We start from the raw sequence: 144,179 nt of genomic DNA, 5'->3' as shown, positions 1-144,179 counted from the left end.
CAAAGCGCCGGCTCGAACGTGGGGCTGAAAGGGGGACGGAACTGGTTACGAGGCCGACGCCGACGCCGCCGCGAAACACAGGAACGACCGCCAAAGAGCTGCGCTCTAAAACAAGTGACAGATACTGTGCCTTTCCATTCTTATGACCCAATTGTAAAAGGCACGCTTCAGAGCTCAAGCGGACTTTCACTCCCAGCTTCCTGCCTGCCTTCCCTTACGGCGCGATTCAGGCGTCCACAGAAACAAGCGTGGCAGATACCGCGCCTCTCCATTCCTGAGAACCAAGTATGAAAGGCACGCTTCAGAGCTCGTGGAAGACGTGACCACACATGCTACACACACACTCACAGAGAAAAGTATAATATTTTTGTTTTTTGCGTATATACAGTTAGTTAACCATGGTAAAAAAAAATTACCGACGATTACGTTACTTCCTAATGCGAAATTTGAGCGCAGCAAATAAGCTGTTTCACCTTTCCGATAGATTGAGGCAAAGAAATCGAGCAACACATGTATGCGCTATCACAGAATTTTTTCTATTTTTCACACGTATTCTTTTAACAAAGACTCCACTAACAGTTCTTGACAGTCATGAAGGAAGCTTCGTGGTCGGAGAAATAGACTGATATATGTTCGACTTGGTACACCAATGCTTGATTCTCAAAGAGGATATCTATACAAGTACCTCGCGAGGTTGTCACAGCCGTGGGACGCGTTACGAGCTAGAGGAATGGGATACGAAGAGGCGTCCGTGTGCTGTGCGATGTCAGCGCACGTTAAAGATCCCCAGGTGGTCGAAATTACTCCGTAGCCCTCCACTACGACTCCTCTTTCTCTCTTTCCAGTTTCACTCTCGCCTTCCTCCCTTCCCTTACGGCTTGGTTGCGGTGTCCACAGAAAACAAGTGAGACAGTTACCGCGCCTTTCCCTTCCTATAAAAAATAAATCAGTTTTTCTACGCGGTCATGCCCCGCCGGGGTGGTACAGTGGTAAGACGCCCGACTACTGTCCGGAATACCCGGGTTCGAACCCGACCTCGGCGGCTGCGTTTCGATGGAGGCGAAACGAAGTGGCGTCCGTGTGCTGTGCGATGTCAGCGCACGTTAAAGATCCCCAGGTGGTCGAAATTACTCCGTAGCCCTCCACTACGGCTCCCATTTCTCTCTTTCCACTTTCACTCCCACCTTCATCCTTCCCTTACAGCGCGGTTCAGGTGTCCACATAGCAAGTGTGACAGATACTGCGCCTTTCCCTTCCTGTGAACCAAATATTTATTATTATTGATAACGCCCCGGAGATTGCGGACAACCGTCTTCTGCATATGTGGGAAGCTAAGCAGAGCATGGAGCGTCGTCTCAAAAAGCAGAAATGGAACCGCAACCTCAGAAGAAGGATTGCGCGACATAATAAGGAAATCAAAGACTATACTTTCAAATTATGCGAACAAAATTGGGACAAGTGTGACGAAATGGAGAGGAGCATGAACCTCTCCAAGACGTGGAGCTTCCTCCGGCACTTGTTGGACCCAGACAACTCGAAGACGCAATCTGGTATAAGATTGGCAAAAGTGAGGCACGCTTTCGAAGGGAACGATGATGATTTCATGAACAAATTAATTGAGACTTATGTGGGGGAAACTTCACGAACCCCACTTCCCGACTATGGTGGAGCGCCTAACGAGGCGCTGGACGCCCCCATCACAGAAGCGGAAGTGAGGGCGGAGATTGTAGGACTTAAAACGAAGTCGGCTCCAGGCCCTGACGGAGTAACGAACAAAATGCTCAGGAACCTAGATGATGACTCCATTAGGTATCTAACGGAGTATATGCAGGAATGTTGGGAAAAAAGCGAGCTCCCACAACAGTGGAAGACGGCAAGCATTATTTTAATACCGAAACCAGGGAAGCCTCCTCAACTGGCAAATTTACGACCAATTTCCTTAACCTCATGCGTGGGGAAATTGATGGAGCACGTCGTCCAGACCAGACTGAGTACTTTCATGAAGCAGGGTGATCTGTGGCCACATGAGATGGTCGGGTTCCGTCCTCACTTGTGTACGCAGGACGTCATGCTCCAAATCAAACATGACATAATAGACTCAAAGTCTACAGATGCGAAAGCAATTTTGGGGCTCGACCTCACGAAGGCTTTCGATAACGTAAAACATGAGGCGGTCCTGGAAGGGCTGAACCAGATTAATGTAGGTACCAGGGCATATCGGTACATCAGGGACTTTCTGACGGGTAGAACGGCCTGCATGAAGTTCCAGACGCTGGAATCCCCCGCAATAGAGCTAGGGAGTAAGGGTACGCCCCAGGGATCAGTGCTGTCCCCCCTACTCTTCAACGTGGCTATGAGGGAACTCCCCGAGCAATTGGCAAAGCTCGAAGGATTAAAATTTAGTATATATGCGGATGATATCACCCTTTGGGTCAACCGGGGAAGTGATTCGTGCGTCGAAAACCTGCTCCAAGCCGCCACCGACATTATAGTCGATTACGCGGCAGAGAGAGGCCTAGCGTACTCGCAGCAGAAATCAGAATTGTTTATATACAATCCGAAGCACTTAAGGGGCAAGGCACCGTCGGAGATCAAAATTAAAGTGGCGGGTAACGAGGTACCAATAGTCGAGCAAATCAGAATCTTGGGCTTGATTCTCCAGTTACACGGACATAATGGCGAGACCATCAAGAGGCTGGAGAATCACACGATGCAGACCCTGAGCCGAATTGGGCGGGTGGCCAACAGAGGCCGAGGGTTAAAGGAAAAAAATGCCCACGATTATGTTACTTCCTAATGCGAAATTTGAGCGCAGCTCATCAGCTGTTTCATCTTTTCGATAAACTGAGGCAAAACGAAGAGGCGTCCGTATGCTGTGCGATGTCAGGGCACGTTAAAGATCCCCAGGGGGTCGAAATTACTCCGTAGCCCTCCACTACGGCTCCCCTTTCTGTCTTTCCACTTTCACTCCCACCTTCCTCCCTTCCCTTACGGCGCGGTTCAGGTGTCCCCAGTCGAAAAAAAAACGACAGAAAACTTTCTGATGTTACGACAGAATTTCTGTGCGGCTTTTAACGGGAAACCTGTTGTCGCAACAGAACATTCTGTCGTAACGTCAGAAATTTCTGTAGTTACAACAGAATAGTGCTACAGAACTACAGACAACAGAAATGTACTACAGAAAAACTACAGAACTACAGAAAAGTACTACACAACTACAGAAAAATCTGATGGTTACGACAGAACTACAGGACATTTTGTCGTATTTTTGACGCAGTTCTGTAGTCTTTTTCGACTGGGATCCACAGAGCAAATGTGACAAATACTGCGCCTTTCCTTTCCCGTGAACCAATAGAGAAAAAAAAGAGGCAAGGATTTCGAGCAAGGCACACAAGCACAATTACGCACATTAGCACAATTACATACTTCTTTTTTTTATTTTTCACACGTATTCCTTCAAGAAACACTCCACTAACAGTTCTTGGCTGTCATGAAATAAGCTTTGTGGACCGAGAAATGAAGAGAGCAATTGAGTTATCGGGAGGTTGCGGGAGGCAGCGCGTGGGTCCATAGGAACGTTGCGCAACGAACAGATAGCAGCGACTCGCTGACGCCGCTAGCGAGTGAAGCGAGCCTGGGAGCGAGTGAGAACGGGATGCACGCACCGTGATCCGCCGCTCCGGAGAGCACCCTCGCCTCCACTCAGGAAGAGTGGGGGGGGGGGGGGGGGTCTCCTCTTTCTGCATGGCGGCGACGGTGTTCTACGCAGCACGTCGTGTTGACTAGCTAGCGACGTCAGTGAGTCGCTGCTAGCGCTGCCTCCGGCGACCCCCCTTTTTTTTTCCTCGTGTGTTCCGGTAGCTGCGCGCGCTCCTGCCCCCATCATTCGCCGCTGAGTGTACCCCCCTTCCTCCTGCGAGGCTTCGGTGGCCAAAGCGCCGGCTCGAACGTGGGGCTGAAAGGGGGACGGAACTGGTTACGAGGCCGACGCCGACGCCGCCGCGAAACACAGGAACGACCGCCAAAGAGCTGCGCTCTAAAACAAGTGACAGATACTGTGCCTTTCCATTCTTATGACCCAATTGTAAAAGGCACGCTTCAGAGCTCAAGCGGACTTTCACTCCCAGCTTCCTGCCTGCCTTCCCTTACGGCGCGATTCAGGCGTCCACAGAAACAAGCGTGGCAGATACCGCGCCTCTCCATTCCTGAGAACCAAGTATGAAAGGCACGCTTCAGAGCTCGTGGAAGACGTGACCACACATGCTACACACACACTCACAGAGAAAAGTATAATATTTTTGTTTTTTGCGTATATACAGTTAGTTAACCATGGTAAAAAAAAATTACCGACGATTACGTTACTTCCTAATGCGAAATTTGAGCGCAGCAAATAAGCTGTTTCACCTTTCCGATAGATTGAGGCAAAAAAATCGAGCAACACATGTATGCGCTATCACAGAATTTTTTTCTATTTTTCACACGTATTCTTTTAACAAAGACTCCACTAACAGTTCTTGACAGTCATGAAGGAAGCTTTGTGGTCGGAGAAATAGACTGATATATGTTCGACTTGGTACACCAATGCTTGATTCTCAAAGAGGATATCTATACAAGTACCTCGCGAGGTTGTCACAGCCGTGGGACGCGTTACGAGCTAGAGGAATGGGATACGAAGAGGCGTCCGTGTGCTGTGCGATGTCAGCGCACGTTAAAGATCCCCAGGTGGTCGAAATTACTCCGTAGCCCTCCACTACGACTCCTCTTTCTCTCTTTCCAGTTTCACTCTCGCCTTCCTCCCTTCCCTTACGGCTTGGTTGCGGTGTCCACAGAAAACAAGTGAGACAGTTACCGCGCCTTTCCCTTCCTATAAAAAATAAATCAGTTTTTCTACGCGGTCATGCCCCGCCGGGGTGGTACAGTGGTAAGACGCCCGACTACTGTCCGGAATACCCGGGTTCGAACCCGACCTCGGCGGCTGCGTTTCGATGGAGGCGAAACGAAGAGGCGTCCGTGTGCTGTGCGATGTCAGCGCACGTTAAAGATCCCCAAGTGGTCGAAATTACTCTGTAGCCCTCCACTACGGCTCCTCTTTCTCTCTTTACACTTTAACTCCCACCTTCCTCCCTTTCCTTACGGCGCGGTTCAGGTGTCCACAAACTCGTGTGACAGACACTGCGCCTTTCCCTTCCTGTGAACCAATTATTGTTATTATCTACGCGGTCACGTTGTCTTGACTCGCTAGCGTCGGCAGCGGCATCAGACAGTCAATGCTAGCGCTTCCTCCGGCGACCCCTCCCCCCCCCCCAAACCCCCCTCCTTTCCTTGTGTTCTCCGGCTGCTCCGCGCTTCCTGCGAGGCTTCGGTTACCAAGCGCCGGCTCGAACTGGGGGGATGAAAGTGGGGAGGTGCTGGTTACGAGGCCGACGATGACGCCGACGCCGACGCGAAACCCAGGAACGAGCGCCAAAGAGCTGCGCTCTAAAATTTGATGAAACTGATACAGGCCTGCATCTTCAGCCGAGTGAGCTACGCAACGCCGTATATAGATTTGAAAGCGGTGGAAAAAGAAAAAATTGAGTCTCTAATGAGAAAATGCGTAAAAAGAGCGCTGGGACTGCCCATATGCACATCCACACAGAGAGTGATGGCTCTAGGGGTACACAACACATGGGCAGAACTGGCGGAAGCGGTGCGAACCTCTCAAATTGAGAGACTTAGCACCACGAAGACAGGAAGAGTCATTTTGACGAAAGTTGGAATAAATCCGGATAGGGGTCCCACGGTCAAGGTGGGGGTAGCTAGAGAAGTCAGACAAAATTTGGCGATTCCCCCGCTGCCAAAAAACATGCACCCGGAATATAACAGACAGGAGGAAAAAACGAGCCGAAGCATTAGAAATTAGATTCGGCGAAATTTCGGAACATGAGCCTATGTAGACGCCGCGGGAGGTGGTGGCAGTTTCACGGTAGCAACGGTCGTCAGCGGCCGGGGCAATCCCGTGACAGCTGCCACTTTGCGCGGGCGGAGCATAGAAATAGCCGAGGAAATGCGATCGCTTGCGTCGGAACGGAAGCGAAGTTTGTCATCAGTGACAGCAAAACTGCCATACAAAATTTTAGCAAGGGCAGGATCTCGCCCTTAGTAGCCAGAATCCTAGGCCAGAAAACGTTGGATAGGAAAATTCAAATAATTTGGACTCCTGCGCACGAAGCCGTCCCCGGCAACGAGGCGGCCCACAAGCTGGCTCAAGATCTCTACCGCCGAGCCGCTACAGGGCCACTTGATGACCGAGGAAGCGGAGAGCGCTTGCTAAAATATGGGGAGATCACGCAGCACTACAGATTGGATCGTAGACTGGTACCCCCACCAGACCCGAAATTAAACAGCAGACAAGCAGTGGCGTGGAGGCGACTGCAAACTTATACATATCCGCACCCGGTTATGGCGAACCACATGTTCCCTGAGGCTAGGAGTGACAAGTGCAATCTTTGTGGGGCGAGAGGGACCCTCGACCACATAATATGGGAATGCCCGTATTCTCCCAGGAGGACGAACAATATAGGCTGTAGAGACACCTGGGAGACCCTGCTGCGCAGCTCGGACCCTGAGCTCCAGCTCCTACTCGTCCAACTGGCTGAAGAGGCTGCTGGGATCCAAGACCTCCCGGCCTGCCTCTGAGGCGGCGGCACCCGCCCCTTGACCTGCGTGTCGGGGGGTGGGTAGATCACCTTATCTGTTGGACATTAAAGTTTAATCCATCCATCCATCCGAAACCTTCCACTACGGCTCCCCTTTCCTTCAAACCTTCATCCCTTTCCTTATGGCGTGGTTCGGGTGTCCACAGAGCAAGCGTGACAGATACTGCGCCTTAAGTGGTGGACGACGGCTGTTTCTCTCCTTTTTCTTCCTTCTCTACCTTCTCTCTTCTCCCGGAACTCGGCGGCTGCGTTTCGATGGAGGTGTCCACAGAAAACGAGTGAGACAATTACCGCGCCTTTCCATTCCTATAAATCAAGCAATCTCTCTTCTGCACGCACGTGACAGCAGAGGTGGCTCAGCTACAGAGCCAGTAGCAGGCCCGCGCATTTTCTTTTCCTTCTTCCTACAGCCACAACTGGATATACGTAGCGAAAAGCAGTGACTACCTCGGGATCAGAGGAAGGTAATTTCTCCAGCCGTCTCCTCCCGTTCATCATCATCATCAGCCTGACTATACCCACTGCAGGGCAAAGGCCTCTCCCATATTTCTTCACTTAACCCGGTTCTGTGCTAGCTGCATCCACTTGACCCCCGCGAACTTGACCTCCGCGAAGGAATGCAACCTGCTTATTCTAGGTCTAAAAGATTCCGCAACAGAGAGTTGGTCTGAATATGAAAAAAATGTGCGCGCCTTCTTTTCCTCTTTTCTTCTCCAAGATGTTCCTTCTGAAAGTATCGAAAGTGCTCACCGAACAGGTCGCTTTGTTGAAGGCAAAACCCGACCTAGTGTAGTTAAATTTTGCAGTTATAAGGTCAAGGACAATATCTTATCATGTGGTTTTAGGCTCAGGGATACTAAGTTTGCCTTGCGCGAAGACCACGCCTGTGGTTAGAAAGGCACGTTTCAAGCTTTCACAATACGCTCGTGATCAGGCTTTTCCTTCGAAGTTGCGATTTGATAAGCTTTTCGTAAATAAAAAGTTCTTTGTCTATGATTGTGAACATGACCGAGTTGTTGAGCTTAGAGAATAGCAAAAAGGGAGGCAACTGCCCGCTCACCAGCATGGGCCTGATTTTCATTCTACGCCTTCGGCATCATCAAATTTTGAATTCACAATTCTCATCGTGAATTGCAGGAGCATAAAAAATAAAACTGATGAATTTGCTGCCCATGTTTCCTCCGTTAAGCCTCATGTTATAATTGGCACTCAATCGTGGCTGGATGATTCCGTTCTGAGCCCGGAAGTTTTCCCAATTGGTTATAACGTGTATCGTCGAGACCGACACTTGCATGGTGGAGGGGTATTTCAACTAGTTGAGGAATGCTTTCGCTCTTCAGCCATAACAGCGCCCCTAGTTGGCTGCGAATCAGTGTGGTGTAACCTACGCCTAAGCAATGGAAGGGACCTGACTACTGGTTCCGTCTACCGTCCCCCTTCCGCTACCAACCCTGACATTTTCAGTCACTGTCTGATTTCTTGCTTGGCTTAAAAAAATGACTTTCTGTTTGGCGGGGATTTCAATATGCCTGATTTCAAATGGGTTGACTACAAACCTCTTCGTACGAATAAATCTTCATTGTCTTTGGCTTTTTGTGAATTAATTACTACTAATGATCTATATCAGTACGTCACTGAGCCTACTCGGGAAACTCAGCACTCATCTTCAGTGTTAGATTTACTCTTCTGTAACCGACCGCCGGTAGTGCGCGGCACTGTTATCATACCAGGAATAAGTGATCACAGTTGTGTTGTTGCTAATGTTAGGCCTTTTCCTTATTTAATTCCAAAAGGTCTCCCTAGGAAAGTCTTTGTTTTTACCAGGGGCGATTATACATCAATGAATAACGAACTTGCTTCCTTCCTTCCCAATTTTATTACTCTAAGTCAGAGTTTAGACTGCATTTCACTCTGGGAGGTATTCAAAAATAAATTGGGCAGCCTAATTGACAAATACATCCCAACAAAATTTCTTTCTGGTAAGCGGCGCCGCGACAAACCATAGATCACGCGACAAATCAGACGGCTTGTCAGGAAAAAACATCGCCTTCTTCGATCGTATAAAAAGAATCGTTGCCCTGCTGTATTGCAGTCAATTCGGGCCCTTGGCAGTACACTAAAAACTGAAATTAAAGCTCATAAGGATAAGTTATTTAATATTCTGGGTTCTAAACTGCGTAGTAATCACAAGGAATTGTGGACGTTTCTGAAACACAACGGACGCGAACCAGTTGGAATCGCAAACTTAGACGTCGATGGTGACCTTGTTAGTACTAATGGTGATAAAGCTTGCCGCTTTAATGCATATTTTCAGTCTGCCTTGGCGCCAGCGTACATCGGAGAACTTCCGAACACTCGTGAATCTATTACCGAAACCATGTCTGAAATTGTTTTTACTTACCAGGGTGTTTTAAAACTGGTCAATAACATCAGGGCCGCCTCCGCCAGCGGCCCTGATGGTGTACCCACCTTTATTTTAAAATCATGTGCCAGTGAAATTGCTCATTATTTAGTCACCTTGTTCCAAACATCGCTTAACTCGGCATTTTTGCCAAATGACTGGAAAAATGCTAATGTTGTCCCAGGGCATAAAAGCGGTTCGAAAATGTCTGTTGTTAATTACCGACCCATTTCTCTGACTAGCGTGTGCTGTAAAACATTGGAACATATAATTTACAGTGCAGTCATGAAACACCTTGACTCTCGTGACTTCTTTACGCCAGTTCAGCATGGCTTTAGAATGGGTTTTTTTCCTGTACCACCCAGTTACTTGAGTTCAGTAATGATCTGTTTTCCTCTTTTGACCACGGATATCAAATTGATTGTGTATTTCTGGATTTTAAAAAAGCCTTTGATTCTGTACCTCATGTGCTATTATTACATAAGTTACGTTGTCTTGGTCTACATACCAATATCATCGACTGGCTTCATTCATATCTCCAGGACCGCATGCAGCGTGTTGTAATTAACGGTTGTCACTCCGATTCTGTAAACGTCTCCTCAGGTGTGCCCCAGGGGTCTGTCCTTGGACCCCTTCTTTTTCTCATTTTTATTAATGATATTGTTCTTGACCTCACCTGCCAAGTTCGGCTATATGCTGACGACTGTGTGCTTTACCATGTTGTGGAAATTTCTTCTGACGCATTAAAACTTCAGCGAGATTTAAATTTTATCCAGTACTGGGGCTCAAAATGGCAAATGTCTTCGAACATTTCAAAATGCAAACTTGTCTCGTTCACTCGTAAGCGTTCCCCTCTACCGACCTGCTACCCAATAAATAATGTTCCCCAGCAAAACGTTTCTGAATATAAGTATCTCGGCGTATATTTCACATCTAACCTTACGTGGACGAGACAAGCTGAGCATATTCATCATCATAATCTTTATTTTTCACTGTGAGGTACATGTACATGGATTATTAGTATTACAGAAGGAGGTCCCGAAGTATAAACTGTCCGGGGGACCTCCTCGAAAGCCTGCAGAATGTTTAATTTTTTAAAGCGTAATTTCAACAAAGCGCAGTCAAATGTCAAGCAGCTCCTGTATTTCACTTACATGAGGCCAATTCTTGAATATGCATGCCCTCAATGGGATCCCCAGTTTATTTACTTATCAGACATGCTCGAACGCGTCCAAAATAATGCTGCCAGATTTGTGTCTAACAATTATAATTTTTCATCTAGTGTCACGTCTATTAAACATCATCTTGGTTGGGAATCTTTAGCTCACCGCAGAAAACATTTCAGACTGCAGATCATGTATCGCATTTATTTTGGAAAGTTCAGCATTGACAAAGACAGGTACCTGCTTCAACCTCACTTTTTGTCTAGACGACTTGATCATCAGTGGAAGATCCGCGAAATAAAATGCCGGAGAGATGTGTATAAAACCTCGTTTTTTCCACTGACGATCAATGAGTGGAACCGGCTGCCAGCTGGCATCACTGAGTGTTGCACTGAAAATTTATTTCGGGCTTTTTTATCGGATGTGCGACGTGGCGCCCAGTTCTCTTGCGTGTGTTTCCTTCATTACTTTGTTGTTGTTTTTTAGTGTTTTCATGACTTTGTTCGTCGCGCAGTTGCCCCCTTTAGATGCATGCGTCTCATTCTGCATTATCACTTGTGTCGTGTTATTTTCTTCATTTTTATGTATTTTATCACGCGTTCCCAGCAAGATTACTTGTCATCCCCCCCCCCCCCTGCAATAATGCCTTCGGGCGCTGCAGGGACCTGTAATAAATAAATAAATAAAAATAAATAAACTTCTTAACCTCATCCGCCCATCTAACATGCTGCCGCCCCCTGCTACGCTTTCCTTCTCCGGTTCGCCAGCAGCTAAACTCTACTTGGCTGCAGTGGTGGATGACGGCTGTTGCGGCGTGCCTCTTTTTTTCCTTTCTTCTCTACTCTCTCTCTTCTGTCCGCACGAGGCAGAGAGGTTGTGAAGGGTGGCAGTTCGTCGCCCTACGGGGCTGGGACGGCAGGTAAACGCCGCTTACGGCGGGGGCTAGCCAGCCACCGAATTTTATCTGTTATAGGCCGTCATTGCACCCGCCACTGCTTCGGAGTTGGACGACGGTTGTTGTTGCGGCGCGCGTATTTCTCTCCCTCTTTGTTTTCCTTTCTTCTTTATTTTTTCTTCTGTCCACACGACAGTAGTCGGGTAAGACGCCCGGCTACTGTGCCGGAGTTCCCGGGTTCGAACCCGATTATGGCGGTTGCGTTTCGATGGAGGCGAAACGAAGTGGCGTCTGTGTGCTGTGCGAACAACAATGTCAGCGCACGTTAAAGATCCCCAAGTGGTCGAAATTACTCCGCAGCCCTCCACTATGGCTCCACTTTTTCTCTTTTCATTTCCACTCCACCTTCATCCCTTCCTTTACGGCGCGGTTCAGGTGTCCGCAGAGCAATTGTGACAGACACTGCGCCTTACCCTTCCTGTGAACCAATTATTAATTATTTGGCAGCGGAGGTAGCTCAGCTATAGCTCAGCTACAGAGCCAGTAGCAGGCCCGTGCATTTTGTTTTCCTTCTTCCTACAGCCACAACCACAAAACAGCCTAGCCTGCCACCGGATTTGTATCTATTGTAGGCCGTCATTGTACCCTCCATCGCTTCGATGGTGGACGATGGTTGTTGCGCCGTGCGTCTTTCTCTCTGTATTCTTTCTCTTTTTATTTTCTTTTCTGTCCGCATAAAGGCCGGAATACATGGAGCGTTTTTGCCTCGTCAAACCGGCGTTTTACGCCCGATGGCGCGTACTCGACGCCCCGCGTCAGAAAAAACGCGCGCCGCCACCGATCTGGCCCTGCCAGATATTTGACGCGCGGGCGGCGCGGCGTCCTCTCGAACCGGAAACTACTGTCGACGTGAGCCAATAGGAGCGCGGAAAGCTGGCATTTCCGGTTTGAGCGGCCGCTGTCAACATGGCCGCCATGGCTGACGAGGTATGGGGCAGTTTGGCCGCAGAAATGTGATTATCGTAAAAATAAACGCTTAATCAAGCACGGAATGTCGCTTTTTTGTGAGTATACGACCTTCTCTCGGATCGTTGTGTGTGTGTTTGCTCCCTGGAGTGAAATTTGTAAAAAATAAAAAAGAAAACCGTGCCGCTGGTACCCGAGCGGGCATTCTGAAGTATCTTCGTTCAAATTCGAGCGAGCCAAATCCTTGCGCACCTATGTACGCTTTCTACATTTAGCACAGTAGCATTAGAATGGGCACTTTCGGGATTTTACCACAAGGGACAGCGTCGCTTCTCTCACGTACCTCGCTCTGCGGTTATTTCCGCTCGCTGCTGCATTTGCTTTCGCATCGAGGGATCCGCGGCGGCGCTCGCGCCGCTTCGTCGTTCCATGTATCTCGAACTGGGCGTCGCGTCGGCGCGGCAGTTTTTGACGCGCGAAAATCGTGGAAAAAAACGCTGCATGTATTCCGGCCCTAAGGCAGAGGGTCTGGCTCAGCTACAGAGCTAGTAGCAGGCCTGTGCATTTTCTTTTCCTTCTTCCTACAGTCGCAACAACATGCCAGTGAACGTTACAGATCCCCATGGGGTCGAAATTACTGCGGAGCCCTCCACTACGGTACCTCTTTCTCTCTTTCCTCCTCCCCTTGCCTCGCCGGGGTGGTGCAGTGGTAAGACGCCCGACTACTGTGCCGGAGTACCCGGGTTCGAACCGGACCTCGGCGGCTGCGTTTCGATGGAGGCGAAACGAAGAGGCGTCGTGGGCTGTGCGATGTCAGCGCACGTTAAAGATCCCCAGGTGGTCGAAATTACTACGTAGCCCTCCATTACGCTCCTATTTCTCTCTTTCCACTTTCACTCGCACCTTCCTTCCTTCTCCAACGGCGCGGTTGAGGTGTCCACGGAAAACAAGTGAGACAGTTACCGCGCCTTTCCCTTCCTATAAACGAATCAACGAATCCCTTCCCTTACGGCGCGGTTAAGGTGTGCACAGAACAAGTGTGGCAGATACTGCACCTTTCCCTCCTTGTGAACCAATTATTATTATTATTATTATTATTATTAGTAGTAGTAGTAGTAGTAGTAGTAGTAGTAGTAGTAGTAGTAGTAGTAGTAGTAGTACCGGTCGGAGATGTCGCCGGCGGTGCACATTGTATCCCCCACGTCCCAACTGGTACTCACGCTGCTCGCGCCGCCGGCACCCTCTCCATTGTGTGTAGGCGCCGTCTTACTCGCAGGTGCGCAAAAAAAAAAAAGATATTACTGACCGGTGCGATGATGATGATAAACTCTTTATTTACTCCCAAAGAAGGGGAACCAGCCGAAAGACTGGTTGCACTGCTTAGAGAAGGTCAGCAGGGATCTCTTGGGACTCTGCGGCCTCCAATGCGCGCAAAATGAGCTGGCGCTGTTGGGCGAGCTCGGTGGTACGCAGGACTCCCACGCATCTATTGTAGCTGTATTGTCTGCGTTGTGTCGTATACATGTCCACATCATGTGAATGAATGTGGCCGGTTGTGAGCAGTGTTTGCAGCTAGGTTCAATAAGATTGGGGAAAATTTTGCTATATAGCCATGGGTTGGGAAAGGTTCCTGTTTGTATTTTGCGCCAATGGATGGCCTCGCGCCGGGATAGTTCCCGGTGTGCAGGGGGGTATAGACACCGTTCGAGCCGATAATGCTGGAGGATGTCCGTGTATGTAACAAGGCGTGAATGAGTGTCTTGGGGAGTGTCAGAGGAAGCGGCAGGCTGAGGAGGGTGCTCCACCCGGTAGCTGAGTTCTCGGGCTAGGTGCGAGTCTGGCTGGCATTCCATGGCGTTCAGAGAGGGAAGAAAGTTATTGTGTTCGTGGGTGCGGAATGGATCCCCTTGGTTCTTTTTATTAAAATCACACAACAGCACATGCTTTCAGTGTCACAGAAAGTTAGCCCTGCAAGTACATTTGCCACTGCTTCTTGTAAGCTGTTGCTTTGGAGAGCACAGCCACGAATGCAAAAAAAAATGTTCGCAATGAAACTTTTTGTCGCACAATTTATGTGTCCAAAGAAAGAGGACATGAGCCAACGATTTTTTTACCGTGAACGGCATCCAACTAGACCAGAGTTCTATCCAATTCAAAAAGTATGGCATCATGTATTGCAAAAATATTTATTTACTGAACTTTTGCACGGAATCGTAGCATTTAGTTAAGCATTTCTCCATTATCGTTATTTACTGATGAGTGTTCATATGGCCGAATGCAGTTTTGAAAAATAGATTGTGAAAGTCAAAATGTTTGCTTGCACATCTGTGATCCTTTGTTTATGAGCGATGACTCTGCAAATAGGTTGTCTTGGGGGTGCACGTGTGCTGTGGTAGCAGTAAATAAAAAAGCAACCGGTTATCTCTATGGCACTTATTAAACAAGCTCATGGCATTTTTCTTTTAACCATAAGCGAGCAAAGGCATATTCGGTGGATGGTCTCGTTTTTCTTTTCAGCCTCGCATATTGCCTTCAAGAGTCTTATTATGTGTTAAAATAAAGGTAATTTTTAATATTATTAGCACAAAAAACTATCAAAATCCAACCTATTCAGTCAGGGAAATTGCGTAAATCGCACTGAGCCGTCGACTAAAATTTTGTATTTTGAAATGACTATGTTAAAAAAGGTATTTACTTCGAATTCCACGTTGTAGATTATCTTGCCAATTAATTACATGCGACACTAAAAGCGCCGTTACGATAATGGCGTTTGCGTCAGTTTGCCTGACGGAGGGGACATGATCCACTAGCTTTTTTTGTTTGCACTGCCACGTTTTCCAAATTCTTTGAAGCATGCGCATTCGTAAGCATTCAAGCACCAAGGAGAAAGCACGCGACTGCACAAACATTTCTGCAGTAGCCTAATACGTGCAGAACTGACCCCTTTCAAGAGCTACTCGTGCAGCTATTAAATGGGAGGGGGAACCGGCCTGCCTGGACAATTATCGGGACGCGGTCGAAGAGGGCGCCTTTCACTGATGATTGCAGTGCCCCCTTGCGAAGCGGCAGGGATCAAACCCGGGTACTCCGGAGAGTAGTCAGACATCTTTCCTCATCACGCCAAACCAGTTTTATCAATCCTGTATTACCAGGTACAAACCCAGTCCCGTATAAAGTTTAAAAAGGTTCATATGCGACCTGCATAACGCTCAAACCGGACAAACCAGTCGGTACGCAGCTTATACGGGACAGGCCACCTCCGGTATGCAGGCAGAACCGGACAGACTATGTCCGATATGGATCTTATTCTGGACGGATCGGTCCGGTATGGAGCTAATACCGGGCACACAATTTTCATTATGCATCTCAAATAGGACATATCGGTCCGGTATGAATCTGAAATCGAATAGACCGTTTAGGGTACAGAGCTCATATATCGGACAGACAGAATTCATGTAATGCACCAATCAAGGCAATTGTGTTACCAATCTGTGTTTGTTAACTCTGATTTAAAAACTAAGCGGCGTCTCCAAAGGCCGCTTTGGGGCATGAGCTAAATTTAGCTAGGAGAAAATACATTTGATCATTTAACCAGTTTCCTTCTTAGATACCTCAGCAAAGTTCAATTTGTCCTGGGAAAAACTAACGCCTGTTGCACATCTACCATTGGTGCTTTCAATGTGTTTCATCGCCGGGCATGTGATATGCACGTGTACAGTCCATTGATTCTGTACGTATACAGCATGTACGTTTGCAAAGCTAGTGTGTGTGTGCGTGTGTGCGTGTGCGTGTGCGTGTGTGTGTGTGTGTGTGCGTGCGTGCGTGCGTGCGTGTGTGTGTGTGCGTGTGTGTGTGTGTGTGTGTGTGTGTGTGTGTGTGTGTGTGTGTGTGTGTGTGTGTGTGTGTGTGTGTGTGTGTGTGTGTGTGTGTGTGTGTGTGTGTGTGTGTGTGTGTGTGTGTGTGTGTGTGTGTGTGTGTGTGTGTGTGTGAGTGTGTGTGTGTGTGTGTGTGTGTGTGTGTGTGTGTGTGTGTGTGTGTGTGTGTGTGTGTGTGTGTGTGTGTGTGTGTCCTCAGACGTTTTTTTCTCCGAATCGTAGTCAATACAATATTGGCTGCTGTGCCGTTTTGGGTCCTAGGAAGTGCCACACGAAGCCAGTTTATGCGACAACAGGCATAAGCGTCTTCCTTCAAATTACTGGCATCCGCTAGCTGTGAAATTATTGAATAAAATATATCAGAATTCAGCACCCGCTCTTTGGCTATATTGTGGAAGCTATGATGACCTAACTGTTCGAATGACGGTGATATATATTGTTACGTACTCAGTACGTAACGGGGGTATTTATTTGTAGTCTAAGCGGTGCGAGGACGTAAGGCACATCAGCCTCTGTTTCTTCTTCTCTCCAGCTTCTTCTTCTTCCTTCTCCTGACGGCCAAAAGCACGTGACCCCCCCCCCCCCCCCCCCCCACAGACGAAGCCCACCAGGCAAGCAGTTTAAGTAATGTGCGGATGATCAGACACGGTATTCACGGCGTGCACAGCATTGGAGAGGAGGCCAATAGAATTGTAGCGGACAGCTGCTCCCACTGCGTCATTCCTGAAGGGTGGTGGTTATTGTACAGGTGGTCGAAAAATTTGGCGACGCAGGCAAAAGAGGGAGATGTGTGCACTGCACCCACAGCTTTAATATGTCGGTGGCTGGCGGCTCTGGAAGCTGACAGCAGGATCCTTTGGAGGCAAGTACGAGGCGACAGACGCACGACGAGGTGCACCATGAGGCACCTCATCCGGATGAGATGGAAGCTGCTTGGAATTTAAAAGGATGTGACGTCGATTGCTGAGCTCACTCAATACCGTATTTGTAAGATGGTTTGTTGTTATTTGATGCAGTACATGACGCACGATGCTCCCGTGATTCCAGAGTTCGGTGTTTGGTAATAATAAGGCAGATCGAAATTTGTACGTTGCTGCTGAGTAACTCCTCGCGTACAATCCTACTGACCATATAGGAAGCGATGTCTTCAGCCTCAGGGACGTTGATGCTGGCAACGGTTGTCAAATTGGAAAGGTGGCTGAATCGGGACGCTATCCGACGGGCTTTCAGCGCCTCAAATGTATCCAGCACAGCTCCACCAAATGTAGCGGATGGAAGGATATTAATAGAGGTGAAAGCTCGACAAATCAAAGCTGGTCGCAAACGGCTCAAATCCCAGATTAGTTTGCGCGCATCTCTCTCTTCTAACTCCTCAGTTAGCCGCTATGCGGCGTATAAATGTTATGAGCCGGTGAATAATAAATTATTTTTGTCATGCAGGTGTGGCCAGAAATTTTTTCTCTTGTGTGTCTAAACTTTTACTGCGAGTTTTAGTAAGAATCATATAGCGTGTTTCCTAAATTTAGAGACTGAGAAAAATAAAATACCGCTCCCTCTACCCATCGGCTGAAGCTAGTGCACTCTGCGTGCGTGTTAACTCTCGCCTGCTGGATTCATGTTACGGCGCTGACTGAACGATGGAAATATCAATGCTCATGCGATGTTAATAAACAATTGAGTACCCCTGACGAAAAAAGGCTCATTTCCAGCTGGATTATGAAACCGTGAACCCAAATTTTCTAGCTGAAACCGCGCTTTTCCGGTCGCAAAAAGGCAGTTCCAGCTGGATTATGGAAGCGGGAAACACGTCGAGCTGGAGTGTTCCGGTTTCCAGGTGCAAAATTTACGCTTCCATTCAAGGTCCAGCTGGAAATACAACGGGAAACGTGCTTTACCTACTAGAATGGGTAAGCCTGAGAAAGCCTACCAAGTTTTTGCTCACTTGCGAAGCAATTACAATGTTGATTACTTTTCTCATTTAGGTTGTTAGAACTCGTTCTTCTTGTCTAGAGTACATTGCCGCAAACCATTCAAATCTCTATTTGTTCTTTTTTCGACAGTCGCCGGCATGAGGCTTTATCACTCTGCTCCTGGCACGCGTATTATATTTGTGTTCTTTGTTTGGTCATGCTCGTTGTCTCGAGATGCAGCTTTATCAGTCGCGCAAGATGCTCCGAGATGTTTCTCGAAGATTCCGGTCACTCGCGTACATTTCAATGTTCTAGATTGTGCTAGTCACCGTTTGCGGTTTTATCTTGATCTTTTTTGTAGCCTTTAAATCGAGCGCTGACGCGCGAAAGCGGCATTCTTAGTTCGACGATCGACGATCACGTTTGTTGTTATCGCCGCCGCCGAGTTGCTTAGTTCTTTTGCGGGCGCAAGTCAGCCCAATAGAGTTCATTTCAGTATCATCAAGCCTGTGTCTTCTTTTGGTGTCTATGGCCTTGTCACCACGTCGTGACAATAAGTCTCAACTACACCAGCCGTCAGCACTATTCATGCTGCATTTGTTTTCGATACCAGGACTGGTTAATCGAATGGTTAATATACGTTTTACGTACCGACGCTTCTCTTCACAGTGCTCTCTTTTAAGACACTCTCGAGCACACTGCATGGAAAAGCACGGGGATAACGTTTTGCCTAAAACCCCTCAATAAACTAAATGTAGCGTCAATATGTGAAGATCGCCGCTCCCCTGCTCTCCGGCGCTTTCCTTCTGCATTCAACCCTTTCTTTAACTCGGCATTCACAACACACTCGAGGAACTTTGCGCGGCCCACACAGATGGCGCGACTGACAAAAACTAAAACAGGCAGAAGCATCCTCGGCACACTGCACGCAAATTCAGAGCCAGAAATAGATGAACCGAGAGATCTATACCCACACCAATCAGGAAGCGGCTTACCATTAAGCCTCTTTCCAAAAACATGCATCCTATACACCACGAGGGCAGGAGGATGGCCAGGGCCCTGGCTCTTCATAAGACTCATCACCAACCGGGTATTATCTACGTTGATGCGGCTGAGTCTGCAGTTCCAAAAAGAGCATTTGCAGTGGCAGGAGTTACGGAAATACACGCCACAGCCTTCTCGGCCTCCGCACATCCGCAATGGCCGAGGAGGCAGCCATCGCTTCAGCCATTACAAATTCAGAGGCAGATGTTATCTGCAGCGACTCCAAGACTGCCATACACAATTTCGCCCGAGGTAGAATTGCGCAATCTACTGTAAATATTCTTATTAAGAATCCCTTCCTAGATAGGGACATTGAATTGATTTGGGTAACGGCTGTCACGCGTTAATAATTAGAGGGATTATTAACGACGCGCCCTTAGCGGTGCGCACACTCCCAGACACCCTTAGAGTGAGTGGGGGTAGCTGTTCCGGTCGCAAAAGAGATGCCATCGACGTGCGTGGCAAGCTCAGCCGGAATTCAACTACCTTGTAGTGACAGAAGGGGGTGGCCGTTTGGTGCCCAGCTGTCGCCGGTTCAAACCAGAGTAAAGATCGGAGTCAGAAGTAAGAAACAAAACACAATTTATGCACAGCAAGAGACGATAGAAAGGAATACACACAAACACTTGAAATGCACAGACGAGAAGTTCACAGAATACAAACGCTAAGCATGCAACTAAAGAGGTATTCAATAACACAGAGCCTTTACAACACAGATCAAACTCGAGAGAGTCACAAATACAAACACCAAATTGTTCACCGGCCGCTGTTGTAGTCCGACGCCTCGAGAGTCACGATGTGGCGGCCATACAAGACGAGCGCCGCTCCCTCGCAGGTCCGTGGGCTTGCCAGCAGCGGGTGATCCCCGGGAGTCCAGCCGAAGCACTGACGAGCACGCCGCAACCACTGGCTGGCTGACAGACTGCACAAGCGGCGCGGCCTCAATGAACAGGGCGCGCCGCGTCTGTCTGTTAAGACGCGCTAAAGCTAGCGCACGCACACACTTAGCTTCGCTGGTTAAAGCGCTCCCTTTTCCTCCCGTCGACCCGCGCGTCGTCATTGGCTAGGACCCGTAGAAATTTCTGAATGGTTCTGGCGTATTCCAGCCTGGTGAGTCACCTTCATCGCCGGGTGGTGAGAAAGATGGCGACGGCGACGCGTACAAAGCTACGCGCTCTCTCGCGCGGGGAAGGAGGTTTTTCTCGAATCTTGTGGAAGTTATCATGCGGCGACGAGAGGCCCTCGCGCCGCGCCGGCTTAATAAAAATGTGCGCAGATTTCGTGACACTGCCCCTCCCTTAAACAATATTGTCCCACAATATTCCCAATACCCACGAACATCGGGCGCACATGCATGCGCTCACAAATTATATGGGGCAAATGTCCACATCACACATTGCACAAATTTCACAAACTGCAATAACACGTTTCAAAATTCACACATCAATGCCATGATGTTCACAAACATAGCAACACACTGTCGTCGGATACACATAGGAATCAACAACACAGAAACACATAGTTATTCAAATGTGAAGCGCACAAACCCAAGGCATGCTTTCACCTATATTTCCAAAAAAAGACTTGTGGCTCTTCCTTGGAACAGGTGAGCTCTTCTCAAACTACCTAGAGCGCCAGTTCGCTTCCTTACGAAGCACTGGCGCTTCTTTCTCACTCGTGTCCTGGCTCTTTTTCTGGTTCTAATGATACTTCTCATTCGCGATTTTATCTCGCTCCTCCCTCTACTCTTGAGTTCTGCTTCCCGATCGGAAGTTAGGCCAGATCTAACTGTACCTTGCCTAGCGGCGCTTCGAGCAGGCCGTCTCATTCTTTCTCGGTCTGGGCGGCTCTCCATGCGCTTGCGCGTCCAGTCATTCAGCCGCTTCTTCCTTCTTTTTCTATGGGACATTTCCCTGTCGACTTTGCCTGACTTGGCAGGTTTGGATTTGTTTCTTTTCGTTTCCCCTTTTATTCGCATATTTGGCCGAGGAACGTTTGATCCAGTTTTACCCGCATAATCAGAACATTGTTGTCTGAAAGGAGCGTCTTTTTGAGAACTTTGTTCTCCCTCAATCCTTTTCATTTTTTTTCTTTTCTTTACGACCTTCAGTGGTACCTTCTTGAAGAAGAGCTCATTTGCAATTGGAGGCTCATTCTCCTCACTTTCAGTTACATCCGTTCCTTAAAATTTTTCTTAAAATGTTTCTTGAACCCTTTCATTGCAGTGCAGTCTTCGCTTTCTTCCATTTCTGAATCCTCAAGGTTAGGATCTGCACTATCACCTTCATCCAAGCTTTCGTGCTCACTGCTATTTGAAAGCTCCTCATCCCGGTCACTCATGCACTCAGCCATGGTGTCATTTACTAAGGAGCTACAATCCTGCCCTTCTTCATCTTCAGGCGATGAAAACACGAATGAGGTTTCTGGCTCGATGACTATCTTCACAGCTTCGGCGCAACCTGTCATTTTGGAGGGGACAATCTCACTTTCCTCAGAAATCTTAGCTCCAGAAAAGTCTTTTCTTTCTGAACTTTCTGTCGCGGGAACGGACTGTTCCACAACCTTACTCTGGCCCCTAGAGCTAGTTTCTACAGCACCTGTGGCTGTCAATGAATCACACGTTTCACTGTACCTCCTAATGCAAGAAAAGGTAACCTATAGAGGTTCGGTGATGCCTTTCAGCCGCTGAACTTCAGCCAGCTTCTTCAGAAGGATATTTCTCTTTTAAGTATTCTCTTTCTTTCTCAACCCTACGCTTGTTCCATTCTCTCTCTTTTTCGGCCTGCTTCCGCACTCATTCTTTCTCTCTTTCTGCTCGCTTCCTGAGCCATTCTTTCTCTTTCTTCTTCTCGTCTCTTTGCCTCTGCTTGTTTCCTCTGCCATTTCTCTCTCTTTCTTTCTCAGCCTCTTCTTTTTCCTTCTTAGCCTGTTCTAGAACCTCCCTTTCTTTTCGGTCCACCCATTCTCTCAGTTCAGCTCCTTTATGCCCTTCTCTAGGCCCAAGGCAATAATCTCCTTTAGATTCATCTTCGATCTGAAATGTCTAATGCTAACACATAGCCCTCTCAATGGACCGTACTCAACCGCTTCAGCGCGGTACCTCTCGCTATCGCTCTGCTGCTACACCGTTTACGACCTCTTCGTAAACTCTTCCAACTCGTTCTCCGTCCTCTGTGCTTGAGTGCACCAAACGTCCTGTCGCGGACGCCAGAATAATTGTCACCTGTTAATAATTGGAAGGATTATTAACGATGCGCCCTTAACGGTGCGCACACTCTCAGACATCCTTAGAGTGAGGGGGGGGGGTAGCTGTTCCGGTCGCAAAGGAGAGGCCCTCGACCTGCGTGGCAAGCTCAGCCGGAATTCAACTACCATGTAGTGACAGAAGGGGGTGGTGGCCGTTTGGTGCCCAGCTGTTGCCGGTTCAAACCAGAGTAAGGATCGCAGTCAGAAGTAAGAAACAAAACACAATTTATGCACAGCAAGAGACGATACAAAGAAATACACAAGAACAGTTGAAATGCACAGATGAGAGGTTCGCAGAATACAAACGCTAAGCATGCAACAACAGAGGTATTCAATAACACAGAGGCTTTACAACACAGATCAAACACGAGAGAGTCACAAATACAAACACCAAATTGTTCACCTGCCACTGTTGTAGTCCGACGCCTCAAGAGTCACGATGTGGCCGCCATACAAGACGAGCGCCGCTCCCTCGCAGGTCCGTGGGCTTGCCAGCAGCGGGTGATCCCCGGGAGTCCAGCCGACGTACTAGCGAGCACGCCGCAACCACTGGCTGGCTGACAGACTACACAAACGGCGCGGCCTCAATAAATAGGGCGCGCCGCGTCTGTCTGTTAAGGTGCGCTAAAGCTAGCGCGCGCACACACTTAGCTTCGCTGGTTAAAGCGCAACCTTTTTCTGCCGTCGAGCCGCGCGTCGTCATTGGCTAGGACCCGTAGAAATTTCTGAATGGTTCTGGCGTATTCCAGCCTGGTGAGTCACCTTCATCGCCGGGTGGTGAGAAAGATGGCGACGGCGACATGTACAAAGTTACGCGCTCTCTCGCGCGGGGAAGGAGGTTTTTCTCGAATCTTGTGGAAGTTATTAGAGAGATTTAGCTTACCGGGCCCTCTCTCTGAGCAGGCTGCGCTGCTCAGAGAGACCCGTGTAGGCCAACTCTGCCTCCCACTCCGCTTGGCTGAGCGCTCGAGCTTTATATTTCTCTAATTGCTGTTTGCAGTTCCATATCATGTGAAGGATGTCCGAGACTTCACCGCATGCAGTGCGTGTGTTACTTTTAAATTTTTCGGGCCAGATTTTGTGGTACTTTTGAGAATGTCCTAGCCTGTATGTTCCTCCAGGTTAGTGCCTCCTGTCCGCTGAGGTCTTTGTGCGGTTCTGCGCATCGTTTTCTTTCTAATTTGAAGTATTGCATTAGTTCCCCGTATGTGACAGGGGTTGAAGGCTCTGGGGCAGCTGGAGCAGGTGCCCGGAAAGTATGCCCTCTGGATATCCTGTCGGCAGCCTCGTTGCCATCGATTCCCTTGTGTGCCGGTATCCGCAGGATTGCATGCTTCATGTTGCCCGTCGTTTTTTTTTTGTGCTCCATTATTCGGTGTGCCTGTTTGCATACGCGCCCCAGGAGGAAGGCACACTGCTGCCACGGTTCTCAAGTTTACCGGAGGCTCTAAATCACCCAAAATGCAAAGAAGCCATACACAGACTGTTGCTAAATTGTTCTCCTCTGCAATCTTGTAACAATTTTTTTAACGTATGCATAGCAGTTCGGCCAACGGGTGATGAACGACGAACGCTCGGAGGTGAACGCGAGTTGAACCGACGCCGGAATCGCGTACTCATGGTGTCACACACTGAAACTATTTTAGCGGAAAATTCCTTTCGACATTCTGTACTGATACGTCAGCAGCGAGTAATTTTACATGAACACACTGCGACAAAATTCGATCTGAAATACTCTCATGAGACCCGGCGCCAGTGCCTTTACCAGCGCTTGCTTCGGAGACCGTCTGCTAGCCGCGCCCCGCGTAGGTGGAGCCACGGTTGAGATGCGAGAGGAGGCTACTTTTAGTTTATTGATGGGTTTTAGTTTTGGTTAGTTCCACTCTCCCCCCTTCATTTTCCTTTACAGCTGTTGTCGAATGACTAGACACCCACCTCATATGGAGCCAGACTAAGCCCTGTCAGCTGAAAGTGCAACTGAATCAGTCCGTTCGATTCAGCTGCACTCTTTGCACCAGTTCCGTAAAGTTCTGCGGTAGTGCCGCAAGCGTGAAGCGCCAGTTCCAGCAGTTGAAGTGCAGCATCGGCACCTGCTGCTTCCAATCGAATGGTAGAGTGGAGGTTGGGCCGCCTGCTAGCCTTGGCGTCGCCAGCAAGCTGCGGCCGGCTGTGTACAACTCGCGCCAGACGATGCCAACGTGCCGGTTAACTTGAATTTTCAAATAGCACATGACAACGAAGTTTTACTATTATCCAGCCGCGTTGTTTTGGCCTGTATGTTGTAACAAACGACGCTTGTCAACGAGAACATGATCGAATTCGCCAAGGTAACGGCTGCACGTACTCACAAGAAGTAGACACATGCATGCGGTATGATGCATGTTAATATACTTCAATCATGAAAATGTGCGCTTCGGTCGCCGGCTGCCGCAAAAGGTGAATATATATGCATTCGCACGACAGGGACTTAACACGATGTGCCGTGATAATCTTCATGTTTGGGATGATTAGCGCCGTTGATCTGAGCGGCATATACACAGGCGATAGGATTCATTCATTCATGAATATGCGATGCATATATGCACAAAAGCGGACCGCATCTGGTAGGCTAGCTGTGCATTATATTGCCATTATCACATCAACGGCGGCAACATGCCGAATAATATCATTATCAAATAGCACATCGCAATGAAGCGTTGACACGAACCAGCCTCGATGTATGTGTATATGCGCACCATGCAGCAGCTGGCACGAAGCGCAAACAAATAAACTTCGATCACGATTGAAGTCAGCATGAACCATAACGCATGCACGTGCTTACTTGTTAGACATGATGTAAAGTACGCGTTGTCGTTTCTTCGGAGAACACAGGCACCGTTCTCGTTGACGAGTTATGGGCCTCGTGCGCTGGTATGGAGGCGCCACTGCCCCGGAACAAGTGGCGCCACCTCCCGCCGGCGCACCCGTATGTGGTATGTCTGCTCGTCGGAGTGGCGGCGGAGTGAACACGAAATCTACGCTTCTCGGCAGCAAACGTATTAGAATAAGACTTCTTTTTTGGCTCATTTTCTGCCTCGTGCACCACGCGAACGAAAGAGAACATGTCCTATGTGTGTGTGTGTTGAAACATTGAACTAAAAGCAAAGCGAAGAAAGCCGCTACACGTTCATGCCGTCTGGTAGAACGCCGTCGTTTTGTGTGTTTTTTTTTTTCTTTGAAGTAAGAATTTGGAACCCGCGCAATTTGGCACTTTGAAAGTAAAGAGATAAATCAAACAAAAACTAACTTCGTTCGGCGGCAGTGTATGTGTAGACGGCATATGTTAGAGCGAGAGCCGAGTACAGCTGGACACTGTCGGTCAATGGACAGGCTCTTTAAAAAAAAAAAAAGAAAAAAAAAGAGAGCTCTTTCACAGAACAGGACGAGCCCAGGCTGTACCTGGAGATATGCCTTAAGGCGTCGGTCCATGCGTGCATTTTCGGTGCTCGACAGTTCTGCCGCAATTTTTATTTTCTACTCGGTGCGTCAAAACGAGTGGTGACAATTGTGACAGTGCAGTGCGCGGAATTACAGGCATGGCTGTGCAAGCTCCGCAGCACGTGCTGTGCTGTGGATTTCGGTTGATCGAGAATGTTCAGACTTATTTTAAGGACAACTGCTTGGTGCGCGGTCGGAAACGTACGAATCCAAGCATGTATATGGAGTGCGCGAGGAACTTCGGATATCTTCAGAAAATGCGCTGCCCAAATGAAAAGCGCCTTCTACTACGTCAGCTTTGAGGTGAGTTTTATTCGGTCGGTTCGGCGTCTCTTCATCACATATGTAATTCGTTCTTTTTTTTTTATGTAGTTGTTGGCAAACCCACGCAATATCACAGATGCCAGTTGCATCCGCATGGCCGGGTGCCACTGTTAGCGATGAGTTACGTCGCTCTCGTATGATTTCCAGGAAACCGAAAAAATTTGATTTTTGATTACTTCCCGGCGATGTTTTTATAACTATTATGGCGCCCATAAACACAGCAGTAAATCGAACTGCTAGTTTTAAAGGACGTTGTCTCTTTGCGGAGAGACATGAACGCGTGGCAAGTCAGCTGAAAGCGCGTATTCGTGCAATGTGGTTCGCTCTTGATGTTGTGCTTCTACGTTTACCTAATCTAAAATGAGGGTAACACAAAGAAGCATTAAACAGAAATAATTATTATTAATTATTTCTTCTAATTATTAACGTCACTCGATCGTTGTGACTGACGTTTTCGCTTTTTCATCTATTAGCTCACACTAAACAAAATCGAAAATTACAAGACAAACTGAGTAATACAAAATAAACCTTCAACAAACTTAAGCTCACCAGTATGCAAAACACAGGGTATAAAAGCCCACACCATCACACCATATTTTAGTCTATACTAATCGCCGGTGAATGGAACTTGGCAAAGAAAAGAAACACTTAAGGAGCCTTAATTTGGTGGGAAATGCATAAAAAAAACCTTAGTCCAAAAAAGTATACACGCGAACAACGTACACGTAAGTTAAGAAAGTTCGCGCATGGCCTCTTTCAATCCCCTGGGCCTTGCTCATCAACTGTGATCAGTCATTAGAAACTTCTTTTTTCTTTTTTTTCTTTTTTTTTTGTGGGGGGGGGGTATTATTATAGTTCACACAAACAAAAAGCTTTCAAACTGGCGACAGTCCCTGCTAGTTCATTTACGAGAAGGGGGAGAGGGGAGGCGCCGCCCCTCAGAACAAAAGTGGGGGGGAGGGGGGGACACCTACCCCCCGGTTCCGAAGTCCCTGTAAGGGGTACATGCTATGCTAACGACACACTGCAAATTCGCGACAAAAATGCGTAGCTTTGCAGTTTATAGCAAAAGCACTGTAATGAAAAACGTACGAAAATGCAAGTTTCTTATAGGCACCACTAATAATATTTTTTTTTTCATTGTATTACAGCATTAAAAACCTTAAAAGTAGTCGTCACTAAATAAGCAAGCACAATTTAGTTAGGAAACATAAATTTCGTTGTATAAATAATAATTCCTACAATAACCGCTTCAATAATTTTCAAGTATTTTTACAGACGTTTTGGACTAAAATAATATTCCAGAAAATCCTTACAGTACCTGAGGGATAAATCTTATACTTGGAAGAATGAAAGCCGTCTGCCTCACGTTCCACATGCATCTCCAAATATGTGAAAGACAGTCCGTTGTACAGGGTAAACAACAGTAGAACTAATTCGCCGAAGTTTAGTCGGAACACTTCTCCTTAGTAAAAAAAAAAAAAATGATTGCAACTAAGCCCCTGTCCTCCTTGCCCGGCATCGCTCCGTAATTGTTCTTTGCTGTAATACAAGCGCCCGACAGCGCAAGGAAGCAACTAATAGGTGTCGTAAAGTGTACATAAGTAAATTAATTATGAATAGGGATGGATTAACAATTGCTTGGCCGCGTCACCGGTCTTTCGCTCATTCTAAATTCAGGATCCACTTGGAGCACTGCAAATAGTAATCTTGTGCCACCCATCCTCTATAGCTGCCTAGCGGAGTGAAGCTGGCCTACAAACAAGAAATTTTTTTTATTTTATGTCGTCAAGCGTATTCTATGTTCTCGGTTCTGTACTGTAGATTCGTTCGAGTCTATACGTCAGCCGTATTTATGTCGTGAAGCGTACTCCATCTTCCCAGTTCTGTACCGTAGATTAAACCCTTCGATTCTATGCGCCAGTCGAGGTGTGGTCGTTTCGACGGCGTGGTAGTTTTAACTTGAACCATTTCAGCGCATTAATTAAACGTGGCGAGTTTATCGTTTACTTCAACACAGTTGAGAAATGCTATCTCGTTTAACTCTCGCTGTGTGGAAGGAAATGATTTTCGACAAAGCATTTCTTTCCAGATTTTCATAGTTCTATTGTCTTTATCCAGCAAATTTGGTTACGGACAAAACAGCTGCAGCAGCATTTAAACCTATTTGCCACTGTTTCCGCGCTGGCAGTGAAATGATGCAGTACGTGCTTCGTACGCCTAGACTGCTTGAATGTTAATAACTGGCGAGAAGCAAGCAGAATGCATAAATAAGCAAATACATTTGTTTTGTAACGTTTTAATTTTCGTGCCGCGAGCGATTGTTTTTCTAGGCACTATAGTTTTGATTTGGGAAGGGATAATCTTTTTGCAGATCGTCGATGCGCAATGACGTGACATATGAGTGACGTAGCCTAGACGTCACGTACGCGTATCTCGCGGAGTCTTTTTTTTTTTTTGTTTTGTTTCCTTGTAGGAGGGAGCGCTCGCGGCAGTTTGTTTTGTCTGTTTTGTCAGAGCCGTTTTTACCACGCCATAGCTCCTCCTCCAACACAGTCTTCTCCCATCCCCCATGGCTGTGCTGACATGGCTATGGGCAGCAGAAAGACAGAATTTTACTCCCCCGGGGGAATGAGTGAGCGCAGATTTTGTGCATTCGCAGTCTTTTTCTTTCGTTCTCTTTCTTCCGGTTGTCTGGCGGGGTTAGAGCTGGTATTCGAAGCGACACAGAGACTTCCCGTCGCGAGTCTGCTTCTTCGCAGCGCGCTGCAGGGAGAGTTTGCTTCCTCACTACAATGAAAACGTGCAAGAGTACTGACCTTATGGGGGGCCTGAAATACATTGAGTACCTGCGCATGAGTTATTTGAACACACGCGCGACCACACACATATGCAGTTTTGTAGTGGCAAAAAGCAAATAACTTTAACTGCATGAGAGCATCTTGCGCGCAAACGTTGATGTTTTTAAGCCGTAAAATTATATAAGATGTTACTTAGCTTACGGATACGTCACACCACACACACACACACACACACACACATATATATATATATATATATATATATATTGTTACGGGAAATATTCACAGTAAGGCAGTTGTCCACACCACTGAGGATGATCACAGCACAGCACTCGCACAGCCCAGCACTCGTCTGCGTCTTCTTCTGGGAGTCTGTCGCACTTCTTTTTCGTCAGCACGGCCAGCGAATACCGCTCAGTAACACTACCCCCCCTCTGGAAAAGCACAGTCCCGGTGCGTTCTACGTTTGTGAAACAGAACGTGCATAATAGGGCTTCATGCGGGACACATGCACTATTTCAGAGGATGGCGCTCTGGACGAGGATTTCGGAGGCACAGATTCAACTTCGTATGTGACGTCTGTCACGGGGCGCAAAACTCGGTAAGGGCCTGTGTAAAAGGGCAGAAGTTTTTCACACAAGCCCACTCGACGGCACGGGAGCCACAGCAAAACGAGAGATCCAGGAGTGTAGTGGACATCACGGTGGCGGCTGTCGTACCGGATCTTTTGAGAGTCTTGGGATGCAGAGAGCCTGGCATGAGCTATCCGGCGGGCATCATGAGCGCGGGTGACGGCATCACTGGTGTAAGTACTGATGGCGTCTGCCGCGGGTAGAGAGGTGTCGAAGGGTAGTAACGGGTGTCGGCCAAATAACAAATAAAATGGGGAGTATCCAGCGGTAGAATGGACTGATGAATTGTAGGCGAATGTCACAAAGGGTAAATGAACGTCCCAATCCCGGTGGTCGTCAGACACATACATGGATAGCATGTCTGTGAGGGTACGGTTTAGGCGTTCCGTGAGGCCGTTGGTCTGGGGGTGATAGGCTGTGGTGAATTTGTGACGGACGGAGCACGAACGGAGAATTTCGTCAACCACTCGCGACAGAAAGCAGCGGGTCAGTTAGTAGCTCACGAGGGGCACCATGATGTAGAATCACGTTTTCTAGGAGGAAGTCAGCGACGTCTGTGGCGCAGCTGGTCGGGATGGCTCTGGTAATAGCGTACCGCGTAGCATAATCGGTGGCAACGGCGATCCATTTGTTCCCTGAGGCGGAAACTGGAAAGGGCCCAAGAAGGTCAACACCTACACGGGAAAACGGGTCAGTGGGTATGGGAATCGGCTGCAAATGGCCTGAAGGCAAAATTGTAGGTTTCTTTCGACGCTGACACAATTCACATGCGGCAATGTATTGCTGGACGGAGCGATAGAGCCCCGGCCAGTAGAAGCGTCGGCGCAGGCTGTCGTATGTGCGAGAGACACCCAGGTGGCCAGCTGTTGGAGCATCGTGAAACTGATCAAGGATGGTGGAACGCAGATTTTGAGGAACGACGAGCAAAAGGTCTGCGCCGTCTGGTCGCATATTGCGTCGGCATAGGGTGTTCTCGTGGAGTACATATAAGGTAAGAGATGGATCAGGTCGGTCGCAGGTCAGACGGAGGATAATGGAATGGAGCAAAGGATTTAAGTGTTGTTCGTCGGCAATGTTAGAAAAGGCCGACACAGACAAGACACGTGCGTCATCGTCAGAGTCGGTAGGGCTAGGGGAGTCGACGGGATGACGGGACAAGCAGTCTGCATCTTGGTGAAGCCGGCCGGACTTGTACACGACGGAAAATGTATACTTTTGTAATCGAAGCGCCCAGCGCCCCAAACGGCCTGTAGGATCTTTGAGGGAGGAAATCCAACACAAGGCATGATGGTCTTTTATAACAGTAAAATGCCGGCCAAACAAATAAGGGCGGAATTTTGTAATAGCCCAAACAAGTGCCAGGCACTCTCGCTCTGTGATAGGGTAATTTTGTTCGGACGTAGATAAGAGGCGGCTGGCATACGCAATCACCCTTGTGTGGCCGTGTTGTCGCTGGGCAAGTATAGCTCCAATGCCGTGGCCACTTGCGTCGGTGCGGAGTTCAGTATTGGCAGATGGGTTGAAATGGGCCAAGACGGGTGGAGTTGTGAGAGCAGCAATAAGTTCCGAGAAAGCTGCAACTTGTTCAGGCCCCCAGGAGAATGAAACGTCTTTCTTTAGGAGATTGGTGAGAGGACGAGCTAGCGCTGCGAAATTCGGGACGAATCGTCGGAAATAAGAACATAGGCCAATAAAGCTTCGAACATCGCTGGATGAACGTGGAGTGGGAAATTCTCTGACGGCACGAATCTTGTCGGGGTCAGGCTGAACGCCGGCAGCATTAACCAAGTGACCAAGGACTTTGATTTGTCGGTGACCAAAGCTGCACTTTTTGGAGTTTAGTTGCAGTCCCGCGCGGCGAAAAAGCGCTAGGATTGTAGAAAGGTGACGAAGATGGCTTTCAAATGTAGACGAGAAAACTATTACATCGTCAAGATAACACAAACAAGTGGTCCACTTGAAGCCTCGGAGCAAAAAGTCCATCATACGTTCGAAGGTTGCTGGGGCATTGCAAAGGCCAGAAGGCATGACTTTGAATTGATAAAGGCCGTCAGGGGTGATGAACGCTGTTTTTTCACGGTCTCTCTCGTCGACAGAGATCTGCCAGTAGCCGGAACGAAGGTCGACGGAGGAAAAGTAGCTAGCTCCGTGCAAAGTATCAAGCGCGTCGTCTATACGCGGAAGAGGATACACATCTTTTCTGGTTATCTTATTTAAATGACGATAGCCAACGCAGAATCTCCAACTGTTATCTTTCTTTTTGACCAACACAACAGGGGATGCCCAGGGGCTGCTGGAAGGCTCAATTATGTCGTTCGCCAACATTTTGTCGACCTCTGTTTGGATGACGCGTCGCTCGGCAAGCGAAACACGATAGGGCCGCCTCTGAATAGGACTGGCGTCACCTGTGTCATAGCGGTGACTGACAACTGTGGTTTGACATAATGGGCGGGTACCGAAGTCAGAAAGGTCACTGTAGGTGAGGAAAAGCTGTTTTAACTCTGCGGCGAATTCAGGCTGGAGATCAGCTGCAATCATGCTTTTAACAGGATCAGTGCGCGATGAAGAGGACGAGGGAGGTGTTGCAGGGACGGCATTTGGATTATCGGTAGTCAGAGCTGAAATGGCACAATCGGTCATCGGCGACAGCTCTGCTAGTGAAATTCCCTCGGGTAGAACCTGAGTTGATAAGCTAAAGTTAAGGACCGGGAGGGTGGTACGGTTCTGGGAGATATGCACAATCAGATGAGGAAGGGTGACGTGCCGCTGCAAGATGACATCAGTAATGGGACACGCGAGATAGTCGCCGTCTGGGACGGGTGGGAATGGTGACATAGGGATGTAGACGGCAGCTTCAGGAGGAAGGCGGCAGAACTGTGCTGATCGAAGGCGGGGTGAGCAGGAGGGGTCTTCAGAGCAGAGCGGAAGGTCCAAGCGAAGTAGGCCGGTAGAGCAGTCAATGAGGGCAGAGTGGGCTGTTAAAAAGTCAATGCCAAGGATAACGTCGTGGGGGCATTCTTGGAGGACGGTGAACAACACTGGAGCATGACGACCACCAATGGTAACTCGCGCTGTGCACATGCCAACCACGGCAGCAGGGCTTCCATTGGCGACGCGAACTGTGGGCGAGACGGCTGGAGTAAGGACTTTTTTGAGGCGACGGCGAAATGAGGAGCTGAGAACGGAGAGTCGGGCGGCGGTATCAATGAGAGCAGAAACGGGAACACCATCCACAGGACGTCGATGCGATTATTTTGCAGGGCAGGGTTCAGCAGAGGTTTTTCAGTCCGGGTCACAAATGCAGCGTCACCTCCGGGAGCTGCATTGGCTAGTTTTCCGGTATGTGGCTGGAATAAGACGGGGACAAACGACGGCGAGGAAGAGGAGAACGCGAGCGTCGGGTCTGCGGGGATGGTGAACGGTTGGCATCACGAGCAGGGACACCGGGGTCAACAGTGGTCTGGTCGGGGCGAGGTGAGGTATAGCGAGGGGCATAGTCTCCGCGGCGGTCGACGTAGTTGAATTGACGAGATGGCGTGTACCAACGGCTACGGCAGTGACGGGAAATGTGGCCAACGCGGGAACAAGTAAAGCAGATGGGACGATTGTCATGGGTACGCGACTCATTCGAATTGCGGTGGGTGAGGCAGCTGCAATCACTGGAGGGGCAGGTCCTGAATCCGCGGTGTCGGTGCGGCAGGTAGAAGGAAGACACATATTGGCAACCTCTTGGCGAACAACAGCCTGAATGAGTGATATTGTAGCCAAGGTGTTGTCGGGGGTATGCGAGAGTGAAGCTGCAGGAGTCATTGCCTCGAGCTCTTGGCGGACGATGCAGGTCAAAGTAGTGTCATTAATTGGCGGTCGAGGAGGCGGAAGATCGACACAGGAAGAGCTGGCAGCCGTGTTCGGTAGCCGGTCGAAACGATGAGATATGCGCCTCTGTTTCGCTTGTTCGAAACGTCGGCACACTTGTAGTACAGAGTCTACGGTGGAACAATCCCTGCATAAAAGGAGGTTGAAAGCATCGTCGGCAATGCCTTTTACTATGTGGCCGACTTTATCCTCCTCAGGCATGGCGTGGTCGACTTTGCGGCACAGGGATAGGACATCCTGTATATAAGTGATGTAAGACTCTGTAGACGTTTGCGCGCGAGAAGCGAGCGCCTTTTTCGCGGCAAGGTGACGGCCAATGGGCTTTCCGAAGAGGTCGTGTAGCTTCTGCTTACAGATGTCCCAAGATGTGAGGTCCTCTTCATGGGTCTCAAACCACACCCGCGCTGTCCCAGTCAAGTAAAAGATGACATTGTCACGGTGTGAAGTCTCTGATCAGAAGTCACCGCGGGACACAGGAGTTACAGAAGTCACAGTGCGGCAGGAAAAACTAGCAGGCCCGCTTCAACAGAAGAACTTCAGTTTCTTCGCCTCGAGGAGATGAACGTCGGTTTCTTCGCCTCGAGGAGGCACACGCTCGCGATCAGCGCAAATGCAGCGTGTCATTGCCCCCCCCCCCCCGGGTACAAGAAGCATCGCCCCGATGCTGGAAGTGTGGGTAGAGATAAAAACAAACAAACAAAACAACCATTGCACGAAGGGCAGTTGCTCGCGCACAGAAAGAGTTAACACTATCGGTCGTAATACGGTTTCAGGCGGACCACGTGGACCACGTCCGGGAGCGTGGAGCGTCGGGACTTTTTAAATCCATCAGGAACAACCTCATAGTTTAGGTCCCCAACTTGGCTTACCACTTTGTACGGGCCAAAGTAACGACGCAGCAGTTTCTCACTGAGGCCTCGTCGACGTACAGGAAACCAAACCCAGACACGGTCTCCAGCTGTGTACCGGACGTCACGGTGTCGGAGGTTGTAACGTTGGGCATCGCGGCGTTGCTGATTCTGAATTCGCAGCCTGGCCAGCTGACGGGCCTCTTCGGCGAGGTGCAGAAAGGTGTGAACATCTGCTTGTTGGTTGCCGTCGTCTAGATGTGGTAACATGGCATCAAGCATTGTGGTCACTTCAAGGCCATGGACCAGACGGAAAGGTGTCATGTTCGTTGTTTCCTGGACCGCTGTATTGTATGCAAAGGTAACGTACGGGAGCACTTCATCCCACGTTTTGTGCTCTACGTCGACGTACATTGAGAGCATGTCAGCGAGTGTTTTGTTCAAGCGTTCGGTCAAGCCGTTCGTTTGAGGATGATAAGGTGTCGCCTTCCTGTGTTCAGTATGACTGTGAATTAAAATCTGCTGCAGCAATTCGTCTGTAAATGCGGCTCCTCTGTCAGTAATCAAAATCTCCTGTGCGCCATGGCGCAGGACAACGCAATTGATGAAAAACTTTGCAACCTCTAAGGCAGTACCGTTGGGTAGAGCGGAGGTTTCCGCGTATCGTGTAAGGTAATCCGTAGCAATAATGACCCACCGGTTACCGGAGTGTGAAAGGGGAAATGGTCCCAGCATGTCCATGCCAATCTGCTGGAAAGGCCTCGATGGTGGGTCTATTGGCTTCAAGAGTCCGGTGGGCTTAGTCGGCGGCACCTTACGACGCTGACAGTTGCGACACGTTTTCACATAGTGTGAAACGTCTGAGTTAAGTCGAGGCCAGTAGTACTTTTCCTTGAGCCTCGCAAGCGTGCGGGTGACTCCCAAATGTCCAGAGGTTGGCTCATCGTGGCAAGCTTGTAAGATTTCATCACGTAGACACATATGTACAACAATCAGGTACGGCGTTTGGCTGGCGGAAAAGTTTTTCTTCATGAGGACACCATTGCGCACACATAACGATGACAGAGCACGCTTGAAAGCTCTCGGAGCGGTTGTACATGCACCGTTTAGATAGTCCATGATGTGCCGAAGTTCGGTATCTGCAGATTGTCTTTCAGCGAGGCACTCTGTGCTGATGGCATTTAACAGTATGGCCTCATCAGGAATTTCATCTGCGGGGGGATCTACAGGGGCACGTGAGAGGCAGTCGGCGTCCGAATGCTGACGGCCAGATTTGTACGTGACAGTTATGTCGAATTCCTGTAATCGTAGACTCCATCTTACAAGACGGGTTGAAGGGTCCTTTAGGGCTGCAAGCCAACATAGGGCATGGTGGTCAGTCACTAACTTGAATGGTTTCCCGTAAAGGTATGGCCGGAATTTCGACGTCGCCCACACAATGGCTAGACATTCTTTCTCTGTTGCAGAATAGTTCGATTCGGCTTTAGATAGACAGCGACTGGCGTAAGCAATTACACGTTCTTGGCCGCCCTGCATTTGAACTATAACGGCGCCCAGGCCTATGTTGCTTGCATCGGTGTGAAGCTCCGTGTCGGCGTTTTCGTCGAAGTGAGCCAATATGGGAGGTGTTTGTAGGCGGCGTTGAAGCTGTTTGAATGCTTGTTCCTGTGGTGCGTCCCAAGTGAAAGGCGTGTCTGTCTTTGTCAGACGTGTTAGGGGCTCGGCGAGTCGAGCGAAATCTTTGACGTAGCGCCGGTAGTAGGTACATAAGCCAAGAAATCGTCGAACAGCTTTCTGGTCTTGGGACGGAGGGAAGTTGGCAATAGCTGTGGTTTTCTCTGGATCCGGCAGGACACCAGCGTGGCTTACGACGTGCCCCAAGAACTTGAGCTCCGTATAAGCAAAATGACACTTCTCGTTCTTTAGCGTAAGGCCAGAGGATGTTATGGCTTGCAAAACAGTTTCAAGGCGCCGAAGGTGCTCCTCGAACGTTGGAGCGAAGACCACAACGTCGTCAAGGTAAACGAGACATGTCTGCCACTTGAGATCTGCAAGTACGGTGTCCATAAGCCGTTGGAAAGTAGCCGGCGCAGAGCAGAGACCAAAGGGCATAGCCTTGAACTCGTAGAGCCCATCCGGAGTAATAAACGCCGTTTTCTCGCGGTCCCTCTCATCTACCTCTATTTGCCAGTATCCGGATTTCAAGTCCATTGAAGAGAAATATTTCGCGGAGCAGAGACGATGCAGAGCATCGTCGATGCGTGGCAGGGGATAGACGTCTTTCTTTGTAACTTTGTTTAGCCGGCGGTAATCCACACAAAACCTCAGCGTACCATCCTTTTTCTTCACAAGAACGACAGGTGCAGCCCATGGACTCCGCGAGGGCTGGATGACATGGTCGCGAAGCATCTCTTTCACTTGGCGGGTGATAGCGGCGCGTTCAGTCGGAGACACTCGGTAAGGTGACTGTCTGAGAGGTGGCACGGTATCATCCGTAATAATGCGATGCTTGGCGAGATCGGTTCTGCCAACACGTGAAGAGTTGGAGAAGGTCGCCTGATAGCGCTGGAGGAGCTGGTTCACTTGGCGATGCTGCAGTTGAGAAAGCGCAGGGTTAATGTCGAAGTGTAAATCGGTGGTAGGCCTCTCCATTTCGGTCAATGACAGCGTCGCAAGTCCAGGGCTTTTCGAACATGCGTGATACCGCAAATATGGGCCACTGCAGTCCCCGTGCTTAAATGCTGGTGCTCACCGCCAAAATTTGTGAGTAGGACATCTGCTTTGCCGTCTTCGAGGCGAACGACTCCTCTGGCTACAGCAAGACTGCGTTCGAAAAGTAAGATCTGTTTGCTTTCCACGACACCTTCAAAGTTTCGCAGTGTATTCGCAGCCACAGACGTCATCCCACTGCAACGGGGCGGAATAGTGACGTGATCATCAAGGATGTGCAGTGCTGTCGGTCGCTCTGAAGCACTGTGTATTGCGTTCTCAGTCGATAAAGTCACTGACTTAGTCTGCAGGTCGATAACGGCTCCATTCTCTGCTAAGAAATCCATGCCAAGGATGACGTCGCGGGAACACTGGACAAGTACGACGAAGGTTGCTAAGTACGTTTCTTCCTGCACTGTTACCCTAGAAGTGCAGGTACCAGTCGGAGTTATCAAGTGGCCTCCGGCAGTACGAATTTGTGGGCCTGTCCAGGGTGTAGTCACTTTTTTTAGAGTGGCGGCGAAAGGCCCACTCATCACAGAATAATCGGCGCCGGTATCCACAAGCGCTGTCACGTCGGTTCCGTCCACTGAAATGTTCAGGTCGGCGGTTACGGCTGTGGTGTTGCCGGAACGTCGCGGGGTCCGGTCACGGCTGCGGTGTGTTACTAGCTGATTTCGTGTCGTCGGAGAACTAGAGCGCCGAGGCAGCGGATCATTGTGGGGCGCGTCGTGTCGTGAAACGGAGTGGCCATCCGGTTGCAGCGGTGGAGGAGCTTGAGAATTTCGTCGATGAGCAACCTTCCCTCCAAAGGTTGCCGCGTCTAGTTTTCCCGATGGGGGCTAGGGGAGCGGACCCGCGTCAGGCCGGCATTACCACGTGTCTGCGAGGAGTATTGGCGCGGTGAAGGCGACCGCGAGTAGTCATAGGGCGTTCCGGATGATTCAGCCAAGTACGCGTCAATTGCAGGGGGTCGTTCACCACGCTGCGGCTTTCGCGCGTCGGCGCTAAATCCCGGCAGACCCACTCGTCGGTAACAGCAATCGCGGAACAGGTGACCAGCTTCGCCACAGTGGAAGCACAGCGGGCGATTATCGCGAGTGCGCCAGACGTCGCTTTTGCGTGGACGCACCTGAGAAATGCGCGTACAAGAAGAGAGTGAGAAGTTTGGGCTTAAACTGAACATTAAAAAGACAAAGATCATGGCGTCTTGCCCTATCAAGTCCTGGAGCATCAAGGGACAAGAAGTGGAAGCTGTGACAGATTTTCTCTTCTTGGGCTCCAAGATTACCTCGGAAGGAGACTGCAGCCATGAAATTAGGAGACGCCTGCTTCTGGGAAAGAGAGCAATGGTTAGCCTTGACCGCCTAGTAAAGAGCAGAGACATTAGTCTGCCAACCAAGATCCGTATAACTCGTGCTATGGTCTTTCCAGTTGTGATGTATGGATGCGAGAGTTGGACTGTGAAAAAGGCTGACCGCCGAAGAATTGACGCGTTTGAATTGTGGTGCTGGCGAAGACTCTTGAGAGTTCCTTGGACTGCAGAAGATCAAATCAGTCAATATTGTCGACCATAAACCCTGACTGCTCATTGGAGGGTCAAATTCTAAAGTTAAAGCTCAGCTACTTTGGTCATCTGATGAGAAGAGAGGAGTCGCTGGAGAAAGATTTGATGTTGGGAAAGGTTCAGGGTCGCCGGAGAAGGGGTAGGCAGCGAACGCGATGGTTAGATGGCATCCTCGAGGCACTGCAGATGAAATTATGTGATGTTAGGAAGATAGTGAGAGACCGGAAAGCGTGGCGTGACATGGTCAATAGGGTCACGAAGAGTCGGACACGACTGAACGACTGAACTGAACTGAACTGAACCTGAGAAATTCGAGCGGGAGGTGCTTGACGACTGTATGCAGGGGCTGCTTGGTGCTGGCTGGGAGGTGGATGCTGACTGGGAGGTGGACAGGCACGACGAGTGACTGCGGCGTAGGTCATGGCCTGTGGTGGCATTGGCGGGAGCGGCTCGGGTGGATTGAGTGCCTGGTTGACCTCTTCCCGAACCATCTGAGAAAGGCTGGATACTTGAGGGGGTGCTGCCGTCGAAAATAGTTTTTGCAGCTCCTCGCGTACGATGGCCCGTATGGTCTCACGGAGCACGTCAGTGCTACCAGTGTCCGCGATGGCGGCAGCAATAGGGATGGACGGCCGCTCGTAGTGCTTAGATCGCATCTCTAGAGCCCTCTCAATGGTAGTGGCCTCGGATACAAATTCCCCGATGGTCTTGGGGGCACATCGCAGTAATCCAACGAGGATCTGTTCCTTAATTCCCTTCATGAGATAGCGAAGTTTTTTTTCTTCGGACATGTTTGGATCAGCGCGACGGAATAGCCTCGTCATGTCCTCGAAGTAAACGAGGACGCTCTCGTTAGGGAGCTGAACTCTCGTCTGTAGGAGCAGCTCGGCGCGTTCTTTCCGAAAAACGGTGGTGAATGCTTGCAGAAACTGGTCCTTGAAGGAACTCCACGTTGTGATAGTAGTCTCATGATTTTCAAACCATGTACGAGCTGAACCGTCGAGCGAAAAAAATACATGCTGCAGTTTCTGGTCGTCGCCCCAGCGATTGTACTGGGCTATTCGCTCAAATTTATCTAGCCAGTCTTCCGGGTCGTCGCCGGGAAAGGCTTGGAAGATGGGTATCTCCCGCGGCTGCTGCAACACGAAGGAGGGGGCAGTGGTGTCTACCTGCGTCATTACGGGTGGTTGTGTTGTCTCCGAAGGTGGTGCTGGAGAAGATGGTGGCGGCCTCGCAGTACGAGAAAATTGTAGAGGCGCGAATTCAGGATCAAGCCCTCGAAGCCGTCGGCTACTCTGATGGGTAGGCGTAATCTCGATGGTAGGAGATCCTTGAGGGCTGGAGTCTCGGCTGGTTGGAGGTGTTCGGAGCATGGGTTGCGTTACCCAGCACCTCCACCAGATGTCACGGTGTGAAGTCTCTGATCAGAAGTCACCGCGGGACACAGGAGTTACAGAAGTCACAGTGCGGCAGGAAAAACTAGCAGGCCCGCTTCAACAGAAGAACTTCAGTTTCTTCGCCTCGAGGAGATGAACGTCGGTTTCTTCGCCTCGAGGAGGCACACGCTCGCGATCAGCGCAAATGCAGCGTGTCAATATTAGCAAGCATAAGTGTAGGATCCCACCTGTTGTGCTTGCTGACTCGTTCGTATAGAGCCAGCCAGTCGTCGACATCAACGTCGTCGGTCCCACAGAAGGTTCCGGGGCCACGAGGATGGCCATGACGACAGCAGGTGCGGCGGCAGTAGATGTAGCGGCGTCAGTAGTCACAGTGGTGGTAATAATGCGTCGGCCGCTGCGGAGATCCAGCTTGTGACGGGGATCGAAAGATTGACCTCCACCAAGAGATGTTACGGGAAATATTCACAGTAAGGCAGTTGTCCACACCACTGAGGATGATCACAGCACAGCACTCGCACAGCCCAGCACTCGTCTGCGTCTTGTTGTTGTTGTTGTTGTTCTCCTCTAATGTGATGGCACATACCCACACAGGGGGATCGGCCAAGAATTGGGGTGCAGAGATATTAGATTTTGAGATGTATAACTACATCGGAAAAAAAATAATAATAAATGCTAGGAAATAGAAAAGGAAATGTAAATATGATAAACCAAAATATATAAAAGTAAATACTAACGCACGCAGTAGGAGAATAGTAAGATTTATATGTACAAATTAAAACTTCAAAGCATATTAGCCAGGTAGACGTTTTGTTTCTATTAAGAAGTTTTGAATGGCGTTGAAACCATACCTGTGGCTGTACCCACGCATGGTGGCACCGAACGATAATAAAATTTGGCTGCTCAAATTAAGACCCAGCTGTTGTAACGGCTTCTCTAAGTACCGCGTTCTCATCATGGTAAAACGGCGGCAAAATATCAAGAAAGGGTCTATTGTTTCCGGTTCCCCGCAGAATGCGCAGACAGGAGAAAGCGCCAAACCAGACCTGTGCATATAAAAATTTAGGGGCGGAATACGACAGCGTAGCCTGGTTAGAGAAATCTCAGTCTGCCTTGATTGACATGATTTCCTATTCCAGGAATACTTGAGGTGCAGGTAGTCATCCGAGGATAAAATAGATCCAGACTACGTGCTTAATAAGGCACGCCGCCGAAATCGTGCTGCTGTTATGTACGCTGTTGCCGGGAGGATGGGCAATACAGGGCCGTTCAGAGAATCTTTGGGTAGTCTGTCTGCAACCTCATTGGCTGTCACATTGCTGTGTCCTGGTACCCACACTATATGTATGAGGCTCAAATGTGAGGGGAGCAATGAAAGAAAGGTGTTTAAAATTGGCGAGTCCATATTCGAAGAAAGCGACAAGCACAAAGAATAAGAGTCTGTAATTACAGCCACTGTTGAGTATGTTGGGTCTAGTTTGCGCAGAGCAAGCACCACCGCCAGCAACTCCGCCTGGAAAATTGGAGTAAAATCCGGAAGACGGACTGAAAAAGTCCAGTCTAAAAGCGGACAGTATATTCCAACGCCGGCTTTTTCATTAAATTGAGAAGCATCCGTTGCTATCGTTATGCTAACGGGAAGACTTTGTAAATGATCTTCTAATAATCCATTTAAAATGTGAGGTGCTAAGTGTTTTGCATTATTTGGGAAAATGTCATCATAGACAGTTTGAACCGACGATGCACTTACTTTTGTTGGAAGGATGTTAGAAAGGACTACGTGCAAAGGTTGTAACAGATTTTGCACTAGAATTACCTGCGGGGTATGAAACCGAGGCCATCCGACTCCAAAAAAGGAGTCTGGCTCGCAACAGAAAATTGATATGGAGCGGTGGAATTGTGATTCATATATTTTTAGATACGTCTGGACAGTCAAGAATTGTAATCTAGTAATTGTAATCTGGGTAATCTGTAATTTGGGAAGTATAGTTGCTGTACTCACGCGTCCGAACAAAACGCCCCTTATATTAGTGTCCGTGTACGCTCGGCCAAGAAACACAGTACTTAATCTTGGATGGGTTAAGCATATTCGCCATTCATACCCTGGAATTGCGATACTAATCGGTGGAGATTTTAACGCTCCGCACACCGTATGGGGATATGATTATGATTCTAAAAGGGGTGATCAAGTTCATACTGCCTTCACAGAAATGAAATTTACACTGCTAAATCATCCAAGAGTCGCAACACTACCTGCAACACAAACACGCTCACCAGACTTGACGTGGTGGAAGGGCCCTGGTACACCACAATGGCAGGCGGAATTAGATGCGTGGGGTAGTGACCATGTCCCCATTAGTATTGGTCTTAATTTGGGACATATGAAGAAAATTCGAAAGAAAGCGTCTGTTACACATTGGGATGGTGTACGGCAGGATACTCGAACGCATTCAGTTAGCCCGAATACTCTCGTTACTACCCTTCAAAAGGTACTCACGGATCACACCATTACAACTACAGTGAACGAAGATCAGCCAACTCCCGACCTGCACCTACTAAAACTTTGGGCACGCCGAAAGCGGGCCGAGATACAGGCTGGTCGCCATCCTGAAGACGTGCAAAGAAGAATTGAGGTAAACAGAGTGACGGCACAGGCACGCCGATATGAAAAACAGCTGGCTCATAGGAGATGGGATGAGTGGTGCAGTCGTTTGGGCTCAGGAACGACTAACAAGGCCCTCTGGAGGACTTTCCATGGCATGGAAAAGAGGCGGCAAGTTAAAGATCATGCAGAAAGTATTAGACTCGCATTACAGCTTACACCAGAGGAGTTTGCAGATCAGGCTGCTGCCCTTTTCTTCCCGAACCGCGCACATTATCCGGCGCCTTCACCGACAGCGGATGCGGTTGATAAAACAGGAATAACATTACCATTTACCAAATTGGAGTTATTGGCTGCTATAGAAGAAGCGAATGGTAAAACTGCGCCTGGAAATGACGATATTCCTTATGAAGTATTCAAGAATTTAGAAGGAGCCGCAGATTACGGCTTGTTGGATGTGGTAAATGAGGTATGGCAAGGAGGAGACATTCCACTCGGCTGGAAACACTCGGTGGTGGTAACAATACCAAAGGCTGGGAAACCTCCCACAAGTCTAGAATCTTTGCGGCCTCTCTCGCTAACACCCACAATTTGCAAAATCTATGAAAAGATGATAGCCACCCGCCTGTCATGGTGGTTGGAAAGTAATAAAAAATACCATGCTCGACAAATTGGGTTCCGAACAAACCTTGGGACAGAAAATGGACTGGCTGTGCTCGCTGCAGAGGTCATACACGTGTCGCCTTATAGCCACCTAGTGCGCACTGTAGTGGCTACCGACATGGCGAAGGCATACGACAACGTGTTACATGCCAAGATTCTTAGCAACATGGAATGTATGGGCATTCCCTTGCAGGTCATAAAAGCAGTACATAATCTGCTTAAGGACAGGACGTTTTCTGTCCGGATAAACGGAAAACAAATTGGCAATTACACCTCGAACAGAGGCGTGCCACAAGGGTCAGTGTTAGCACCTTTATTATTTAATATCGCACTGATCCCATTGGCGTGGAAATTAGCTAAAATACCAGAAGTGGGGTTCATGATATACGCAGATGATGTCACGATTTGGTCTGTTCATAAACAAATTGAGAGACAGAATCGGCATCTGCAAGAGGCTTTAAATACCATATATGAGTACGTGCAAAGTGCAGGCCTGGAATTATCACCTCAAAAGTCCAGTTACATTCATGTTGCCAACAAGAATGGAAGAAAACAATTGGCAATGCAAAGAGTCTCCCTAAAGATTGGAAATCAGGCATTGGAAGAGAAGGACGAGTTGAGAGTTCTTGGCCTAGAAATTCACAAATCCGGCAAAGGAACACAATGGCTTCATAAGGTGAAAAAAGTAGCTGCCACTTCCTTAAACTTGAAAAAACGCATTTCGTCTAGGGGAGGAGGAGCTCGAGCGGACATGGTAAGACGTCTTGTACAATCAGTGTTACAGCCGAGGATACTATACCAGGCCCAATTCCAAAGACTCACGAGGCGGCAATGGGCAAAATTGGAAACAATAAATAGAAACGCAATGCGCACTATCACGGCCTTACCAAAACTTACCCCTATCCCTATTCTCCAAGAGTTTGCACACATAAATACGTTGACAGAATTAATTCAACAACGAGAGGCAACAAGGGATATGAAGCGAAAGTACGTTACGCCCATAGCATCCTTGTACAACGAAGTGGCAGTTCGAACACCACCAATGGCTGACCCCCCTCCGTGGGAATTCACTACTATCACGACAAACAAGACCCCTCGGCTTCGTCACAAAGAAAAGCTGGCATCTCGACCTCTGGTTGATGCACTTCCAGGTACCTTAATTGCATATACGGACGCATCAATTATAGAAAATGGCGGTAGAACAGCAGCTACTAGTCCAACACACAGCGAACTAAAGCTACATAAAGAATATCTTTTAGAATACCCGGACCCGCTTGTGATGGAACTCTATGCAAACCGTGATGCTATGGAGGCCATAAATAAAATAGATTCGATAACAGAAGCCCACATCTATACAGACTCCTTAGCCACCATAAAACAACTGAAGAAAGTGACGAAGACGCTATGTGTTACCCAGGAAATCCACGCACTCAATAAAAAAACAAGATAAGCATCCAGATACATTGGACACAAGACAATGCTGAGAACGCTGAGCAGAGAAAAGTTGACCACCTCACACACGAAGTTCCACACACTAATGCGCCCCCACCAGGCTCCCTTTCGATGCCCGCTCTGCTGTTTCCATTTTAGCATCCTCTTTAAGGAAAAGTACACGTGCCCTCATTCCCCCGTGTACATTCCCACTCCCTCGTAACTTAACGAGATTGGAGGAGGTTTCCCTTAGAAGGATAAGAGCTGGGGCGGCCCTTACCCCGTCGGTAAAATGCCGATGGGAATCGCAAGCTGAGATCGGACGAACCACATGCCCAAAGTGTTCCACACCAGCTGCAGAAGTGGATGTTCGCCACCTGCTATGGACTTGTGCAGGGACAAGGGAATCAAGGACACATATTCTGCGCGAAGTGGGTCTAACCACAACAAGGAAAGAGGACTTTTCTAAATGGCTCACCGACAACGCTAAGAGCGGGAGCCTGCTCCGGTTCCTCACGGAAAACCATTTACATGAGTTTATATAATAGGCCTTATGGCAAGTTTGCGTACAAAAAAAAAAATTGTAATCTGGGAGTCTGTCGCACTTCTTTTTCGTCAGCACGGCCAGCGAATACCGCTCAGTAACAATATATATATATATATATATATATATATATATATATATATATATATATATATATATATATATATATATATATATATATATATATATATATATATATATATATATATATATATATTTGTTTTATATATATATATATATATATATTTGTTTTATGTACATAATTGAGGCGTAACTTTTAAGTTGCAAAAGCGGCTGATTGAGCCAAGTAAACGGCACCTCCGCTGCCGCTCAAGCCAAACCAGCCCATACCTCGCAGCTAGGGAAAAAAAAAGAAAGGAAGCAATTTCAAGCGTGCATTACCGAGGGCAGCTCGAAGCCGTCACTAGTTTGAAACCAAGCTGTCTACGTTGGCTAGCCTGCCTGCCCCTAAAGGCCCCAGGGGCTTTACCCGCCCTCCTTTCCACCTCTCCCTACTAATAGGAAAAACAAATACAGAAGAAAGCGTGCGTGCTGTTGAGTGCGGACGGCTAGATGCTCCCCCTCCGCCAGCTTGACGCCGCACACCGACGGCCAAGCGCACTTCTCAGTGCTGTTACGTTTCTCCACCGACACGTGGGACAGCTGACGCGGCCAACGCATAGCTTGGAAATCAAACTAGCGCACTTCAAAACAAAGACACAGGAAGAGAACGACAACACAGCGTTCTCTTCCTGTGTCTTTGTTTTGAAGTGCGCTAGTTTGATTTCCAAGATGAATTACCAACTAGCCCGTTCTTCCACCCTTGCACCGCATAGCAACAGGCAGAACCGCGAGCGGATCGGCCATTTCGGCGCCGTTCATCGGCCGCGCAACGCTTCCTCCCGCGGGCAAGTCTCGACGTGATCTTGCCACGCGCCAAATGTGTGTGCGTGCGTGTGTGTGCAAACGCCGGCCAAGCCTGGAGCTCGTGAGAGAGTGCGCCGCCCTCGCCCGTCTGCAGAAGGTGGAGGAGATGCGGTCGGACCACCTGCTTTTGAGTCATCCCATCTTGCCCAGACTTGTCGGGCTCTCCATTTCCTGTGAGGGTTTTCCCTTTCCCTGTGAACTGGAAAACCTATAAAAAGCAGCGGCCGACTCCCTCTGAGGAGAGACTACATTGACGCGCCGTTGGCACAACGCAAGACACTAGCTGTGTGAGAGTGTCTGTATTCTCTCCCGGTCAGCTTCACTGCCCGTTCCTTCATGATGTTTTAGTAAAGGTTGTTTCTTTAGAAGACGCCTCGTCTTTGCTGGGACCATTCATGCTGTCCGCCGTCCACGGAGCCGCCAGGCCAACGCTACCGAAGGGCGCGCGACCCGCATGTAATAACTGCTGGCAGCGGTACGCTACCCAGGCGCACGCGACCCAAATCTAACAGTGCCCTAGTAGAATAAAAAAAAAACGTCAACAGTGCACGCAGAAGTGTCACGTGATTGCGCGTTCACGATCTGCAAAAATATCCTCCCCTGTGGGGAAGGTGGGGGAGTGGACAGATGCATCGGTCCATGGATGGACGGATGGATATAATATAGGAGCGTCCCCTTTGAAACGGGGTGGTAGCATTAGCTATCATGCTCATTTTTCTCCCTATATCTTAATTATTGATTTAGAATGGTTAACTAAACCATCATTCTGTTTATTAAATTTTGTTCCTACATTACTAACATTATGTCACTTCTATGCATTTAAACCACCAATCTTCCAGTCGTTTTTTGCTAGTTTCCACCGCCGGTTTATTCACCCGGCCACTGTTATCTCTAAATCCCAGAGCTTCAGGAACAGTGATTGCGCCTGCACCAACTTCCGGATGGATACCATTACATTCGAGTATAATATGGTGAATTGTTTCACTGGAATTTCCACATACAGCACATGCGTCATCTCCATTGTTAAATTTCTTTTTGTAGCTGCGTGTTCCAAGGCACCCTGATCTAGCTTCAAAAAGTAGGGCCTGCCTCTTGAGTTATCAAAGAAATCTTCCTTCCTGATCTGCATTATCCAATTTCGGTATAATTCCACACTCTGTTCCTTTTCCATCGAATTTATCCAATTTTTACCTTCTGTGTTTTTCACCTGTTGCTTAATGCTCTTTATTTCTCCGTCCTTGTTGCTAGCATACTTACTTGTTAGTTTCCTAGTTCTTTTCCTCCATTGTGAGTTAACGCTCTTTAGGCACAGGTATTTTAATAGTTTAGCTGCCCATCTGTTACTGTCCAATTTCCTCAGGCGTTCCTCATATAATATTTTACTCTGAGCTTCCCGTACTTCGAAAGATGCCCAGCCCATATCTCCCTGTACCGCCTCATTTGTAGTTTTGCCGTGGGCACCTAGTGCTAATCGTCCAACGGATCTCTGATTTGTTTCTAATGTCGACTGTACCTCTAATTTTAGGCACAAAACCGCATTTCCGAAAGTAAGTCCGGGCACCATAACTCCTTTCCAAATACACCTCAAAACCTCATACCTATTGTATCCCCACAATGCCTTATGCTTCATTATCCCGGCATTCCTTCGCCCTTTGGCCTTAAGTGATTGCTCATGCTTTCCAATGTATGGCAATCCTTCGTTTACTCATACCCCCAGATATTTATATTCTGCTACTCTAGGTATTTCAAGGCCTTGTATTTTAAGACCCTGATCAGTTGAGCCGTTGAAAATCCTCAGACCCGACTTAACTGCGCTGAAACTGAAGCCTAGAGCGTCCCCTTCGTCTCTGCAATACTTTACTAGAGTTTGCAATTCTTCCAGACTCTCAGCTAGCAGCACAATATCGTCTGCATACATCAAACCGGGGAGGCGCTACTCTACCGCCTTTCCACCTAATCTATATGGCAGGTTAAAACCTAGGTTACTGTCTTGTATCCTCCGTTCCAGGTTTATCATATAAAGCATGAACAGCACCGGTGATAGAGGACAGCCTTGTCTTAATCCTTTGCATACTTTGACATCCTCCGTACTTCTTCTCCCTTCCCACGTAATTTCTACTTTGTTATCCCGGTATATTTCCTGTAGGAACTCTATTATTCTATTATCTCATAACCGATACCTTCTTTTATTATGTTCCACAGGAGTTCCCTGCTTACGTTGTCGTACGCCCCGTTTATGTCCAGGAAGGCCAAATACAAAGGTCTATTTTCCACTCTAGATATTTCGATGCATTGGGTAAGCACGAACAGGCTATCATCTAGGCGCCTACCAATTCTAAAGCCGTTCTGAAGTTCTCCGAGTATCTTGTTACTTTCAACCCATGCTTGCACCTTTAATTTCACCGCCTGCATGGCTAACCTGTACATAACAGATGTTATGGTAATCGGCCTGTAGGATTTTATGTGCATCCTGTCTCCTTTCCCTTTATATATCAAATGCATTTTAATCTGCCGCCAGCTGTCCGGAATTTGCTTATTCGTTATGACTGTTTCCAGAGCTTTTAACAACGTTTCCTTACTTTTTGGACCGAGTTCATTAATCAGCTTGATCGGAATTCCATCTATTCCTGCAGATGTGTTTTTCGGAATGTTTTTTTCAGCTATTTTCCAGTTTAGATTGGTCAGTTCTAAGCTGCTTTGTATTCTGCTACCTTGTGTTGCTTCCTGATTTGCGGAGATTACCCTATCGTCGCTCTTAAATGACTCGGTTATAACTGATGTAATATAGTTCACTGCGTTATCTCCCTTTAAACAATTTCCCTCGTTATCTTGAATCCGACCCTGCTTTCTTTGATTCTTCTTCCCTAGCAAGCTTATATGGTTCCAGAATTTTCTTGCTCCGCCTCTAGAGGCGTCGTGTATATCAGCCATCCAGCGATCGGTGGACTGTCTTATTTCACTTTGGACGAGGGCCAACACTTGAAGTTTCTTTTGTAGATATGATTCCCATTTTTGGTCGATTTCCTCCTGAGATACCTGTGCGTTCTTCGGTGTTCCCTTGAAGCAGCCCGTCGTTATTCAAGAGCTTCCCTGATTTTCTTATTCCACCAGCTCCGTGGCTGCCTCTTTCCATTCCAGCGGTTTGCTACTTTAACCACCTGAATTTTCCTCCTTATGAGTAGTTCTACCTGTTCATAATCCCAGTCTTCCATGGGGCTTTTCTCTATTGCTTCCTCTATGTCTGCTGCTATCTGCGCTATCTGATCGTCGTTTAATTTTGCGTTTACGTTTTGTCTAAGTTCCATTTCTCTTTTCATCAAGGGCCCGATCTGCAGACTAATACGTTTGTGATCACTTCCCAGACTACACTCCCCTTCTTCGTCTATTTCCATTTTTGTGACCTTGCTATAAATTTGCTGCGACATTAGACAATAGTCAATGGTCGTCTGCCTGTTGCGGAATTCCCACGTGATTTGGCCTTCACATTTTGTTTCTCTGTTTACTATAACTAGATCGTGTCGCTCACAGAAATCTAGCATTAGCTTGCCGTTACAATCCGTGTATCCATCCAGATCGTCGATGTGGCCGTTCATGTCCCCCAGTAGAATAATATTGGCCCCGTTTCCAAACTGGCTTATATCGTCACTGAGACATTCAACAAGATCCCTGTTTTCTTGCCTGCATTGATGTCCTGTTCCTAAATAAACTACCCCTAGCCATGTCCTTATGCCGGCAATTGTTCCTGAAACACAGATATGTTCTTTACAAGATGATTTAATTCTTTGCAAATTTGTTCCCTGGTGTATCAACATACCTACCCCTCCACCCTTTCTTTCCGTTCTCATTCTGTTGCACCCTTCCCAGACGTAGCCTTCTATAAACGGCGGATCTTCTAGATCCCTGAGATGAGTCTCGCAAAGAGCGTACACACCTATTTTGCTATCCTTCAACTGTTGTTCTATATCTAGCCATTTCGCTCTGTTTCTACCTCCTTGCATGTTTATGTAGCTGATCCTAGTGTTAAATTTCTTTTTTGTACTTTTCTTTCTCGACCTATAATTAACAATTTTTGAGGGCTCAGACTCCATTATTACACTTTCTTCTGCTTCATTTCTAACTACCTCTGTGCACGGAGTCCTCGCGGGCCCCCTAAAAAAGCTGCAGCCCTGCCTGCCAGGCGCCAGCCGATCTCTGCTCCCACCCTTCTGTTAAAATGAATGCCATCTCGCTGAAAAGCCCTACCAAAACCTCCTTTACGTACCTCCCTGTTTACCTCAACCACTTCGAAACGCTTCTCCAGGCTTAACTTTCTTATGCCCTGATTAACTGTCACCACGTCCTTTTCCATCTTTCCGTTCAATCCTAGCACCTCTGGTACTGTGCATACAACTATCTGCGTCTGCTGTGCTATCTCCCTGATCTCGTCAACTCCCTTAGCTAAACTTTCCACCACTCCTGCAGCGTCACCATTTAGGACATCGTTTAGCGCCGCGGCTACTATTACCATACTGCGCTCCGCGGAATTCTTCAACAGCCTATTTTTACTCTCTTTTAGCACTGCCCTCATCGTTCTCCCTGGGAAGGCTCCAACCAACACTCTCTTATCACCCCTTACACGTTCCAAGATATCTCGCTTGCACCTGTTCATGTTAGAATCTTCGGCGATAAGCACCTGGGCCTTCTCTCTCCCCCTCCCAACTGTTGGCTCCTGCTTTCGGTTATCTGTGTCCTTATCTCTGGGATTTTCATTCTTCCTTACTTCTTCCTTTTTTTTCCGGCGTCTTCAGTTCAGTTCAGGCGTTCAGTCGTGTCCGACTCTTCGTGACCCTATGGACCATGTCACGCCACGCTTTCCGGTCTCTCACTATCTTCTTAACATCACATAGCTTCATCTGCAATGCCTCGAGAATGCCATCTAACCATCGCGTTCGCTGCCTACCCCTTCTCCGGCGACCCTCAACCTTTCCCAACATCAAATCTTTCTCCAGCGACTCCTCTCTTCTCATCAGATGACCAAAGTAGCTGAGCTTTAACTTTAGAATTTGACCCTCCAATGAGCAGTCAGAGTTTATGGTCGACAATATCAACTGATTTGATCTTCTGGCAGTCCAAGGAACTCTTAAGAGTCTTCGCCAGCACCACAATTCAAACGCGTCAATTCTTCGGCGGTCAGCCTTTTTCACAGTCCAACTCTCGCATCCATACATCACAACTGGAAAGACCATAGCACGGGTTATACGGATCTTGGTTGGCAGACTAATGTCTCTGCTCTTTACTAGGCGGTCAAGGCTAACCATTGCTCTCTTTCCCAGAAGCAGGCGTCTCCTAATTTCATGGCTGCAGTCTCCTTCCGAGGTAATCTTGGCGCCCAAGAACAGAAAATCTGTCACAGCTTCCACTTCTTGTCCATTGATGCTCCAGGACTTGATAGGGCAAGACGCCATGATCTTCGTCTTTTTAATGTTCAGTTTAAGCCCAAACTTCTCACTCTCTTCTTGTACGCGCATCAGTAGTCTCTTGAGTTCCACTTCACTTTCTGCCATTAAAGTGGTATCATCCGCATATCTAAGGTTGTTGATACGTTTTCCAGCAATTTTCACTCCAGCTGAAGACTCGTCCAGACCGGCCTTCCTCATGATGCACTCTGCATATAGGTTAAATAGGCAGGGCGACAGTATGCAGCCTTGCCTCACCCCTTTCTCAATCGGAAACCAATCAGTAAGACCATGCCCAGTTCTGACTGTGGCCTCTTGCCCTTCATAAAGGTTCCTGAGGAGACAGATGAGGTGAATTGGAACTCCCATCTCTTGGAGAGCTTGCCATAATCTGCTGTGATCTACGCAGTCAAACGCTTTCGCATAATCAATAAAGCAGAAGTAAATGGGTTTCTGGAACTCTCTTGCTTTTTCCATGATCCAGCGAAGGTTGGCAATTTGGTCTCTAGTTCCTCTGCCCTTGCGAAACCCAGCTTGCACGTCCGGAAGCTCCCGATCCACATACTGCTGCAGCCTACCTTGCAGGATTTTTAACATCACCTTGCTAGCATGCGAAATAAGCGCGATCGTGCGGTAGTTGGAACAATCTTTGGCACTGCCTTTCTTTGAAATGGGGATGTAAACTGACCTCCTCCAATCCTGTGGCCATTGCAGGGTTGTCCAAATCTTTTGACATAATGTATGCAGTGTGTTAACAGCGTCGTGGTTGAGGTTTTGAAGCAACTCAGCTGGAATACCATCAATTTCGCTAGCTTTGTTCTTAGCAAGGCTGGCTAAGGCCCATTCAACTTCACTCTTCAGGATGCCCGGCTCGACATCAGTAATCACAACCGTCCTATGTTGGGTTTGCACATCCGGGTCCTTCTTGTACAGTTCTTCTGTGTATCCCTGCCACCTCTTCTTTATCTCTGAGGCTTCAGTGAGGTCCTTGCCTCGTTTGTCCTTTATCAGTTCAGTTCAGTTCAGGCGTTCAGTCGTGTCCGACTCTTCGTGACCCTATGGACCATGTCACGCCACGCTTTCCGGTCTCTCACTATCTTCTTAACATCACATAGCTTCATCTGCAATGCCTCGAGAATGCCATCTAACCATCGCGTTCGCTGCCTACCCCTTCTCCGGCGACCCTCAACCTTTCCCAACATCAAATCTTTCTCCAGCGACTCCTCTCTTCTCATCTTAGCTGCTTCTAAATAACTCTGACGGTTCGGATCCGCCTGACCTACTTTGCTTATGCCTTCCATGCCAGTGCTGGCCCCAGCCACGTGGCCCGCATTGGAATGTTCGTCCTCGTTGGTTCCAAGGATAAAGTCTGCCCCCCCCTTTTTTTTTTCAATTTGAGTAAGCTGCCCAAGCAGTTTCTGATTTTCCGCTCTTAACAAACGTACTTCATTTTCTAAATCATCCACACGAGACACTAAACTGCTCCTTTCTTGATCAAATCTACTTAGACGCGCACTCAGTACGCAACACCGACACAAAAAGTCGCTGCCTTCCGCTTCACCTACAGAGTCAAAACGCGTTTCCTTGAGATTAACTTGCGCCTCACACTGAGTACAGTTTACCTTCTTTTGATTGCACATCTTAAGCGCTCATCGACTGAACTATATCTATTACGAATTCTCAGAATATACAAATTGCCAAAAGAAGACACAAGAAACGACTAGCAAACACGCGTTAAAAACCAATTCTGCGAATGCCAATAGCCTAGAAAAAAAAATATTTATCTAAACAAGATAGCTAAATAATGAACGCCAAGAAAACCTAGCTGCCGGCACGAAAAAACCCGGCCGCTAGGACCAAGAGCTAAAATCAATTCTTTAGGCTGCACCTAACCTAAATAGCTGAAAAGGAAATAAAGTTAATAAAAGAAAGAACTCATCTATTTGACGCTTCGGAAGCTCCCGCTGTCGCCAATTCGTCCGTTTCCGGTAGCCACGTGCAATCGGAGGAGCGATGGAACACTCGTCCGCACCAGACGGCTGTCAACTGTCAAGGATGGATGGATGGATGGAGTATAGGAGCGTCCCCTCTGAAACGGGGTGGTAGCAGTAGCTATCATGCTCATTTTTCTCCCTATATCTTAATTATTGATTTAGAATGGTTAACTAAACCATCATTCTATTTATTAAATTTTGTTCCTACATTACTAACATTATGTCACTTCTCTGCTTTTAAGCCACCAATCTTCCAGTCGTTTTTTGCTAGTTTCCACCGCCGGTTTATTCACCCGGCCACTGTTATCTCTAAACCCCAGAGCTTCAGTAGAGTCCCTAGAAGTACTTGCTAGTCTGCCGTCCGAGCAGGGTTCCCTATGGAACCGGTTGGCCGCTTCCCGGATGAAAGCGCAGGGGGCGCTGCACGCATTCGGAGCGTGGTCGCATTGTGTACGTGGTGCTGTGGCGGTTGTGCCGTACTGGCCGTACTGCAAGTCTGCGCCGCGCTGATCCGTTGGTGCCGTGGCAAGGCTCGTGCACCACGTGCACTTCTTTTCGCTCGCGAGCCGGAATGCGCGCAAATTAGCTAGCATGTGTGCAAGTGTGCCTTTTTTATGGATGTGTGATCGCGTCATGTCCAGAAAACGGGGTAAGCTTGATAGCACGTGTTTCTTGCCCGGGTGCAAGAGCGGGTAGTGCTCGTGCAAGCTGAAATGCTCTCTCTTCAGGACACCGAAAGACGCAGGGAAGAGGCAAGAGTGGGAGCGCAACATCAAGCGCGACAGCAAAGCCAATAACATTGTTTATTGCCTCAGCTAGGGCATAAAGGAATATGTAAAACGAAAATTAAAAGGCGTAATAAATGGAAGAAAATAGGTTGGCTGTGTTCTAATAAAGTTCAAGAGAGAACGATGATAAGGCCCTGCCGATATTGTCGGCTTCAGTGGCGGGCAAACCCACAAGGGGTGAATATCTTCCTCATTATTTGTGAGTTGCAGACAGGAAATCCTGGACGTTGATATAAATATCGGTATATATAAATATCGGAGGATCCGGATCGGGGTTGCCCTTACATTACTATAACACGAACAACCTATAGTGTCGACGTTTGTGAGCGACACCTCAAACCCTGCTTTATTGAGCGAAGTTTTAAGACAGGTAAAGGTAATTGAGATCCCCCGGGATGTTGCGCAACTCACGAAGGATACCATCTCAATGCTGTTTCCTGACACTCCAAAATACTTGTTGAAACCCCTGCCTCTCAAGAGAAAGGATCACTTGTACGAGCAAAAACAGTCAGCAGTGAGACCTGCAGAGAAAGAAAAAAAGCGCACTGATCCTGAAGCATCAGTGGAGCCAGTTGAAGAATACAGCGGTGGTGGATCGTGTGACGCGAGCCTGCCCCAGGAATGCAGAAAGCTGCATGCCACCGCCACTGGGGACAAATGTCGATATTTCTGATGTTGAGCAATTAATATTCGCATAGTGCCACTCAAGCGAGGACGAATCTCCGGAGGCAATCTACGCAAATCGGCGAGTTCTGTTCCATCGAAGTGATACAGGTGAAGCTGCCATGAATGCTGCTGTGTGCATTCGAGGAAACAAAGTCAAGGAGATAGCTGTAAAGTCGACAGAAGAGGTAATTAATTTTCTGCAGGACATTGCGAAACTCAGCTTGTGTCCTGGCAGCGGATTGAAGCCTATTACCAAGACATTTCCCCCCTACAATGGGCGTTACTTAATTTGCGACGAACTGTACCAATATTTTTGATGCAGCTTGCATATAGCCTGCAAATACTTGCGAAAGTTAACTCAGAACGCCCTGTCAAGAAGAAGAAAAAAATTAACAGACTTCTAAGTCTCGAGTAGTTTGTCGTACGAAGGACAAGGTGGCAAAGCTGGTAAAAGCTCTAGTAAAATGAAAAATGAAAAGGAACACCTTTCAAGGACAGAGTTTGAAAGAAATGTTAGTGCCCTTCCTCTCAACTAACAACTGACTGTTAAAATATGTTTCAGAGGTTGCAAAACACAAGTCAACAAAAGTGATGGCATACTCTGATGAGTGGCTACTAGGCTTCCTAAGCACCAAAGAATGCCTATCAGCAGTTTGCCTGAAGCGCGGTGCGAGTTGAAGGGCTCGGGTTCCCATCTTGCGTGTTTTAACTGTGCATGCATCCGAAAGTTTCTAGTTCTACATACGTGTTATAACTTAGCTAAACGTCCGAAGAAGTTAAGATGAAACTATAGCGTGAATGAAAACGCCGGCGACAGCGCTCTGTTGCTTGCACACATGGTCCTTGGAGCCTAGAATGTGCGTCTAGTACAGTCCTCCATGCAAGCGCAATTGTTTGCACAAAATCCTCAGAAGTCTTCATTACAATACAGCACGGCGGTAGCTTCAGCAGGCTAATAGGGTATAAAAAGCAGCTTCGTTTCTACATCGGCTCAGGGGCATGCGCGCAAAACTTCGCTCACGAAAAAAAAAAATCGTATCCTTGGTTATGCCAACAACTCTGCTGCGAATTCAATATTACGACTAACCTGAAATCAAAGACTAAAGAGCGGCATCGCATGTACGAGGCACCTGACAATTTGAGCATGCAGCGAATGCATTTCGAAGCGCACGGGCGCGCGCGTCGTCTGCTCCGCCGGCAGTGGCACTCCGCTTCACCGCAGCGCCACCGCAGCGATCATTCAGCGGCAGCCCCCGCCGCGGCCGGCGGACGACAGACTAGCAATATTTCTAGGGACCCTAGCTTCAGGAACAGTGATTGCGCCTGCACCAACTTCCGGATGAATACCATTACATTCGAGTATAATATGGTCAATTGTTTCACTGGAGTTTCCACATACAGCACATGCCTCATCTCCATTGTTAAATTTCTTTTTGTAGCTGCGTGTTCTAAACCCTGATCTAGCTTCAAAAAGTAGGGCACTGCCTTTTGAGTTATCAAAGAAATCTTCCTTCCTGATCTGCCTTTTCCACTTTCGGTATAATTCCACACTCTGTTTCTTTTCCATCGAATTTATCCAATTTTTACCTTCTGTGTTTTTCACCTGTTGCTTAACGCTCTTTATTTTTCCGTCTTTGTTACTAGCATACTTACTTGTTAGTTTCCTAGTTCTTTTCCTCCATTGTGAGTCAACGCTTTTTAGGTATAGGTATATAAATAGTTTAACTGCCCATCTGTTACTGTCCAATTTCCTCAGGCGTTCCTCATATAATATTTTACTCTGAGCTTCCCGTACTTCGAAAGATGCTCAGCCCATATCTCCCTGTACCGCCTCATTTGTAGTTTTGCCGTGGGCACCTAGTGCTAATCGTCCAACGGATCTCTGATTTGTTTCTAATGTCGACTGTACCTATAATTTTAGGCACAAAACCGCATTTCCAAAAGTAAGTCCGGGCACCATAATTTCTTTCCAAATACACCTCAAAACCTCATACCTATTGTATCCCTACAATGCCTTATGCTTCATTATCCCGGCATTCCTTCGCCCTTTGGCCTTAAGTGATTTCTCATGCTTTGCAATGTATGCCAATCCTTCGTTTACCCATACCCCCAGATATTTATATTCTGCTACTCTAGGTATTTCAAGGCCTTGTATTTTAAGGCCCTGATCAGTTGAGCCGTTGAAAATCCTCAGACGGGACTTAACTGCGCTGAAACTGAAGCCTAGAGCGTCCCCTTCGTGTCCGCAATACTTGACTAGAGTTTGCAATTCTTCCAGACTTTCAGCTAGCAGCACAATATCGTCTGCATGCATCAAACCGGGGAGGCGCTGCTCTACCGCCTTTCCACCTAATCTATATGGCAGGTTAAAACCTAGGTTACTGTCTTGTATCCTCCGTTCCAGGTTTATCATATAAAGCATGATCAGCACTTCAACTTCGCGCTCAACTGCGCCACCTAGTTAAATATTTTTCATTGCTTCCCGTTATGCACTTTGTTCCTGTTTCTCATAACTTCTGTCTCGCTGTAGAGGTCAGTTTTGTCCACCATTATATTACTTTCGGCTTTCGGAAACGCGGTTTTGTGCCTAAAATCAGAGGTACAGTCGACATTAGAAATAAATCAGAGATACGTCGGACGATTAGCACTAGGTGCCCACGGCAAAACTACAAATGAGGCGGTACAGGGAGATATGGGCTGGGTACCTTTCGAAGTACGGGAAGCTCAGAGTAAAATATTATATGAGGAACGCCTGAGGAAATTGGACAGTAACAGATGGGCAGCTAAAGTATTTAAATACCTGTACTTAAAAAGCGTGGACTCACAATGGAGGAAAAGAACTAGGAAACTAACTAGTAAGTATGCTAGTCACAAGGACGGAGAAATAAAGAGCATTAATCAACAGTTGAAAAACACAGAAGTTAAAATTGGATAAATTCGATGGAAAAGAAACAGAGTGTGGAATTATACCGTAAGTGGAAAATGCAGATCAGGAAGGAAGATTTCTTTGATAACTTAAGAGGCAGTGCCCTACTTTTTGAAGCTAGATCAGGGTGCCTTAGAACACGCAGCTACAAAAAGAAATTTAACAGTGGAGATGACACATGTGCTGTATGTGGAAACTCCAGTGAAACAATTGACCATATTATACTCGAATGTAATGGTATCCATCCGGAAGTTGATGCAGGCGCAGTAACTGTTCCTGAAGCTCTGGGGTTTAGAGATACCAGTGGCCGGGTGAATAAACCGGCGGTGGAAACTAGCAAAAAACGACTGGAAGATTGGTGGCTTAAAAGCAGAGAAGTGACATAATGTTAGTAATGTAGGAACAAAAGTTTGATAAATAGAATGATCAATAATTAAGATGTATGGAGAAAAATGAGCATGATAGCTACTGCTACCACCCCGTTTCAAAGGGGACGCTCCTATATTCCATTCATCCACTCCATATTTACCGCGCAGCATTTGAACGCTTAGTGCATTTGAATAACCCGCCTTTATTAGTTATGGTAAAGAAAAACTAGACGCTGACAAATCACTAATTTTACATTATACGTAAATTATTACATTATGTTGAATATTTTGTACAGTAGTTACTCTTGACAAGCAAGCAGCAACCAAAAAAACTTTATTTTGTTTTCTTTTTTTTGCTGCGGGATGTTGACTTGTTGAACGGCTGCATTAGATAGCTGCATAACGGCTGCTTGTGTCTGTTTTTTGTTGGCGTTGTTATTCTAGGCACTACATGGGGCACTATATCGTTGTATTGACGTCTGACGGCGTTTGTTTATGCGCGTTTGCACTTAGAAAAAACGCGGGCTCTGTCTTGCATTAATATCTGAATGTATTCGTTTGTGTGCATCTTCATAGTACTTGAAGTGTTCTACTTACTGTTCATGGGTGCTATTCTCCTTGACGTTTCATTACTCTGGCCTGCACGTGGGTAAGTCATTATGCATAGAATCGAGTTGAAGACGTTCGTCATTCGATCCTTTCCACCTACCGTTGCGCTGTTGCGACGAAATTAGTCATGTTACAACTTGCGTTACTTTCGCCTAATGTTCGACGATTTCGGCTGGTTTAGGTGCCGGTAGTCTGCTTCGGCTCTAGCGAGGTATGGTATGTTCATTCTCATCGCCGAAGGTACGGTGGCTAGAATACCGAAGGCTGCCTGTCTGCAAACTTTTATGACTGGTAGCTGCTAGACGTCCTAGTGACTTCCTAGATATATATAGCAACGCTCCCTAATTGCTACAGAATTCGGTTTGTAAAAAAAAGAAAAAAAAAAAGTGGATTACTTTAATTAAAGAGTGTGTTCTTTGCATCGTGAGCGTCATTCACGTACGAAAAGTGTGCATAAAGTGTGCATAGACGCATGCAACATATGCACTGACTCAGCCACATTTCTCATTCGTTAAAGAACCTCAGTTGGTCGAAATTTCCGGAGTCCTCCACTACGGCGTCTGTCATAGCCTGAGTTGCTTTGGGACGTTAAACACCACAAACCAACCAACCATCTTCTTTTCCTTTCTTCTCTACTCTCTCTCTTCTTCGTGATCCATCACGAAAATTCGTGATCCATCACTGCACTTCACGTCTGTCCATCTTGGCCCCACTTCCAGATGCACCTTCACGTTGCATTGTCGAGACTGCTCAATGATCAACAAAACTTGAGTCTGAAGTTGTAACCACATTAGGCGACAACTCATAACGATGCGTCTGGCAACACCGACGCCGTCACCTGTCGTTGCCGCTGGTGCGCCCCGCACGAAGTGACAGGACTCGGCAATAGAGCAACACGTTTTCAGTGTTGCTCTGTTACCGCCACCTCATCATTTCTCAAAAGGCATCATAGTTATGGTAGTATTCCTAAACAGCATAAGTACGATAAAAAAAAGCACTCATGAAAATTCTGGTAATGCATCATATTTCTATAGGACGCAGCTTAATGGTGCGCCAAACTATACACTGCAATGCAGACTTGCAAAAAGTGACTTTCTCGATCCCTGTCCTCTCGATAATTAACTATCTAGCCACACTCTCGTTTCTTGTCCTCTATTACCCTACCCAGCTTTCACTGAACTATTCACTTTACATGCATATGTATGCATTGATGTGCGGACGCTTCAATGCATACAAAAGAAATTTTACTTGCAAAAAAAGTCAGAACGGAAGTAGCGTACCCCCAAACCCTTCTTCAATTGGCTGCCTCGAGCTGCTTCCGGGCGACGGGTGAAATTTTCTAAAAACTCAGAACCTGAGCGACAGCGATGAGATGCAATACCTTGGCGGCCCTGAGCACATCGTATGGCATGTTGTCCCAAATTGTCACCTCATGCAGTTGGCTTTATAGTACCATCCACCACCCGAACTACTAGGTGACTCAGACTGGGATGCTGAGCACAACTGGCAACAATGTACGATGGGCTTCAGTGATGGAGTATTGGAGTATTCAAATGCTTGGAGTATTGGTGCGGTGCGGCGCGAGGACGTGCAGAACGCTTCAACGACTGGGATTGACGAGTGAGCCTGTTACTATGAACGTTTAGGTCATAGTTATTTGTGTTTTTTTCTTCGTTATAGAAATTTTTGGCTCCGCCGCGTCGCCAGGCCCTGGCGACTCGTTGCAAAAGGTACAGCCACCATCACCTTGATGCCGCTGCACGGGGGGAATCGTGTTTCAAAGTTTTTTCCTCTCCTCTGTAGAGGGTGCAAGCTGTTCAGTGTACTTGCTACTGAACTTCCTGGCTCACCATTGTCGTGTGCTTGGGGTACTGCATTGAGCCTAGAGATTGCTTTTCATGGAGTTAGCATAGGTGATCTCCCCTTGTGGAGACAGTTCGCACAGCTATCTCTGCTTCTTTCACCTTAATCTGAGCTGTTCCTCCAGGTTCACTGCAGATACGTGGGTCACATCTCTGTGGTGTACTTCAGGTAATTGGTACCTTTATTATAGTTAGCTGTTCGCATTTCTACCTCGTGAAAATTCGCACATGAGCCAGGTCGATTAGTCTTTGATGTGCCAGGTTGCTTGAAAAGAGGCGCATCGGTTGGCCCTCAAACATTGCTTTGGCCGCTGTGTCCCTTGCTGTGAACGTTGAGGTGCAACTTTTTAGATTCCCTCCACTGCAGTGAGGTTGTTTAGAAACCCTTCCACTAGTGGGCATTTAGCAGCCCCAGAAGCCAGTGTCTGTTGTAAATGGAGAAATTTGTGGGTACCAATTGCAAAACGCAATGCTGCATTTGCATATGGCAGAGCTGGTCCTGCCAGCATCTTCCAGAGGGCCCTTAGCACTTCATAGCAGTTGAATGCCCAAAGTGACCGGCAGCCCAACATGCTTGTAGAGGCTGTTTTCCCAAAAGGTATTCATTTTGTGTTGCCCAGTGTTGATTGCTCCTATGGACAGCTATACCAAGGTATTTGGCAAAATGCGCCTTATCAGTTGCATTGCCCTGAATCACTCAAATACAGCCACTCTGGATTGGGGCTAAAATTGAGTCGATGTATCCACTTTACTATAGAGTAGGGGTGTGTTGATATTGAAATATTGTATATGCATACGGGCAAGAAATACCTTTGAATACAGAATATCTTATTAGTGAAAAAAAAAAAGCTGCAAATTAGCAAGCATTGTCTGCCTTGTGTATTTCGTAATTCACATAGTGCGTTAATTAAACTAGAATTCGCAGAAATGTATATCTCACTGAAAAATTCAGCATAGATTTTATGCAGAATTCCGTTTTTTCTTTTTTTAAAGGAGGGACCTGCACGAAACCGGGTGGACCTATTCTATTGCTCTGAATACAGTAAACTGTGACTAATTTGGCCTTCAAAGGACCAGAAAAGCTTTACGAATTAACCAAAAGGTGGAGTAACTGAAACTTCCGAAAACTATTTGTAGCACAGTAATTTTGTCTGATGAATTCCAGCGCAATGGTTGTCTGCATCTGAGATGATACCCATCTGTAGTGCCTATTCACAAATCAGGTGATCGATCAATACTCTCCAATTACCGTCCTGTATCAATAACTAGCAGCTGTTGCAAAATTATAGAACCCATTCTGGCGGGTATCGTTAGGGATTTTCTCAGTGACACCTTTCCAACATGGATTCCGAAAAGGAATGTCAACAGTTACCCAACTTGTGTCAACTGTTCATGAATTATCCTCTGCCCTTGACAATTCCGGCCAAATGGACATAATGTTCTTGGATTTTGCCAAGGCCTTCGATACGGTCCCACACAATAAACTTATTCATAAATTGGAGCTAATATGTCTTCCACAATATATAGTTCAATGGATAGAGGCATACTTGGAAAAGAGGAGTCAGTTTGTTGAGGTGAATGGTGCCATTTCCGAATCACTGTGTGTCACTTTGGGTGTACCGCAGGGAAGCGTGTTGGGTCCATTACTGTTTCTTATATATATAAATGATTTGCCTGATGTTATTCCAAATTCTGTATCCATATGATTATTTGCAGATGATTGCATAGTGTTTAAGCAGATAAGGGAAACTTCTGATCATGGTATTCTTCAAGCCTCTTTGACAGCTATTGACAAATGGTGTGTGGATTGCAGCATGAAACTTAATGTCAAGAAAACTGTACTCCTACGTGTAACAAGGAAAAAACATTTTAGCCCATTTACGTATTCCCTACAAGGCTCCAATATTAAAGAAGTAGCAAGCCATAAGTATTTAGGGCTGACACTTACCAATCAATTGGACTGGTCACCGCATATCTCACAAATTTGTTCTTCGGCATTCTCGACAGTCTGCTTCCTAAAACGCAAACTTAATCGCGCCCCCTCTAATATCAAACTTTTGGCATACAACACATTCATCCGAACTAAGCTCGCGTACGCCTCTATCATTTGGGACCCTCACACAAAAAAGAACATAACTGCTCTTGAAATGATACAAAGGAAAGCAGTCAGGTTTATTTTCCACAAGTACAGCAGATCTGATTCTCCCACACAGCTGATGGTAGAAAACGACATCCCGCTCCTTTCAGTCCGCCGCAAAATGAACAGAATTTTGTTTCTTCGTAAGATTCTGTCACAGGAAGTTAATATTCCATTACCTAACTTTGTCCAACCTTCTACTGCCAGGCGAACACGACACACTAGGGAACATATGCTGCAACCTGTATTTGCCCGAACAAATTCATTTAAGTACAGTTTTTTGCCACGGACCATCTCTAATTGGAATTTGCTTCCAGAATTTCTTTTCCAAAGCAGTAATTTTAACAAGGCACTGGAAGGTCATTTGTTTGGTTAGGCTGGTCAACTTTTCAGTACTTTATATCTGTTTCCTTTGTTCATGCCGAATTGTGCTGTGTTATTGCCTATTTTTATTTGTTAGACTGTCAAATTTTTTAATAATTACTATTACTATTATGATTCCTTTTTTCTCGCCGAATTGTAGTGTGTATTGTATTTTTTGTTTTTTCTGTGTGTGATTGTTACCTGGTATGCCCCTCCTGCTTGGGCCATAAGGCCTGCAGTATTTTGAAATAAATAAATAAATAAATGTGAGAATGTTTTTCCTGGCTTCATCTCAGTTTGAGGATGCTTAACTGCGCAGTCCACACGGCCAAGCATTAATGAAGCACACGGAGCAGTGAAACTGGTGAATTCAAAACTTTTCGGTGCATCAGTAGTTTTTGAATATTAAAAAATTTGAAATATTGGCTTTTGGAAAACGAATCAAATAATAAATTTAGCTCATATTCAAAATTTTGAATATTTGCATGTGCCTGCCGTAGAGAAAATGTCTAGTAATTTTTTGCAGCTTGTGTGACGTCTCTTCGAAGGCAGCAAAGTCGCCATAAGTTGAGACTATTGCACACTGCGTGACGCTCCCTTTCTTTTGCAGATGTTCAAAAAGTATGACTGTGCTCGGCTGCCTCGAGCTGTCCCGTGAGTCCTGTGACGTACATCATTAGTAGCAAGGACGGCAGTCCACACACCTGACAAAGTCCTTTCGGGATGTCCAGGCAACTGGTTCTCTGATCAGCTCACTCAGCATGTCGCTTGACGCCAGCGCAGAGAGCTTGTAGGACGTCAATGCTGGGCTTCTCCAGGCCAAAATCTCCCAACAGGATCCACAAAAGGTCTGTCAATATCGTCATATTCTTTGATGTTGTAAAAAAGACTGTTATCTGCTGTGTGACCGCTATTCACCGTCGGGGCAAACAGGTTGTCCTCTATACATTGCCCAACCTGTAGTTTATCCTGGAGCACCCCAAAAGCATCTTCCTGTGGTCTCTACTTTTTGCCTGTAGTTTTCCGGATACCGTTTTTCCCTGATTTGCTTATAGAGCAGCTTCATCATCTTTATTCCCGAGTTCTCCAGGATCGTATTCCGTACTCTTTTATCCATGATGCGTCCTGCACCTTTGTCAGGCCCATAGCTTGGCTGTCACTCGGGTGTCCTCCTGGCTTTCACCCTTTTTCGTGCCGCTCATATTCCCATTTTCGTTTGAAAGGTGCTACTAGCAGGCCAGCCTCCAGCTTTCATTGCAGCCTTCCTTGCTCACTCCTTCCCTCCCTTGCCAATGACGTCACTGACTGCAGCATCTCCTGTTCTGTTCCTGTTCTGCCACTACTTTTACAAAATTGGGTTGCAGGCTGGCTCTATAACTGAATCATGCTCTAGGACCTCTTTTGTTGCGGTTTGGGTCAGGATTTGCTTCTCGGCCTTAACCCATCTCCAGAAATGCAGTGTGCTGACCTGCTGTCGACTGCTCCATCAGTTTGCAGTTAACTGTGTGAAGCAGTGATTGGAGCAAATGTTTATACACATGCCACTGTTGAAGTCCACTTCAGGTGTGTTATTGTTTGTTGAATATTGTATGTCTGCGAAATCTGCTAAATATACTATTTGGGAAGGTTCAAACTGCTATGTGCTACCATCGTGAAGTGGTGTTTCTGAGCAACCGAACAGGAATGGCATTATTTTAGTGGTGAGGCTAGTCATAGTCTGTCCTGCACATTTAAAGAGCTGTGTGCAAAGTCACAGACCAGGAGGGTGTAGGGCAGCCACTTAAATATTCCATTTGAACTTGCTCCTGACATTCCTACTGAGGTTAGCATTCTTTGAGGGCTGTGCAGAAAAGAACCAGTTGTCAGAAGCACAGTGTTTAACTCCTCGCTATACCTGTCCCATTTTCAAGAGCCCGGTTTTAACAGGCCTCTGATGTGACGGTGTCATAGTAAATGGTTCAGTGCATTTTTTCCTCTGTGTTTGCACCTATGTTCAAATGATCCCCCTCCCCCTCCCGTCTAACTGTTGTACTGCATCGAAAAAGCGGAGGCTTCAAGTGGTTGTTCTGCAAAATTTCTTCCCACATGTAAATTTTGTGTAGATTTGCTTGCCAACCGCAGACATGCTGCACTGGCCATGAAAGCGCTGACACTTCCTGCTGGCATGGCTTCAGTGAGTGCCTAATACACTGTGTGCATAGTGCTATAGCCAAAACATTACATTTTTATTTATTGTTTTTATTTTTTCAGGTCAGGAAACGCGCTAGGTGGGTAACTTCCCCTTGAAAAACACCTTGTTAACCAAAGAACGAAAAGCAGTCCACTAAGTCTGCTGCATGCTTGGATTAGTTTTAGCGTACCATGTACAGCGCGACCGCGAAAATTACTGCGACCCCGTCGCTGATCAATGTATGCGTGTGTTGTCGGCACATGCCAAATCCCACGAAGGCAGTCTCATTAGCTTTTGCAGTCGGGCTTCACACAGTGTGCTAGGTAATAATAATAATAATAATTGGTTCACAGGAAAGGAAAGGCACAGTTGTTCTGTGGACACCTGAACCGGGCTGTAAAGGAAGAGAGGAGGGTAGAAGTGAAAGTGGAAAAAGAGAAAGGGGTGCTGTAGTGGAGGGCTGAGGAGTAATTTCGACCACCTGAGGATCTTTAATGTTCGCTGACATCGCACAGTATACAACGCCTCTTCGTTTTGCCTCTCTTTGTACTGAAACATCAGTTGACTCTTTTTGTTTCCACAAAGAGCGCAAGGCGTCTCAGCACGGGACTTTTTGGTTGGAACGCAAGCATTGGGATGAGGCTGACGGAGTGTTTAGTGCACTGCTGTGGCAGCCCATGGCGTCTTACCTCCGTTTCGCTTCAGCGGCGCTCTCCTGTAATCGTGAAAATATCTCTTCTCGCAAATCTTTCTGAGCTTTTCACAGGAAGCTGGCCGAGAATCTGCTCCAGCGATGCCTTGACCTTTCACGGTTAACTGCTGCACGAGAAATGGGGCGCTGCCATTACAGAACCAAACTTGAATGAAGGCAATCTTAACAAGTGTTCCGCTAATTGTGCATGTGAAGGAAAGCATAAGAGATGTCATGGTGAGTAAACGTGTTGGGACCTAGACTCATGAAAAGGAGAAAATCGAAAGAACAATAGAGGGAGAAAGAGTGGCTATTGCGCAATCTTGTGCACAATGGGAACAACGCGTGAAGACTAGGAGGAAATGAACAGCACAGAGCTTACACCCTGCGCTGCATCCTAAACACGCGGTGCGATACTCTGTGCCGTGCAGAGAAGTGCACTTGCTGTTCCCCATTGTCACTGAGCTGATTTTAAAATTGCACTTATTCCACCTCGTGCAACCATATAATAAGCAGTGTGACTTTAAGTCCTATGGGAGGCAGACCTGTGGCTGGTAAAAACCGCTTTATTACAGGTCCTTAATTTAAGCGATTACATTGTAAGTGGTCTTCATTGTACCATTAAAACAAATCCACACAAATTTTAACATTGTCTGAAAGGAGGATGAAATGATTACTTTGATAGAAATGAAATCTACACACATGAAAAAAAAAAAAAAAAAGGCCGCCCATCGATGCAGTGCTATCTTGCACTTTCTTTCATACTCTGTGTGTGTTTTGATTATAGCCTTTAATGTCCCATTGCGACTCGGGCTATGAGAGATGCTGTAGTGAAGGGCTCCAGAAATTTCGACCACCTGGGGTTCTTTAACGTGCTCTGAAAAGAGGCTAAGATGGCTGGGATTTGATCCCACATCTCCGGGTTCAGCAGTAGATCGCTCTAACCTCTGAGCTACTAGGGCAGGGAATCTTTTATGTGGGTGTGGAAAAGAAACCATAGAATAAAATTTAGTCTGTTGTGAACAAGTGCACGCAGCTTTCCAAGGTTACAGGACGAGAGGCTGAAGAATAGGATTGACACCTACCTGGCGTTTTTGGCACAATGATTCTTGCATGGGACTTCTGGCACACGGTTCCTGGGGTGTTTGCCATATGATGATTATAGCAAAGGGCAAGTGCTGCTGGAACCTTTGTGACGAGTATGTTTTGTACTCTAGGCAGCTGAGTTGCTTTACTCAATGGTGGATTTTATTGCGCTTTATAATTCACTCTTTACTTTACGAATCAACCAGCTAGTTTTGATTGGGGCTTTAACAACGCAGCGGAGCCGGCATTTATATATAGAAAATGTAACAACAGCATTTTATTCACCGAAAAGGGGTATTGTTGTACAAAACTAATTTAAAAGTATCAGTGATAAAGACGTTTTTTTTCGACAAGACGAAATCAGTCAGCCTTAGCCAATCAAGGCCGAGCCGGGAAACCCCATTTTAACCTTCCGTGCTTTCTGATGTCGGGCCTCCATGGCAGTGAACCAAGGCAAACTCGCTAAGCCTAGCAGCTCGGTAAATCCAGAAGAATGTGGTGCATTGTATCGGTAAAATTTGATGGGGCAGGTGTCTTCAGACGTAGCACAAGCTTTGTGTGCCTTTTATTTGCCGCCAACATGTGGCACCATGCAGGGGTAAAAACAAATTGGTATTGAGGCAACATTTATTTACAGGTGCTACTGCTTCCACAAGTCCCCTCCCTGCCTGATGTGCCCCCAACGCCAAAGTCTTCCGGGCCGAAAGATGAGCACCTCTGGAATAGTGTTCGGTGAGCCCAGGATGCTTTTCTTTTTCCTGGCAGGACGCTTTTGCCTGGCGCCTAATGAACCCGGGGCAACCCAGCCTTCCCCTTAAGACCAATTTAGACACTGGACCATTATTGGCCCGCGGACACCTGCAGACTAGCTGTCACATGACTCCCCGTATGGCCACTCTTGGCACTGAATCATTTCCAAACCTGCGGGCTGCCAGCATACCGTGGTGCTTAGAGGCAAAAAAAAGTAGTGCACTCTAGTTGTCAGTAACAATCAGGACTGTGCCTTTAAATAATAGAAGGTTGGTGGTATCTTGGCATGATCAAGATCATTCAAGCTGCAGTGGGACCTTGATGATAGATTCCTCAAGAGTGGGCCGGTTATTCGTATCATGCCGAATTCATATGATCCAGAGTAAGCCAACTTCAGTGTGCTGCAAATGAAAACAAACTTCATTATGCTGCTGAACTACTGCTGGCTGAGAAAAGTCGGTAATTCTTGTCTACACTTTCCTGCCTTTGATGCCTCTAGAAGGCCCATCTGACACTCATAGAAACCTACAGTGGCTTAGTCGCTTGCGCTGCCGGTACTTACGGCGCTGTGCAGGAGATCAAGAACACTGAGGGTTCCAGCCATTGACAGCTGCTGGTCACACTCGTCGGTGTTCACCATCGTTATCTGGCTTCTCAAGTTTATCGTGGTCTGTTTTATTGACTAAGTCTTCCACAGTTTTTAAGGGCCGACACCCCTGTTCTGCTATCGTTTCATTTGTGTGGATGTACAGTAAAACCTAGTTGATAAGTTTTTTTTAAATGCAAGAAAAAAACGTATTATCCGGGAAAACGTATGATCGAAACTCACCTTGATTTCTGAAAATCAAGACTCGAGAACGATATGCAAGGGCATTTATTTCCATTCTGACTGCTTAAAGCAGCCGACCAGCGTTCGCTGATGAAGGGTGCGACCATTAGCAAGGTAGAGCTGCTTTTCTAGCTCACGCATGTTTTTATCTGCAGCGCTGTTCTCTTTGTCGCGGAAAAAGCTCCGCAGCGCATCAAGTCCGGCGGCGGCCTGGGCGACAGTAGTCAGGATGTCCTCGTCGTCGTCTTGGTCGCTATCAGACGCTTCGCCGCCTCGTACCTCGGCCACATTTTCGGCTACGCTTTGCGACTCGCTGGTCGGCACGTTGTCGTCGACAGCAACTAAATATGCAAATAAGCCATCGGCACCGGTTGACCGAAACTCTTGTTCGTCGATCTCTGCACTGTCGTTGCTGGGCTCCTGGGTCTCCTCGGCCCCTGGCACGCGCCGAAAACCGCACTTGTGAAAGCAGTTACGCACAGTTTCGCTTGTTACGCTTTCCCACGAACTGATCAAGTAGTGCATTGCGTCTAGCAACGACAAATTCCCCGGGTCCTGCTGTTGTGAAACACGAACCAGGAATCGTCGCACAATGCACTTTCTATACAAGTGTTTCACGTTTTTTATAATCCCGGCGTCTAAGGGCTGCAGATGACTCGTGTTGCTCGGAAGAAAAATGACGCGGACTTTCGAAGAAAAGAAGTGTCCTTCGGGTGGGCCGCGCAATTGTCTAGAAACAGCAGCCCGTTCCTTCCTCTCGATCCGAGTCGTCCGTCGAGGTACCGAAGGAACACTTCAAAAATGCTGCACGTCATCCACGCCTTTGTGTTATTTTTATAAACACAAGGCAAATGTGCGATATTGCGCAAACAGCGCAGCTTCTTGGCTTTCCCAATTACCCAAGGCTTGAGCATATCGCTCCCATCTTTATTGCAGCATAAAAGGACCATTACACGGTCTTTGCTTACTTTGCCGCCGTGACAATCGTCGCCTTTCAGGCACAGCGTTTTGTTCGGTTGTACCTTGAAGAACAGTCCCAGTTCATCAGCATTGTACACGCCTCGTGGATCGTGTGCATCCAAATTTCAGGCAGTAACGAAATCCAGTCTTCGATGTCAGCTGGATTAACACTTGCCGCTTCGCCGTTCACTTGGCGATACGTGATGGCATGCCGAGCACGAAAGCGGCTAATCCAGCCATTCGAGGCGGCGAAGTCATCAATTTCAAGCACATCTGCAATTTCCAATGCTATGTCGCGAAGAATACTTCCGTCAAAGTTGACACCGGACGCCCTCGCTTGTTTGAACCACTTCACAAGTGCTTCTTCCAGCTCCCCATGCCTGGCTCCACGGACCTGTTTTGTCTCTGCGCCAAACACCAATACGTTGCCTTCGATCTCCTTCCGCTTCGACACGATCGTGTTGACAGTTGATGCTGGCAGTCCGAGGTCATTTGCAATGTCGATTCGCTTCTTTTTCGGATTTGCGTCGACGACTGCCAAGATGTTCAACTTCTCCTTCAAGGACAACGGCTTACGCTTACTAGACGCCATGGCAGCCAGCAAACGACGCAGGAAGGTGGAAATGAGAATCGGTAGCTAATGCTATTCGTCCGATCGCAGGGTGGTGGGAACTGAGGATGATAGTAGCAATAGTAGTGTCTGGGAGCTTTAAAAGTAGGCAATCGTGAAAATAACCCGCGTCGGCCAAAACAAAGCTGCAGTCAAACCTGCGGTAGATTAGGAGATAAAATTTTGACAGGCTTGTGCGTCCCGATTACGCAACCAGAGCTTGTGGTGCTGTTTACCGGCTATAAAAGCAACCAGAGTGGTGCTCGCTTGACTGGCGGAAACCAAGCGATATCGCGAGCGCTTTCTGTTTGCTGCATACAGTGAACATACTAACTCTGCTAGGAATTGGAGGGACTGAAGGAGGTGGGGCACATGGAGGAAGGAAAAGCTAGGAGGAAGCATGACGTCACGCGGCCAGCCTTCGCAAGCCAAGCGTCGATGAAGCCGCTCCCTCCCCCGTTTTTTTGCTCTCCTAGTTAGACCCAATGTTTTGACGTCGGTATGTTTTAGTGCGCGCGGCTGTCTGCTGCACCGTGGTCTGCTGTGTGGGCTGCTGGGTGCTGCGCGCGCGGCGGACCCCGCGCTACCCGCGCAGTGCCTACTCGCATATCACCGCACGCTATCACGTGGTCTAACATGTAGGGGCCGACTCGCTCCCTTTTATTTTTTATGGCTAGGCTTCACGGATATTGCCGCACGCTTCCTCCTCCATGGTGGGGCAGCGCCGTTGACATGCGACCGCGCCGAGCGGAGCACTGCGGAGAAACCGCCACGGCGGCGATTTACGCCTTGCCAAATCGTTTTCTTCTTTTCGTCGCAAAACGTATTGTTTCACTAAAGTCTGAACGTATTTACCGGGAAATCGTGCAATCCGGGAACGTATAAACCGGGAAACAAATACATGTAACTTTATGGGGCATTTTTTCGTGCTCTCGATTTTGATCGTATGAACCGGGAAATCGTACGAACTGGGAACGTATCAACGAGGTTCTACTGTATTTAGATAAGGCTTCAATCGTTTAAAAGTTTTATGCACTGGTTCTATATCTGCATTCCTTTTCCCTGTACCACAAATAACTTTAGAATCAAAGTGTCATGTGTTTTGTTAAGTGGTAGAAAACTTTCTGAATACCGTATATATGCCATTATTAGGCGCACTTTTTTTTTCCGGAAAATCTGGCTCAAAGATTGGGGTGCGCCTATTACTCACGGTAAAATTTCAGGAAATTTTTTACTCTCATTTTCATGCTTTAAATTTAACATATGTTGAGAACATGACGACCCTCACATAATTGCCAATAAATCGACCATAAAACTGAAAGCTACTTACTTACCTTTCATTCAACAGACGAGAGGCGTCGATTGCACACACGCAAAAAAAATTTATTTACAGACATGTCGCTGATGCTTCTCTGCTCGCCCGATTCAGAGTCCGAGATCACACTCATCACTCGCTTTCTTTGAATTCCACAGCATGTTGTCTTGGCTCCCATCCAGTGCGTTGGAGATCCCCGTCTTCTTAAGGCAGGAGGAGGGGATCAGAACTAACTTTTTTGTTTCTCCACAGAATGGACTGAAATTTGGCACACACTGCAGATTCCAATAGAAAGACAGATGTAAAGTTTCATAAAGATATCATCATTAGTTTTTGTTTTATAATAATTTACATGTTTGCTGCTTGTGGAAAGCTTTGCACTGTAACAACAATCTAACGTGCCCTCGATTGTAACGCGGACCTGTTTTACGTGACAAAAAAAAAAAACATTCCGGGCACCTCATGCTTTCATACAGCAATACAACTTCGTCTCTTTTGGCAAAGCAAAGATTTAATCCCGATGCACTAATGTTGTAATATTAAAAAACACGCACGCAAAAGAAAACGGCTTATCTTGCCAAGATTGTTTTCACTATGCCAGAACAAGGTTCACTCGTCGTCGCTCTCAGACGACTCCTTATCGCTGTTGACGGATCAAAGCATTTCATCCTCGGTGTTGTCCATGGCATTCGATATTCCACATTTTTGAAAGGCCTTTGCTGACCGTGGCAGACGGTATCATGCACCACTCATCTTTCGCCCATCCAGTGAAGTCTTGCAGCGAAGCACGCATAATTCTATTGCTGGGAGTGAATTCATGGCAGTCACTCACAAACCATTCAGTGTAGAACGCCCGAATCCTATCTTTAACCCGCTTGTTTAAACAAACATCAAGCGGCTGGAGCTGCGATGTTATGCCACCGGGTATCTCGACAAGGTCGGTGTTGCACGCAGCCAGCTTGTCCTTGATGCGTTTGTCGAGATGGCTCTTGGAACGCGTCCAGGACATGCATCGCACGCAGGCCCAAACTGCGGCTGGGTCTCTTGCTCCAGACGTGATCGATCCAGTCGGCGACCAAGTCTGTAGTCACCCAACCTTCTTCATTTGTGCGCACTATCATGCCGTTCCGAAACACAATTCCTTTCGGGAGCGTCTTGTGTCTGAATATGAAATACGGGTGCAGCTTGTCTCCATCCGCGGTGTAACAAAGCATAACGGCGACGCATGTTTTTTTCGTGGTCGGAAGACAACATGCGCACTTGCTTTGCCCCCTTCTTTTCAACGGTTCTGGTGGTAGACATGTCGAAGTAGAGTGGTGTCTCATCGGCATTTCCAATCTGGCCGAGGTGGTAGCCATTCTTGCGGCACAAACTCAAAACGAACCGCCGAAAACTGTGCAGCTTTTCTTCATATTCTTCAGGCAACTTCTGGCATATCCCTCTCCACCTTCAAAGAGAAAAGCCTTTTCTCTTAATAAATTTTGACAGCCAGCACATTCTCGCTTTGAAGTCGCTCTGCGTTAGCCCTGTTTGTAGGGATAGGTGCATCGCCCGGACCTTAAGCAGATCAGTCGTCACTGGCAGCTGTGCCGCTCGCTGCTCTTTAACATATGCTGCGAGCCAATCTTCTACAGTTGGACCTGGATATAGCGAAGTTGACAAAAGTTTGCAATTTTTCGTTACATGCAGGTTTTGTATGAAGGCTCGCACGAATGATGCAGAAACGAAACCGAAAGGCTTCAGATATCAGTGAAGGTGAACTCGCCCTTTAGGCATTTATTTCACAGGCATACGCTTTGTCCCCTTAAGGCACCTGGGACGGGAACCTTTTCCCACAACTAGCAGGGCTAGCTTATCAGTGCCGTCGAGGTTGGTGCACAGTAGAACTGTTACGCGGAGTTTGCTCTGCTTTCCGCCGTGGCAGTTATCTCCTTTAAGTGCTAGTGTGTGGCCCGGAAGCGTCTGATAAAAGAGAGCCGTCTCGTCGGCATTATAGATTTCAGCCGCTTCGAAGCGACTCAGTATTTCAGGAAGTGTGTCAGCCACCCACGAAGCAGCAGCATCGCTGTCTGCAGAAGCAGATTCGACGCAGATGACTTTCCCGGTGACATTGTGTCGGCTCTTGAAACCTTGTAGCCACCCGTTGCTTGCTTTGAAGTCATCATGGCCCAAGATGCACGCAAAATCAATCCTTCGCCTTCTGTTGTAATATCGCTCGGCTTATGGGCACATTCCTGGCTCGCGTGTCCAAAAACCACGTGAACACTGCCTTGTTCACATCATCTATGTTGACAGTTTCAATTTTTTCTTAGCCTTTGTTCCCAACTCCACAGCACTTCTAATCTTCTCTTCCGCACTCAAAATTGTTGACAGGGTGCTCGCTGGGATGTTGAAATGAGCGGTGACGTCTTTCTTCTTCTCGCCCGCAGAGACCGCATTTAAGGGGGGACGAGGGTCTTAAAACTAACTTTTTAGTTATGGCTAGAATCTCACGAAACTTTGCACACAGATGTGGTTTTCTCTCCTGATTTCAAAAATGTAATTATAATTGAGCTGGTGGTCTTAGATCAAAAGTTATCTAACAAAGTCCAGAGCATAATTAGCAAATTTCTTACGCAGCTTTAATGAACTTTCTCATTGCATTTTGTTGCTTTTAATTACATGGACTGATAGCCAAAGTCTTCCCATACCCGATGACATTCTTCGTTTTCCTCAAAAAGGCACGTTATCCTCACATATTATAGTGAGAGTAAAAGGCTGCATTATTTGAAACGAACTCATTAAGCTAATCTCAAATCGACATTTATCCATTGCCTAATCTAAAAAATTAAAAATGTCATCGGGTACTTCATTTCTCTCTGAAGAAAATGGTACCAAAGTTATTTGTGTGAACTAAAAAGAAGTTATCAAAACCCTGCGTAAGACTGTAGAGATCGACCAAAAATATGAAACTGAGAAAACGGCATTTGAAGTTTGACCACATATTGTAACTTGAACAATCAGTAGCCTCACTGCGATATTTCTCACCAAAAATGTCATGCTCTTTCCATTTCCAAAACTGTCTTTGGATTTTGAATATGTCAACTGAAACTGAATCTATCACCAGTACTCGTGGCCAAGGTAGTGTATGCCATTAGGAAATCAAAATTTTTGACATGCAATACTATTTTAATGGCAATTTGAAAAAATGTCGATAGAGTAATGTAAGTGTTGGATCACCCCCTGATCTTTTCAATATGACTGCAGTGATGCTAAATTTGTCATTTTCACTCGGCGACAGTGTAGAGAAAAAACACAGTAAGGCTGAGTACAGTGTCCAGAAACAGCACTGAGAAAAACTTATTTGCATTTTGAGACCTTTAATTTTGCTACACTGCAGCTATGGTAACATAAATGGAATCGTTGTGAGGCTTTGTTTCTTAAGAGAAAGGCTATATACTAAACATATAATAGTACCCTCCCCAAATACTGGTAAAAGCTTGCCACAAAGTCTAAATATACCGCCACTAGAACCAGCGTGAGAAGCTTAATTAAAGAATAGCTGTCATCCCAGCTATTCTTTGTGCGTGCGTGTGTGTGAAAAATGTGCTCCAGTGCTTTCTATTTACTACTTACTGTAATCCCTTCTGCCGCTTCCCCCTGCTGTGAAATATTTTGCTCCTTGTCTGAAGTAAAAGTGCTTTCTGTACCCAAGTTTCACTGTGAAGTTGTACGCTACCGAGTGTATATAATGAGCCAAGAACCATAAGTCGAGAAGTAGACATGAAAAATAGAGGCCTATATTCCATTCATTTTCTCGCCTCTTAGGAGAGAAGGGAAATATTTAACTGGTGCTACCTTGATGTAACGTCTCTTTAAGCATTGGCGTGACTTTATTTTGTGCAACAGGCAGACAGTGCGCCATGCACGAAGAATCGAAGCTACTTTATGGATACATTTTCCCAGCCTAGCTGAATAGCTTCCAATTTAGGCTGAAATGTCTTAACTGCCTTGAGTGTTCCTATTATGAGAAACAATACTTGTATACATTTGCCTCGTGGATGTTTTGAGAAATATAAATGATTAGGTTTGCTTTACAATTGAACTAATCATTTCAAGTAGTTAGGAGGAAAACTGCTAACTAGCCGAAACTCAGTTTCTATCTTCATTGTACTTACCTTGTGTTCTAGTTAACAGTATCATGTTTAGTGTATAGGGAGACACCTAACAAAACTGACATTTTAGGCAAAATAAGATTCATAACATCCTGCATTGACACAGAGGTTCTCGGATTGCCTTTCTGAACACTGCAGCTGATATACTGTTTCATTTACCACATGAAGGCGATGATTCCAGAAAAATTTATTAAGCATTCTGTTTGGAAGCAAAATATGCTTTCATCATTTCGAGCATATTGTTCTGCATTTTGTTAGTCTTTCTGCAACTCGATAAGCTGTCTTTTCAACTCGTGGCTCTCAGAGGCTGCCTTGGCTGTATGTTCCTCTGCTTGCTGGTGCAGTGTCAGCAGGCTGTTTAGCACTGAGGTAGCAGGTCTCTTCCTGCTTGCTTTTGTGATGCTGCTGTTGCTGCTGCTGCTGCTCATGTATGATGGGCCAGCCACTGCACGTAGCCTGCACGTCAGCATCACTTTGGTAGCAAGATGCCACCTCACTATCTTCAGGTGTTTGGTCAATTATTGCAACCTGTGTGTGGCAAAAAGACAAAGCTTGTAATATCAAAGCAAGCTGTACTTCATGCCACCTGCGACACCAACCTTTGGCAATATATATGTCAAACAAAATACTTGACATCAAAGTACAGCAAAATTCGACACGTGAAAGCTAGCAGGCAAGCAGCATCCCTCATTTTATTTCCTTTATTCATATAGTCAACCCTGAGCATAGGCTGTTTAAATGGCACAACATTCAAACCTGGAACAAAAGGCAACATAAGAAAATAAGCATTGAAAACAACGCTGAAGTCTATTCACTATTTATGCAAAACAAAACTCTGCCATATAAATAAAACAAACTGTGTAGGTTATCTAAACATGTACTAGGTGATTGCGATTTGACGGCGGAGTTTGGTAGCATGTTCCATTCATTATTGGTTTTCAAAAAATGTTTTCAAGAAATCATTCTTGACAGTTGGCATTGGCCTGTACAAGATGTGACTATGGCGTGATAGGTCGCCTATTTTATTTTGAAAGTCACTTGATTGGTTTTCACTTTGCGGGTAAAAATCTAGAAAAACTTTTCCTGTCACATATGCTTCTAAAATTAAGCATTTGCAAATTATGTGTACACAAGGAAAATGGTGGATCAGAATGACAGTACCTATTAAATATAAACTTTGTTGAAAGTCACTAAATTCATTCTAGCATAGAAAAATTGCAGGCAGTGAGCGAGCCCGAGATAACTTTTTCATATTTCTAGACCAGGCTCTTTTCTTCAGGAGTGGCACTGTACATATTGCATCTTTGGCTTCACAGTGCTCAGGAGGTCTTGGTACATACTTTATTTATGTGTGAATTTAGTGTAGCAAGTTGTTGGGCCTTCACTTTTCACATCATCCTTTCATAAACTATGGTTCTTTATTTAAAAGAAATATAGCGACAATATAGCAGTCATGCTTAAGTATGAATTTAACCAGTTTCAGCTTGCCCTGCCACCTTGCAGGTCATCATTGAATACATACAACAAATTCCAAAAGAAAAAACATGTTCACAGGCACAGTATACTGTTTCGATCATTTTCAGCATAGTACTGTGACATCACATGGAAAATGTTTAAAGGAGCTTGCAGTCTACGAGTCCAAGGCAAACGTTGGGGATTTTTTTTTTATGTTTGGTTGTTGGTATTTGACAAGAATTAGTCTTATGGTGATATCGGGACAAAGAATTTTAAATGAAAAGCGGAAGGTTGCTTTTCCTTCCACTTTTTATTTAATATTTGTTGTCCCGATAATCACCATAAGACTCTTGCCAAATGCCAACAACCAAACATAAAAAAAAAAAATCCCCAACGTTTGCCTTGGACTCGTAGACTGTCAGCTCCTTTAAACTCTGTAATAACGAGCCCCTCATTTCCCTTTAAATAATCTGCATAACACATGAAAAATGGTATGGCATGCTGAGAAGAATACGTGCTTATTATGCACGAAAATCTAGTTTACAGCATTAGCTGCACAATGAATAGTACTAGCATTCTAATGAAAACATCCGATTACCTCCAAACTTTCTTCAATGAGGTCCTTGTCATTGATTGGCAGTGAGCCAAGAAATGAATGCAGGGTCCAGTAAAAGGGCCATTCAATGCCCTTGGCACCTGTTGTGGTGCCGCAACATCTCAGCTTTCTGCACAAGAAAAGTTCCTTGAATGAATGAAATTTTGCAGCATGCAATTATGTACATCTGCAGTGTTGATATTTTTATGACAAGCAAAATCGTGAAAACGTAGTGTGGCGATGCAGGAACAATTAGCACATGCAATTTCATTAATACATTAAGCACTCCGAAATAGATCAGGACCTCTATTTCTTTTTTATATGAATTTTCTTACCTGCCAAAGACTACGTAAATATTTACAAGAGGGAAACGGCAGAATCTGTAAAATGATACCTATACTGTACGTGAAATGGACAATTGTTTTATCGTGCACCGATGGGGTAACCTGAAAATGTACCGCCCACGCAGTTTGAAAAACAACTCCATATATACAAAAACTATGGCAACAAGCGCGGCGCCGTGTTCTCGTCGTCTGGATCTGTGGCTAATATCGAGCTAATATCGTACTAATATCGAGCTAACTGAAGTGGCTGCCGATAAAGCAATGAAGTATACACATGCCTATAAATGATCGCGCAGGGATAATGACGCTGTAAATTCATGAAAACCTAGTCTAGAAAAAGCTGCGTGTCTTCCGCTGTTTTCAATGCGTCAGCGCGGTGTAGAGACAGCAGGCAAGGCCTAAATGCACTAGTGACAACAGTGCGACGGCCCTCGCTCGCGCGCCTGTGCCTACACATTACACAAAGTGCGACAGAATTCATTGTTTCTTCACTAGGAAGGGAGCATGGTACTCACCGGATTTTCCAGCTTTTGCCGAACTTGCTTTGGCGTAACGGGCCTTCACCCGCCGGCAAGCCCAAGTTCAGCGCTTCCGCCATAACGCGGTATATGCGTACGTTACGCGTGTTTGAGTGCAGTTTGCTCAAATTGTCCTCTCAAATTCGTATTAACGCCTCTGTGGCAGCCACAGACCAGTTAATACGCTTTTGGGAGGACGTTTCGGAGCTAGCTGAGCTACTTGCTTCAGACATGGGGGCCGCCATTTTGTCAGTTAGTGGTCCTGACTGAGGTGGCCAACCTCAGTTTGCAGTAACCATGGTTAGCAAAATAACTACGGTTAGGTTTATTGTGTGAATATCCGTAACTGCGGTTAGCCTTAACCGCGGTCAAGCTTAACCATGGTTAGACTGCACGTGTGACAAGGTTATAAGACTCTCCTGTGCATTGCCTTTGTGCTTGGCAATTGCATTGTGCAGGGCCATGCCCATTCGCTTCTGCACATGGTTTATGCAGTCTTCTTTTTCAATTTTTACATAGCCATACACATCTGCTTCTTGCAATGCCAGAAATGTGCGGCTATCGCCATCTGAAATAAAGTAGTGTACCTGAGGCCATGTTTTTCCCACGATCTTTCAAACAGAACAAGCCCAGCCTGCACTTCCATTTCAGCGGACTTTTTGTCCGTGTTCTTCTGGCACAAATGGCTCTGTTTCCATACCTCATAGGATGGGTCATCATCTTTAGGCCCACGCTCGCACCCGGCACAGAAGTTGCTGAGCACGCCGTAGTCCAGCACGAGTCCAGTGAAGAGCTCGATTACGGTGCCAACACCGATGTGCGATGAATGACCACGCGTCATCCAAGAACCATCGAATGATACGCAAATGTTCCCGGGGTTGTCCAGGTTCAGCTCGCGGTAGAGCTGCCGAACTGAATTAGTGCTCTCCTTGTAAACTTCCTCGGCTGCGCGCGTCGTTGCCGGCGTCAGCTTGCGTTTCATGTAGCCTTGCCACGTTTTCGTGTGCAGGCCACGGTGCGATATGTTCATCGCTGCAAACACATCATTCAGCGCAGTTTGCCGATTTCCTGTACTTTGCATCGCACGTGCAGCACGAACGTTCACGGCAAACAGGTTTATCTTTTGGTTGCCTTGCATGCGCGGCGAGCTCCACGCCGACGAAATCTCTCCGCAGTTCTCACACACAAAACAGAGTTTTACGGCTAGACCATACTCACGATCTCTTTTTGACATCTGCACGTCCCCACCGCAAACTTTCCACAGCACTGCGGGCATCAGTTCGTTAAAGGTCTTCAAACACACAATATTGAATGTATCTTCTACGCACCTATTGTCTGTACTGTCAAAGGGACGGGCGTCGCAGTTGCTGATGATGTCCGCTTTTTTCTTTGTTGCTGCAGTTGATTCCAAATCCTGTAGCATTCCTTCCACATTTCTTTCATTTTCGACGACGTCCAAAGGCTGCATCGTCGTGTTGTGGCAGATGCGGAACGGCGTCGGAACGGCGGTACCGCCGAATAGAAAATGTGCCGTTTTGTCGTCTGCTCTTGCGCATATTAATCGCGCGCAATGATCAAAAGTCAATATTGTGTCAAAAATACTGATTTTTAGAAGAAGAAAATTTGTGAACTCGGAGAATAATAGCTGCAGAATCCGAAAATGCCCTTTTCAAAAACTCGAATTTTTTGTCATTTTTTGCTCCCAAAGACCCGTGTCACTCTCAGGATTAGATTCGCTTCCTTTAGCTGCTAGCATTCTCCTCGTCTCAACCATAAGCGTCACAAACCAACCACCATTCCAACTTCAACAAACGCAAGAAATCCACTCACCCGGCGCAGATCTTTTGTTGTCTGCCGCCCAGAGCCCGGATGATGCGTCCGCTCCAACGGCGTCGGGGGCAGCAGAGGTAGAATCGTCCCTTGACGGTTCCTCGCTGCTCCGTGTCGAATGGCCTGTGGTTGCCGGTGCGATGCTTGTCCTTGTAGATGAGACATGCCGAACCCTGTCGAGCTGCGCCAGTAGAATTTATGTCGTTCGTTCCTTTTTGGAAGGTTCTTTAAACCCTTCCTGTTATGTAGTTCGGCGTAGAGAAGACCAGGAGGCGTACTTGAAGGTGATGATGGTAGAGCATATATTTACAGCATGACATATATATACAGAGAGCTGGAAGTTGAAATGAATTTACAAAAAAAACAACACTGCGCTACTTTACTCTTCGACCTAACTGGTTAGAGGCTAAGCAGCACAGCCGCGTTACATGCCTACGCATGGAGCCCCAGCTCAGACTGGACTGAACTCTCTTGGATCATGTCTCATTTTACACCTTCACAAAACAAAGAAATAGGGGCGGTCATTTTCAGAGGCCAGCCCCACACATCAACTGTCCAATAAGGAAATATGCTAGATGGGCAAAGCCCCATGGGTTGGCCCCACTAGCAATACAAATTACAACAAACAAAGCACAGCGAAACACTTTCCCCAGTGAGGGTGTCAAACCCTCTCCTCTCGGGAGACTCTTCCCACTTGTCTCCCGCACACCGCCGCCTCATCCACGCTGCCGCTGCTGGCTGAATCCTTTCCACAGTGCACTGCCCCGCGCCACCCGTGTTTACCACTACGAGCAACGACATGGAAAGGGAAAGATCAACCAGCCGCCATTCTGCAGGCCTGGCGCCGGATTAAAGGGGAGCTTCTGGCTTGCCCGCTCTTAGCACAATACCCGGGTCAACTCCTGAATGCTTCTTCGGGCGCTCTTTTGTCGCATCTGCAGACAGGATAAACTTCCTTTCGCACTGCTCAAAGTCGCAGTGTAAAAAAAAAGGCCGAAGGGTCTTTTGGGTGCTTGCTACCGGCCAGTACGAAGGGTGCCATACATGCGAGCACCTGGCAGCACGTTTTGCTACGCATGTTCCCATTAATGACCTTCGGTCTAAAACTGTCCCGCAAATCCGGCGCCGACGGTCCGGTCGGCTCTCCTCACATGCGGCATGCTTGTAGAAGGGGGACCGCTTCTACAATACCAGAAGCAGACAGGCGGGTGGCGACGCCGTGCAGAGACGCGCACCTGCAAGTGATTATCCTCGGGCGCGGCCCTACAGGGCCCTTGGTGTACCGATAAAGTCACCTCAATGCTGGGGACGTCGACGCTTCTTTTGGTCACGCTATGTGCTCCACTAAGGCTTGGCCGAGGTGTCTAGGCAAACAATTCCAAAACACAAGACGCAGCTGCTGGCATTTAGCCTGAGCTGCTTTCTGGCAACAGTGATTTCACAAGATGCATTTCTGTGCTTTTGCATAAATGGATATAGACATGTCAGCATCAGACTCTCCATTTAAGGTGTAACACAGAGTAACGGTCAATGCAACACTTTAATTATGAGTTACACGTCCTGGAACCCGTACCACTTATAGATGAAGGCAGAAATTACATGCACAAGTGCACTGAACTAGCAGTAGTTGTGTGTGCCGTTCTCTGCTGTCTTTGGCTGCAAGCACTACGGATTCCATACTGCAATCTACCCTACAAGTTTCACTTCTGTGCACTTCAGCCTAATGCAGCATTACAAATAAGAATGTTCTGAAAGAAAAAATAGCACCTTTGAGTGCACAGCTTTGTTGCCTGCTCTGCTGTCTATGAGATGCCATCAGCTGACAAAAAATTAGTTCTTCGTACAAAATGCTTTCAACAGCAGACTCATGTCAGGGTATTTCCGACCATACCACAGAGCATATAAAAGCGCATATTCCTACCAAATGTTTGCTTGTAGTTCGTTTGCTGTCATCTGAATCGGCCACACAGATAATTTTGATGTCTTGAAGGACCAGGCTTGCATTGGCTTTAATAGTGAGGGTGAAGTCATTTTTGAACGCCTATTTGCGCCCAAGACCTCTGTAACTGGAGATGGCTCCCTTTACTTAGGCTATTTATCGAAAAACAAACTCTGATGTATGGAATCAAGTCTCCTACAGAGTGAAGTGGCAGTATCATTTTCGCGCTGCAAAGAAAGTAACTTTGCAGTGGGCACTGTTAGAAAAAGTGTCCATCTTGAAGCATCTGCTGGCCAGTGTTCGAGCAGTGTACTGAAGTACCACACTTTATGCATGCTGGCTTAGTTCGCATATATTCTCATGTGGGGGTGAGTTCCCCATTGTAGTAGATGTATTACGGGACAACCCTTCTCACAAAGATGGTGACCGCGACAGATGATTTAATAAGCTAGTGTATGCTGGCGATCTGGCCGCCTCGCCAGACAATTTGGGCAGTGAGTGTAACATTGATTTCCTCGTAGGCGACGCCTCCGACGATGCCGTGGCACACATCTTCGGTCATTCGAAGCTCTCCTGTACGGGCAGGGCACCTTTGCTGCTTGGCAAGTTAAATTTGCCAATCAGGCGATCGGCGAGGTCTGGATTTCACGGCCCTTCACAGAGCAGATTCTGCTCCCAGCCGGGGACAATGTTGAGAATGTTGTTGGCAGCAGAAATGCTGAGGAGCGAGTTCAGGGCTTTGTTCAGCTTGTCTCTTAGGAAGGTGTTCCTCAGGTCAGCGGTGGCCCTGTACTTGATGATGACCACACAGTCTTGAGGATGCATCTACAGCATGGGATGGGGCTTCCACTGACGCGGCTGAGCTTGGTTTTGGAGCGATGAGGCAGACCCACGTGCTAGATCTTGCTGCTTGCCTTAGGAAGACAACCGACGTGGCAACCGCCATGAGTCGGCTCTGGCACGCGGACTGACAAGAGCTCCTCGTGCTTGAAACGTGCAGGTTCTGCCGGCGCTTCAATTTACGGGATGTATTTTTTTTCCTGGCACACTCAGGTATTGATATAAACCACCGGGAATGGGAGAGGGGACATAAATAGATATCTGTCCGCTAGTAACAATTCCACTCAGCTCATGATCAATACATGTTCATCCCGATAGCACTTGTCAGAAGACTGTTTTGTTTTGCATTACAATTTTAGAGTGGTGACTATGACAGATCTCGCTCGCTTCAACGGCGGGACATTGCGATTGCAATTTTCTAAGAATGCCAGCAGAGCTATACGTTAGCCACATTACTCACCAGTTAAAGGGACACTAAAGAGAGAAAGGAAGTGGGTTTGCATCGATAGAATGCCAGTTCCTGATTACAAAAAGACCACTCTTACTGAAAACAGAGCTGTTATAAGGTAGTAAAGAAGAATAACAGAAATACAGGTATCGCCACCACAGCCAAACGGCCGAGGCTCGCAACTACAAATCACGTGACGCGCTAGTGATCCCGAAGGCTGACAAATGCGAATTACGTTGCATGTTTGAATGCGGTGGTACGTTTTTTCTCAAACATGATAACACGCTTTTATCAGACGTAAACGACGGCGAGAAAACAACGTAAACGTTGCAATGCAAATACAGAAATATACTTGGAGGCGCCACAGGCGCCCACTTCAGTTTTGGTTATGTTTCGGCTCAGGCATTTCGTGCGCACTCGGATAGTTTGTTTGAACCTGCAGCGCCTGAATTACGAGCTTGGAGCAGCAGATGCGCCTTGATGGTTCCCATTTGAGCATTCGGAGGCACGAGCGAGCGAAATCCGCTACCGCCAACACACTCCTTCGTTCACACTTCTGCGCCAACATATCGCCGCCGTTGCCGCTTCGACTGCGACCTGACCGCTTGACTGCAGCTACGTACGCCACGAAAAGCATACATATGCTAAGTACCGAAGGAAAAACGCATTATCATTCAATTGTTCACTAAATCATGGCACATCTGACCAACATATACTGCGTCAACAAGACCTTCAACGTGCTATTTGCAGGCGTCGTAAACAAAAGGGGCATACTTGCCGCTCATACCAAGGAGAGCGTCGATATATTGCGCTCGTCGCCCGGCGAAAAAAAAGGCCTCGGGTAAAAAGTAAAAACTAAAAATAACGAAGCACCAGAAATACATTACAAAAGGTTAAAAAAAAATCGATTTGTAAAAAAAAAAAAACAACGCCATAAGCAGCAAGACTCGAACTCGCTACTGCTTGCTCCGTAACGTTCGGCGCTAACCGCTCGGCTACGCCGCGCCACATGAACCTTGGAAATATTTCTAGTTTTTATGTCAGGGCCAAATTTACAATAAAGGGTTTCTGCTGCCGGTCTAAAAATTACAACAACTTCTTGATCATCGGCGCATGCTGCCTGCTCTCACGTCTTGCAACTAATGTTCTGGATGCCTATGCGCACTGTACTGTGCACTGGATCCATTTTAACATGTGGAATTTCACAGCGCTGGCAAATGTAGTGGCGCCGGCACTTCGGTCATGTTCTGCTACCGTGGACGTAATTTTCGCTGAACACGGAGCTGTAGCACGAACCTTGAAGGAAAAGAGTGCGACGAAGCTTCGAAACTGACAAGTGCAGCAGCGAGGACACTATTTTGCTGGTAACTAAATCTTATTTGTATGTAAACATGTCAGGAAGCATTGCGATTACCGAGGGCTCAGTTTGTTTATACACAGTGCAAGAAGGAGCGCAAAAGCTAGAGAAACATGTAAAGTATTGTGCATTACAAGTGCTCTATGTTTTTCTTTTCTTCCTTTATGGGCCCATCGCTCGGTAAATTACTCTCTTCATCGTTTTATTTATTTCGGCTGAGGCCGTCATTGCGAGTACGCTGTTGCCAAGTTGGCCCTTAAGGGATGCGACGCCGCGGGCCGCGCCGGCTCGCTAGCTATCACGGAGTCTCCGCTTACGTCATAGTGTGCGTCACTTAACTCCAACTACGTAGTTGGAGGCCACAGTTCGAATTCGACCGGCGGGAACAAGAAAAAACCTCAACTTCTTATCGCAATATCTCGGCAATTATTCGATTTTTTGCTGCCGGATATGTGGCGACAGTGTCACCAAATGTAGTTTATTAGATTTTCATACCATCTTTGGCTGTCTTTAGTGTCCCTTTAACGTTGCCTCTGCACCCACTGCTGAGTCTTTCGCTGCCCTAGGCCGGGTTAGCAACGGCTGCATCTTCTTGGTTGTTCTCATCATCGTCATCCTCGCTATGTGGCCAATCGGAGGCACCCCACGATATTATGTGCGGCTTGCACGAGGTCTGTTGTGCATGTTCAGGTGTATACAGATACTTTTCAAGCAAACATGTCTGCTGGCAAACGTCAGTTTTTTGTTACCACGTGACAAAGCCATGGTATGTGCCAGCATAACACATCACACGAAACCCACCTTGTAAAACCTGGCAACTACGAACTGAAACTGCTCTGTACGAATAATTGGATAATAGATTATCAATGCGTTTACGTACTATAACATAAAATTTTGGTGGTGTCCCGGTCCGTTTAGGAATGGGCCAGGTCATGTTAAAATTGCAATGGCGGGCATAAAATTTAGTCTTGCTTTTGATGGACTGGCATTGGGATTACTTCTTATGGAGCGAGCAAGCAAGAAGAGGGGAAAAACAGACCAAGGTACAAGTGATGGCCAGACTGGCCCTCAAAATAAGCCATTTGCACAGTAAATGCCAGTGGCTGCAGCATAACTAATCAGAGAGACCCTTAGCAGACATCCCCCTTGGTCAGTTGTCGCTGCTGCAAGCGATAAACTGAATATGTGGTGAACGCTTTCTGTCATGTGTCTCAACATGGTCGATTGAAGACTGCTTTCACAGCATAGACACCATGTCAGAAGCTTCGTGCCTTGGGGCTTGCTGCCCCATATGTACAAGCTTTTCACTTAGTAACCCTTGCATACTGCCCTAGTCCATGAAATGACTAAGCCTCAGACGTGCCCTGTGCACTGCTAGCCGGGGGCTGCTGAAATTCCCCTAGCGGTCTCTTTTGAGAGTACGTGGCGAACCAGTTCGCATTGCTCATCTGTTGCCACAAGGATAGCTGACATTTGCAGATGGCAAACTTTTTTTTTTTTTTTTGCTCCCTACTGACTTCTTGTATTCGTGGCCTGCAGTGTAAAAACTACTTATTTGTGTAGGAGTGAAAAAGTGTGGATTGGATTTGACTATGAGTTGAAAAATTTAAAGTCTTTGTTGTGTATGACGATGTCAATTTTGGTGACTAATCTGATGCAAGTACCCTGTCTTTGAGTAGAAGGGATGCAATTTTGTTCTGCTGGTAGTGTGGTTCTTGTATGAGTGAGACGGTGCAGTTGTTTTTGACATGCATTGAAAAGTTTGTTGGCCTTGGCTGTTTTTAGTAATGCTGGTTGTATTTGGTGTTTGTAGTTTATTACTGTATCAGTTGCAGTTGCATGGTATTGTATCGTTGAGAGGATTCATTTCTGTGAGATGTGGCTAAAGCCAGCATTTATTTGTTTGTTGTTCCTGCTTGATTAGTGCAAAGTTCCAATGGGCGTCCTCCCTAGCATGACATTTTTGTAACCTTGTGCAGGGCCAACTGCCAGACTTGGTATTCCATGTCATGTTGTTGTGCCTGCTTGCACACATTGTTTGCAGAGTGAGCTCGAGGCTCTTCTTGCTTCAGGACGTGCTGCAGGACGTAGCCACATGTGTGCGACTCAGTGCTTACATAAGGTGCATTCAATTTGCCGTGCACGATGTGAACTAGTTTGTGGAGTGTGCAGCAAGTGCCGTGCAAGTTCCACGCTCATGCAGCGCCAGTTCAGAGGTGCAGGCGTAGCGCGACACTCGCGCCAAATACAAACGAATTCTAGATTGCAGAAGCCGTACATGCCTTTTTCTTATGCGCAGAACATGTGTATTGCTTCCTGTGTCTTCATCATTTATGTAGCACTGAATAAATTGTTAAAAAACTATGCTTCACAAACTTAGCAACATGTTTTGTTAAGTGAACAAGCTATTTCATTGTTTCTTACCTCCGTCACTCTAACAGGGCCAAGTAGAATGGTGGGTGTGACGTGGCATCTTCTATCAAGAACAGCAACGAGTTCTCTGCAATGGGCAAAATAATATATTTTAAAATGATCACTAAAACAATACACGCATTGCTATGCGCTCACTCTTCCAACTCGCGCACCATGTGCAAATGGCCGGACTGGGAGTTATTCCCTTTGGCCACTGACGAACTCCTTAATGGCATCCGCCAGGGCCTGCCACAGCATTTTTTTCGTGCTGCACGAAACGAGACATTATAAAAAAAATGCAATGCATCAGCCTATATTTGCAGCGCTTCTCAAATTAATAAACCTTGGATGCAAAATATACAGCAGTTTCCATGACGCACACCTTACTATGGCGATGTCACTGCAATAAAAAAAAGAACATTTTCAGACTTGCCTTTGGCTTTGTAGCATGCAAGCCTTTTAGGCTCTCAGCATTCATAATAAGGACAAGTAGTCTACAAAATAATGAAAAAAGTCTTGCTAGAAGCCATCCTTTTTACGGCAGAGTAGTGCATGTGGAGCAAAGAAGGCGGATGGGGGGGGGGTCGATCTATAATCTTTGGTATATACTTGTCAACACAACGTGCGGTGAAAATATGAACTTGTAGGAAGATTTGACAGATGGCGCAGCTTGTCCAAGCACGCCAGCTTCGCGCTCAGGCGCGAAGTTTTGAATGCACGACAGAGAATGTGCCAGTATGTCAGTGACACTGTGGGGGGGAAGCGCAAAAATACACCGGTACGTTAGTGATAGCGAAAGGGTTAACAACACAACTGTGGCTGGAAACTGGACTTCACCTTTTCTTAACTTATGCCATATGGCAAACTTCTCGAATAAAAAAAAATGTGGCCCAGCCGCTTATTCTTAAATGGTTCATAATAGAGAGGCCAGAAATCCTTTGGGCAATGGCACGTGCACTCAGCAGTGATCGAGCAATTACTGCACTGCAAGCAGTAATACGCAACAGTGACTGTAGAACTGGAAAAACGGTGGTGGTGGAAGTAGAAATCATGTTCCGCTTACCATTGTCACTGCCGTCGGGCTGTTGGTTCCCCGTTACTATGCTGCCAATAATGTCCGCAACGGTCTAACTGGCTGGCTGGCAACTGCCTATCGCTATCAGATGGATTGAGCACGCGCAGCGTCACGAGCGCCTCTATTCGGGCGAGTCTGTCGTCGATTTATTCAGGAGGTGGTCTGCCGCCTGCAATATATATTTGAAACTCTTTTGGAGAAAAAACAAACAAATTTGTGGGGTAAAAGTAAGACGAGAACGTACCTGTAGCCATCACGTCTCAGATTTGTTTTGTTTTTTCCTTCTTTAGTTTTGGCTTCAGATTATCCCATGATTTTTTCAGCTGTTTGACTTCCCTTGGTCGCATGTGCGGCATGCTGTTATATTCCGCACAGGGGCGTTCCCATGCCTTCGCGTTCAACGAAACAGCGTCACTTTTTTTGATTTCGATTACAGTCGTGTACTTCCTTCCTTTATAACCCTCACGCGGGACCGGTTATCTCAGAACGAGCGGGGAGAAGGAAAAGGGCAGCGCACAGGGAGTGCTGGGATGTGGCGCGGCCCTTGAATGTGCGGCACGCCACGGGCTCTAAAGATATGTCGAGCAGGGCCCCACATCCCCCCCCCCCCCCCCCCCCCCCCCACAGCGTCCGACCCGGCGTCCGCCAGAAGGCGATCCAACTCATCCGGTTCCGGGCTGGCGTCCATGGCGACCAAAGAGGAGGCAGATCCCGTAGGGGGTGCTGGGGCCCTGCCCGCGCCTGAGCTATCACAGCCTCCGCCGCCAGAGACAGCAGCTCGGGCCGGCTCGTTCGAAGGAGGCGTAGAGCTGCCCCTCTGGACTGGCCGTCCGGCTACCAAAGCGGTCGCCGCGACCACTGCCCAGTGCCGCCTCTGCATGGCTTCTGTGCAGTGCCTGCCTCGTAGACGGCGCGGAACACCAGCAGGGTGCCGCAGAGGCCTGCGCGCTCCTCCTCTGGGTGCTGTGTGCGCAACACGTGCTCCTCAAGCATCCGGCGCTCGTAATCGGGCAGCAAAACTCGATGCGGAAGCGATCTGTGAATTCTGCCATCGACTGGAAGGCGGGCTGGCAGCGTCTCCATTGCGCCGCGCTCTCAACAATTGCTACGGAAATTACCTCCGCTAGCACCAGGTCGTCTGGGGAACCCAGTGCCGTCTGATAATCCTCAAATTCTTGTAAGAACTCCTGGACTGACTTAATGTCCGTGTAGCCAGAAAAAGAGGTAACCTCTAGATTTATACATGGACGCGAGACTGTCGCCGCAGCTGCGGCTTGGTTGGCACTAGCCACCGAGCCGAGCTGACGGGCTAATACAGATAACATCGCGGTCTTGTGCTGCATAAGAGCGGCTGCGTCAGGAACTTGCGCGGGCTCTGCCGCATCCCTTGCCTCACTCCCAGACGCACCGGTCCTATCTGCCACGTCCTTCCTCGGCGGCATGCCTCACTCAAACTGTAGCTAGCCCAAAAAACAATCGCTTGCGCACAAACACTACTCTGCATCAGCAGGCCGGTCACATATACTAATCGCGGTGACAACCCTCACCTCTGTGTACAACATATGAAAAAAAGCACAAACCGCCCGACACTAAAAAACGCATAACCTAAAACAAAATTAAAACACTGCACAAACGCCACTATAATACATTCCGCCTCATCTACACACACGCTAACCCTAAATTCAAAATGTATCGTGCCTATCGCAGAGAACCAGCTCGTCGTGAGTCCGCGTCGGAAGAGAAATTGTCCACATGGGGGCTGCTAATTTAGCCCCAGTTGGGTGCCAGTTTGTGGGTAATTTCTTTGCCCAAGGGATACGCAAGGCACACATAGCGGGCCATGGAAGAAGCATCTTTATTTCACTCACAGGGGTGCAACAGCTGAAATAGGATTTGTAGCAATTTTTGGAGCAGATTAATCTTAGTTTTGGAGCAGTAAAACCCATATTTAGAGCAGCTTACGGAAAAAAAATTCGGCATTTTGGAGCTAATATTCATAACTTCGAGCAATTTTACGGGAAAGAAGCCTTACTTCCTGTACAAAAATAAGGTCTGAACATCGGACTATATATATACATGTGAGCCATAAGATTTAGTTGGTTTATTTTTTTAGGCTGTCTCACTTCAATTATGTTTTACGTTTATTGGGCAAGTACCTGCAAACCATTTACAAATTAACACTTGAGAAACCCATAAGGTAGGGATCTATGCACAAACCTGTAAAAAAGGTTAATCCATAGGTACACTATACAAGGCCAAGCAAAGCAGCATACAAGAAAAAGTTTGTATCAACACTACAAACAAATTTATTGCACTCCTAACCACGTGTAGACAGGAATATCAACTAGAATACATCACGAATAGCACCAACACCAAACAGACAATGTCCACATCATGACTAGGTGCAAGGCGAGCTAAGTCTCACCTGCACTATTACAATATAAATGTCTTGCATGTCTAGTGCAGATGTTGTTTGCATTTCAATGCCTCGCATTTTTCAACATTTGCTTTTTCCAGTTCCTTGAGTTCTTTAAAGGCTTGCTCAAGGTTTCCATTCCCTGTAGTCAAAAGCAAGCGACCACTTTCAACCTTGTCCATGTCTTTCTCTTTAATGCCAAAGTTTATCATCTCTTCAGCCCTAGTGAGCAACACCTTGCTGGCTTGCACCTGGCCTTCCAATACTTTCTTCTTTACTTGAAGAGTACATTGGTTTGAAACAACCTCCTTGCCCGCTTGCTTGTGCTTTCTTCAGCGCTCATCCTCAGAGCATACTTCGCTCGAGACTACCTCACACATCTCAAAAGGTCAGAGCTGAGAAGCACCTTACTTGCATCACCATCATAGCGCTGAAGGTAACTTTTAATTTGGCACATTCCGTTAACACTAGCGATATTCAGAGCGCTCCATCCATCTAAATGGTACTTATTTTCATTGAAGCCTCGTTCTAGGTCAGCATTTCCGCACGGCAGAGAAAGCAGTGCTTTTATAAGTTTCGAAAGCATGGGATACTTTGTTTCACCTGTTATTGTCTTCATGCAAAATATCTTTGCCCAGTAGCCATTCATCAACGAGAGATGACACCTGACCATCACCCAAAACCTCAGGAAGTTGCCCCACAATGTAGCGTTAAGGACCGCACTTCCTGCTCAGCATTCTCATACTGTAAACCCAGAAACCTTGCATGCATGACCACCTTATTTGTGAGGGGGACCTTCTGAAGCAATGCTTTCGAGCAAGCAAGGTAAAATGCCCGAGCTCCGAGGCGGAACATTTTTTTCTCCGAAGGGTCCCAGTCTTCCATAGCTTTTTCTGTGTCCAGGCCAACTTCCGGTCGTGAGTGAACAGTGTAGTTAACTGTCCAAGATATTGTAGGTTTCTGCAAGAATTTGAAGCACAAAATGATTTTTTTCGAGATGTATAAAGCCAGCAGCTTTAACTGCATGCATTAAGTTGGCTACAAAATGAGCAGAGATTCTTATAATATAGATAAATTTTGGCTAGAGTTTATACTCCCACACTTCTATCAGGCAGGTCTCCTATCACCTTCTGCCTCTTTGGCTGCTGCGGAGACCTTGCTGCCCAATCTTGTGGTGCTTTAAGATTGCTTCGTGTATCTTGTCCAATCATCCTCTTTTGGCATATTCTTAATCTCACTACCTCCTGTGAACTTACTAGCAGTTCTATGCATTCAGCAAATCAAGAGGCTGCACGCATGTTATCAATTTTTCATCCTCTTTTAAAAATCATTCAATTAGATGTTCTATATCGGTATACAGCAACAAAGTGCCAATTTGCCCTATATACCCAAACATTTTTAATTTTTTCTGATGTATTTGCGCTGTGCGTGACACATCCAGCATACTTAGAGCTTGCCATCCAGCATTAGAACCTATGAAACAACCGCGCATAATTGGGCGTGAAAAAGTAGCATTACTGCTCATTTTTGTCCTATTGAAACCTTCCCCCAATCACACAGCAATTCACGTCCTGGGCTTAAATTGAAAACATACGGCATTATTTGATTATGCTGGACAACATGACCTGTAACAATATTTAACGGACAAGTGAAATTATAAAAGTGCCACCATGAAGCAACTGCCAATTAAACAATACTATATATTAGAGCACTTTTGTTGTCAAAGTAATTTTTACAACAGTGTAGCAAGCTTACTCGGCATAGGTACGTGATGTAAGAAATTTTTTCTTGATTTCCGATACGCTGCTTTTTCACAGTGCAGCCAACCTTATTTGCGCTGTTATAGTCATCCTCGCATCTATCTCTTCCTCATAATAAGGCAATGTCATCAGCACAGAGAGCTATGTAACGAAGAGTGGGCGAGAGAAATAACGAGTTTGTGACATTCTAGTGGCAACCGAGAATAAATGGGCATGGGCAGGGCATGTAGTGCAAAGAGAGGATGAGAGTAACCAAATGGAGTTTCTTCAGACCTTCAACATTCTGTCCCATCACTGCCTCCATTACTACATATTTTGTTACTTTACATCCACGTGTAATAAGGGAAAGCTCAAGATGAGAGGTTCAAGAGTTATGCACTATACATCAACATGGTTTAGTCTGACTGAAACTTGCACTACCTTCATATATAAGGCGTGTTCAAGGAGCGGGCTTGCACCATCGCGCCGCCGCACACACTTCCTTTCTCAGCAATGGGTTTTGCATTCCCCAGTTTGGTTCAAGGACCTTCTTACCCAGCCTGGCCTCAACCAGCTGCACTTCCTAGCGATAGAGCGAAAGCTCTGAGTGTTGGAGCGGTATCCGCTTTACAATGCCTTTTCAGTCCACCGTTTTTGTCATAATTTTTTAGGAGGGGAATGCGCATTATAATTTTGAGTGGAAACCGACACATCAAGTTCAAAGTGTTGTTTTTGGTATACGTGTAGTAGTTCATTGGCTTTTGAGGCGTGTGCCAGATTTGCTTGCATTATTTTCAGAGGTTGTGCTTTGTGTTGAGAGTGTGCTTTGGTCTATGACTGTGGTGGAGTGTTGTGTGTGTGTGTGTGTTAGGTAGGAAGGTGGGGCAGGTTCTGCTGCCCATGGCGTGCTCAGCATCGTGCTCAGCCAGGTGCTCAGCACCTGGCTGTGTTGCTGCTTCACTCGTCTGTCTATATAGTGGCGCTGCGCACATATGGTGCATACGCGGTCTCTGTTGTGGCAGTGCTTTGCTACGTGTCTATAAGTGGCCCACTGCGTGCAAAGTGGGGTTTTATGATTTATGTATATGAGGAAGGAGGTCCATCCCACCCTAACTAGCTGGGTCTCCTTCAGTCAGTGATATGTGTTCACGCTAGTGGCCAGGATGACGACCCTCCTTCCATTGGGATTGATGTGCTCTGCAGTGATGCGGAGTCCGTCCTCGTCTGTGAGGAGGCAATTGTGTCTTTTCAGCTCTGGGACGATTTCCTCCCTCTCCATCTCCTTGGGGAGGCCGACTATCTTAAACGTAGGCCCCCTTAGGGCTGGTTGGTGTGTTGATAGCTCGTGAGCTCTCAGGTTGTTCTGAACAGCCTTAAGTATTAATCCCATCATCGCTAGTGGAGCTGACCACCACCTTGTCACCACTGACCCATATTTCCACGCCTGTCAATCCGTATTCAGCTTGATCGTAGGTTTTTTGGAGGAACGTGGCAACAGCTGTTGGCTTTGAGCAATTGGGTATGACTATGGTGTTAGTGGGGGGGGGGGAGAGGGTTCCTTTGGGCTCTCATTGCCTGAAGGTCTGTGTGGGGGTGAGGGGCCTTAATATCTCCCTTAGGGCCCTTGGGGAGTCCCTGAGCTCCGCGTTCTTGAGTGCGGCCGAAATGAGAGCAGTCTTTATGTTAGTAAAAGCGTCAAGGAGTTTGTTTGTCAGGGCTGCGGAGAGGCCGTGACCCTGGCCTGCTGCGATGGCCTTCATAAGTTTGAGGTTGTTCCTCTGGAGGATGGCAGCCGTTTCTTCTGTTACAGTCTCCTAAACCTGGTGCCTGCTGGATTGTTGTCCCGTGTGGGAGGATTGTTTGGTGTATCCTCCTCATCCTTGGACTGGTCCGAGTTCTGTTCTGAGCTTGATGAGCTATCGGAGGTGATCAGAGGGTTGTTTCCTTGGTTAGGTTTTGATTACACAGTGTCAGGCTGCAAGTGCGTGCTGGTGTGCGAGTCATCTCCGAGATTTTTTGCTTTGGAGCCCTTTTTCTTTGTGAAAACTATAATGGGACATGTCCCTCTGCATTTCTGTTTACTATTGTGTGTTTCCCTCAGGGTGATAAATTGGAATGGTTAAAGTGCGTGGAGTTTTGGTAGATAGGTAGTAACCTATATTTGAATCTTATTAAAATGGCATGACGGACACTCCGACACTCAAAAACAAAACAGAGACAGAAAAAAAAACGAGGAAAATTCACTCAATAAGAGAGTAATAGATCCGTGGTACAAAGGCTAGAATATAAGTGGTATCAGTTTGGATTAGTAAGTTGTACTGTACGAGGGGAAGAAAAAAAGTACTTTTATTCCCTTTTTGTAGCTAATTAGGTGATAATTTGTATAATTAATTGGTGAGATTGGTTAGAGGTAAGAAGAGTCAGAGGGTTGAGGTGTAACGAAAAAGGTCAGGTGATTGTGGAGGTCAGGCCGGTCGGGGTGTTGACAATGACCAAGTCCAAATTTAAGATTTTGAGTAAAATGTTGTAAATGAAGTTTAAGTGAACGGAATGTGTTGTTCCTGGGTGTTTAAGGGCAATTCTTGTGGTTTGAGAGAGTAAGGGGTGCTTCCAATAACCTCGTGGGAGATGAGGCTCGGTGTTGGTTTGGGGCTAAGTCCAAAACTGAAAATTTTGTTTAAAATAGTGCAGTTTTGGATTGCATGGGGGGTTTTGTGCAAATTAAGTGCTGTTTCGTTCGGAACGGAGTGTACTTTAAGTGTATCAGGTTAGGAATGCTGCGTAATTGTTGGTTTGGAAGAGAGCTACACACGTGGGGATCTGTGGCCAAGTCCGAATTTGAAAATTTTGGAACAAATAGAGCAGATTTGGATTGCGTGGGGGGGATTTGTGTGAGTTTAGTGTTATTTTGTTCAGAAAGAGTTGTACTTTAAGGATATGTGGTTATGAACACTGTATAATTATTAGTTTAAATGTTAGGTTCGAATGAGGATGAGGAGGGGAATGTATTGGTGGTGCCAATAGAAACGGTGTAATTAACTGTGTTGCGCTTGTTTGTCATCATTGGGCTCGCAGAAGAGTTGGAGGGGGGGACCCTAGCGCTTATGTCGCTGTTTTTGTTTAAGTCCTGGGTGTTAGCTGCACGGAGCGGCGGGAAAGTTGGAAGATTTTAAAGAAACTTTGGTGATTTTTTTTTGGTCTTTAAGTGTGAAGCAGCGTTGCAGCAGTAGTAATCTGGTGGCCCCTTTTCATTTTGTGTCTTTTTTTCTAGCGCGTTCGAGATATGGCATGAGAGCAGGCGCGCACACTAGCATGACTATAAAATGCCTGCACGGCATGGCTAACTTGGGGAAGCGGTACATCTTTAGAACGATAATCACGATGGGCGTCAATGAGCATTGCTACCTTGGCGCGGCCTACGACTGAAGGAATTAAACATTTAGAATGGTACAGAGGTCCCTGCTGTGTTCGCATAGTACTGGATTAAAATGGCACCATAATACCAGTGAGCAACAGATGGAACATTGTCGATCTCAGTAAACAAACAATGTCACAATAGATCGTTTATCATCTCACTGGAAGAAATCGCAAGGTAGTCGATTGAGTCAGCATTGCGCTAATGTAAATATGGTTGTGTGCGCGTACCCACCTTGTCATAGAAATACTTCCAACGTGGTCCTTTTCGAATTTCCTGAAGCTTAAAAACTGTTCCAATAAAAGAAATTTGGATAACAGCACTCGCATACTTCCTTTGAAATTCGTTGCATATTTGATCATTATTCATGACAGAAAACACTTTCAGACAAGAACAACTTGGTTCTAGCCGCCATGGTTAAGTGGAGGAAATAATTTGCTCTCTCAGTAAGAGGCCTGTTGATTTCCCAAACTCCTATTTAATGATGATACTGAATGAAGTTATTAACACTGAAAAATAGATTGCAAAATTTACGTTCTGCTGCTGTCAAAACTAGTATATTAATACTTTGAAAAATTGCCTCCAACTTCGATGGCTCTGGATGCTCGTGTCTATATTGAGCAGTAGAAGGCGGAGATAAGGTCACTTTGGGCCCGCTGTTCCTCCCACTCTGTCCTGATAACGTTCCACAAGTCAGCGACGCTCGAGTTTTCCAGGTGGCGGGGCCACCAAACGAGTTTTCATGATGCCCCAAACATTTTTTATTGGGCTAAGGTCGGCATCCACAGGCGGCCATTCCAGCGTCCTAACACACAATTCCTCGAGCAGCTGGGTAACTCCGCGCACTCTGTGTACCGGGCTGCGGTCATGCTGCAGCAAAACGCAACCATAATTGAATGGTCCATCCAGCATGTACGGGTGAAGCATATTACTTAGAATCACAGAGTATGTCTCAGCCAAAAAGCTTCTCTCAACTCACTAGTGGGCCCTATCCGTGTTCGTTATTGCGCCCCACACGATGACTGAGGAGCGCCCGCTGGAGAGGACGTCGAATGTCCACGGTGGCAAAAAACTGTTAATAAAATGAAAAACAAAGAATGTTAGTATTTTGTAGTAGTATCTTGAAATAACATTAAGGATTTCAGAAGCGCATGTTGAACGGAATTGTAAACAGCGTGTTTCAGTTGAATGAATTTCCCTGTGGTGTAACTATCATCTCAGTGAGCATATTCAGATGTTTTACTGTGCTACTTGCGTTTAAGAATAATAATAATAATGAACAAGCTGGCAAAACCAAGGGTTTTGGTGTCGCGACCTTCAGGGAGGTTATTTTTCATAGATTGCGAGGGTCGTTTTTAATTTTTTGCCGGGGATATGAGGCTCTTAATAAAGGCACAAAACGTTTTTCGAAGTATAGCATTGTGCATGCATGAAAAGTTTATAATCTCATTCGGTCTTCCAAGCCTTGGCGCTTCCTGTTTTCTTTCCAACTCTTCTTGACATGTTTTTCTGGGAATTCGAAAGCTTCTATATTTTCAGCTTTCAATTTTTTTGGGTGTTCTCCTTAGCATTTTTCTGGGTACTAGCTCATAGTCATCTTTTTTATAGTCTGATTCGGACTCTGAAAACAGAGCAAGCCGATGCTTTCTGGAAACTTTTAGCATAGCTGCCTTCTTGGCAGCAGTCTGCAGCTTTCTTTTTTTGGCTTTAGGGACGGCCTAAGTGAGGCACAGAACAAGAACATATAAAACATGAATGATGCATGGGCAACATCCCTGAACAAGAATGTGTGCTATTAATTTAGAACCTTGGCGGGTGCTTCCTAACCATGGCCAGCTGATTGTCGTCAAATAAGTGATCGGGAACGGCTTTGTGACGCTTTGCCATACCTTGCAGTGGATCAGCTTTGCTGAAAACAAATAAAAGCCTATTTATGAGCTTAAATTTTGTAACCAGCAGGAAAGAAGCAAATCATTAATGCAGAGGCTTTAGGGCTGCATCTTCTCTTTTTTATAAACATTAAGCATGCATGAGTCAGCCCTTTGTAATTCTATGACAAACGCGCCAAAATTTGTACTCGACTCTTACTTATTTCATAAAGTTTATCGCGATTTATTCAACAGTTGTAAGCAATTTTTCTGAATAACTTGCAATTGCAACAGCCGTTGCTCTGAACTGACGTCGTCAGTTGGAAGTCCTTGAAGCGGTAATGAACCTCCTTTCAGTATATATACCATATTGTCTCGCATCGAGCAATAAGTACCCCCCTATTCTCCAGAAACATTTTTTTTTTTCAAAAAATTTGCATGCGCATTCACTGTATTTACTTGTTGCTAACCACCTTTCCTCATGACCGCGCTGCCCTAAGAAGTGGTGCTTATATACATTCGAAAATCTAAAGTAACCCCACCTTCATTTCCATGTTTTCGCACCGATATCCTGAGGAGACCGCCGCGAGAAATATTTCGCAAATGCGGTTGCAGTGCACTTAAAGTTCAAATGCCAACAGCCCTGTTTAAGCTTATCCCGACTTCCGTTAAGGATGTCAAACAGTTAATACATAAGAATGAACAGTGGTCCCTCTATGCCTGTGAGACCTGCCAAGATCCGCTGAATGGCCGCCGATGTCTGGTCCACGTGACAACATGCTGTTAGTGTAATTGGCACCGCTTTTGGTCAACTTATGCTGTCCTGCGTCGCCAGCTTGGTGCAGTGTCGGAACGCTGCAAACAAGAAGTGGAGAGTGCGTCATGGACACTGCACCACCTCCGGTTTCCAATAATCGCTCCAGATTGACTGAGTGAGCAAGCGCACTGGACAGCAGTCTTCGCCATTTTTGTTGCAAAAAGAGGGAGGTCTTCGCATGAAAACTTCATTGTCAAATATTTTTTCATTAAATGTTTATCAGGGGAAGAAGGTGCTTAAAATTGCAAAAGTGTGGTAAGCACCCTCTTTTTTGCAAGAAAGGACGCGTATGGCAAGCCTGCCAAGCGCTTTTGGTCACTGCCTTCGAACCGGGGCTGCCAAAGTCCTGAAGTTTGTAGCACGATCTCCGGCTTCCTGTGTTGCTGTAAGACGTGGGCATAAAACACCGAAGAACGGGCAATTGCGACCCCCTGGTCTCCTCGATTTGGCTGCACTTTCGGCACTAGTTCTCAAAAGTGCCGTGCTAGTGCAACGCCAGTTCTTGCGGTGCGAGTGCAGCGCTACACTAGCACTGTTCGTGGCACGGCCAAATCGAGTGCAAAAGTGCAGCAGTGCAAGCCTTGTCGTCTGCAGGGCCCGAGTCGAATGCCGGCGCCACGGCGCCGTGCCACTCTCCTTTGTTTGCATCGAATTTTGCGTTTGCGACTTGCGTGGTTCGTGGATGAACATGGGTGACATTGTTCAGTTAGCCATGGAACTTGTGGAGGACGACGAGAGTGACGCTGAGTTCGAAGCTGCATTTTCCCTTGCGGCGTGCAAGCCTCTGTGTGCGGATCGCAACCGCATCAGAGGTTATTTCCAAAATGTGTCCTCCAGGTACTTTGATTTCGAGTTCAAGAAACTCTTTAGGTTGTCCCGAAAGACTTTTGACAATGTGTGCAAACGCTTCAGGCGCTCCTCCTTGTATCCGAAGGCTGTGAGCGGGCGTCGACAAATTTCTGCCGAAGAGACCATCTTGATCGCCCTCAGCTATCTCTGAAGCCAGACTAGCATGAACTCCGTGGCCGATCGATTTGACGTTGCCGAGTCGTTTGTTGTGCTGTGTCTCCGCAGAGTGCTGGACTTCCTTTTCGAAATCAGCGACGATGTGATTGCTTGGCCAGACGATGCTGAAATGGCCCGTAGCAAGGCACGTTTTCTGGCCAAGAGTGGTGGGAAAGGCCCTCGTAACACCGTTGGCTGTATTGATGGGAGCCACGTGGAAATCTGCAAGCCTGAAGAATCCACTGCTTCTTATATCAATAGGAAAAAGTGGCCATCGATCATCCTGCAAGGAGTCTGCAACGAAAACAACAAACTCCTTGATGTGTTCGTAGGGTTTCCTGGCTCTGCGCACGACGCCCGCGTGCTGAAGGAAAGCCCCTTCTCAGAGGCCGCCGCTAAATGTGGAGACGACTATGTACTAGGAGACTCCGCATACCCACATCTACCGTGGCTGCTGACGCCTTACAGAGATAATGGAGCGAGCTTTCAACAGTGGAAGAAGAAGTTTAAGAAGTTTCATAGCCAGCAGAGAGTAGCCATAGAGAACACGTTCGGGCTTGTGAAACAGCGCTTCAGGCGGCTCTATTTAGTCGATGCAAAAACAGTTCTCCAGTGCTGCAAGATTGTGATGGGCGCCTGTGTGCTGCACAATTTGTGCAATGCCGAAAGAGATTTCATGGCTGAATTAGCAGAACTCCCTCACCTTGATTGCGTGGGCAACGACGATGAAGATGTCGGAACAATTTCGCCAGCATGCTGTGAAAGCCGAAGGCAAATGATTGCTCGTCACCAGTGCTGAAACACAGCGTAGTTGCGCAATAAAACAGTAGCCAGGTGTTGTGTCGTTACACCTCTTTATTTTGGCAGACGGCAGCTACCAATTCCCGTAGCACGGCCATCCTTTCTCGATGCCGCCTTTCACGCGCCGCCTCCGCGTTTCTCATAATCTGAAGCAGGGATTCAGTGGGCGTGTCTCTGCGCCGCTGCCTTTTGGCAACATTTGGGGCTGGTGGTAGCTGTTGCGGCCCGTCAAAGCTTGGTGCAGGCGCCTCCTGCATGTCTTCTTGCCTGTAAATTGCATGGCAATGAGCTTCTTACTCATGCCATAATAAATAAAACAACTCACTCTGAGCGAGCGTCGTCTTCACCTTGCTCTGCAATGAGCACTCTGCCCTGCGTGAGCAGCACGGTCGGGGCAATATGATGTTGCTTCTCCAACACTTCCGAGAGCTCGCTGAAAAATTCAAGCAGCTATTACAAGTTTTCTGAAAAATAAATAAAAAAAAACGCCAGGGAAATACTGCACTCTACTTACTTCTCGTAATCGCAAGACACTCGGGAATGCCCCGAAGAGTTGTTTTTTATTTTTATTTTTTGTATCGGCGCTCCAATGATTTCCATTTGTTCTCTACCTGGAGCGCCGTGAGTGTGCCACCAAAGTAATTGTTCATAACTTCGGCCAGCTTTGTCCACATCATTTTCTTCGTTCTGTATGGGTTGGAGTAATAAATATGTAAGAGCCAAAAACAAATCTGGAATCACATGTGAGCAAAAAAGTGAGCGACGCGACAAGGCGGCGCGGCGAAAGCGATCATGGTTCGCTGGGTCGCCTACTGGGGAAGACGCATGTACGCGACAGCGCGAACCGAGCGAAACGGCGACGACGCTCTGTGTGGGTTGTGTGGCTGACATAGTGGCTTAGTACACCGCAAAACTACTGCCAAATGCAACAACAGTCATAACGATTGCAAGTTATTTTGCGACAACATGGCAAAGCAAAATGTACTTACAACAAACCGTATCGAATGTGTGTTAACTTGCACTGTAGTTGGTACGAGTAGTCGCGTGACATCTTGTTTCTATTGTTGTTTCGGTTGCGATTAGACGTTCTTTGAATCCTTGGCTATCCACCATTGTTCGTACAAAGCGAAATATTTACGCGGTAATGCAACACAGCAAAATAAACAAAGCATGCGAAATGAGCGGCAGTGACGTACGGTTACTTCCGGGCGAACGAGCGAAATTTTCTATTTCGGCAGATCCGAGCGACGAGCCAAGCGACACATGCATTTCTGTTCGCGCGACTTCGCGCGACACGTGCCGCCATCGCGTTCGCGTGAGTTTTCGCATGCATGCGATTCAGCCTTAAGCCTTAAATTTTCACCGCTTGAACGCCTCGCATAACAAGGTGTTGCTCGTTAATCAACTTAGTAGTCGCTGCGCACGACTCACCTGAAGCCGCCTTTTTTATTTTGATGCTCACGATGGCAGTGCACGTTAAAGAACCCCAGGTGGTCGAAATTGCCGGAGTCCTCCACTACGACGTCTCTCATAGCCTGAGTCGCTTTGGGACGTTAAACCCCACAAACCAACCAACCTATTTTGATGCTCATTGAGCTCTTTGTATTTCGATATCAAATACAAAGTTTGGCCTTGGCCCAAACTTCTCTTTCGGCCTCCGGCAGCTGGCCATCATTGCTGGCACCCGGGCGTCCCTGTAGCGTCGGTTCAGTCGGCTGGCTGTCATTTGCTGAGGCTGCAGACGCCGCTACCGCAGCTGCCTCACCCTCACCGCCGTCAAGTTCATCTCGAAAGATTATGCTTACGCGGACGCTGTTTACGAAACAAATAAAGTGAAGAGAGTCAGCAAGCCACTGTAGTATGGGCAGCATGCCTTTCTTGCTACCCATGCCTTCCTAGACAAAAAAAGAAAGCGAATCGTACTAAGCTGTCACCACTATAGCCCTCCAGTCATGGTCAGTTATGCTTTCATCATGTCCATGCCACTTCACGTGAAGCGCAGGTCATGCGCATGCTGCAAAATGCATGCCGCTGCGCGAAGCAGTAATCGCAATATCATCAAGTTTGTGTTTCTATGGTTAAAGACAATATAATAGCAAAGGCTGTAAGGTGGGACTCGAAGAAAAAAAAAAAGAGCCGAATGAGAGGCTACATAAAGTCCGAATTATTGGAGTTCGAAAAATCGTTTGGTGCATTTGAAACATGAAAAACTAGGTTACCTGTTGAGCTCTTTAGGATTCTGTGCTAGATAAGCTCTCCCTTGAGGCTTCAGCGGAGGCTGATAAACATCCTATAGATACGAAAGCCCTTTGATGCTAACATTATCTTCTGAGTATAGCTTTGTTAGTTTCCCCAAATAGTGCTTACAACTCAGACATGGTGCTGTTGTGTAGATGCTAGAGATTAGTTCCTGCATAGAAACACCAACTGCTGCATCTAAGCAAGTACTTACTTTGCCAACGTGCCAAGCATCAACACGGTACGTCACATCTCGCCTCACTCTGCATGTAAGCATGCACTTGGGTGTGCTGGTCAGGTTCACAGACAAACGTTGCTGTTGGCAAGGCACTGAAGTCCTCTTTTCAAGCCATCAAGTTCCATCGCTCCAGTGAAATAAAAAGAAGACGAGAAAGATGTCGATTGGTGGGCTTTGAACATAAGCAACGAATAATGCTGCATTACCTGGACAAGCTGCAAATCAACCACCTGGTTGATGGGTGTATCCATGAGAGAATATGTCCCATATTTAACGCAGTAACTGGGAGAATCAGCTCGGCTCTATCCCCTGCCAGCTTCGCCCCAGTTGTCCTCAGGCAGCTGAGCAACAGAGATCTTTTTTGTTCCCAAAGCTAGAATGAAAAGCTTATGCGTGTATTAGTACACATGCATACTCGTGCACTGTTGTAGTCAGAATACATAGCTAGCTATAGTGTAACAATTCTCACAATTCACAACCAGGAGGAATCAACAAAGTATGCTACTTGTGATCACTACTCCAGCAATCATGACAAGAACAAAACGGATGTCAAAGATACATTCACAGTGAAAAGAAAATTAGAAGCTAAGAAGTATGTTGTATAAACCCGACTGTTTTCGACTGCTCGAAAGTACATCTGAGAAAAGATTGTCCTCATCAAGGCCTTCAATTATCAGATCGTATTTTATAAGCTCGTTTGTCAAGAGTTGTAGAAGCTTAGCCTGGCTGTCAAAGTAAAAAAAAAAAAGACGTGTCTGCCAAATTTCACTGCACTAAATTACTTAGCAAAATACCATCCGATATGCAGTCAGCCTTAATATGCACAGACTTGTGGCGGCTGCTTTCCATTGTTTGGATTTTTGAGTACATGCACAAAATCTCGCCGAATAACAGCAGAGCCGGTGCAGTCCTTGAATGATAGTTGCGATGGCTCCAAGAAGATGAGCAGCCTTCACAGCAGCATTTAAATTGAATGCAATATCCTGATGAAAAAAGTATGGAACTGGGTTGCTCCCCTATCACATCTGGAGGAAATGCTTGCATGGAAAAAGGCATGGAGGACACTATTTGGGTCAGCCCTCAAAGAAAAGCTAGCAGTGTGGGTAGGACCATTGTGAGAAGCAGAGACTATAGCCATTAAGATAAGACTCACTGCGCATACTTACGCCTTCTGAATAATGCATCCAAACATTTAAGCGTAGTGTGTCATAGAGTGCAAGGTTTGAGAAGGAATTGTCTGTATGTTTGAAAGTGCCTGGTGGTTGGTCAATGTGGGCCAGAAGACCGGTATTTGTTCTGCTGACAGGCAATGTATAGAACACATTTGCAGCTGAAATTCCTCACTATGGACTATCAATGTCTTCAGTGTGGCTGATGCAATGATGTCACTACTACCAAATGAATCGAATGAGGTGTTTTGAAAGAGGTCGGTAGATTTCAAAGGTGCAGGGCCTGCCAACATAATTTGATGGCCCTAGCTGAGGGTCGCTATCTTGAAAGCTGATGACTGACTGCTCCAGGTATGGGTGCCAAATGCATAAGGGTTGAAGGTGTCACGGAGAGATCCATTAAAGAAAGGAAGAGAGAGACGGAGATTTAGTCTGACTGAACCTTACCCTCAAAATGTGCAAGAGGCCAAATCCCTGTGCACTGCAGTACCATATGCTCTGCCTTGATGAGGGCAGTGGGACCTTAAAGAAATCCCTACTGTTGGGCAAGATTTCTGTCCTTGCGGTGTTCTCGTGGACTTCTGTGACAAAGATAGGGCTACTATCCCAGTAGCGAGTGAAGCCAGGCAACTGCTTCTTGTTGATTTGTTTTGTACAGTGGTTTGGCATTTGCCTCAGCTCTGACATCCTGTGGCTAAGCTGTGCCAGCAGTTTGTTGGATGTCAGTAGCTGCTTTTTTACCTTCCCCAGATAGCTCTCAAAAGGAAAAGCACAAACTGTCTAAAGAACCAGGTGGAGGCACTGCTCTACCAAGTGGATGAGTGTGTGGACATTGTACACTGGTTATTTTAGTCCATACAGCTTGCCGAATTCCTGCACGAAATATCCTCAACAAGTCCCAGGCAAACTCATTTAGGGTGATGTGGTGTTCCATGAGACCAAAATGCAAATAGCCACATGAAAGACCAAGAAATGCTAATACTGATCAACTTTGTAGCTTTCCACCTGTCAGGCTCTTGTTTCCCTCGATCTCCGCTGGAAGCTGTTGGGAAAGGCTGTGGCAGTAACAAATACATATGGTTTGTTGCCACCACTAGTGTTGCTGCCACATAATTTATATGTACTCAAATAAAACAGTCCGAAACTGATTTTTTGCTGCATTTATGAAGCTTTCCTCTGCAACAACAGCATTGAATCTGCAATAAACTAGCCTTTGCTTTGGCTAGTTTGGCAATAACTTTTTGCTCATTGAGTGTTTTATGGAGAGGAGATGCTCTCGGATTTTTTTCTTCAGCGACAGCTTGTAAACAAGCCTCAAGCTCCTCTTCAAGTGCTGTCCGACGCCTGCTAGCTTTCACCATGAGGGGCTCCATTCTGGACATTGCTGCTAGCATTCTATCGCCACCCTGGCACCGGAGCAGGAGGTTGCGGAGACTAGTGCCGTGATGGTAACAATGCATCTGCTTGATCCTCACTGCTGAGGCAAATGTCTGTATCTGCCACATATATATCTTGTTGTTCTCGTCTGCATCTGTAAAACATTGGGGAACATTTTGCATTATTTCTCGATGTTGACCACACAGCAGAAGACCTGAAAAGCTGCAAGTTGAGCTCGAAGGATGGAATGCTGGCTGTTTCTCTTATTAGTAACAAAAAAAAATACTAGACAAAAGCTCATTGCAGTCTTCTCTAGCTCGAGGTCTTGGCAATAGTGCTTGAAGCCTGCAAAGAGCATAGAGGGTTTAAAAGAGTTTTGGACGCACTGATTGCTGCAAAGATAGTAACTGAAATGCAAAAAGACTCTTTTATAAGGCAAAACGTCGGGACACGTTAAAGAAGACCTTACAGGGTTCATAGCCATCGGGAAGGAAAAAATTAAGGACTTTCAAGGACCTAAAAAAGAATTTTCAAGGACTTTACACTTTACTGTATTAACAAAACTTTACACCTTACTGTATTAACAAAAACAAATTAGGCTGGTGCGCAGCAGCAGGAGGACGAACGCTATAAGCTGAACGAGTAATTCGTTCTGGCGTATGACATCCGCCCTTCATTCCCGCACAGCAGCCCCGATGTCCTGCATGTCAGAGCTGATCCTCTGCACTGCAGCGAGCAGGCGCCCCCGGTCAGCAGCTTCGTTCTGTGTGTAAAGGGTGCTTTTCTTGCAAACTTCTGCATTAAGTATATATGCAGGACTCACTTCACGTTCACATTTCGCATGTATTGTTGTAGAAGACCTTGCACAGGGCGATACGTCGTCAACAGTCAATAGAACGTTCTGCGATCAGTCGTGAGACATGTCAGCACACGTACGAGCGTTGAAGCGAGCTTCGTTGTCGTTTTCTTTCCTGCCCGTCACGCGCGTTGAACATGCTTGTCGTCGTTCTCTTCAGCAATAGGCGCTGAACGTATCAGAGCCCTTTACAGTATAAATATTGAGATATACTACATCACACTCCACAAGAGACAGTCATAAAGAGGTAAGCTATGGTGAGGAACGGAGAATGCAGTTGCGTTACAGCACGTACAGCAAGCAGCTTATGACAGGTGAAATTTGGTCCAGACTTAACTCTTGGGCCTGTGCATAAAACCGCCTGCTGCTGGTTCTGAGTCTCTTGAGCCACGTGCAAGAGCCGCGTCTCCAGCAACAAATCCTGCACCTCGTGCGGCTGAGACAGCGGACGAGACCCAGCGGGGGCACCAGGTAGAGGGAGAGAAGGGCCAGGCACCTATGAAAGCAAAACAGACTGAATGTAGACTCATCATATGATGCAGTACGCTGTGCAAGAAAGTGGTGAAATTTTTATAGCGCTTATTAATGTCATGATAATTAATGTACACAGGCGCATACATAGAAGGACTCATACTAAGTGATATGACGATGGAAAAATTGTTGCGTATATGCAATGTAGGACATTAAGCAAATCAGAAGGAGACATCACTGGCCCTGTAGCAAGATTTCAAAAGACATGCCATAATGGCAAACATGAATAGAACTTTTGTGACCAATGTGAAATGATTGCTTCAGTACGGATATTGCAAATATTATTTCCAAGCATCTTGCAAACCATGCACCCTGGAGCCTCTATATTAGCAGGCAAACTCACACTATGTGTATTCCGCCTCGTCTCCCACCTCTATCTCCGCTCCTATCTCATCATCTGGAGAAATCTGCTCTGAGTGGGGCTCAAGGAGCTCCTCCACAGATAGCAGCAGTGCCTCTCGCCGCTGTCTGCATTAAAGTAATCAGTGGCGACACAGGTGTTTAGTGGACAATTTCAGTAAAGTGTTCCATGGTAAAGAGAATGTCTAGTCTGTACTGAGGAATAATAGAGAGAGAAGAGACACCAACAAAAATTTAGGAACACATGCAGAGCTTCAGGTTACTTTTACAGTAATTACAATACGCATTCCTACACCCCCATCCATACAAAAAAACTGAACATGAAGAAGATGCCCAACCGGACATTGGTGCAGACTAACTCGTGCCAACGTGTATTCAAACTAAACTATATACACACAAACTTATACCTGGTGCAGGAGCAAACCCCACTGTAATAGATTAAAAAATAATTCATTTTGCCGCTTATTTCCTTCACTTGCTCCAGCACTTTACAGCAGCGTTAGCAATGGCTTAGTTTGAGGTGTTTCGCCCGTTCTCGTTTTTCTGCAATTTTTGAATTAACCCCTTTCACATAGAAGTGCAGTCTGGTGACTAAATAAAACCTTATTACTTCTTCAGGTCGCCCATCTGCATGAACAGGGCAACCAACTTCTTTATGCAGTCTATTTCTAACCACTTCCAAAATATCAAGAATACTTTCAGAATCTGTTCGTTTGGGGCTGATTCCTACTCTTCTGTTGTTACGGGTATATCGGGCAGACTTTTTTGTTTTCGAGGGCCCATATGAGTTACAACACCAGTGGGTTTCCTCTTTCTTTGTTGCCTTTCTTTCGGTATCTTTTCTGAAAGATAGGCCGGCAGATTCGGCAATAGCGTCGGTGCGGCATCGGGGGATAATGCTGGCTTCCCACGATTGATGCGGACTTCTTCTCCGTTCACAATATGAACATAGTCCCGTAGAACGAAACGAGGTTCGAAATGAAGCTCACAAACAGCACAGCTCTCATCCAGCCGCTGGTCCGAGTGACGGAGGTTGATCTCCCACTGCTTCCTTAGAGCGTCATCTTTGGGAACGCCGAACAGGGCTATTTTTGGGCCACCTTTAGTATGCACATAGCCAGTCATGCATCCAGGCGTGTAGCAATGGTTTTTACGACGGGCCGGCATATTTTGGTTTGGGCCTATCTGCAGTGACGCAGTAAGTTTGTTGTGCGGTTATATGTGAATGATAATGTGACCACGTGAAAGCATACACTATATTCCTTTACATCGAGGACACTTTACTAGTATCAAGCAACTTCATACTAATAAATAGCACCAAATCCCGACTTGTCTGTATTCGTAACACGCACAAAGATGTGTCAAATGTACGTTCTATATATTTACATCCCTCATATTGCTTTCTGTGTTCTTGTCAACCTATAGCTAGCGTCCCGTCGGTTACGCATCTTGGTGTACTCTTATACAGTGATCTGACATGGAATACTCAGTTGACCCACATTTGTAAGAAGCTTAGATGTGTTGAATATTTTTGTTTAATTTGAAAACCATGATGCCTTTTTTTATCAGAAAACTAACCGCCCATGCTCTGGGAGTGCTTAAAGATACAGTATGTGTTGTTGTTTTTTTTTTAACTTCTCTTTCACATGGAGTTAATAGGATTTTTAAAAACATCGCTACAAGCGTCCTCTACATGCCCCAGGAGAATTTGCCCAGCAGTGTCTTTAGAACAGCCACCGCCGGTTTGCCTTCTTTTGACAATCTTCTTAAACAAATTGTAGTACTAAAATATTTTTGGAGCAGTGCATACAGGCACATATATAAACACGAAACCGATACCGTTGAGACATGTTCCTCGTTATCTTCAACCGAGAGTCCGCATTCATTACGGTAAAGCAACAAAACGCTATTATGTCCCAGCCATCTTCAACCAACTACCGGATGACGTATTTTCTTTGACCACCCGAAAAACATCGAGAGTTGCTGTTCAAGCGTTAGAGAACATATAATATGTACTGATGTTATCAGTGCATTTTTGATAGTGTGTTATGCCAAATGTTTCTTTCTTTTTTTTTTTTGCCGCTGATGGTGTTCTGATGTGGCGCGAAGATTGCAGCGGCTGGCGGCTGTCGCCGCACAAGCCCGCTAGTGGCTTCGGTGCTTCCGTATGTGTATGTTGTTCTAACTATACTAAATAAAGATTGCTATTATTATTTTTATTAGCAGCCTGTCCCAGTGAAGTAACCGGTTAGTACAGGCCACATGTCCGCTAACCTCATCATATGCGAAAGAAAAGCACGAAGAGTTCTGATCTCTATGCAAAACACGCACACACTGACGCACGTGGTGTAGTCAACACACTTTCGACGGGAGCTTAAAGAGCCTGAACTGGCCTTTACTGAACAAACGCTTGAAGTGACCTCCGATAAGCGCTAAAAAACATACGCACAGCAGAGCAACAACGAAGCCACAAATGCACACAACGCAGTGAGAAATTGAACCGACTGACAGCGACGGGCGGAGCAAAATCCTACCGTGAACTCTACCGTGACGCCACCTGGTGCCGGCGCCGCGAAGCAGACGCCTGTCGACGTACGCGGGGACTCCGCTCCCCGTAGAGTCGCCGCGGAGTGAGCACACTACCCAATATTCTAGTTCACTGTACCACTGACATGCTCGTCTACTTAACTTCTATGCAAAGTTCATAGTTCTTTCACCAAGAGCTGCTGCATGCCTAGAAGAAAATACGAGAGAACAGGACAGCCCACTTTGGAAAGTTGCTCGCTGCTTGAGGCTGACGGCATCAAATGTGAAAAGAGTACCAAAAAAGAGCACAACGTCATGTAAAGCTGCAGTAATGACCATGTTGTCACCAAACTTTTCTGGAAATGCTGCAACTAAGCACGGCCATAAATATGAGGCTGTTGCCCGTGAGCAGTTTTCGAAAAAAAACGGGCTAAATGTGACACTCAGTGGCACAGTTGTGCATGCAACAATGCCTTGGCTGTCTGCCTCACCTGACGGTGTTTTGCAGGCAGCTGATGCACTTTTAGAAGTGAAATGCCCATATGTAATGGATGCGGTAGGTCTAATAAAATCAGGTAAATATGATGTCAAGGAAGTTGGCGATAAGTACATATTAGCAGAGAATGGCCCAAATGGGTATTACATGCAAGTGCAGTTCCAGATGTATTGTACTGGGTGCAAACTCTGCTACTTTTATGTCTGGACAGTGAAAAGAGATGCAATCATAGCAGTGCCTTTTGAAAGCACTTTTGTATGTGCTCAAGTGCCAAGACTACAAAGGTTCTACTTTTGTGAGCTGTTGCCAGAAATCGAAAAGCAGCATGAAAATGGCAAGCTCTCATTGTGTAAGGAGTACATGAAATTATGTGAACTGTGATCCCAGCAGTGTTGAACTTTCCAGAGCTGGACAAGTGCATGTGCCAGTTCATTTCGTGTGAAGAATTTCTCGCCACGTAACGCACAATGCAATAAAGTTTATTGCCAAAAAGACACTATGATGAAGTACAATGTTGATCATTTACTCATCCTTTTCTTCAACACGTCTTGCAATTAGGGGCCCTTTAAATTGCACAGGCCAGCACAAACAAATATCATGTCACTTATGGTTTTCTTTGATCGTATAGACCTCTCCCGGCCTACGTCACCGATGACGTATTCGGAGCACGTGCTTTCAGCCTGGTGGGCAAAACATTCGCCTGCGTGCGGCCGCATCGCTACGTTGGGAGTATGTTAACAAAGGAATAGCGGCAGATTTCGCTTGTTTTTCGCCATGCCGCTGAGTTGCTGCGCGGTCGGATGCGCTAATCGCGTGAAGAAGGGCAATGGCATAGGTTTTTTCCGATTTCCGAAGGATGAAAAGCGGTGCAAACAGTGGGTACAAGCCATGCGGAGAGCGAATTGGGCGCCCGGAAAGGATGACCGGATCTGTGGCGCGCACTTCATTGCTGGTAAGCACAGCGCGTATGCGCATATACAAGCATTGACACGCATGTTTGATGAGTGAACACGAAGCACGGGCGGTCAATCATGTGTTTGCTTTGTCCCGAACGCAGGTTCACCATCGTTGCACCCGGACCATCCGGACTGGGTGCCGAGCCGCTTTGTTTTCACGAAGCCTAATCCAGACGGCGACAAAAAAAAGTGTGATCGTTTCGAGCGAAGTTTGAAGCGGAAACGAAGCCCAGGTACGCCTCGGTTTAATCTATAATGTCGCTGTTCTGTACGCAAGGACGTTCACGCGGTTTTTATTACGTTTCCTGGCAGCTGTAGTCGCAGACGGGTTTCCATGACTGTGCAGTGGCATGCAGTGGACGTGACGCGCCGCCTGCTTAAGCCTGGTTCACATGCAAGCGGAAACGATAGCGATTTCTGCCGCGGCGGCGCAAAAACCTGTTCTGAGCTGTCGCTATCTGTCGTGGTGGCATGAACGGCAAGAGCGGCGTAGTTTCAACTCGTTGGAAATTTTTCGCACTTGTCGCATGCACATCGCCGCTCAGTTCGCTCAATCGCTTGCACGTAAACCAGCCTTTACATGCCTGTATCGCTCGCGAACGTATGCAAACAGCATGCTGGTGAAAGCTGGCGCCCTCAGCTTCCTTCCACTGTATGGCCACAGCTGCCCGCGATTAGTCGCTTGCGTGCGCCTATGTTAGGCCATTGCAGTGACAGTGTCCGGTTGCAAGTTTGACGCCCATGATATTGGAGATTGGCATGCGTTTTAGTATTTGCGAAGCTAAACATGCAATGCATCTTGCTGTGTACGTATGCACGCGCCAGAGATTTTAGTTTGTTTATCCTAAATTTTAATCCATTTATATCCTTTCCATTACATTCTTAAAATATGCACCCGCCTGAGCAATGTGCATCTTGTACCTCTTTAAAAATGTGCATTTCACAGAAAGAATTGCAGAATTGCACTCTTCCATTTTTTGCCCCACTTAGTCGACTTCTCTCACTTGCTGCGACTCCTGCTCAATAAGAATGTGGGAAACAACTTCAATTTCAAGAAACTGCACCAGTTTTGTTGTCGGCAGATAGCAGTTCTCGCAACTGTTTAATGCCATCTGCTCACTACTGGCAAGATCAGATTGAACGTGGCACTCCTGATCAGCCTAGATAATCAGATGTCTATCCTTGCAGCGTACACTGATCCGGCTAGTGATGGGCAGCAGCCCATTGCACTCACTCACAGTGGAGGTGAAGAAGATCAGTCGGAAACAGCAGATGCTGTCGAGGCGCTCCTGGAGCTCAGCCGAACACGTGAAGCCCCAACTGGTATGGCGTGCAAATGTTCTTTACTGTACTCCATTACAGAGTGGACAACAGTTGCAGTCTTTGCGCCAGTACTACACTTCATGCTGCATGCCTTGTTCCTTTTGGTGTGTTAATTCTTTGTGGCTTACTTTTTGTGCTGGTCATCATACTCCACTTGTTTCTCTCTTTTTTTCTACTTCCCTTCCCTGTTTTTTTTTTTTTTTTTTCTGGACCTTTTAGGCAATGTGCCTCTTTGGATGGCAGTGGCCAGCTTTGGATGGCAGTGGCCAGCCTGCTGCTTCTTCCGTTTCCTGTCTGTTTCACTATTATACACCGTGACTGCATGAAGTGCAGAATGGAGGAAGCTGGTGAGAAGCCTGAAAACTGTCATATTATATAAGCATAAATGCATGTGCACACCGTTGACAACTGGGAATTTTGAGTGTCTATTAGTCTTTATTTTTGGTTCTGTCTTTTGGCTTTCTGGCATACTGTACTCATCAAAAAATTTTGAACTTCTCGAAATTAAGTTCAGTTGGAGCAAGCACTTACCTAGCCTCTTTCCTTTTTCAGTGCTTGTCTACTGTGCTGTTTCTTGCCATGTACGTGTAACCACTTGCCCAGCTTTTTCTCCTAATCAACTTAGCAACACAGGCCGGTTGCTTGAGCTATAAATTCTGATGTATCTCATTCCATTTTTAGGTGCATGTTGATAGTCCCAGGGGTTTTGAGTTTCCTGATAGCCCCATTTTTGTGTTTCTGAAAGACTCATTGGAAATGCCAGTATTGGTCCACAGAAACCTTCAGGTGGTGTTCTGAAAAGACGATAAAGTGGCTGTCATCCCATACACTGCCGCCCGCAAAGTTAACGTGAATGCTTGAATCCGTGGCTTGGCATTACTTTCGCTCTGCTGAGCACTGGCTGCTGGTCCTGACACCATGCTACTGCTCAAGCATTTGTGCCATGTTTGCTGGCAGCAGTATGCAAGATATTTAATGGCGTGAAAGAGTATGAACAAGATATGAAGCAGAAGGAATGATTTGGCTCCTGTGAAGTTTGTAGCCATGTTCTACTGTGCAAAAAGGGGGCAAACAATAAGCTAACAGGTTGTGGTAATGACAGCACCATTAAGCATAACTGCAAATTTATTTGCTGCTTTGTGTTGACTCAACACAGAGCATTTATACTTTTTTTTTTCTATTTTTTCTTTATTTGTTCTAAGAAATGTACACGAACAGTTGGTTGGACCCATAGCTTTTACGGCTAGTGATGGGTCCAAATACAAAACAAGTGCAATGTTACTGCAGACCTTGTAAAGGAAAACTTCAAAATTAACACAAACAATCTAATAGACCTCTCCCTGTTTGCAAACTATGTGACATCAGGGAGGCACGTGACGATGGGGGCGCGCCGGGCTTGGTGGACAAAAGTGCTCCTTTCAGCCGGTTCTCCCTGCTGCAAGGAGCGGCGGGAAGCTGCCCGCTGTTATACAATGCAAGAGTTATGCAAGAGCTCTGTTCAATGGCACTTTTAAGGATGTCTAAAAAGTTCTTACAGTATTAGAGCTTACAATATTATGACAATATTAGAGCGCCGCCCATGAAAACATTCTGTTAGGATCATTTCAAACTTCTCAAGGAACTGCGTTATTGATGTGTTTGGTGGCCGATACCCCACACCAACTATCAAACCATCCTGAAGTTTTATGAATAGGGTTTCAATGCATTCAAAACTAATAGATGCCACTCACATTACCTGGTAGGAGACACTATCCTTGACAAACATCCCTACCCCACCTCCCCTTGCCCATGTATTCCGTGGCTGGGATAAAAATTTATAACCCGGGAAAGAGACTGCTTCACCACGCTTGAGCCAAGTTTCACTCATGGCTATGACATCAAAACCAGATTACAATCAAGTTATTTAGGTTGCTTCGCATGTTACAATGGAAAATTGAAAACCTTTATTACGCATCAAATCGTCAACTTGTTGAAACGTAAAAGCCATGTCAAAAGAAACAGAAAAAATGTCATGCTAAGAACGACAGAAAAAAAAAAAAGAACAGTCACACGACGTTGGCCAAGTCATCTTCACTTGTGATGTGCAGAAAAGTGGAGTTGTCTGCCCTACGCATCAAAATTTTGCCTTGTGACAACCGAACAAACTTCCAGTTGTAGTCTTTAGCTGCTTTCTTTCCTTTAGATAGTAGTACTTTGTTCTCAACGTAAAAGCATTTTAGCTTACAATTCTATAATGATGCTATGATCATATAATAAAGCTATAATGCTATGAGCATGGAATAAAGCATTATATGCTCTGCCTGCATTACTGTATATTTTGTTTCTTGAATGGCATGCATTTATGTGCAGTGTCTGTAGTCCTTGGGTCTACCAGCACGATGTTGTAAATGCATCTGATGCATAAACAGATTTGCTTCAAAACCTCTTGCAGCTCCCCCTTAAAGCATGTGCAGGTTCGCAACTTATGACCTTTTTTGTTTCACTAACAGGAGGGAGACCCACTCACATGAGTGCACCACCACTGCATTCAACGCCAAGCCTGAATGAGCCCGAACAAGAATGGTACCAGCAGTGGCGTCAGCTACAAGAGTGCATGCAAGAAAAATACCTTGCTAAGTGCAAAGAGTTCAACGAACTCAAGGAGCATGTTGAGAGTCTCGTAAATGAACTTAAAATTCTGCGGGAAGGAGAAAGGAATGAAGGCCCTAGGAGGTGGGGATACTTTGCCATCACAGGTGTGACAGGAAAGGTGGCTTATTATACCGGGTTGCCAAATGAACAAGCATTTCTCTGGGTAGTGAGCCTATACAAAAATGCCATCGAAGAGCCCCGGAACGAGGTGCTTGACCCAGAGGACAAGGTGCTACTTGTACTCATGAGGCTGAGACTTGACGTGAACTTATGTTTCCTCGCAGACCTGTTTGGTCTAGGGAAAAACTCGATCTCCAAGCTGTTTGAGGAAACAATCACTGTGTTGGTGGCTGAGCTGAAGGGGCTTGTTGTGTGGCCAGACGATGTGGCCTTCCACACATGCAAACCAAAACTATTTAGAGGGAAATATAGGAATGTAAGGGTCATCATCGACAGCACTGAAGTCCGCCTTGAAAGAGCAAGTGCATCAACAGCACAAAGCACAACATTCTCAAGCTATAAAAATGCGACCACCCTCAAGTTCTTGGTAGGAATAACCCCGTACGGGTTAGTATCGTATGTGTCAGAGTGCTGGGGAGGAAAAATCAGCGACAAGCAGCTTGTCTTGTTCACGGACTTCACCGAGAAGCTCGAACACGGAGATGAGGTGATGGCCGACCGAGGGTTCACTGTGGCTGAAGAGCTAGCAACACTAGGTGTAAAGCTGATTGTACCAGCCTTCACCAAGGGAAAAAAACAGTTGCCGCAAAAAGAGGTAAACGAATCCCGAGAGATTTCCCGCCGCCGCATCAGAGTGGAACAAGCCATAGGACGCATGAAGAGGTTCCGCATCCTTCGAAACGTAGTCCCCTATTTTATGAAAGATTACCTAGACGACATTGTTCTGCTGGTTGCCGCTTTAACGAACCTCCTGCCACGGTTTGATTAATGGCTAGATTCAACACTCCATAATACATATTGAAACAGCTCTCATTTGAACCATGACCCAGTCGGCTCTTTTCTTCTCTTGTAGCGTTTACCTTAACATTTTCCGTAACTCACCGTGTGTCAGTAACAGGAGGGAGACCCACTCACATGAGTGCACCACCACTGCATTCAACGCCAAGCCTGAATGAGCCCGAACAAGAATGGTACCAGCGGTGGCGTCAGCTACCGGAGTGCATGCAAGAAAAATACCTTGCTAAGTGCAAAGATTTCAACGAACTCAAGGAGCATGTTGAGAGTCTCGTAAATGAACTTAAAATTCTGCGGGAAGGAGAAAGGAATGAAGGCCCCTAGAAGGTGGGGATACTTTGCCATCACAGGTGCGACAGGAAAGGTTGCTTATTATACCGGGTTGCCAAATGAACAAGCATTTCTCTGGGTAGTGAGCCTATACAAAAATGCCATCGAAGAGCCCTGGAACGAGGTGCTTGACCCAGAGGACAAGGTGCTACTTGTACTCATGAGGCTGAGACTTGACGTGCACTTATGTTTCCTCGCAGACCTGTTTGGTCTAGGGAAAAACTCGATCTCCAAGCTGTTTGAGGAAACAATCACTGTGTTGGTGGCTGAGCTGAAGGGGCTTGTTGTGTGGCCAGACGATGTGGCCTTCCACACATGCAAACCAAAACTATTTAGAGGGAAATATAGGAATGTAAGGGTCATCATCGACAGCACTGAAGTCCGGCTTGAAAGAGCAAGTGCATCAACAGCACAAAGCACAACATTCTCAAGCTATAAAAATGCGACCAGCCTCAAGTTCTTGGTAGGAATAACCCCGTACGGGTTAGTATCGTATGTGTCGTGCTGGGGAGGAAAAATCAGCGACAAGCAGCTTGTCTTGTTCACGGACTTCGCCGAGAAGCTCGAACACGGAGATGAGGTGATGGCCGACCGAGGGTTCACTGTGGCTGAAGAGCTGATTGTACCAGCCTTCACCAAGGGAAAAAGACAGTTGCCGCAAAAAGAGGTAAACGAATCCCGAGAGATTTCCCGCCGCCGCATCAGAGTGGAACAAGCCATAGGACGCATGAAGAGGTTCCGCATCCTTCGAAACGTAGTCCCCTATTTTATGAACGATTACCTAGAGTCATAGTGGTGATCACCGTGCCTTCCTCGTCTCTTTTCGCATACATCTGATTTTTGCCTACGCCAAGCTTTCTCTTGGAGAGTTCAGGCTACCTGCATTGCTTCGAGCATGCTCAGTTTGCTTCATGTTATTGTCCCATATGTCAGGTTTTACAGCTCTACCAGTTCTGTTCTTACCTGTATTTTAACACCAAGGCCATCGTCTGCGGTTAAAGTAGAACATCTGCCTTGCGGCAAGATCCCGAATCCCTTTACTGCTAACTTGTTGATAGGGTCATTCCTTACCTTTCTTCCATTTTCTCTTCATATTCTGACTCGCCATCCTGTTTGTCATTATATCTCATCTTGATAAGCACCTCTATATGCTGCATGATGCTCAGATGAGCGCACAATGTAAAGCTTATTTCATTTTTAGTCTCCCTACTGGGGCTCTTCCACACTCATTTCTCCTGTTAACGAAAGAAGGTATTCAAGTCCATAACTAATTCTGGTCTGCCAACTCTACTGATAACGCCTCCTTGGGACACATCTCCTGCCAAAAGCTGCTGTGTGAGCTGCAACGAACATTTCATAGAGTGCCTCTTTTGAACGAAAGCGACAGTTTTCACCCTCAGTTAAAGCACAGAAGCCAAAGCAGCACCCATGCTGCACCCCTACGAGAACGCCCATTCCTAGTTTGAAAATGGTGAAGGAACTTTCTCATCTGGCCAATAATGACTCCTTTTTGGTGTGTGTAATCTGTTTATTTCTGTTTCTGTACACAGCAGCAATATATGACATGTCATTGAAATAAAATGTGGTTCGTCAAATGCACTGTGTTGCGTCACTTATTTAATGCGAAGGTGTTAAAGGAGCCGAACCAAGATCAACAAGAGCAGCCCGCAAATGCGAACCATTAATTGGACACTGAAGAGAAAAACGAAGTCTGCTTTTGTCGACAGAATACCAGCTCCTAATTTCAAAAATACCACTCTTACTGCAAACAATGCTCTTGTAACGTAGAAAACACAGATAACAAATACAGGTATTGCTGCCACAGCCCATTCTTGCAAGTACAAGTGCCATGACTTGCAGCGATGGACTTTTCGGATTTTGTGGAGGTATATCTGAATATGTTACTTCCTGAATGTTCGCTGTACTGTCATATCAGTACACACACCATCATCTGGCGCATCAGTTTATGCCACAACGCGTATTTTTAGCTTCACGTGCGCCCCCTACAGAGCAGCGATGATAAAGCTTTCGAGCAAGCCATTTAAGAAGTAAACACCCGAGGAAGCACCGAACGAAAGGCCCCATTTTGCAGAAAATCTCTACTGCGGGCATTTCAGCAAAAGATCACAGGCATGGCTATGGCAGATGGTATTTGGCAGGTGACATGGCCGCATACTGACTGGCCGGCAGGTTTTATACGAGGTCATGAGACTATATTACATGACGGGAGCTGCCAACTGGGACTTCTGCTTTCAGATGGGTGGGAAAGATGGAAATTGGAAATCAAACCTTCGAGGACCCTGGGGTTATGAGTAAGACATGCTACTCTTGGGTCACATAGGCACGTTCATAGGGCTTTATTAAAGTGGGGCTTTATAGATATCTACGTAGAGTGGCCTTTTTCAAATTACTCGGCAGCTTGCAACTATATTAATGAATATGCGACATAAACACAAAAATTAAAGGATCAGAGATTAAGTTAGTAGCAAATTGCATATAATCGAACGAGGATCCGCAAGAGAAGCCGCAGATGGCAGCCAATAACAACATCGCATCCCTTAAAAGTAGAGCTTGTGTGTCCCCTTATTTTTTTTTTTTTTCATTCTGCATAGGCGATTTCCCCTTTGGTCACTTCTGCTTAATGCTCGAGGTTGCTCTTTCTTGACAGTAGCTGTGGAAGCACTGCACTCCTACAAAATGCCTGCAAAGCTGGCATGTGCTTATCAAAAAAAACGTGGTCCCTTTGAATACGGACAATCAGAAAGCCTGCCTTTGCCCAGCAAACAAAATCACAATAGTCAACATTGGCACATGCCAACTCTGTCTGCACTTGAAACATGTACTCATGGTTCTCCTTGAGGTTCAGGTTCTCATCAAGGTAAAAGGCTTTGTCCCTGATATCACTTATTACTGTGTCCCTATACTTGTAGGGGCATTTTATCTCCAGCACCCCACGCCCACAACAACTGCACTCAATGAACCCATCTGGGCTGGCCGCAACATACTGCCATTGTGGAAAGATGCAGAGCCCTGCATCTTTACATTTAAAGCCCTGATGGTGCTGCACTTGGTAATCAATATATTGCTGCCTTGCAATATGTTCATGGTCTATGCCGTATCTGATTGCTTGCGGCTTCCTCTGGCGCGACTGATACTGAACCAGTGGAGACTGTGCAATATTTACCGCGAGGCGTGCTGCACTCGTAGCACTCTTGCATTTCAGCACTTTTGCGATGACTGACCCAGTAATTCTGCCACATCTCTGCTCAAACCACTGAATACAGTTTCTCTGCTGCCTGGTCTGTGCTTCAATCTCGACAACTTCTAGCTCACTTATCCTTCTGTTCAATAAAAAAATCAATTCTTTTGGCTTTCTCATCATCATCAAGCTCTTCCCAGTGCGGGTCAAATAGTGCATACAAGCTTTCGGGAAGGTCAGCACTTCCCTGGCACTCATCAGCAGTGTCTGTGTCTTCATCAGGGACGACATACTTGGCAAATGCCGTAAATATTGCAGCATCAGGAATAATGGCATGCAGTGAATCCAGCGACGCAGGGTACTTGGCTTTTGTCTGGTGAACAACCGACCGCAGTCTTTTGACGCCCTTTGATGGCCTTCCGGGCTTGTGTTTGACGATGACCAGGTCCTTCAGGCGGGTAGGCTGAACCTTTAGGATAGAGCAAAATACATTACTTGCATAGTGTTATTGTGATACATACCCAGTAAGGCACTTTCAGTCAGCTGACATTAATGAGGATGAGGATCGTTTCCTACCTTTCTTCAATGACCTATCTGTGTGCTAAGAAAGGAATCATTCTAGCATTCATTCACTAAGCTGCTGCTTATGCTCCTACTAACACCTGTTCATACAAAGTAATTATGTACAATTTCACGAGACTAAGAAGCACAGAAAAAAATGCATTACACTTTCTCGGAACTTGTTGTTCCAGGCACAAAGCTGGGACGTAGATGACCTTGCATGTCCTGAAGACACAAGCAGCTCAACTTTGAAAAGGAGGGCAGCCACGTGACAGCACACTTCACCAAGCCTGCAAAAAGGAATGGTAGCAAAATCACTCAAAAGCCAAGTAGAACTTGTTAATATTTGATATGCATCTTAAATGTTAAGTACAGAAAGCGACTACTCCGCTCGCCAGTACAGTTTTACAGCGATGGCAAGTGCTACAAGTTTATATAAATGGCACAACAGCATTTGTTAGATACTCGCGCTACAGAGGCACTTACTAGTACATAAGAACAAACAACAGGAACTTTATGCGACGAACATTGAAGACTCGTTTTTTTTTTTTTTTTTTTTTTTTTTCACTACAGACAGGGCGGGTTTGGACATTTCGTTACGCGTGGTTACATTATTCGTAATTCTGCGCGTTCACGTGCTAGGACGTCACTGATTCCTCGAAGTACCCTCCAGCCCTATGGTCAAACAATCGCATTCAACGAGGTGGCCTACGTCACGCAACACCGTGAAAATGCACTCAAGCAACACCTTTGCTCAAGTGCACTAACGCTCCAGAACGGAATCGCAGTATGCTTCGCTTCTGCGACAAACGTTGCCCGTATCGGTAACCCATTCTACTGCGCCAACATCTGGCCTTATCTGACAACAGTGTGTACTAGTGCAAATTCTAGAACACAAGAAAGAAGCGCGTCGACATTGGAGAGAAGAGAACACAACGCGTCTCAAAGCGATGCTTTCTCTTGGTCCTGGACGCACGGACGCATTCATCGCAGAAGTGGGACACGAACTAAAGAGAAAAAAAAATGAACGAGCCCGCTTCGGTAACAACAGCTGCTCATTGCTGCACTTGATATGTAAATATGAACTCACCCCGCCATGCAGGTGCAGTGCGCCGTGCGAACGCTGCAGTCTTGGTCCACAAGCGCCCATGCCTCGTAGGGCTCGGCGGTGGTCCTTTGGGACGGTGTCACCATGGCCTTTACGAAGCAGCACTCGGTGTCCAGGTCAGAAATGAGAACCGTGCGAACATGTCCTTCCATCGCAAGGCCGTAGGCTTTGAGAGACTTGTACGACTTCAACGCATCCACACTGTACGGGCTGGGAGTGTTAACAAGGTATACATAAACGTCTCCGAAGCGCACGTTTGGCCAGCACTTTGGATCGTTCTTCCAGTTCCCTAATGCGTAGGGGTCCGGATACTGTGTGCCACGCACCTGTAATTTCTCTAAGTAGCGTTGGCGAGCATTTTCCGGCAGTGAGCGCACATAATCCGACAGCTCCATAGCGCCCACACCGCTGTAGGCCTGACCGGGAAAGATATGTTTTGCCCACCAGGCCACGCCCACCACGCCCTCTGACGTCACATTGTTTGCAAACAGGGAGAGATCTATTGGCAGGGCTTGCTTGAATATTCTAAATGTCTTGATTCTGTTTATGGCCCTTTCGACGTGTATGCGCACTGACACAATTCTCCTGGTTTGAGTTACTTCACTTTCGCTGAGCTGAGACTTTCCTGTAAAGAAGCAGTAGGTAAACCAAACAGGTTAGTGTAGTCTGAGAAAGAAAAAGGCTAAAGCTGCGCAAATACAAGGACCAGAGGCCGGAAAATGCGACACCATGGGTACACTGCATCCATGGTCTCCTGTCCTCGTCCTATTCGCACAGTCATTGACTTCGGCATGAACCAACTAGCCTGCAAGAATAGTGTGCAATAGAACAAAATTTGGTGCTTACCTTTTGTGAAAGCTGGCGCATTGAGCTTGACACCTTGACTTTCAAGATTTGTGCTTAGCACAAAACCTCGGTCAGCCATTACTTCATCACCTGGGCCTAGAAAATCTTCAACACCACTTTCACTCATTATAAATTTGTCCGAAGCTCTTCCACCATACGCAGGTGACACAAACATCACATAGCCATTCGGTGCAATGGCGGTCAGGAATTTGACCGTACTTTGCGCTTTGTAACTGCTGTAGGTTTGAGCCCTAGCAAGGAGCTTCGTTGGCCTCTGAAGGAAGACCTCGGAGCAGTCTATGATGCAGGTTGTTTTCTCGTAGCCATTCTCGGTGAAAGATTTTGGCATGCTGTTTCTGATCAGCGACCGTGGCAGCCACACTACAATTTTCTTCATGATCTTGTGCAGCACAGATAAGGTGTGCATGAGTTTGTACACATATGAAACTGATATGCCAAATATCCTTGACAAGTGCCCATAAAGTAGACCAAGCCGCAATCTCATTAGCGTCAGCAGCAGCTGGTCTTCTACTGAGAGCCTTAAGAACGTCTTGCTGCTTTCAACTTTTACAGCATTGACTAAGCTGTCAAATGCGGGCTTTGACAATCCTGTATAAAATTGGCAGTCCTCTTCTGTCAGGTTAGATGACAAGACTTGCCCCTTTCCAAAGGCATACTGCAGACCAGATTTACAATAGGTGTGGTCATTGTGACCAAGATCTTCCCATCTTTTCTTGAGACCTGTTGAAAGAATACAGCTGTATTTAGAGGCCACAAAAATAATGTGGCATAAGTGTCCAAACAATGAAACAATTTTTTTTTTATTGAGGATGCTTTGTGCTTTTATTCGATATTTTACACTTGTGTTATCCTTAATACTAAAATTGCTGCGTGCACCCACCTAGTTTTGAAACAGGTGTTCTGAGACCACAAGCAATTAAAAAAGTTCAAAACGGTAATTGGTTCAAAAACATCACTTGCCGCAGCACTGAGCAATGTAACTTTTCTCAGTGTCCTGGTGCCATGAAGCCAGTGCGCACATAGGTAATTCTTTGCATATCGTTAGTGCACACAACACTTAACCTACTTAAAAATTGCAGCGTAGATTCAATAAGCGATAAATGCATGCATGATAGACTCCATTAGTACAGCCAGTGTGCCTTGCAGTCTCTTAGGAACTTCCTGCATATTGACATATGACTGTGATATTGAAAAATATAAAATGCGCCATGCTTTTACTTTTTTTAACATTTAGGATATCACCTGTATTACTGATACTGATCATCACAGTTAATAGATGAATATCTAGTGGGCCCTCAGCATCTCTCAAGAGAAAAGTATTTAATAATTGCATCTCACCAATACTCACCAATGAGGCAAAAGCTTGAAGGTTAACAAATAGGCTTGAAATTGAACTGAAGACAGAGCAGCAAGCTATGGAATGGAAAGTGACAGGCATAGGATTAAGGGACAGGAAGGCAGGTTGAGCGGAGAACAAACATGAGAGATATCCTAGCTGCAATCAGAATAAGAAATGAGCATTGATTGACAGTGCAAGTAATAGGATGCAAAGGTATCCACTGGTTTTTTTTGTGCAAAAAAAAAAATGTGTTCCTAGAGAAGGCAAATATAATAGGGGGTAGCAGAGTGGTAGGTGAATGAGGCGAGGAAATTTGTGGGAATAAAGGTGCTGCAGATAGCACACGATAGGATAATTGGAGGTCAGTTGGAAAGGTCGTCTTGCAGTAGCTGTAGTTATGTAGCCACTAATCAAGTTTATTAGAAATTATGGCAATAGGAGGCCAGCACTTCCCACACCTATAGCACTGTATAAAATTGTCGGACTTTTCCTATCCAAGAGTCCCCTGAGCTGGTCAGAGCAGCCTAGCTGTATGCATCACTCATATTTATGCTTCTTCCAGCTGAGGGCAGGCTATTTGGAAAAAAATGAAGAGACAGCCACTCTGTTAAAAATTCTAGTCATGAGTACTTTCTTGAGATAAACACTGGGCACCTAGCCCACTTGAAAATGTAACACGAGACCTCTTGCACAAGCCGCTTACCTGATCTTAGTCAAATGAACATGGGAGAGACCTTTTTATTGCCATGTAAGGCGAGGTGGCACTTTGGCCAGATTACAGCATGACCAGTTAAGCTGCAGCATCATAGCAGTAAGCCGGTGCAGCATCGTGCACTCTGCAGTGGCCGTTCAACTTCAAAAATTATTTTCTTCCTTTAAGCAAGATTTGTTTTCAGAAAATAGCACGAGCTAGAAGACAATATACTTTACTCCATGTAGTCATTTTTTATTTTTTATGTGGGCCGCCAGGCATGCAATCTGTTCCCAAAGTTGAGGAAGATTGTATTTTTTGCGTATTTTCTACTTTAGATAGATAGATCTGTTTACTGAGTGGAAAGGAGAGAGTAGTCGACCAGAAATATGAATATCTGGCATGCTACTCTGCATTGGGGAAGGACAATGTGGTGAGAAGAGGTATGAAAAAAAAAACACACACACACACGGCGGCTTTTTTTTACATATTTGCTACTTTTTCTAGAAACAAGTACAGCTCATGATTCAAATTAATTTGTTTCCTTCTGGTATACCTTACCAAATAAATATTGAGCCTAAAAAGCAATACTGATTTTGAAATAAATTCACAAATAGCAGAATTTTGTAAATTTAAAATATATACAAAATTTGTTGAATACATATTTTTCATCTGTGGATTACACTGGAGTGCAAAGGAACATGTGAAGATGTAGGAAAAAATGGGAATCAAGTTTTGTGCTATATAAATATATATATATTTTCCAATGACTGTATTTGCATCTATTTCAAGACGTGCGTAGACAATGAAAAAATATTTTTGCAAGACCTTACCTGGCAAATTACTATTCTTTATATGTACCCACAGCTACCATGACTTTTTTTAGAGAAATTGTTGATGGTCGAGAGCCACATGTGGAGCGTTTGAGATGGAATAACTAAAATGTTTTGTAGGCAGTTACTGTTAAAGTATCCAGTCTCGAAATGGTTTACTGTCTGCTCACACTCCTTTATTCAATACCTACATGAAAAACACCACAGTGTCAACTAACTCGGGGTACCAGGGCATCATGGTTGAGTAAAGTGTTATCCAAGGACGCTTTATGCTGTACAGTACACACCGATATTGTGAGTGGTAAAAGCGTTGTTATGAGGATGAAGCCACAGTATGCCCTCATGTAGGCTATTGCAACTGCTACCCATCAGTGTAGGTGTCTACCAGTGGTAAACTAACTCCCACAAAAGTGCAAGGCAAATACTTCATGGATACTTACTGTGAAGGCGTGTGCGGCTCGAAACTGCTGACAGTCTTCATGTGTTCCCTCAGGCAGTACCTGCATAATAAACACTGCATCGTCAATCACCTCATTAAGCAGGCCTTCATTTATCAGAACAAAATGTGTTCACAAAATGCTTTACATTCCATGGTGGGCAACATTGTTGTCAGAAAAAAGCTTCAGTCACTGAATAAAAAGCCAGAGCGTGCTTTTTGTCTTTTGTACAGTAGCAGCTAGTAAATATTGCGGTGTCCACTATTGGTAGGAGCATTAAAAGACAAGACAATGCTTTGTGGTTACTCACCACAGCAGCGTTTGGATCTTCCAAATGTTGACTGCCTGTTTGTCCTGCTTCAGGTGTCTCCTGCATGAAAAATGTCATCACCAATCAGCATGTTGTATTGCACCTTCATTAATTGTAAGGTGTTTTCAAAATGTTATTAACTCTATGCCAGGCATTCCCTTTTATTTCAGAGACAGTATTACTTTCACTGTGAATTAAAAACGCCATACCAAGCTTTTGCCTTTCTTGCATTGTCAGCTAACAGATATTATGGTGTCTATCAATGATATGAACACATCTAGCCTTGGCGGATGATAAAAATCTTCATGGTTACTCACCGTGGAAGTGCCTGCATTTTCAAAATATTGACAGCTTGCGTCTCCTGCCTCAGGCGTTCCCTGCACAAATATAACCCATAGTCAAGATTCTTTAAAAATATGTTGTGTTTTCAAAATGTCTTATACTCTATTGTAGGCGTCCCTTATCAGCGGCAAAACTACTGTCAATGACAATTTAAAGGCAATGCATGCACTTGTCAGGTACCAGATATTATGGTGTCTATTAATGGCACAGACCACTGTATCCTTGAAAGACAATAAAAAGCTCTTTGGTCACTTACAGTGCAAGTGTCTGCATCATCAAAATGTTGACAGCCTACTTTTCCTGCCTCAGGCATTTCCTGCACAAAAATATCCCATAGTCAATCAGCTTGTTGTACAAAAAGCTTCTTGTTGTATTTTCAAAATGCTATATAATCTTGTGTAGGCATCTCTTTTATTAGAGGAGGAGGAATCAACATTTATTAAGCCCGAAATAATTCGGTGGTGCATGCTTGCACCAGACGGGGTGGTTCCCTAGTTGCGGGACCCATATGTTTCCAGCAGCTCCTGGCCCCTGTCTGTCAGTGCGAGCTGGATCGATAGGGCGGGGCTGGACAACAAGGTCTCCCATCGCTCAAGGGGTTGGGGATTGGGGGTGTTGGCGGGAAGGGGAGGAGGGGGGGTTTTGAGTTGTTTGCATTCTGCCAAAACGTGCGGCAGGGTGCCCTTTTCTTTTTTACAAAAAGGACAGAGCATGTCGTGTTCCGCAGGGTACATGCGGCTCATCAATACGGGATGTGCAAGCGATCCCGCCTGCGCTCGGCGCAGGATCGTCTGTTGTTGCCTGGTGAGCTTGGGGTGCGGTTCTGGCAGTCAGTTTTTCCTCTTTTATTAGAGGAAAAACTGCTGTCACTGAGAATATAAAGGCAATAGCATGCACGCGTCAGCTGCCAGATATTATGCTGTCTATCAATGGTACAGGCTCCTGTAACCTTCAAAGACAATACAGAGCTATTTGGTCACTTACAGTGTAAGTATCTGCACCATCAAAATGTTGACAGCATGCTTCTCCTGCCTCAGGTGTTTGCTGCACAAAAATATCCCATAGTCAATCGACTCTGTGTACAAAAGCTTCTTAAACTCTCATGGGCAGTAGGAGCTATGCTGCTTGTTGGTAGCAAGGTGGTGATAAACACTTTTCCAGCAACAGGAGCATGTCACTGTCTGGTGTCATCTCTGTGAGAATTGAAAAAAAAAATGCAGTTATGCCCTGTGGCACGAAAGGAATCGATTTACAAGTCCATTTTCTCCTAGGCTTTGATAGGCTAATATCAAGACTGGCCAGCTGAGGTTTTCTTTTATTTGTGGCCTGAAAGGGCACGTAAAATCTTGTCAATTATGTAGTAAGCAATCTGAAAGCATTATTTTAATGTAAATTTATTACTATAATATAAAGTCATCTTCATATAACTTGAACGGAAAGAAAATATTCGGTGAATTTGTGCTCTTACTGGGTGGTGGGAAGAAAGACTATAAAAAGCCCTTTAGTAACTTACAGTGTGTCTGTTTCGTGAACTTGTTTACCATCCGCTTGTGCTCCTTAACAGAAGGGTGTATGGGAATTTCTGGAATACTTTCATAACCTGGCTTGTATATTTTGCAAAAGCTTCATTTAAGTCATTGTTCTGAACAGTTTACTGTTTACCATAAACACTACCTTAACCACTGGTGAAGCTGGCATCATTGTAGATATGGAAGCAACATCATGATCTTGTTTTGGTTACACTAGCTGTTAATGAGGATTTCAGAACTAAATATGGAACTGATCGCTGCTGTCTTGAAAGGCAATATACAAATGATTTGCTCGTAGTTATCATAGAAGCACTCGCGTCTTGAAGTTGAATTTCTGCTTCCTAGCTACGAACTGCAGATAAACACCATCCAGTAGGCTGCTGTGTGGTGCACTTGGAAAAACAATATGAGTGTTTATTTTATAGTGTGTATTACTTGCAATAATGATAAAAGCCAAGCGTGCCAAAAGAAGATGTTATGCCTTCAGGGGACTTCATATGTTGGATTCTATTTACTTTTCTCGTATGACACTGGAACATCTTTTTAGAAATGATCCCCCTTAAAAAAGGCATACTACCAAGAGCATACTGCTATCAGAAAATTCTGTGGTATTACTCACGGCATCGGGTTTTGGATGCTGCATTGTACCATCTGCTTCAGCTGTGTTCGGTACTTCCTGCCAAAGAAAACAGTGCCTGATAAGGAAATACCCTTTTTTTGGCAGTGACTTCAGGAGTATCACTGCCACCTACATCTACGACAATCTGTGGAAATCAATAGGAAGCACAGATCAGTGATGTAAACAGTCGATCATGGGGATCTACGGTCTCAAATGTACTTTGAATGGTAACATCGTCGGAGTCAGATATGAGCGCCTTCTGTATTATAAGCAACCCGAAGGTTTTTGCACCAAGCATGCAGTGCAGCAGCACATGACAGTGACCCCCCCCACACACACACGCACACAAAATAAATATTGCCCCTCCGCACTCTGCAGTGACAGACTTTATGCATTTTCGCGACCGCTTTATTTCATCATGCAAAACCAACAAGCCCACCTGTACCACATGACAAATTCGGATCCAGAAAACTGCACTGTATGTTTGTTATTTTTTTAGTATCCTTGTGCTCTTACACCGATTGTTCCCATGCATACGCAGCTAATGGTCAAAACTTATATCCTCGCCCTTAATTGAAAATCAAAACTAAGCTCTCTGTTACCATATCGGAACATATTTTGAAAAAGTAAACTCATGCACAGCAATATTTCTCTAGATTAATGCTGGTATATAAGTTATAGTAATGACAGCTCTTTCAAGCGCAATACATTTAAGAGCTTCATCATAGTCTCAGTGAATCGAACTTGCTCCAGGAGTCAGATTATCGATCTCTCAGTGCACACTTTGATGAGGTTGTGGAGGGGTGCGTGCATGTCCCACAAAGTGGCTGGAAGTATTTTGAAAGTCCCGTATGAAATTGTCCATTCAAGATATGGCCTTCCTGGAGTATAAAATAAATATTTTACTTGCCGTTTTCTCTAAGACGAGATACTTATTTGCTATTCTCCCTGTGCACTGCAGGCTTCTAACACTGTCATGTATTTATTGCCTGAGGTGCTCCCACTGCACAAAAATCAGTTGCTGAAATACTAAATCAAAAGCCACTGAGTAGCACTTGCCAGAGTGTCTTCACTGCTCCCTGTATTTTTCGTTATTCGGCCTAATTTCATCATGTAGTCAATTAACTATATCGCAGTCTGTCGCTAACGCAGCAACTTTTCCACTTCCGACTTTTTTTTTTTTTTCAAGCGTTGTTAACATCGGCCCAAAACTGACCTTGTGTTCTGGAGCTTCGTGTCCAGAATCTAAGAGCCCACCGTCAGATGTTCTTGCAGTCTCTTCGTGGAGTTCACGTTTTGTCTGCAAAACAAGCCGCAGAAGTCATTATAACGACCATTGGAATGGCTCACTTGAGTACCTTTTTAGCTGGCGGTATGTATTCTTGCCTCACCAGGCGACGCCGTCCCGTAACCACCTACAGAGAATCAGAACGCTAATTAAAATCAGAATGTTCGCGTTTCAAAGCAAAAACGAGGAACTCACCTTTCTCTGGTAGCCCAAGTGCAGCGCGGGCACAGCGTTCACGTCGGTCTTCATTCCGCCGACGAAGTGTCGTGAGCAAACCCGCGACCACGAACTCACTGCAAAATCTTTGCGGTTGATTGCAGCTATCCACTGCCTTCGCAGATCGGGTGATGCAGGAAACCGGTGCAATGTAAACATGTGACATCGGCAGTGCTCCCGCGGAGTGCTGTGTTGTGGGCACACTTCAGTCCCCAAAATCGTTCTCTTCCGCTGGTTGTTGGTACACCCATACACAGCACAGTGCTGCCCTGTAGACTTGCGATTGGCGTATGCCATTATTTGCGAGGGTAAGTCATTCGCGAAGAAAATAAATGCTAACGTCGACGGATACCCACCGCTTCACATTGCAAGCGCGAGGCAAGTCACAGTCCAGCCCAAACAGGCAACATTGATGCATACTCTCGACGCCAGAACGTCAGAAGCGCCCCCGTGAAAAGGTCTATAATTGCATAAGTTCTCCATAACAACAAAATGGGCTCAGTACATGGGCAGATAAATGGGGCCAGCTTTTTTCTGCATTGCATCCGCCTCAAGACATTTCACTTGCAAATACAATTATAAATGCCCGTCCGGCTACTCTCCTTGATACACAGGCGTTCAATAATTTTCCCATTCAGCTCTGATTTAAGAAGGTAAGCAGATCTTTGTCTAAACTCAAGCTTAATTATTCAATTTATGCTTATGCCTGTGCTTGGCTCAGCCATATCTTGTTAGTTAATTAAGTGGACAACCTATATGATGTGTGACTAGACTCTACTCACCCCTGGTAAACGATTATCAAAGCAGTCATCATTAGCCTAGCTGTATACCAGCTGACCTTAATCACTTTAACAAAAACAAGCCAATGAAATCTTTGCAATAATGATTTTAGCTGATCAGATATGGAAGGTGACCTAGCCAAATTCAGATTATTATAACCACCAGCCTGACTACACCCACTGCAAGACAAAGGCCCCTCTCATATTGCTCCAATTAATCTGCTCCTGTACCAACTGCATTTGCATAACCCCACAAATTTCCTAATTTCATTCGCCCACTTAATTTTCTACTGCCCCCTGCTGCACTTGCCTTTCCTTGGAATCCAGCCTACCACCTTAGAGACCACCTGTTATCTTGCCTTTGCAAACATGACCCGCCCATGCCCATTTGATTTCTACCTGCCACAGTGGCTCAGTGGTTAGGGCTCCTGACTACTAAAGCCATGGTTGCGGAATCGAATCCTGGCTGCAGCGGCCACTCTTTGATGGAGGTGAAAAGCAAGGTGCCTGTGTGCTGTCAGTGCACATTAAAGAACCCCAGAAACTGCATGTAAATAATATTTGCGCATCAGCTGAGTGAAAACTTTGGTATTTGAAGTAAACTTCGACTTGCACCTTCAATAGTTAGGCTTACGGCCTATATGACCCTAGTATGCCCTAAGCTTGAGTACGCAAGTGTTGTACGAGATCCTTTAAAAAAATTCCAAATAGATAAAATTGAGAAGGTGCAGAGACGTGCCGCAAGGTTTATAGTATCAAAATACAGATCTACAGACTCGGTTACAGAAATTATTGCTAAATTGAACTTGTTCCAACTTTCACAGCGAAGACAAATAACCAGGTTAATATATCTTTATTTAATGAAGAAAGGCAATTCCAATTTCCATTCCACAATGGTGCTATTAAATAAATACATTCAAAACAGCAATCTGTGAGGAATGTGTTTCTTCTTTTGTTTGCTTTCTTTGTGAAGTGTGCGGTAATCTGACGTGCAATATTCAGTAACACTGAGACTCCTTTTTCCCGTTCGTTTCAATTCTTGTGATCTTGTGCATTCTTGTTTTTTTTATCCATATATGAAAGTGCTTTGGAAAGAACTGTTCACGAAGGAAATTTTGTTTATACAAGTGTGTTATTATCTTGCACTGTGAACCTATGCTGTCGTTGATACAATGTGTTCGTGCTGCTATGGACATTAATTCCCACCTGTACCAGCCCAAAAAGGGCTGACAGTATTATTAAATAAAAAAATAAATAAACCTTATACAGCCACCTGACTTCCTGCCACATCCTACTATGTTCCCCTTTCTTGGAATTTTCTTGCTACCTTTAGAGACCATTAGCTATTGCTTTCACATTACATGCCCTGCTCGTGCACATTTCTTTATTTTGACCAAGATGTCATTAACTCCTGTTTGTTCGCTGATGCACTGCTGTCCTTTCTTGTCTGTTAACGTTACGACTATCATTCTCCTTTCTATTGCTCACTTTGTTGTCTTCAGTTTGAGTGCAGCCTTTTTCACTAACCTCCACATTTTTGTTCCATAGGCTAGCATCGGTAAGATACAGCTGCTAATACTTTTGTTTCAAGGAATATTGGTAAACTGCCATTCATGAAGTGAGAAAACCTGTCAAATGCACTCCACCTCATTCTATTGTCTTGGTTATTTCACTCTGTGGTCACTACCTGCCCTAAGTATACATACTCCTTTACCACTTCAAATGCTCTGCTACCTGTCAACTGCTGTCCACCTCCGAGATTGTTGAACATTACTTCAGTTTTCTAGATCAGCTTTCTGCTTTGCCGTTCTAGCTCCTCCATCATGCTCTGCAATTTGTTCCCTGTCCACTTAGAAAGGCTCACAGATAATTAGGGTATCCTTCATTAGCTATCTCTACCCCTTCCCTATCCAATTCTTTGAATACCTATTGTAATTTGGTTTGTGCACCTGGCATTGACTTTTGTACTTTTTAGCTTTAATTGTAGCCCCCCCCACCTCTCTATTATTAATGCAGGAAATGGAGCTAGAAAATAAATATTAATGCAAAAGCAGTGCTTGACTCATGGGTGGTATGGACAATGTGTGCTATCAGAGGCTATGGACAGAGTGTGTTCGCATGAACTACATTAACTGCATGTTTAATATTGTCGCGTAAACGAGGAACCTCACAGTTGTGCCCGAGGCAGGGCTCAGGATTTAGTAACAGGGTTCGAGCTCAGTCTTCAACCTAGCGCGCTTCTTTCTTCCACACCTCTGGGCGTCTTCAGCGAATGCTATAATATCAGTTGTTTAAAGTCATATGTAAGCAGCAGGAATAATTGAGTGAAATGTATAAATTATTGGTTAATTATGTAAACAAATTTAGCTGTGGGCCGTGCATGTCTGCACAAATAACCAGGCAATTTACCAAATTTGGCTTCCAATCTAATTTGAGCATAGCCTCCAAACTGGCATGGGCCACCCCTGAAATTTGGTGTCCCTGGACCCACGAAATGCGACTTTGTCCCAATTTGACCGAAACTGGCATCTAACTCAATTTCAGTATTGCCAACTCAGTGGGGACTTGCAAATTTTGAAGCACCACACTAAAATTTTGACCCCTGGATCCCCCAAATTTGACTTCATCTGAATTTCACTTATAGAAACAGCAACTGAGCAATAGTACTAAACTCATACAGAACCAGCAACAGAACCCGCAATGCTTTCACATTTATGCACATATGTGCATCGCTGCAGTTTTTGAAGACAGCTGAGACCTGTGAACACACTACATACATTATTATAACGATTTTATACAATTACGAAACCTCAAAATTATTTATTTCAAGGCATAAACAGAGATCACAAGGCTGCATTTGTTTACAGCAGAGTCTCCCACTTCGGAACAAGTTCACCACTCCCATACAAGTCCAGAAGGTAGTGTTCAAACTTCTCACTGGGTTTATAGATTTTCTTTTCATTTGTTCTATGGACACAGTAGCAGTACCTGTGTCGGTCGAAGTGCTGCGCCTCCAGAGTTCTTGCGAGGATGTAAAGGAGTCCATTTGCAACTAACAGTGACTCAATCTCATAAAACTCTGGGTATTCCTCTCCTATTGAGACTAACACACTCCCACATGAGTACCTGCATCGATCAAGTGTAGCACTTTTAACCTTGTGAACAGTGTTTGGAAGCACTTCTTTGGCACAAGCAGGGAGCGTATTCCAGTCGACAGGTTTACTTGACGATGTTTTCAGGTCTTGGTACAACTGAAAGGTGAGGAGTTGGTAACTCTGTCGCAACTGGTGCCTTTTTGCTAGGCTGCCAACTTTTTGAGGCTTTGATGCTTTGCTTCAAACCTCATAGACCAAAAATGTCTAAGAGGACCCACTTCACGTACAAACCTGGCATAATGGATCATGAAATGAAGCTTAGGGGTTACCGCACCAGATCCGTACCTGTTAGCCAGGTCAGTTAGAAATGTCTGCACAAGTATTTCCAAGTAGGCAAGCCGGGCAGATGTCATTGCAGATGCAAATACAATGTCAACAATTTCCCGGAACTTTAACAGTAATTCCCAATCCTCATTTCCTTTTGGAATTCTATCTCCAAAGATCAAAGGCAAGTACCTTATCAAGCACCATTTGCTTGAAGCGGTGCCTATTAAAACAGATTTGCTGTCCAAAAATGCCATGTTCATCAATGGAGGCTTGTTTTTAGCATCATTTGCTCCGTACTTAAATGAAGATAACTCTTCAAGGTTCTGCGTAGACAGTAAGCCGCTGGAAAGGAGTGATTTTAGAACATGTCGAAGGATACATTCTATCCCTCCTTCCAAAATATCATGCATAATGTCTCGTGGTAACTGTCTGGTAACATCAAAGTATGGCAACTGCAAAAGGGGCGAGGCCACATTTACACCATACAGACTCCTGTTAGCAGGATTCACTGCGATTGCTTGAAGATGTGACTGGTGGCTGCTTAGTATACGTGACTGGCACATCATTTAAGATGTTTTTAGTGACAAATGTTTCACAGACACCATGCAGAATCTACAGACTCGTCCATGGCTGAAGCAACAGGTGAATCCACCCAAGCGGTTCATAGAAAGGTTGTTTTCGGCTTCTGTGGAGACAATGACTGTAGCCCTTATCTCCTGTCCTTCTAAGCAAAAGGTGTGACCTTTTGTGTACAACTGGTTCAAGTCTTCCAGTAATGGTTGCAGCACATCGCTGAGGCCATACATCTTCACATGAACATATTGAACAAGCAGAACCAAATATATATTCTCAAGTTTGGATCTATACTTTACATGAAGATTCAACAAGCTGCAGTATACAGCAAGCAGCTTGTGCTTTCCTCGTTTTGCTCCCAGAGGATTTACAACTTCAATTTCATCCGTATAAAACAAAAGAAGTATTGTGTGTGTGCTCCTCTCTGGAATTGCATCTTGAAGATGTTCTCTGTACACTGCACCATCAGTGTAGTCTCTGTAGACAGACGGTGTGCTGTTTTTAAACACAGGGGTTATTAAATGGGCTGCAATGTCGGGGATTTCACACAGTACAGTGAGCAGTTTGGGCAAACGGACATAATGGTACTTTGCAGTGCCATCCAAAACCTGCTCCTCAGGAGGAACAAAAGGAAAATTCTCTTCCACATATTGGTCACGCCTGTACTTGCTCTTAATTTCACTGAAGATGTCAGACATAAATGAGCAGCTCAGCATTTGCTATAGTTCTGTTGTTGATGTTTTTGCAGCACGTGCTACCTCTTTGCCATAAGCCTTCAACACTACCTCAAAAACCAGCTGCCGCTGCATGGGGCTAGCTGTGCTCTTCAGTGACGACGAAAAAGAAGTTGCAAAGGGTCGATTTCGCCTGGCTCAAAAAGTTGCTGAATCTGTCATGCTGCGTTGTTTGTTGGGATGAACAATCATTCTCCGAAGGTCGTCCTTTCTGAGGGTGGCCGCTACCACTGTCCACTGTGTCCGTACAGTCCATTTCATGTGAAAGAGGCTCGTCATCGGGCACTTCTGAATCTATCTCGTTTGGCTTCTTAGTGCATCCATGCCTTGACGTGCTGCCGTTTTCTTCAAGCACATCTCGGTGGCGACGATACAGATGCGATCTGTAGGATGCAAAATTTGAGTACGTGTTCGCACAGCCTCCGATGCTGCAGAAAACACTGAAGTTCGCATCTGCACTGTGAGCTAATCCTATGTGCGTGATAACTTTTGTCAGTTGGAACGAGAAGAATGGGCACCTCGGGCAGTACTTCACGTCCATATTGTTGCATTCACAAACCGCAAGATCACAATGATAACACGCAAATGCCGTATGCTCCGGAAAGCCGCGCCAGCCGCAGATGTTAGCGACGGTCGGGATCTGAACAAGTTGATATAGCCACTATAGCGGCCATAAACTGCAGCATAAACCAAGGTATTTCTTCCGCCATGCATAAACCACGAGACCATGAGAATTAACTCCCCTCTCCACTCGACAATGCAGAGCACCGTGACTGTAACCACTGAAGTGAACAGAATTACAAGATAAATAGTGTGTTATAAAAAAAAAAGAAATCCGCACAAGTAAACAGGCACTTGTCTGGTTGTCGAAAAAAAATATGTTGAAAAAAAAATGTTGAAAATAAACATGCTAAAAAGGTCACAGCATGCCACAGAGAAAACAAGTTAACTTGAAAGTAATTTATATTATTTTTCTTTTGCAATGACATTATCGGCATTATGATATCTAGCTGCAACACAAAAGGCTGGCTTTCCAGAAATCTCATGAAGCCAATACAAGGTGTTGGATGTCATGTTTTGCGCCAAATTCAAGGTTTCGCCAGTTAGCCCTATTTTTTGTGCCATGCTCACAGTCACCAGTCACGCTTTGTGGGCGATGCACGGCTGTGTTGGTTCGGTTGGTTCCGCACGCTTGCGGTCAGCACTCAACATGACGTCTAAATGCCTAGTGTCATTCCATGGGAGGAATTTTGTTGTATCTTTTAATGAGACATTAGCACGCAACGAGCTGATTGAGCGTATAAAGGGCCACGAGATCTTCAGAGGGATCGACGCCGCCACCCTCGTCTTCACGGTAAGTAATTATGTTAACTTATTTACGTTTTAGGTTCGTGACAAGCCCGCCGCCCGGCGCCAGTTCTTTTCTCGTTTCGGTTGGGTGCTCCTCATGCAAATGTGTGTGGGCCTCTTCTCAAGCAGCACACTTTTGCTACAGTGTCTACAGAGCGCGTTGACAGTTTACATGCAATATAAAGCTTATATATCTCGGCATGCTTGTGCTTCCCTATGCATCGTGCATTAGAACTTTTCCTTTTAATAGGAATTTTGCGTCGCAACAAAGGCCTACCAGTATTGAAAATGCACGTATGTACAGGTATGTACGTCCATGTACATGGAGTGCTTTTCATGTATTCGTTCGAAAGCACTTATCCGGACGTTCATAGCCTAGCAAAATTGTCTGTTATACTTCATCCCACGCCACTGGCCGCTCATCGTTGTTTTCTACGCAGCAGTAATCTGGATGTTTTGCCCCGAGAAAAATCGCCTCTTATGTCCGATAAAAAAAAAAATACAAATTGAATAAATCACGTATGTGCCTTAGTGTAGTCATTCATGCACGTAAAAATGTAAAAACATCATTGCCGAAAAAAAAAGCCTCAGTTTTTGTGCTAAATTGCATGTTGTCATTGAGGCACTGTCACATAATATGAAGTGCTGCTAAGGGTTGCAGTATTTTTTTTGTCTCTGCTGTCCTAAATGTTCAGCATGTAGCCTGGTGAAATCTTGATATTCGACGCGACAGGCGTGCAATATTCTTTGAACAGTAATGCGACACTTGTGTTGAAGGGTTCCCCTCTAGATGATCAGTTCGCTATTTAAATGCCATAATCTTGTTTCCCCCAGGTCTTTGATGAAGATTTCCAGGTATTTTGCGAAATGCCGGAAAACTTTGTTGCGCAGGACCGGACAAAGATAAAAGTCTGTGAGAACAGTCAGGTTCGGTGGGTACTCTTTTACCATTGGATCATTCTTCGACAAATGTCTGACATTGCACTTGACCGTCTCAAATTTTAAAAAAAGATACAAACTAAAAATATGCTAGCCGAAGTATTTTGCCGAAAAACAATTTCCCCCTAAATTCGAGAAACCAGGCATACTGTTCAATAATTAGTAGAAGTTTTAAATTTTTTTTATTTCTACTGTTACAGGTGATAAAAATGTGTACATCAAGATAAAAGATACTAAAGTTACAAAAAGGAAGTGTGTTTTGAGTCATAAACACCCGCTCATTTCACCTTTATGTGAACAAAGTAAACTTTAGCGGGTTAAGCAGAACAGGTTATTACCTTTCATTTCTGAATTTTTGAAGAGACTGTTTGTTTAAAGTGGGACAATAGTTTTTGAATTTCAGCTATAGTGCGGCAAGTTGCTTCGTCTCTTCACACCTCTTCACCACAGAACACGACACCATCTGCACTGTTATTGTTCTCAAGTGAGGTTTGCACTTCATTCAAGCATTGGAAAGATCAGTAGTTGAATGTGAGAAGAGGCTCTTCACCTCTATGTGAGTGGCACACTTTGCTCTGCAAAGGTCGCCAAGGCCTCTCAATCCCCTCAATCTCAATAGCATATATACCAGCTGCTGAATGTCATGCAGTATCTTCTTTAGCTTCAAGGCTAAAGGTGCACAACAATGAGGGACAGAAAATTGAAACTGCCATGAAATAACCACCTGCCCTAAGTATTGTGCCATTCTGGGTGTCGTGGTTTGCAGTGCAGAGGCATTAGATGACACAACTTGCAGCGTGAGGGCCCAACTTCAGAAGTTATTTTCTCGCTTAAGGCAGCATCTCGATGAAAAATTCAGAAGTGAAAGGCAGTAAACTGCTCTGCTTAATCCGCGGCGCATTGCGTCAGTAAGAATCCATGTTGAGAGGGCAATAAACCGCATCAAGACCTATCGCATCTTCAAGTCAGCCTTCAGCATCAAAAGCCAGAAGACAATTGATGCAATTGTGTTTGCACTGGCCTGTGCAACCTCAAGATGCCACTAATTGCAGAGAAATGCTCTGGTGGCCAGACAGTGGACCTATTTTCTGTCTACTGACTAGTTCAGTACATGTGGAAGATGAAGTGCATACCAAAAGCTAAATAAAAGACGACACAGCCAATACTGCATTTAATTTTCAACCCAAATTAGCAGTTCAACAATTTTGGATCAATGCATCAACATTTTTGACATAAAATTGCAAATTTAACACTTGTCAAATATTGTTTAAGCTGATGACACCAAAATATTTCTTGCCAGAGATTGCATAACTGAATTGATAGATCTCACAAACATTGTCTTCAAGTAAATAGAGAACTGCAGTAATAAATACAAATCATGGATTAAACCGAGCTAGTTTGTCTTACCAAGTAACTTCAGTCTGTGACCTTAGAAATTGTACATTCATTTAAAATTCTCGGAGCAATACATAATGAAAAACGTTTCATGGGATGGCCATCTTAGCTTCCTAGTGAATAAACATACACATATTATAGGTCTTCTTTACAGGAACTGCGAGATACTAACATGATGCTGAAGCTGTACTACTTAATGTCCGAATCGTGTCAACTATTGCATTGAACTTGGAATGCAACGCCAGCAGGAAACACTTAGAGGTTGCATGTGCTACAGAACTTTTAAAGAATCCTTGAAAACATTTCGGAAACCTGGCACATGACACAACTTTTTCTTAACAGTGCACTTCAAGTTAATGATTTTTACAACTACCACTTAAGCAATATAAGAAAAGATGACTCTTAAACAACACACTATTCCCTTTCAAAATCACCTGGGCTAGAAAAACAACATTCAATATACATCCAGTGAAGCATTAAAACTTCATGTGGTGAACAACCATCCACCAAAAGAGCATGGGTGTCAGTAAGCTTTTGTCTTTGGGAGGGCAAGCCCCTTGTACCTCAGCATTGAAAGGGGGGGGGGGGGGGGCAAGTGCCTTTTTGCACTCCCTGTTTATGCTTATGAAATAGACTACCCCGACTCGCACAAAACAATATTGTCCTGCTGTGGAACCTGTTCGAGTATATTTTGTGTTTAAAATAAATCTACTGATTTCGTACTTCTGTAACCCACTTTGATTTACGCCCCGTTATTGTGGACTCCATGCAGCTTTTTCCACTATTCTCTTGGTGTGCTGATAACTAATCATTTTTCCTTACTTGCATTGAGGTGCACATGTGATGCACTTTGCCTTCATGTCTTCATGTCCGTATGCCTGACTACTGTATTGCTGCCAAAGTGGGGGCCCGTTGCCTTGTCGAGCTGTCAAATGTCTGGTTTTACTCCAAGCCCTTTTAGTCGATTTTACCATGATGCAAAATAGAACTGACTTGCACTGAATTAGATATGTAACAATTGCTTATTCTGCCAGGTCGAGTTTACCATCGGCTTTCATTTTTTCTAGGCATGGCAGCATGCTGGAAAAATAAAACTTTTTCAGCCTTGGCATAGTCTTTTCCACAAATGCTGCATTGAAAGGAACTTCTGCAATTATCGCAGATTTTAGTGACCACACATAAAAATAGCACAGGCTTTTCCTGGAACAAAACATTGTGAACTGTGCCTGGGCATAATAACCATTTGGACCATTTTCAGATAGAGCATAAATTCCATCATGCTCAATAACATCATATTTCCCTTCGCTAATTAAATTTCTGCAGTCCTCTACGACGGGGCACTTGATCTCGATTATTGCATTATGGGACTCTATGATCCCGTCTGGTGTTGCAGACAGCCAAGGCTCGTCCTTGCAAACATGGATGCCTTGTAGTGTAACCACCAAGTCGAGGGTGGCTTCAAACTGCTGCCGGGCTATGGCTTCGTGCTTCAAGCCGTGTTGTGTTGCGACATTTCCTTGAAATGTAGGTGCTGTTATGGACAGCAAGGCTTTGTCCATTGGTGTGTTAGGTCTTTTGGGCACTCTTTTTATATTCGAGGCTGTTATGCGCAGGCGGCGTGAGGTGTGCCATAAATGGCCATTTTGGTGTTTTGTAGCTGCCTCTAATAACGCTATTCTTTCTACTGAAATTGCAACATAGTTGACATAGAATGTGCTGCACAAAGTGCACGCTTCTGGCAAACTTGTGTAGTCGTCATGCGGTGCATGTTCGGGACAAGATGGTCTGCCTTGTTCTGGAAATGCTTGCCGCACAGGTGCTGTCATGGTCGCATGAAGAAGAGTTCCTGAAATGGGAGCAGACAAAACTAACTACCCGGCATTATACTTTATTCACAGTTACCATGCAGGTGTTGTAAGCTTTGTGCCCTAACAGTCTGCAAAAACCTTGCCTAATAGTATTTGCGTTACCTTTCATTTAATTCCCAGAAGGGGTTATTTGAAAGGTTACATTAAAATGTGTTCATATTTAAAACATCAGTGCCTTGCAATGGTACATGTATGGTATAAGACTGTAGCTACTGTGAAATGGCTGCCAATGTTATAACAGCAGCAATAAAAATCTTTATTTCCATTTAATGCTGGGTGATGGAAAAGGTGAGAATAAAAGCGACTGCACTAGACAAAGTTCTCACCCTCCTTAAAGTAAGCAGAGTGTTCAGCGAGTCTTATGTTACACATAATTGTGCAGTGAAACGCATGGTGTTAAACAAACAAAGAACTTACCAGGAATGTTCAGAAGGTCTTTAAAGGGCAATCCTTGTAGTATTCGGCCAGCTCAGCGTCGCTGCCGAAGAGGCGAGGAATGGAAGGCAGGTTCTTTTTCTTGCTGTCCTGGTCTATCGTTCTCTTCTGTAACTTGAAGTTTATGTCGACAAGGGCTGCAGGTTCCAAGTTGCGTTTGGTTCCTCGGTTCCAAGCAGCAGTTTTATCTGTACATGCTTCTCCAGTTAGGCCAGATGATACAGCAAGGTCTATCTTCCACAGTCTATCTTGAAAGGCGGGGGCGCGCGCACTAAGATTATGAAAATAAAGACAGATGTTTAACAAATGACTCTTTATTTCTCAGCGTTTTTGCAAGCGCTTTGCGGGTGACTGTTCGCTGTCGCATTTACACACCATCCACGCCACAGCATCCAAGTCTTTCAAATTTCCATTCAGCGCAATGCTGGTGGGAGCAGCAGCAGCAGGATGCTGAACGGGGAGACAGCTTTGCTGGAGCAACAGGGCTTCCATGGGCACGATGCGAACGGCTGCTTTGCAGGCACAATTCAGGCAACGCGCCCCCGGAAACGGGCTCTCGTCCTTGACGACATAACGCACGATGCGGTCCAGGCATTCGGCGGGCAGGTCGTTCATGGTCTTGTCCTTTTCCAGAGTGCAGCACAGCAGTCCAGCCCGCTCCAAAAGCACGCGGCCGGCTTCGGTGCGAGTGTAGCGCAGCGCCCGCTTGACATCGCTTTGAGAATCTATTTTTGCAAAACGTCCGACAAATGCTTCGAATGCGGGCGTCTCGGAGATAGCCAGGAACGCTGCAGCCGCGTCGATGCCGTCGAATCCAGGGGGGTTGTCCTCGACCGCTTCGCTCGCCGCCGCCGCCGCCAAGAAGGGCCGCCATACCCACTGTGCCCCGAGAAAGAAATGCAGGGCCAGCTGCTGCACCATGAGGTTCCGAACGCACATTTGCACAATCATTTCGTTGATGCGCGTGTTGCGTACCACTTCCCCGTTCGAGAAGCGCACGTCGTCCACTGGGCCGACACTCGTTAGGGTCCAGTTGGTGTGAACCAGTTCCGTCGACACCAGGTCGGAAGCGCTAGCGTCCGTGACCATGTCGACGAGCCCGCGAAACGTCGTCAGTCTGCCGTTCCCCGACAACAACCTGTGGAGAGATAAATAATGATTATTGCTTGCTGACGCTGCGTGCAAACAACAACTCACGTTCGCAATGGCTCTGCCAAGTCCGTGTCCTCGTCGTCCCCTGCCATGCGCAGTAGCGTCAGGATGTGGATAGACTTGCTATCCGCCACTGCCAACAGCAGGTCCGAAAGTTTCGGCACAGAGCAGGCGAAGCACGTCAGCGTCTGCAGGGTGGGCGTCTCTCGAATAGCGCTACAGAGGCGCCGATGTTCTTCGTCCGTGCACAAGATGACCATTGTTAGTTCCAACACCACGAGCTGCCTCGCTGTCTACAGTTCCAACAGGGGCGCGTCCCTGGTGTTGCGGTGCAGTTGTACCGAGGCATGGAGTGTCACGCCTGGGCAGCACTGTACTGCAGCGCCCAGGATGGTGCAGCTGGACCCGACAAAGCCGAGGAGCGATTCGCTGCCGCGGGGCCGCTGTGTCGTCTCGTCCCACAGGAACGCCAGGAAGTCGGGCAATGCTTGCTGTATGAACTGTCGCTGAACACAGATGAAATACTTTTACTTTGCATTGTCTAAATTACGCTTCTGACATCTCCATTCCGCCGTTAAAAGTCTCTGCCAACCCATTTCTCACTGCATTCTTCGTTTCTATGGTCAGTGCGTGGTGATGAAAGGCTTGCTGCGCAACAGGCATCCTGTGCATGTCTGCGTTCTAGCAGAGTAATTGGTTGCCACTTCGCCCCTTCCACTCTCCAGCTGCACCCCACTTCGAGCACAAGTCTCAGTGATGTTAATAGTAATGTCAGTAATAGTGACATGTACACGCCATCCATAATAGTGCATATTATTCTAAACTCTGCATCATGTCCAAGTACTAACCTGTAGATGTTTAGTCCTTACTTTGGGTTCTTAGTGTGGTTCATATTTTTCTCGACCCATCATTGCACCCTAACAATGCATTCATCCAAGTCTCAATAAATTTGAGCAGGACATACTACTGTGTTTGTGTCTGTGTCCTCGTTTACCATATTACTGACTGTGTGTTACTTCACAACTCGGCTGCAATGACACGATTCTGCAGCAAACAAAATGTCGCACTTAAATGTGCTCAGAAATATGTGGCATAAGAAGATATCTTGGGCCCTCTTTTACTCTTGACTGCCATCAATGAATGATCTGATGAAACACGCCATAGCTGCAGTCACCATTTGCCAACAATGGTGTTGTGAACAAAACTGAAGGAGACAAGTCAAATGCAAAGCCAAAAGGAATAGAAAATTGGTGTACTGAGTGGCAAGCTATGCTTATCCTTGAAAGAATATGACAGTGTGTTGTGTTGGGTTTAGTGGCACATAAGCAACTTAGGCTATCATGCGCCAATTTCATGGTTAAGAGTGTTGTATTTATGTAATTTAAACTTACATTCTGTTTAGGACGTTTGCTTCTATTAAAAACCTGAAAACACAGGGCAGATCAACGAGCGCATTTTCACCTAAAAGCAACGCTGCATGAAGAGGAATGTGTTGTTTGTAAAACTGTGTAAAATGTTTTTTCCTTAGTTGTCCAAGTTGTCTGCATGAGATTAAAATGTGGATGACTGTTAGCTCGTGTCCGCATGAATCACACAGGGGCTTA

The 144,179-nt window shown here is 46.1% G+C and overlaps 4 protein-coding genes across 10 annotated transcripts; 2 read left to right on the top strand and 2 right to left on the bottom strand.

Annotated features, from left to right (window-relative positions):
• The first annotated feature begins 58,561 nt into the window (after nt 1-58,561).
• On the top strand, nt 58,562-118,430 carry LOC146177052 (THAP domain-containing protein 11-like). 7 transcript variants are annotated; one of them, XM_084583076.1, is made up of 5 exons: nt 58,562-58,822; nt 63,755-63,798; nt 63,876-63,992; nt 67,729-67,823; nt 115,143-118,430. In XM_084583076.1, the coding sequence occupies exons 3-5, from the start codon at nt 63,946-63,948 to the stop codon at nt 116,231-116,233; spliced, it is 1,233 nt and encodes a 410-aa protein (XP_084439202.1). In that variant the 5' UTR covers nt 58,562-58,822; nt 63,755-63,798; nt 63,876-63,945; the 3' UTR covers nt 116,234-118,430. The 7 variants fall into 7 exon arrangements, 6 of the variants coding, with proteins under 6 accessions (XP_084439202.1, XP_084439200.1, XP_084439203.1 ...); XM_084583077.1 differs by lacking the exon at nt 58,562-58,822 and adding an exon at nt 61,552-61,746; XM_084583078.1 differs by lacking the exons at nt 58,562-58,822; nt 63,755-63,798; nt 63,876-63,992; nt 67,729-67,823 and adding exons at nt 108,654-111,326; nt 111,432-111,563; nt 112,519-112,653; nt 112,873-113,000 and having other exon boundaries at nt 115,143-115,281.
• On the top strand, nt 116,380-117,382 carry LOC146177053 (uncharacterized). Its single transcript, XM_084581446.1, has 2 exons — nt 116,380-116,527; nt 116,790-117,382. Exons 1-2 carry the CDS (start codon nt 116,380-116,382, stop codon nt 117,380-117,382), a joined length of 741 nt encoding a protein of 246 aa, XP_084437572.1.
• A 1,488-nt stretch (nt 118,431-119,918) lies between the features above and the next one.
• On the bottom strand, nt 119,919-128,874 carry LOC146177051 (uncharacterized). Its single transcript, XM_084581445.1, has 11 exons — nt 128,864-128,874; nt 128,425-128,481; nt 127,261-127,320; nt 126,252-126,311; nt 125,935-125,994; nt 125,628-125,687; nt 124,367-124,371; nt 122,304-123,044; nt 121,440-122,082; nt 120,516-120,639; nt 119,919-120,257 (listed from the first exon to the last, which is right to left on the bottom strand). The coding sequence occupies exons 1-11, from the start codon at nt 128,872-128,874 to the stop codon at nt 119,919-119,921; spliced, it is 2,160 nt and encodes a 719-aa protein (XP_084437571.1).
• A 12,540-nt stretch (nt 128,875-141,414) lies between these two features.
• Nucleotides 141,415-143,642, bottom strand: LOC146177050 (uncharacterized). The gene is made up of 3 exons (XM_084581444.1): nt 142,621-143,642; nt 141,806-142,561; nt 141,415-141,694 (listed from the first exon to the last, which is right to left on the bottom strand). Exons 1-3 carry the CDS (start codon nt 142,833-142,835, stop codon nt 141,415-141,417), a joined length of 1,251 nt encoding a protein of 416 aa, XP_084437570.1. The 5' UTR covers nt 142,836-143,642.
• Between the last annotated feature and the right edge of the window lie 537 nt (nt 143,643-144,179).

This window comes from Amblyomma maculatum, chromosome 10, assembly GCF_055883805.1.
Source record: "Amblyomma maculatum isolate TAMU_Amacu chromosome 10, ASM5588380v1, whole genome shotgun sequence".
In the NCBI taxonomy this organism is placed as follows: Eukaryota; Metazoa; Arthropoda; class Arachnida; order Ixodida; family Ixodidae; genus Amblyomma; species Amblyomma maculatum.
The sequence above is the reverse complement of the archived record's forward strand: the minus strand, read 5'-3'. Positions and strand labels throughout refer to the sequence as shown.

Bases quoted from the DNA above. Each gene is read 5' to 3' on its own strand.
- LOC146177050 (XM_084581444.1), bottom strand. From the start codon at position 142,835: ATGGTCATCTTGTGCACGGACGAAGAACATCGGCGCCTCTGTAGCGCT. The intron at 142,562-142,620 runs GTGAGTTGTTGT...ATCTCTCCACAG, and splicing joins TTGGCAGAGCCATTGCGAAC to GTTGTTGTCGGGGAACGGCA. The intron at 141,695-141,805 runs GTGGATGGTGTG...TCATAATCTTAG, and splicing joins AAAGACTTGGATGCTGTGGC to TGCGCGCGCCCCCGCCTTTC.
- LOC146177051 (XM_084581445.1), bottom strand. The intron at 125,995-126,251 runs GTGAGTAACCAT...TTTTTCATGCAG, and splicing joins AAAATGCAGGCACTTCCACG to GAGACACCTGAAGCAGGACA. The intron at 122,083-122,303 runs GTAAGCACCAAA...GCTTCTTTACAG, and splicing joins TGCGCCAGCTTTCACAAAAG to GAAAGTCTCAGCTCAGCGAA.
- LOC146177053 (XM_084581446.1), top strand. From the start codon at position 116,380: ATGAGTGCACCACCACTGCATTCAACGCCAAGCCTGAATGAGCCCGAA. The intron at 116,528-116,789 runs GTCTCGTAAATG...GTTTCCTCGCAG, and splicing joins ACTCAAGGAGCATGTTGAGA to ACCTGTTTGGTCTAGGGAAA.
- LOC146177052 (XM_084583072.1), top strand. From the start codon at position 111,149: ATGCCGCTGAGTTGCTGCGCGGTCGGATGCGCTAATCGCGTGAAGAAG. The intron at 111,327-111,431 runs GTAAGCACAGCG...TCCCGAACGCAG, and splicing joins TGGCGCGCACTTCATTGCTG to GTTCACCATCGTTGCACCCG. The intron at 112,654-115,142 runs GTATGGCGTGCA...TTTCACTAACAG, and splicing joins AACACGTGAAGCCCCAACTG to GAGGGAGACCCACTCACATG.